Source organism: Balaenoptera acutorostrata, chromosome 10 (genome assembly GCF_949987535.1).
Source record: "Balaenoptera acutorostrata chromosome 10, mBalAcu1.1, whole genome shotgun sequence".
Classification (NCBI taxonomy): domain Eukaryota; kingdom Metazoa; phylum Chordata; class Mammalia; order Artiodactyla; family Balaenopteridae; genus Balaenoptera; species Balaenoptera acutorostrata.
Window position 1 is genome coordinate 36,044,868 of NC_080073.1, and position 143,794 is coordinate 36,188,661.

General features: G+C 44.9%; 2 protein-coding genes, 1 non-coding gene and 1 pseudogene across 6 annotated transcripts; 2 read left to right on the forward strand and 2 right to left on the reverse strand.

Moving 5' to 3' along the window:
• The first annotated feature begins 299 nt into the window (after positions 1-299).
• On the forward strand, positions 300-70,366 carry DCP1A (decapping mRNA 1A). Of its 4 annotated transcripts, XM_057554646.1 has the most exons (12): positions 300-459; positions 3,313-3,353; positions 5,616-5,743; positions 31,280-31,346; positions 36,105-36,243; positions 43,442-43,555; positions 59,554-60,303; positions 62,261-62,326; positions 64,347-64,565; positions 65,854-65,974; positions 68,899-69,003; positions 69,178-70,366. In XM_057554646.1, the coding sequence occupies exons 1-11, from the start codon at positions 325-327 to the stop codon at positions 68,970-68,972; spliced, it is 1,854 nt and encodes a 617-aa protein (XP_057410629.1). In that variant the 5' UTR covers positions 300-324; the 3' UTR covers positions 68,973-69,003; positions 69,178-70,366. The 4 variants fall into 4 exon arrangements, with proteins under 4 accessions (XP_057410629.1, XP_057410627.1, XP_028020473.2 ...); XM_057554644.1 differs by lacking the exon at positions 69,178-70,366 and having other exon boundaries at positions 68,899-69,148; XM_028164672.2 differs by lacking the exon at positions 69,178-70,366 and having other exon boundaries at positions 65,854-69,148.
• On the reverse strand, positions 44,738-44,810 carry TRNAG-CCC (transfer RNA glycine (anticodon CCC)). Its single transcript has one exon. It is a non-coding gene; the product is annotated as a tRNA-Gly (tRNA).
• A 13,836-nt stretch (positions 70,367-84,202) lies between the features above and the next one.
• TKT (transketolase) lies at positions 84,203-111,430 on the forward strand. The gene is made up of 14 exons (XM_057554713.1): positions 84,203-84,407; positions 93,953-94,070; positions 94,900-95,013; positions 95,816-95,913; positions 100,126-100,317; positions 102,201-102,319; positions 103,792-103,985; positions 104,717-104,881; positions 106,036-106,192; positions 108,000-108,130; positions 108,736-108,819; positions 108,927-109,020; positions 110,319-110,441; positions 111,141-111,430. The coding sequence occupies exons 1-14, from the start codon at positions 84,301-84,303 to the stop codon at positions 111,314-111,316; spliced, it is 1,872 nt and encodes a 623-aa protein (XP_057410696.1). The 5' UTR covers positions 84,203-84,300; the 3' UTR covers positions 111,317-111,430.
• On the reverse strand, positions 107,495-107,834 carry LOC114236801 (dihydrofolate reductase-like; annotated as a pseudogene).
• Positions 111,431-143,794: the final 32,364 nt, after the last annotated feature.

The following is a 143,794-nucleotide window of genomic DNA, read 5'->3' on the forward strand; positions in this document are numbered from 1 at the left end:
GAAAGCTCCCGAGCAGCCTTGATCCGGGCGCCGGGACCTTTCAGCCAGCGGAAAAGAAGCACCTGAGTCCCGGCCTGCCAGCTCGGCCACGCGGCAGCACACGCCACCCCGGACGGTCTGTCCACTGGGACCTGACGACACTGGAACCCGACGCCCCGGGCGTGGGCGCAGCGGAGCATAATAGCTGACGTACCGCCTCGCCGCGAGGCCCGGCGGAGAGGAGGAAGTTGAGGGCGCTGACGCAGCTGGGGGAACTTTGGCTCGATGGTACCTTCCTGTCCGCGACTCCGCCCCCGCCAGAGGGGCTAGGCTCCGGAATTCAAGATGGAGTCGCTGAGTCGAGCTGGGCAAGAGATGAGCCTAGCGGCCTTGAAGCAACACGACCCCTACATCACCAGCATCGCAGACCTCACGGGCCAGGTCGCACTGTACACCTTCTGCCCCAAGGCCAACCAGTGGGTGAGTGCAGCCAGGCCGCTGAAGTCGCCCGCCCGGCCGCCGCCTCTTAAAGGGGCCGCGCGGACCGTCCTGGGTGGGGGCCGATGAGGGAGGCCAGGGCGGCAGGGGCGAGGCCAGGGACTGGAGAAGAGTCCGGCTGGCTCCTGAGGGGTGTCGGCGGAGCCGAGGATTGGGCGAGAGGAGCGAGAGAAGTAGGTCCAAACATCCGGGGGGAAAGCTGATAGAGGGGAGGGTTGGAAGAGGATCAGTCCCATGGGGTCCGGTTCGAGGATGTGGGCGACTTGCCTTTTTTGCAGGTGTGTTAGAGGATATGAGACCGGTGGAGTCATAAAGATGCCTGAAAGATTGTGTTTGAAGCTTTGAGGGTTATTAGATAAAGTATATATACATAATCTATAAAATAAACACTCCTTCTCTCCCCCCAATAGACACATAAATAAGAGCTCCCTTCTCAGAGGTCATTTGGATTTAGAGCTTGAAATCCAGTTAGTTTCAATTCTTGGAAGAGAGGGGTTGGGGATAAGTCCCGCATTTATCGAACTACACTGTATTTCCAGAGTTTGGAAAAGATTTCAAGGCACTTAGGAAAATGACTTCCATGTTAATTGGATTACCTTGAAACCTGTGGAAAAGAGACACTGTGTCTGTTTCAGCTATGCTGCTGGTGATGTCACCTCTGAATGCTCCCATCAGACTAAGTACTTTTTGTCTTTTTGCACGGGAGAGGATCCGAAAAGTTGCATTCAGTTTGTTCACTGACTTGTTAGCCCGTTTGAAGCTTCGTCCGTTGTTTAAATAACATAATTAGGGAATTTCCTGGCGGTCCAGTGGTTAGGACTCTGCACTTCCACTGCAGGGTCCCCAGGTTCGATCCCTGGTCGGGGAACTAAGATCTCACAAGCCGCGCAAGCGGCCAAATAAATAAAGATAACAATTTCCCTTTTAAAAAAAATTGAACCTTCTTGATTAACTCATTCAGCTATATAGGCTTTACTTAGAAAATAATCCGTAAATGTTTGTTGGATCGAATTAATGATTGACGTTCACGTTTCAGTAAGAATTGAAATCTTTATACTAACAAAACTGAAAGATTCTTATCGTAGTATGTCCTTTACAACATAGTGCAGATACATAGGTTATATTTAATTAGTAATTTTGTGAAAAATCATTTGGCATTTATAAACAGTTAATTCAGATAAAGAGAGTTTTCAAAGTCATCTTGCTTTACTTTATCTTCTTTCCTTCACCTCCTGGAAGAGAAGGAGGTATGGGAAGCTAAAGAGAACAAAATTATAGATTTTTTTTTAAGTGTGGCTGTTTTAGACATTGCTTTAGTTTGAATCATTCTGAATCATTTTTCATTTCTTGCTCTACGTATAAATTTTTGTAATGTGGATTGCAGACAAATGGTGAAGATCTGGGGCATGGACTTATTATTAACAGGCTTTTATTTCTAGTTTGTCACAGACTTCCAATATTTTGGAATTTTAATTGTGGTGTTCTCCTTTAAATATGAAATACAAGCTATAATAACCTGAACTGAAAAATAAGCTGCCATTATTCATTTGGGTCATGGCACATGGAGCATAACCAAAGTCTCTTCTCTCATTGTTATTTTACAGTGAGTTGTAACTTTGCACAGTGGTTTATTTGGGCAAGTTTTCTTTCATTGTGAAACAGTTGATTACCAATTTCTTGTACTAATAAAGTTTGAAAGGCAAGAAAAAGCCTCTGAATTTTTAGTAAGGAAAAGTTTCATTATGATGTTTAAGCTAGGGCAATACTCCTGGAAGAAATCAAGATGGTAAATACTTTTTAAAATTATTTTTTCATCCCAGCAAATTCAATTTTATATGACTAACATTTAAGTTTACTAAGTTTGTTGATTATATTAAACCATTTAGGTCCTATCTGGGCTGTGAACTGTAGACTAATGTTGTTTTTTTTTGCTTTTTTAAAAACATTGTAATGGTGTTTAAAACCTAAATATGCTCTTGTCACAGCAAATGAAAGATGATGAGTTGTACTTGCTTTTTTTTTTTTTTTTTTTTAATATTTATTTGTTTATTTGGTTGTGCCGGGTCTTAACTGCGGCATGCATGTGGGATCTAGTTCCCTGACCAGGGATCGAACCCAGGCCCCCTGCACTGGGAGCGCAGAGTCTTATCCACTGCGCCATCAGGGAAGTCCTGAGTTGTACTTTCTTAATCAAAACATTTACTTTAAGCTAAAAAAAAAGTTTTTAATTATTTGTAAGACCTATAAGAATTACACTAAGACAGAGTATAGTTTCAATATTCATGATTCTTCAACACAGTTTTAAAAATAACAAACTAATTGTGTTTGACAGTAACTCTTAACTAAATTTGCTACAAAATTTGCTACTCATAAAACTATACCCCCAGTGATGAAACAAAGTGTCCTATAAGAAAATTGCTTTTTTTTTTTCCCGCCTACTAACTTTGATAAACTTTAAAGGTGAAGAAATTGCTGTATACAGGACCTTGGCTTTAAAATTAAGAAATTTGGGTAAAACATTTTAGTTTTAAAAAGTGAAAGCTAATTCTAGAATTTTTCTCCTTTAAATTTTAAAAAAGGAAAGGGAAATTACTGCAGATACAGGTGTGTTGCTGGATAGAACATTGCATATCAGTTAATATGCATCAATAGAATAGAAAGAATACAAAAGAAACTGGTAACAGTAGTCTGTGGAGAAGACCTCCTTGACCTGTTCAAAGTGATTAATTTTAAAATAAATAAGTTGATCTTAAACATGAAGTATTTCTTCTCCATTGGGACTACTTGGGGTTAGATTATGGGGAAAAAAACTAATTGTCTCATTGTCTGTTATAGGAGAAGACTGATATAGAAGGGACCTTATTTGTATATCGAAGGTAAGCTTTTTAAAAAAAATTTTTTTTTAATTTTTTTTTTTTTTTTTAATTTGATGGTGAACGGTGTCATACGGAGTGATTCAACCCTATTGTATATTTGTCTTTGGAACCTTCCTGCTTGACCCTTCAAGTATTCATCCATCCCTTGCTGTGAGATCCTTACCAAGTAATGTCCTTTCTTTGACACTTCCTGTGATTCAGAATCAAACAGAACTAGAATTTATTTAGGAACCTAGCAAAATGGAAAACATTTTCTAGTAATGAATGAGTCTAAAGCAGTTACCTTTCTCCCTCCCCCCATATTAAGAAAAATAGAATACATTGAGAAAAATAGTTGAGAAAAAGAGAATACATGGACTAGCTGTTGTGTGATTACTAAACAAAAAGTTATCTTCTAAGACTCTGTTTCTGTCCCCTTTCCAGCTACCCCCAAAAGTTTTGGATTGTGTCAGTGTCTGTAGTAATATGTATTTTTAGTTTGAGAGTCTTTTAGAAAGCCTAGATTATTCATAATTGCACATTTTTTATTTTTAACTTTTCTGAGAATTATCATCTTAAAACATGATTTAAAAAAAAACATGATTGGTTTGTAAATGCAACTTGTGTTTTGTTCGGCAACTTTCTTGGCCTAAAGGCAACTGACAGGGTATGTTAGTCATTGGAGTTCCTTGTTTTCCTGGATCCCTCTTAGGTCTTGCTCTGACTGGGGTAGGTTCCTTCCCTTGGTTTCTAAAGCTTAGGGAACTCAGCAGGAGTTATTACTGATACCTGGTTCTTTTCCTGTGTGTGTGTATTGTGAGTTATCTTTTATGGATTGCCTTTCTCCATTTCTCCACTAATGGTTATTAACAAGAATTTGTCAAATATTCTTCTAAATTTTGCTGTACAACTTTGAGATCTTGTCTAAAAATACTGATCTTTTTCTTCCTTTAAATGTAAATGCTTTGATGTTACTTTTTATTTTTTGACATTTTGTTTGCTGTTATTCATCTTTCTCCTTTAAAAAAAAAAAAGCCTTTACCCTTCACCTACTTCATTAGTCTTCATTACCAATATAAATATCTAGAAGCTCTTCAACTGTTGTTAGAATGTTCGTACTTGGAAAGTGGCTTGCTGGCCTTATTGTTACAGTAGAGTACAGATCCACCGGTTATAGAAGATGAAATTTAGTTTAGTGAGCGACTTGATTTAATGAAATTTATGGAGGCTTACACAGTATTGATTCTAATAAAAGGAGACCAGAGAAACTCTATTTGGGAAATGTGAGAACATTTTATATACTTTGGATAAATATATACCAGGATGTCAGAATGTCAATTTGGAGAGACCTTAGTATAAAAGAAGCCTGGATTTGGAATCAGAAAACCTAAAGGACTCAGCGAAACAAGTGTATACAGAGAAACAAGTGAGAAACCGTAAAGTGTTGTATACAAGTGAGAAATATCTAAAGGATCGTATGCTGAATCACCCTGATATGAGAACCAAGGGTGTTTCTTATTGTAGGATTCAAAGCATTGTCTATGTAACTCAGGTTTTTCCATAGTTCTCACATTTGATGTAAGAAAAATCATTGTAATGGTGGGCAATAATTATTACCAATCCTGCAACATATTTAAAATAAATTATATTTTTATGAGCATATGTTTATTAAACATATACTATATGTCTGTCTTGGGACATATCTAAAAAAATGACAACCCTATTTGCATGGAACTTACAGTTTAGTGGAGAAGGACAATAAATACAAAAAATGATAAGTGGTGTGGAAAAAGAGAGAGGAGGAATAGAGGTATTGAGTTTGGGAGCATTAAAAAGGGTAGTTCTCTAGTAGGCCTCAGTGAGAACAGGACAATTTACCAAAGGCTTGTGGGAAATGGGATAACTAGATTCTGGGCCAGTGGCCCAGGCAGAGGTCTTTAGGTGGAAACATACCTGTAGGAAGAATGGCAAGGAGCCCAGTGTGGCTGGAGCAGGAGGAACAAGGGAAGAGGCATAGGAGATGAAGTCAAGGGGGCGCACATCACCTAAGGCCTTGGTGGCCTTAGATAGGACCTTGGTCTTTTCTCTGAGGGACCGAGAAAGCTTCTGAGAGGAGGAGGGGTATGATCTGACTTAGATTTTTTTGTTTATAGTTTGAAGTGCTAATAATATTATATAATGCAATATTGTATTCGTTCTTTAAAATGGAAATAAAGAGGTAGATAACATTTCTGCAAATTGAACAGTGACTACAGATTTTTTTTTTCTTCTATTAAATCTAAGGTCAGCTTCACCTTACCATGGTTTTACCATTGTGAATCGACTGAATATGCACAATCTAGTTGAACCAGTGAATAAAGACTTGGAATTTCAGCTCCATGAACCATTTCTTCTATATAGAAATGCAAGCTGTGAGTATCTATCTGTTAATTACAGTGCATATGTTTGCAGTTAAAATTGAGTGACTTTAGTTTCTGTCAGCACATTATTCTTGGAAATTAAAGGTACAATAAAAAATATGGTCTATACTCTTGTGGTTATAAATGAGTCTCTTAGTAAGATCAAAGCTTTTAAATTGGGCTTCTAAAATTGAAACACTCTTTTGTATACAGTAACTTATTACGTTATTTTAGTTAACTATACTGTTCCATATAATAGCATTACATTATATTCCTATTGTTTGTTCTATGAAAATAAGTTTCACCCTTTGTTCTTGTTGTAACATGTATTAATGGCTGCCCATGCCCCTGAGCAACAGAACTTAGTTTAAGAGACACAGGACAGATACTGATATTTCTGTCCACAAAGAAAGTACTATCTTTGCCCTGATTGTAGTATTTTTCGATCTGTTTATTTAGTTGAGTATCTGTCGGGTATAAGTGCTGGGCCAAGAGCTATTGTACTTTAATGTTAATAATATAATAACCTCTGGGGTAGGCAGGCAGTTAAATGAGCTGAGACTCTGAGGTGAGTGGCGGCTATTCAGGTGAAGAGTGAGGACTGTAACCCTTTTTTCTGCTTCCTAGTCCAGGGTCCTTTCAGGCATTTTATAGACTCTAAAAATGGTTGGGTGTGGTCAGCAAAGCTAGAGTGGCCCTTTCAAGAAGGAAAGCACTAAAAAGTATACCTGGTTCCTGTACTTCAGCATGGCTATTGAAGGTATGAGTGTTTGAGGACAGAAGACAGGCAATTTGTTTGGCATTGATGGTAGGGATATCAAAACGTTACGGTGGTAAGGTGATTGTGCTGTAACCATCATCTAAGGAGATTGCTGGAGATAACTGCTCCTTAAGTAAAAGTTTGCATTTCACTTGACTGGGAGGTAACTGGTATTGGGGGAATGTCTTCAGTATAAAATGTAAAAAACTACTAGAAATTATGCATCTTTTCATTCCCTGAATGAGAAATGGCAAGGTCTGTGTTGAAGCTAGAAACCCCAAATTCTTCTCTGTAGCTCACTTTTAAGCGAAATAAAATCTGTCTCTTGACTTTTCAGTAAACTATTTGTCCAGATAATTACCTCTCTTAGATGGTTTGAATGGATTTATTTAAACTAATGTTACAGTAGAATTACTTCAAATAGCTGTTTTCTTTATGCTGACCATTCTGTTAAAGGGAAAATTCTGCAAAGTAACACAGATCCAATTTTTTTTTAAGGAAAATTGGTTTAATTCTGCTTTTTATTACCTGAAAATTTAATCTAGCTATTGCCTCTAAGAAAAGTTTGATTAGTAGTCAGTAGGGGAAATTATCAGAGGACCATGGACTTGATTACCATTTAGCATAAGCCTGAAGTGAATCTCATTATATTTCTTTAACAAGTAAAGTTTCCTATGAAGTTGAAAGTGCAAGATGACACAAATATAAGTGAACCATGATTAACCAAAACCTTTTTTAAATTAATTTTTATTGGAGTATAGTTGATTTACAGTGTTGTGTTGAAAAAACAAAATTTAATCGGAGCCTAAAATATCTGGAAATATTTGTATAGTCCATGTGTGGAAGAAATGAAAGCAAATTGTAAAAAAAACAAGCTAATGTTAGGTTTTATTTTGGGAAAATCTAGTAAATTTCTCATGTGTTACTTGGGATCAATAGTATAACTTTAACCGCACTATAGTGTCATAGATTGATTTGCTGTAATGATAAGACCTTAAATGGTCAGGAGTGTTTTTTATATTAATTAGAATATTCTTGAGGGAAAAAGTAAACTACTGCTTTTTATCTTAGAAAGGTTTTCAACAAGAGGTTGAAACAAAGGTTTCCTTAGTTAAACAGAAGACTCACTTAACCAGGTCATACCCTTCCTCCGTTAATTGAGGCACTGAATCATCTCAAGGGCCTTACAGTTTCTGATATTGCTAATTAGAAATTCAAGAGCACATCAGTTTGCTTTCAGACCAGAGAAAAGCCTGAAAAGGTCAAGCACAATACGGTGGATATATTAGAAACAGTCCAGAGGAGGAGCTTGGGGAAAGTATTTAAAGGAATAGCTGTATCGGGGAGAAGTGACAAGGCAGCATAAAGTGATTCTGGGAGTGTTAAAGGCCTCTCTTGAGTATATGTTTTGTCTACCTAGTCTTAAAAGTAAAAAGTAGTCTTGTCAGGTCAGCAAGCTATTGAGTTGTTTAGGGATTGTTCTTTAAATAAAAAGTTAATTAGTGTCTGATTGTGTATACAGGTAATTGTACATGATTCTGTAGCTGCTCTTCTGTTGTTTTCTTTTGGAAAATACCCCCAAGACACCTGACCCATTTTACTCAAGTTACACCCTCAGATCTAGCCTCTTCCACTTAAATCAGTTTTTAGAGTTGAGAGAATATTGAGCTATAACTTTTTCCAGTTCTAAATTGTTTGTTTTGCTTTATATTATTTTTTTTTAGTGGTTTTTTTTTTGTTTGTTTGTTTTGGCCGTTTTGTGCGGCTTGTGGGATCTTAGTTCCCCGACCAGGGATTGAATCCCAGCCCACAGCAGTGAAAGCGCGGAGTCCTAACCACTGGACCACCAGGAAACTCACTAGTTTTTCTTTATACATTCCCCACCCACCCCAGCTTCACCACCCCAAGAGAAAAGTAAAGTCTTACAGAGGAAATGCTTATGCCCTCCAGAAGCTTAGCTTTGGTGATTCTCTTGAACCTTTTGGAAGCAGTATATTTTTGTATACTGTGCAAGGACTTTGGGCAGCCACAAGACCCAATGAGGGTTGTGGAGACTGCAGATTCTGTAGTTATTAAGCAAAAATGATGTTCCCAGCACCTTATTTCTGATTCCCGACTTACAGATGCGGAAACAAGAGTCCCAGAGAAGTTAAGAAATTTGCTCAAGAGTCACAAAGGTTATAAGTGACAGGCAGAAGTCAAATCTAGGTCTCTTGAGCTTCAAAACCAATGTTCTTTCTACTCTGCTACAACAATAAAATTACTTCATCAATCCACATTCTAGAGCAGTGCTGTCCAACAGAACTCTATGATGATGGAAAGAGTCTATATGGGCACTGTCTCATATAGCAATCGCCAGCCAGCCACATGTGACTGTTGAGCACTTGAAATGTGGCTGGTGTGGCCAAGAAAAAAATTTTTTTTAAGTTTATTTAATTTAATCAATTAGCATGTAAATAGCCGTACGAGACTAGTGGCTACCATATCGGACAGCAGAGGCCTAAAGCATGGATCCATGCAGAAACACACCCTTTTGTTGTGCCATACCTGAACCGAACAAGCACTTGGGAAGCTTTCGGTTAGATTTTTATGCCTCTCATTTAGTAATTCCTTTTTAAAATTTACAAGTGATTTCTAGATACAAAGGCTGCAGAAGATATCCCTGAGGGTGGCTTTGCCATGGTAACACTCTTCTGCGTGGAATTTAGTTTGCAGACAAGAATTCTATTCTAGGCTTTGCCATTTTACCAACTGTAACCTTGGATAAATCACTTAAACCACTGATCTGACCTGCTTATCTTAAGAGAGCATCATATATGTAAAGGTTTTTTGTCAGGCACTTACAAATATAAAATATTATAGACTATGTCTCCATCTTGGACTTAAGCCAAATGATCTTATTAGTGGAAGAGTCATAAAGACTTTATTATCCAGGTTCTCTTATAACCTAGGCCCATAGTGTGCTTCTTTCCATCCCTTCTGATTAGCACCATGACAGGCTGGGAACTCTGTTTACCTTTACAAATATTACATTCAAATGTTGTAAGGGCAATTACTAGACAGCCTGAGGTATGATAAGTTGAAAATATATATATATGTTAAAGATGAGAAATCTTAGAGGCTACAAATTTTTTAAAACTCTGATCAGTGGGTCATGGTGTGCTGGAACACACAGCCCCCTCCTGGCTAAAATTTTATAGGATAATGTAATGCTGTTTTAATCTGTGGACACATCTCCCTTAAAAACATTTATGATAGTTTTCATTTTATCTGTGATTAGTTGAAAAATCATAATTCTTTTGCTCTGTAAACATATGCATTACTACCAATCTGCTGATCTTCTGTTTTCATTTGTGAACAGAATCCATTTTACTAACTGGATTATAAAACCATTCTTTGGGAACTCTGAATTTCGAGGACTTATGGCATAGGCACATCAAAGAAAAACTCCTGTCCAGCAATATGATGTCAGAAAATCTCCCCCCTACAAACACTTAGAAATGCTATATAAAGTATTAAATGCATAGTATAGCCTGAAAGGGAATGGGGGCATTTTAATGGGTGAGCATCAAAGTGAAAACTGAAAGCCAAAGTGGGAAGCTTGTGTGCTGACACCAGCTGCCAGCTGGTTATAGGGTTCTTGGGGATAGGGAACGCTCCTTAACATAAGGACCCCACTATAATTACATGGGATCAGGAGACAAGACCTTGACCCCTCACGAGGTGGCTCATTGGAGCTGAGATGTACATACCAACGTTCACCCAGGTGCCCTAATGAGTTATATATTAATAAATTAGAAAGATATCAGGGATATCCCCACGAACCTAGGGAGATGACAGGCAAGCTAATCTACCTCAATCTAGGCTATGAGTTGGAGGGAAACTGTCTCCCCTGAAAATTGTAACCATGAGCTCTCTCATACAGATTTGAGATTCAAGTTATATCATTCATTTGGTATAATTTCTTACCCAGGCCAAAAAATTAACGTAAAATTGATCGTCAACTGTTGAGTACTCTAGAACACCTGGCAAAAGCAAATACAAAACTTTTCTAGAGAGAAATATTCTTAATCCAGATTGCCCAGGCATCTTATTGACAAGCCTCGTGGTCCAAAATTACTATATATACAAAGAAATAATTCAGTCAGTAAAAGTTACAATAAAACAAACAGCCAACCCTTCGCAGAAACTTTGGGTAATGAAATGATCAGATAGAGACTTTAATGGATATGAGTATCCGATGTAGATTATAAAATAAAATGATAGGTAGGGCTTCCCTGGTGGCGCAGTGGTTGAGAATCTGCCTGCCAATGCAGGGGACACGGGTTCGAGCCCTGGTCTGGGAAGATCCCACATGCCGCGGAGCAACTAGGCCCGTGAGCCACAACTACTGAGCCTGCGCGTCTGGAGCCTGTGCTCCGCAACAAGAGAGGCCGCGATAGTGAGAGGCCCACGCACAGCGATGAAGAGTGGCCCCCACTTGCCACAACTAGAGAAAGCCCTCGCACAGAAATGAAGACCCAACGCAACCAAAAATAAATAATAAATAAATAAACAAATAAATAAATATATTTTAAAAAAAATGATAGGTACATTTGAAAAATAACCAAGTAAAACTTCTAGAAATTAAAATTTTAGTTATCGAAATAAACTCTCTACCTGGACTCAACAGTTAATTTATAACAACTGAAAAGAGAATTGGGGAACTGGAAGAGACATCTGAGAAAATTATCCAGGATGCATTCCAGAAAGGGAAAAAATGGAAAATTTGACAGAGAGGATAGGATTGGAAAGTCTTAGAAAGTTTAACATATGACAGAGAAGAATTTCAGAATGATAAAATATAGAGAGAGGTAATATTTGAAGAGATTATGACTGAGAATTTTCCAGAATCCATGAAAGACAGAAGTCTCAGATTTAGGCAGTAAAATAAGGCCAAAAGCAAAATAAATAGAAATAAATACACACCTGGACAGATGGTAAAACATCAAAGGCAAAGACAGAAGCAACCAAGCTTGAGACTGATTATTTACAAAGAGCACCAGTTTGACAGCATATTTAATTGCAGCTACTGAATTTGAAAGACAGAGGAATAATATATGCAGAGTACTGAGGAAAAAACAAACAACAATTCAGTAATTCAAGAGAACAAAATAAAGACATTTTTCAGCAAAAACAGAACTGTTGTCTCCGCAGACCCTTGTTGTATACACTTCCAAAGCAGTACTGTCCAGTATGGTAGCCACTAGTCACATGTAGCTATTGAACACTTGAAATGTGCCTAGTACAACTGAGTTTTTAATTGTAAATAAATTCTTAATTTAGTTTAATTAATTTAATTTTACCAGTGCAGTTCTAAAGGCTATAGTTCAGAAATAAGGAAATTGAACACAGAAGTAATGAGATTTAAGCAACAACAATAATGAGCAAAAAAAAGAAGGTACATCAAAATAAGCATTGACTGTATAAAACAATAAAATGACTAGTTTGAGTAGAGGTATTAAAAAGGTGAAGCAAAAATACTAGACAGCAATAATATAAGATAAAAGCTTTCCAAACCTAAAGCATCCCAAGACTGAGGAGAGGGTAAATAAATTGATGAACAATAGACTTTTAGGTCAAGTGATTACCCAAAAGATTCAGGGTAATCACTGCAGAACAAAAAATAAGATGTCTTGATTTTAAGCCAGTATAAATCAAGATAGGAAAAACGTAAACAGAAACCATGGGAAATAGCCCAGTTATAGTAAAATGGCATAAATAAAGCAGTATTTAGAACAAATGTTAAGTGAACTGTACTCGCCAGTTAAAAGAGATTCTGAGATTGGATAAAGATACAGAATTTGCCAAAAATGCTGTTTTCAAAAAACTTAAAACTCAAAAACCAGGAAAGTTTGAAAGTAAAGGGATAGATTGATATATATTAGGTAACTATTAACCAAACAAGGCTGATGTAACTATGTAAATCACATATGATAGATTCCAAGGTAAGAAACATCATCAGGAATAAAGTTACCACATAATGACAAAAGGAGTAAATAACCTGCAAGATAAAACAATTCCAAACTGGTATTACCTTGTATTAATATTTGTCAAAATTACATATCAAATGTTTAAAATCCATAATTATAATGGGAGAGTTAAACAGGCCACCTCAGTAATTGACAGATAAGGCAGATAATTTAGTAAGGTTATGGGATATTTAAACAACACAGTTAGGCTTGATCTAATGGACATATAAAGAACCCTGCTTCTAGCAGTTCAAGAATTTGCATTTTTTCAAGTCTGTATAGAATTTTATAAAAAATACCATATGTAGGCTACCCAGGCACAGAAGTTATAGAGGAAAAAAGAAATCTTTAAGTTGAAGGAAAATATAGATGAGTAGAAATTAATTGCAGAAAATAGGGGCTTCCCTGGTGGCGCAGTGGTTGAGAATCTGCCTGCCAATGCAGGGGACATGGGTTCGAGGCCTGGTCTGGGAGGATACCACATGCCGTGGAGCAACTAAGCCCGTGAGCCACAGCTACTGAGCCTGCACGTCTGGAGCCCGTGCTCCGCAACGGGAGAGGCCGCGACAGTGAGAGGCCCGTGCACCGCGATGAAGAGTGGCCCCCGCTCGCCGCAACTGGAGAAAGCCCTCGCACAGAAACGAAGACCCAACACAGCCAAAAATAAATTAATTAATTAATTTAAAAAAAAGAAAGAAAGTAGGAATTGCAATAGAACAGTAGAGCAAATCAACAAAACAAAAAACTCTCCCCTATAACTTGATTGATCCAACAACAACAACAAAAAAAGAGTAAGGAGAGGCATAATAGGCAATACTAGTAATAATATATACTATATATATATAGCAATTAAAGATAGAGAATAAAATAAGAAACCACTGCGAAGAACTTTTTAGAAATAAGAAACCACTATGAAGAACTTTCTGCCTGTAAGTTTAAAACTTGGATTATATGGACAATTTCCTGGAAAAAACACAGTGTAACAAAACTTAGGAATAAATGGACTCAATGAAATAATTGGGTCAGTAGTTTAAAATCTCTTCCATCACATCTTAAAAAATGCTGAGAAGAAAGTTCTGTCCGGTTCAGTAAATGGTACTAGAGTAGTTCTCCATATAGCAACCGGCCTCTGAAAAAGCAGCCATAGGATCTGTACATTTCTGATCTTATCTCAGGACACTTATCGCCAGTGAGGAAATTGTGCTTCTATTATCCACTATTCCTTCAAGCATTTGGTGAGCACCTGCTGCAAGCAACATACCTCACTAAGTATGTTTCTCTTAGAAGGTTCTTTTCCCCAAGATCAATGTCAGAGGTGCTTTGATTTCCACTTCTGTGGGTATCTCTCAGGGTGAACGTGGTAACCTGGAATCTGTTATTTATGTGTGTGTGTGTGTGTGTGTGTGTATGACTTAATTATGACATGCCCCAAGGCCATTTTGTAAGGTAGGTTCTGAGCAATTTTTTTAAATCCAAAATTTGGTATGTGAATCAACAAAAAAGTGAAAGCAAGCAAAACTGGTTTTTCTTTGTTACAGCTAGACAGTTTACAGGATAACCTGGTTAACTGAAAATATTAAGATAAAGGTTTGTGGTACCACTAAACTCTGTAAAATCGATTCTAGCATTTAATGATTTTCTTTTGCAAAAACTATTTATTTTGTCCTTTACTTTGTTTTTAAACAAACAAGGTGATTATTTAATTCAGATGCACATCTTAATTCATTAATGTTTATTAAGTATCTTTTGCTAAGCATTTTACCACATGGTATATCATTTTGATTAACAGTATTGTGTACTTTTAAAGAATTTTATGTATGTTTCTAGTTCTGAGATTCTGTTTTATTTTCTTAGAAAATTATAAGCAGAAGTCTTTAAATTAAATTGTGTTAGAACTTTTAGCGTCAGTACTCTGCCTTTCTGGTAAAGGTCAAGATTCTCAAAGAAATATGCTACTATATTAATCCCAGTGCTGTGCATATTTATTCCTGAAACAACCCTGTTAATTAGTGGTAAAAATTAATGATTTAAGATCTGTGATTTGAGACTTATCAGTTGCCAATTTGAATGATTAAGCTCGTTACAGTGAAAATGTGATCCACCAGAGAGATTGTGAGGGTATTTACGTGTTGTTTTTCCTGGTCATTTTTAACAGCAATACTGATTCATGAATTAGAAGGAGTATACAGTCTACATTTTCTCTTCTCACACCTAACTTTATTCTGTCCTTAGACAAGTTTGTGATGGCTGTTTTAGCCAAAAGAGAAGTGATTATCTTACTTTGTGTGCATGTTAGACTTGACATCTTTTTACTGAACGATAATCATTTTAACAAGGACAACTCCATGTTTCCTCCACCCAACACCTTAAGGCATGGATGTCCCACTGAATGCCACTTTTCATTTTAAAATGTTTTCTGTAATCCAGAAGTACTTTTGAAAAAAATCAACAAAGCTTCACTCTGTAACCAGCTTAACAGCAGATCACCATAACAAAACAATTGAATATAAAAATATTATTGCTATTTAATATTTTTAAGAACTTACCTCCAAAAACCTGTGCGAAGTACCCCTTCGTTTCCGCTTCACTTGTAACTTTTCCTTTATATCGGGCGTCAGTCTCTTGATATAGAGCATTTTTAATTAAAATTAGATCACTAGAAAAAGCAGGGAAATTCATTTCCATAGCGTTGAAAATGTAGCTGCCAAATGGAAAGTTTTAGTAGGAGAAATACTGTAGTGTGTGTGTGTGTGTTTCTTGGTCTCTGCTTGTCCTTTCTCAGTTCAAGGGCAAGACTCGGAACAGTAGAGATGCTAGGTGGCTGCTGGCATTTGGCGCAAATCTTCAGACTTAAAGCACAGTGCAGGAAATTTCCTTGCAAGAGAAGTTTACAATTTGTCAACTCAGAAAATGTGAGTTCTACCTCGAGACTGAAAGAGGAATTTATAAACAGTTTTTAAAGTTACACAGTTCATTCTTTGTGATCTTTGAATCCAGCACACTGCTTCTTACTTAGCCTGAAGAAAGGCAGGCAGTCTTCCCCCATCAGCAGCAGCTGCTGTGGTTGGTATGATTCTGCAATCAGTGAAAGAAGAAGGATCTGTGGCGCTGCATTAGTCTGGCCTTCTGAACCAAGATAAAGAGCCTTGCTGTTGCCACCTTTGTAGATTGAAGAGGTAAAAACACCATGAAAACAGTGACTTAGACTCCAAGGCTGATCTGGTGACACTGTTAGGTCAGACATATCAAAAATCTTTAATGCTTCCTGTCATAGGCCGCCACTTAGTATTCTAGTAGAGCTCCATCAGGTACCTTCTTGTTAACTTCATGAGTCTGTGAACATGTCAGAATTTCCAAAGCAGATTCTTTTCATTATGACTAATTAATTACTGGCTTCCCCCCCTGCCCAAAGTAGTGTTGTCAAGGGAAAAGCAATTTTTATCATTTTTTTTATTATAGTGTTATTTTAATTGTAAAGATTTAAAAAGTTAACCATGTATGCTCCATTTATTTCTTTTAGATAATTAATGTTTTCTCTTTCAAGAACTCAAAAAGGAAAGCAACAATTACTTATAGCTAAGTGGCAGAAACTTCTTACTTTGTGTTGTATAGGTTTTCATCTTGTGTTAATATAGGGAAGCACATTGTGGAGGTGAAAAATTGAAACAGAGTAACCACTTGTCCAGGAAGATTTGAAGCCACTCTGGAGTGGGCAGAATAAACCTCAAGACAGCCCTCTGACATTCAAAAAATTAGGGCATTTGGGCTTCCCTGGTGGCGCAGTGGTTAAGAATACACCTGCCAATGCAGGGGACACGGGTTCGAGCCCTGGTCCGGGAAGATCCCACATGCGGCGGAGCAACTAAGCCCGTGCACCACAACTACTGAGCCTGCGCTCTAGAGCCCACGAACCACAACTGCTGAGCCCACGAGCCACAACTACTGAAGCCCGTGTGCCTAGAGCCCGGGCTCCGCAACAAGAGAAACCACTGCAATGAGAAGCCCGCGCACCGCAACGAAGAGTAGCCCCTGCTCACTGCAACGAAGAGTAGCCCCTGCTGGCCGCAACTAGAGAAAGCCTGCGTTCAGCAACAGAGACTCAACACAGCCAAAAATAAATAAATAAAATAAATTTAAAAAAAAAAAATTGGGGTATTTTACACACACACATCTGGAGTTCTACCTTTTCTTCTTATGATGAAATGGCATGTATGGCCACACAGACCTGCATTCCTGCAAGCACTAACAGTCAGCAGAGCGCTGGGTAGGGCCTGCTCACCGGAGCTTCGCTGATCCCATCACACCCTGGGGTCTCTTATACCCCTTCGGCATTTGCCTTACAACCCTGGTTTGGTCTCTTAGTAAATTGGTAGAAAAACATGTAGGAGAGAAGTTAGAGAAAGGAGAGAAAAGAAATTCCCCCTTTTCTTACACCACTGTCTGACCTGTTTCCCAAACCCCTAAGTGTAGATTTTTAGAAGCCCAGGAAACAGGAACTTGGCTGCATGGAAGCCAAGGGCCATGCTTCCCACCGTTTGTTGTCCCTTATGATACATAAAAGTGATAATATGGATTTGTGTGGGACACTGGGGTGAATAGACCACTAGTGGGGGTTGGATGAATCCAACATTTTGGCACATCCATAATCACTTGCAGCTCAGGGGAAGCTCTGCCTTAGGGAGTGGCAAGTACTGTGTGGCAATAGTGGCGATAAATCCTGACAGCAGAGGTGAAACCCTAGTGTGATTCACTATTTTATTCAGGGTTGCCCATCATTAAAGAATAAAAAGTTTATAAATAAGAATCATCAGTTGTGATATTTTGGGGTTTATTTTCCTAGTCCCCCAAAACATTCAGTGGGCATTTCATGTGTCTGAATCCTATACTGAAATTACAGTGTTAAAAGGGACTGTGGAAGCAGTATTGCTGGTAAATATTTTTGGACTTGATTTAATTTAGAGAGGGGAACCAAATTTAGAAACAAACCAAAGAGTTTGCAGAATAGCATTTTTAATTTCCTGGCCTAAGTCTTTTAATCAGTGTTTACTAAATAGACATTATAATTTAAATTTTAGAAAGTGGACTCTCTCTGCCATGTTAGTGTTCAGTGGTGTTTTTTGTTTTTTTTTTTTTAAATCTTGAGGCCTGAAGTACACTTTTTTTTTTAATTTTTTATTTATTTATTTTTATTTATTTATGGCTGTGTCGGGTCTTCGTTTCTGTGCGAGGGCTTTCTCTAGTTGCGGCAAGTGGGGGCCACTCTTCATCGCGGTGCGCGGGCTTCTCATTATCACGACCTCTCGTTGCGGAGCACGGGCTTCAGACGCGCAGGCTCAGTAGTTGTGGCTCACGGGCCTAGTTGCTCCGCGGCATGTGGGATCTTCCCAGACCAGGGCTCGAACCCGCGTCCCCTGCATTGGCAGGCAGACTCCCAACCACTGCGCCACCAGGGAAGCCCTCAGTGGTGTTTTAATATGTGTGTTCTTTTGTCCAAAAAAGGTAAGCTGCTGACGTAACCCAGTTACACTTACCAGCCTTACTTATAGATTCACAGCATTTCCTCACCTGCCTGTTTGCCACCTACCACAGTCTCCGGTCGTAATCCCAGGTCCGCAGTCTTTGGCTCCACACCCCTTTTCCTGTGTGTGTGCGTTCTAGCCCCCACCCCACCTCAGAGACGTTCTCTTCTCTCTTTCCCGACCTTTTGATCCTGACATGGAGCCACCAGGCTTCTTCGTATCTTAAAGGAAATGATATGTCAAGGTATTTTCTTTTTCACTTGTCAGGGCAGGCTTATGTTTATATCATCTACTCCATTCCTAACAGTACTTTTATAATCAGAAGGGTCTTCCTCATTCTAGGGTAAATATTTTTGGTTATGTTCAAAGTACATTTTCTTGTTTTTGTTCCCCAGTCTAGGGGATCTTTGTGGGTGTCGTCTTCATAAATTTTATAATAATTTTATAACTCAATGCCAAAAAGCTTTATCAAACCCCTTTTTCTGCTTGGCACCATACTGAGAAAATCTTCAGCCTCCTCAAATCCTTTTAGAAAGTAGATCAGATCTAAATAATAAATGAATAAAAAGACAACATGCATGAGAGTGATTCCCAGCTCTGTTTTTGTGACAGTTCACAGAATCTCTAGAAGTCTCAAGGGATTTTATAAAGGCTCCAAATTAATTTGGGTTTCCTTGATCTTGTGTGTGCCATATGCCACTGCAGATGAGAAGCAAAATGAGGTATGACATCAAATCATAATTGGCTCCTGGATCTTCAAACAGGACTCTCTAGGGAAATGGACGTCTTGCCCTTCAGCTTTTTAAAATTTATCAATATTAAATAATCCAATAACTTTAATCTTTGTTGGTTGTATTTTTCATACTTTCAAAAGAAAAGGGCTGTCACTTGAAAAGCAATGGAGAGCTTCCCTGGTGGCTCATTGGTTAAGAATCCGCCTGCCGATGCAGGGGACACGGGTTCGAGCCCTGGTCTGGGAAGATCGCACATGCCACAGAGCAACTAAGCCCATGCGCCACAATTACTGAGCCTGCGCTCCAGAGCCCGCAAGCCACAACTACTGAGCCCGCATGCCTAGAGCCCGTGCTCTGCAACAAGAGAAGCCACCGCAATGAGAAGCCCGCGCACCGCAACGAAGAGTAGCCCCCGCTCACCGCAGCTAGAGAAAGCCCGCGCACAGCAACAAAGACCCAATGCAGCCAAAAATAAATAATTTTTTTTTAAGTTATGAAAAGAAAAGCAATGGAAACGTTTAATTTTTTTTTTAAGATTTATTTATTGATTGATTGATATTTTTTGGGGGGTCTTCGTTTCTGTGCTAGGGCTTTCTCTAGTTGCGGCAAGCGGGGGCCACTCTTCATCGCGGTGCGCAGGCCTCTCACTATCTTGTTGCGGAGCACAGGCTCCAGACGCGCAGGCTCAGCAGTTGTGGCTCACGGGCCTAGTTGCTCCACGGCATGTGGGATCTTCCCAGACCAGGGCTCGAACCCGTGTGCCCTGCATTAGCAGGCAGACTCTCAACCACTGCGCCACCAGGGAAGCCCGAAACGTTTAATTTTGAATATACTTTTCTGCACTTTGCTATTTTTTATGGAAGTACAACATAAAGGTATTTAAATGTCCTGTCACACCCCGTAACTCTTCAGTAACTGCATGACTTACTTGGGACAATGGTTAACAGCCATGATATGTGGCGGGTGTCCAATAACTAATTTGCTTTCATATTGAGAAAAGCCGCTTATAAAACAGGATGCCATTATTATTTACTATAGCAAAATTATACGGTATTGCCAAATCCCTAAATCCTCTGTGGTGTAATTAATCAAGATGTTTCAGCAAGCAAATTGTTGGCAAAATGTGTTGGGCCTTAGAGTGTAAGTTCTCTTGAGGGAAGAATACTTAGCTTTGGTTTAGAGACAAGGTCTTCCATGGTTTTAGCTATCTGGTGAACTTGTCTGTCTTTCCTCACCAGTGACAGTGACAGGCTCAGTGGCAGCTCCCTGGGCCTCCTTGCCAGTTGCATGCACTGAGCATTTGATATGTTGGCAGACAGAGCTGATTCTTTGATGCGTGTCTGAACCTCTACAGGTCTGCTTTTGGCAGAATCGAGTGTGACTCTTATCCTTTACCCATTAAGCTATCATTATGGCTTCCTTATCTTTATTTCTTCTGCAGCATGCCTTTGAAAGTGTTTGGCTCTTTTTTGGCCGTTTACTTGATAATGTACAAACGTGGAAAGTGTGCATCTTATTTCTAAATTACAGTGTATTTCTTCAAAGGAAAGGGGGTGGGGCTTAAGTAAAGATTTGTCAAAGTAAGTTGACAGCTCGGGTGGACTTACTTTGATTACTGATATGGAATTCTTTCTTAAGAGTTTGGTTTACAAATCCCCTGTGAAAACATACTTAAAAGCCTCTGCTTAGCCCCAGAAATACTGTGTGTTCCTCTCTGAGCCTGATGTATTGCATATCATCCTTTTTTCTCATCACTCTAAGTTGTATGGGGTGTCTATTAGAGAAATATTGGTGTCTTTTGTATTTGGCCTCTTGTATTTTGTGTGTTCTTTAGCCAAGGTCAGATGAGGCATATTTAGAGAAAGGTAGTTGTGTGTAATTGCCATATATGAAGTCTTTTCAGAACCCCAATCCAATTTACTCTATGTTGGAGCAATTCTTAGCTGCTAGGAACATAACTAAGAGCCTGCGGTAGATAATGCTTAGCAATTATCTCCTCTGTAACAAGGTTGCTTCTGTGCTTCTTCCATTGGGATGTCAAAGGTAAGTTTAATCTGTCGACTTACATCATGTAAAATATTCCAGAATTATCTGTTATTCCAGGATGTTAACTCTGTTTGAAGCATTGGTAGTGTTTTGAAGTTCTGTGAACAGAAGAGGGGCGATGAAAATGGATTCCAAACACAGGGAACTATTCACAGCAGGCTGACGGCTCAGAAAACAAAAGCAAGCCTGGGCTGCCTCATGGTAGTACGCATGGCCAGATGTGGGGTCAGAGAAACCCCCTTGTGAACAGAGTAGGGAAAAAAATATCCATGTTCATGATCTTCATTGATTAAAATGAAACCATTCACTTACTCTGTATATCAATGTTTTATCTCACTCTACAATGGCAATAAAAAAGCCAATTAAACTTTTATTTCCACTGAAAAGAAACTGTTAAAGTTGTGATTGGTCATGAAGTCTTTTATAGAATATAATGACCTTAATTCAGGGTGAAACAAAAAATTCGCCATTAAAATAGCTTTCAGTGTACACTGAAAACTATGACATTAATCAAAGAAATTGAAGAAGACACATTGGACTTCCCTGGTGGCGCAGTGGTTTAGAATCTGCCTGCCAGTACAGGGGACACAGGTTCGAGTCCTGGTCTGGGAAGATCCCACGTGCCATGGAGAAACTAAGCCCGTGTGCCACAACTACTGAGCCTACACTCTAGAGCCCGTGAGCCACAGCTGCTGAGCCCATGTGCCACAACTACTGAAGCCTGCACGCCTAGAATCCATGCTCCGTAACAAGAGAAGCCACCGCAATGAGAAGCCCACACACTGCAACAAAGAGTAGCCCCCACTCACCGCAACTAGAGAAAGCCTGCACGCAGCAACAAAGACCCAATGCAGCCAAATAAATAAATAAATAAATAAATAAATTTATTTATTAAAAAAAAAAAGAAATTGAAGAAGACACAAATAAATAAAAAGATATTCCTGGGACTTCCCTGGTGGCACAGTGGTTAAGAATCCGCCTGCCAACGCAGGGAACATGGGTTTGAGCCCTGGTCCGGGAAGATCCCACATGCTGTGGAGCAGCCAAGCCCGTGCCCCACAACTACTGAGCCTGTGCTCTAGAGCCTGCACGCCACAACTACTGAAGCCCGCACGCCACAGCTACTGAAGTCCGCACGCCTAGAGCCCATGTGCCACAAGAGAAGCCACTGTAATGAGAAGCCCGTGCACCGCAATGAAGAGTAGCCCCCCTGCCACAACTAGAGAAAGCCCGCGTACAGCAACGAAGACCCAATGCAGCCAAAAATAAATAAATAAATAAATTTATAAAAAGGAAAAAAAGATATCCCATGCTCATGGATTGGAAGAATTAATAGCGTTAAAATGTCCATCCTGGGCTTCCCTGGTGGCGCAGTGGTTGAGAATCTGCCTGCCAGTGCAGGGGACATGGGTTCGAGCCCTGGTCTGGGAAGATCCCACATGCCATGGAGCAACTAGGCCCGTGAGCCACAACTACTGAGCCTGCGCGTCTGGAGCCCATGCTCCGCAACAAGAGAGGCCGCGATAGTGAGAGGCCCGCACACCGCGATGAAGAGTGGCCCCCACTTGCCGCAACTAGAGAAAGCCTATGCACAGCAACGAAGACCCAACATAGCCAAAAATAAATAAATAAAATTTTAAAAAAAAATGTCCGTACTACCCAAAGCAGTCTACAGATTCAGTGCAATCCCTATCAAAATTCCAATGACATTTTTCACCAAAATAGAACAAACAATCCTAATATTTGTATGAAACCACAAAGACCCTGAAGAGCCAAAGCAATCTTTTTTTTTTACTATTTTATTTATTTATTTGGCTACATCGCATCTTTAGTTGAGGCATGTGAGATCTTTCCTTGCAGCACGCAGGCTCTTTGTTGCAGCGCGCAGGGCTCTAGTTATGATGCATGGACTCTAGACCACGCAGGCACAGTAGTTGCAGCACACAGGCTCTCTAGTTATGGTGCGCAGGCTCCTGAGCACGCGGGCTTAGTTGCCCCGCGGCATGTGGGATCTTAGTTCCCAGACCAGGGCTCGAACTCGCATCCCCTGCATTGGAAGGTGGATTCTTAACCACTGGACCACCAGGGAAGTCCTGAGCCAAAGCAATTTTGAGAAAGAACAACAAAGCTGGAGGCATTACCCTCCCTGATTTCAAACTATATTATAAAGCTGTAGTAATCAAAACAGTATGGTATTGGCATAAAAACACACATAGATCAATGGAACAGAATAGAGAGCCCACAAATAAACCCAGGCATATATGGCCGATTAACTTATGACAGAGAAGCCAAGAATACACAATGGGGAAAGAACAGTCTCTGATAAATGGTATTGGGAGAACTGAACACACAATGGAATATTATTCAGCCATAAAAAAGAATGAAATCCTTCCATTTGGATGGCCTTTGAGGGCATTATGCTAAGTGAAGTAAGTCAGACGGAAAAAATAGTACCGCATGATTCCACTTATATGTGGAATCAAACAAAAACGGAGATCATAGATACAGAGAACAGGTTGGTGCTTGCCTGAGGTGGGTAGGTAAAATGGGCGAGGGAAGTCAAAAGGTACAAATTTCCAGTTATAAAATGAATAAGTCATGGGAATGTAATGTACAGCATGGTGACTATGGTTAATAGTACTGTATTGCGTATTTGAATGTAGCTAGGAGAGCGGATCTTAAAAGTTCTCATCACAAGAAAAATAATTTTTTTGTGACTGTGTATGGTGATGGATGTTAACTGGACTTGTGGTGATTATTTTGCAGTATACACAAATATCAAATAATTGCACTGTACACCTGAAACTAATATAATATGTCATTTATACCTTAATTTTTTTTAAAAATAAGCTTTTATTAACAGTGGCTTTCTAAATGAATGTGTATTGGTAATATCAATATATGTTAATGTGTATTGATGAAATTCAAGTTGTAGTTATAAAAAAGGATTTTTAATTTATTTTAAGTTTCTTATGCTAGCATTTATATTTTCTATATTTTGTCAGTCTTTTAGTGTATAATTTTTAACTTATTCAATTATTTATACTTTATTCTTTTATGTGTTGCTTTAGTCTTCAAGCATAATTGAAGCTCATTAACTTTTTTGTTTTTACAAAATATTTTACGTTATTTCAACTAATGAGGCATTGGGTGTATAGTGGCAGGATTATTGGCCTAGGAATGAGAAAACCTGAGTTCTAGTTATAAGGCTATTTTTCTCTGATTTATTAATGTCATGTAGTCTTTCCATGAGCTTCAGTTTTCCATCCATAAGCATACATAATGAGACTTCTGATCCAAACAAAATGGCATAGATTTGTCTTTCCTTGCTTCTACCCTGTTAAGTACAACTATAAAAACCAGAAGTAATGCAAAAGAAAATCAGGAACACTCTGAACAGTAGAAGGAGGAAGATGATCTGGTGCAGGACCCAGAACTCGAAGAACAGCACAGCAGCAGGTTGTCTTACAACCCTCCCACCCAACAGAAGAAGGGGACCCAGGCCTGGTGTTTCTTGACCTCCAGTGTAGCAAAGGAGGGTGCCCCAGTTAGGCTCATTCCTCTCCCAGATCAAATGGGAGTCCTGCCAACAATACCAGGTGAGCCCAGCAAAACTGGCAGGAAGGATTGGAAGCCCTACTGACAATAAGTGGCCACTGGGGTAGTATGTTTCCTCCTTTTCATGAAGGTGTGGTGGAGGCAGGGGAGGAGTCACATCACAGCCAGCCTGGCCTGGGAAGCAGTCTTCATCTCTGAAGGTCAGAGGCTCCCCACTAAAGGCCTACCAGATGGCCTAGCCGTGGGAAACTTCTCTCACCGCTTCAAGCAACACTGCCTGGGAGTCTACTAAATTCCCACCTCAAGAAATTAGGAAAAGAAGAACAAAATAAAATAACTCAAAGCATACAGAAGTAAGGAAAGAACAAAGATGAGAACAGAAAAATCAGTGACATTGAAAAGATGAAAACAGAGAAAAACCAATGAAACAAAAAGTTGGTTCTTTGAAAAAGTCAATAAAATTGATAAACCTTTAGTAATGACTAACAAAAGCAAAAACACGACACAGATTAGCAATATCAGGAATGAAATAGTGGACGTTGTTACCCCAAAACTGGGTTTGCCTCTTGGTGGGTGTCGAGCCAAAAGACAAAGGCAAGCCAAAGATCAGTAGAAGGAAGGATTTATTATTACTTGCAGCAATTAAGAACTACTGGGCTTTCCCAAAGCAGGGTTTCCCCAAACAGCAAAATTGGGGGAGTTTTAAGCTAAGGATACATGCATATTCATGAAGGGGCTTGAGTGGTCCACAGAGTCCAGACTTTTAGTTGATTGAAGTCATGAGGGTCGGAAAAGGTCAGCATCATCATTCCTTAGGTTTCAGTTGATCTGGTGGTTGAGCTTTTCAGGCTAGTCTTACCATTGAAACAGAACAGGGAGTCTAAGACTGATATGTTATCTTTGTTATTGTTACTTCTCTTGCCTGATAATAGTTAGTTTCTGTATTCTTTTGTTCCCTTAAGATCATTAGTTACTGGGACCTGTTCAGGGGCAAGCATGGTGGCCAGGCTTAGATCACAAAATGTCTTAGGCCAAAAATGGCTTCTCTTCTGTCAAGAAAGCCGTGCCTGGTTCTGTTTCTCCTGGGACCTCCTACCGTATCTGCTTACAATGTCACTACACATCCTCTGTAATAAGAGAATGCTATTAACAACTTTATATTCATAAACTTGACAACTTAGAAGAAATGGACCAATTCCTTGAAAACAACAAACTGCAAAACTCAACCGAGATAAAATAGATAACATGAGTAGTCCTATAGCCATGAAAGAAATTGAATCCATAATTTTAAAGCTCTCGAAAAAGAAATCTCCAGGCCCAGATGGTTTTACTGGAGAATTCAAAGAAGAATTAACACTAATTTTACACAGTTTGTTCCAGAAAACAGAAAAGGAAGGAATTCTTCTCAACTGATTGTGTAAGACCAGTATTTACTCTAATACCCAAACAAGGCAAAGACAGTACAAAAAAAAAAGAAAACCACAAATCAGTATCTCATGAACTTGATGAAAAAAATCCTTTAACCGGGCTTCCCTGGTGGCGCAGTGGTCGAGAATCTGCCTGCCAATGCAGGGGACACGGGTTCGAGCCCTGGTCTGGGAGGATCCCACATGCTGCAGAGCAATTAGGCCCATGAGCCACAACTGCTGAGCCTGCGCGCCTGGAGCCTGTGCTCCGCAACAGGAGAGGCCGCGATAGTGAGAGGCCCGCGCACCGCGATGAAGAGCGGTCCCCGCACCGTGATGAAGAGTGGCCCCCGCTTGACGCAACTGGAGAAAGCCCTCGCATGAACCGAAGACCCAACACAGCCAAAAATAAATAAATAAATAAATAAAATCAAGTAAAACTTAAAAAAAAAAAAAAAAATTTAAAAAAAAAAAAAAATCAGTCACTCTAATCCACCACATCATAAGTGAAAGGCTGAATGTTTTCCCTCTAAGATTGAAAACAAGACAAAGATATCCATTGTCATCACTGCTATTCAGCATAGCACTAGAAGATCTAGCCACTGCAATAAGGCAAAAAAGAAAAAGAAGAGGGCTACAGATTGGAAAAGAAGAAATAAAACTGTCTCCATTCACAAATGACATGATTGTCTATGTATAGACTCCTAGAACTAGTAAGTGAGTTTGGTAAGGTCTGAGGATACAAGATCAACACACAAAAATCAATCAGACTTCTACATACTAACAATGAACCTGTGGAAACCCAAGTTAAAAACAATACCATTCATAATCTCTACAAAGAAAATTAAATACTTAGGGTAAACATAACAAAAAATATATAGGGTATGTGTGCTGAAAATTACAAAATGAAAGAAATCAAAACCTAAATAAATGGAGAGACGTGCTATATTTGTGCATTGAAGGACTTGACATACTAAAGATGTCAGCTCTTCCCAAGTCCTGTCAAAATCCCAGCAAGGATTTTTGTAGGCGTAGACAAACTTACTCTAAAATTTATATGGAAAGACACAGACCCTAGAAGCTAAAACAATCTTGGAAAAAGAAGCATAAAGTGGGAGGAATTATTCTTCCCAATATTAAAGCCTATATATAGCTGTAAACAAGATGATGTGGTATTGGTAGAGGGATAAACAAATAAATAGGACAGAATAAAGAATCCAGAAATAGACACACACAAATATGCCCAACTGATATTTGACAAAGGTACAAAAGATTTCTCAATAGAAGAGAGCATTTTCAACAAATAATACTGGAACAGTTGCACCAAAAAAGAAAAAAAGAACCTTAACCTTTTTTTTCCCCAAAAAACTTCAAAATGGATCACCATTTTAAATGTAAAACTATAAACCCTTTAGGGAAAAAACACAGGATAAAAAAATTTTTTTAATTTATTTATTTATTTTACCTTTGGCTGCTTTGGGTCTTCATTGATGCTCGCGGGCTTTCTCTAGTTAGCAGGGCCTACTCTTCATTGTGGTGCATGGGCGTCTCACCACAGTGGCTTCTCTTGTTGCGGAGCACGGGCTCTAGGCATGCAGGCTTCAGTAGTTGTGGCTCACGGGCTCTAGACCGCAGGCTCAGTAGTTGGGGTGCACGGGCTTAGTTGCTCTGCAGCATGTGGGATCTTCCTGGACCAGGGCTAGAAACCTTGTCCCCTGCATTGGCTGGCAGATTCTTAACCACTGCACCACCAGGGAAGCCCAGGATAAAATTTTGAATCTAGGGGTCAGCAAAGAGTTTTTTAGACTTGACATCAAAAGCATAATCCATAAAAGGAAAAACTCATAAATTGCACCTTGTCAGAATTAAAAACTTTTGCTCTGGAAGGACCTCATGAAGAGGATGAAAAAAAAACTAAGGACAAAGGAGAAAATATTTTCAAACCACAAGTCTGACAAAGGACTGGTATATTGAATATATGAAGAACTCCCAACTCAACAGTTTAAAAAACAGTCCAGTGGGGTAAAAGACATAAACAGACATTTGACTAAAGAGGATATGCAGATGACAAGCACATGAAAAGACGTTCAGTAACTTTAGCCATTAAGGAGATGTAAATTAAAACCACCATGAGATACCACTATGCACCTATCAGAATGCATGAAGTTAAAAATAGAACAACAAATGCTGGCAAGGATGCAGAGAGACTAGATGGCTCATCCATTGTAAAACTGGAAAACAGTTTAACAGTTTCTCTTTAAAAAACGTGCAACTACTGTGACTCAGTAACTGTACTTTTGGACATTTAACCCAGGGAAATGAAAACTTAGGTTCACAAAAACCTATACCCGAACATAGCTTTTTGCATAATGGCCCCAAACTGGAAACACTCCAGATGTCCTTTAGTGGATAAATGGTTAAATAAACTAGTACATCCATACCATGAAATACTATTCAGCAAAAAATGGGAACATACTATTGATGCAAGCAACAACTTAGATGAATATCCAGAGAATTATGTTGAGACAGAAAAGTCAGTCACAAAAAGTTGCATCCTCTATGATTCCATTTATAATACATTCTTGAAATTGCAACATTATAGAAATGGAGAACAGATTAGTGTGCTTGTCAGGGGTCAGAGATGGGGGAGGGGTACCAAGGGAGATGGGTGTGGCAGTAAAAGGTCAACAGGGATCCCTGTGGCTACAGAAATGTTCTGTATCTTTTTTTTTTTTTTTAATATTTATTTGGTTTTGCTGGGTCTTAGTTGCAGCAGGTGGGCTCCTTAGTTGTGGCTTCCCGGCTCCTTAGTTGTGGCATGCGAACTCTTAGTTGTGGCATGCATGTGGGATCTAGTTCCCTGAACAGGGATCAAACCTGGGCCCCCTGCATTGGAAGGGCAGAGTCTTAACCACTGGCCACCAGGGCAGTCCCAAAATGTTCTGTATCTTGATTATATCAATGTCAGTAGTCTGGCTGTGATATTATGTTATAGTTTTACAAAATGTTACCACTGGAAGAAACAAAGGGCACACAGGATCTCTGTTTATTTTTTACAATTGCATGTTAAGCTACAATTATTTCAAAACTAAAAGTTTAATTTAAAAAAATAAAAGCATATCTGCCCTTCCTGTGCCAGAGAGTCACAGTAAGTATGAAAGGGGGTGCAACCTGGGATGTGCTGTGTCACAGTGGGTGCACATGGTAGCAATGAGCCATGCCTATCCTTATGTTTATTTTGACTTATATATTCAGTATATCTACCTTATCCAGAAAGTATTTATATGTACGACACAGAGAATACAGCCAAAATTTTGTAATAACTGTAAATGGAAAGTGACCTTTAAAAATTGTATAAAAATTAAAAGTTAAAGTAAAAAAATAAATTCAAAAAGTATCTGAGGCTTCCCTGGTGGCGCAGTGGTTAAGAATCCGCCTGCCAGTGCAGAGCACACAGGTTCGAGCCCTGGTCTGGGAAGATCCCACGTGCCGCGGAGCAACTAAGCCTGTGCGCCACAACTACTGAGCCTGTGCACTAGAGCCCGCGAGCCACAACTACTGAGCCCACGTGCCACAACTACTGAAGCCCGTGCACCTAGAGCCTGTGCTCCTCAACAAGAGAAGCCACCGCAATGAGAAGCCCATGCACCGCATCGAAGAGTAGCCCCCGCTCACCACAACTAGAGAAAGCCCAGGCAGCAACGAAGACCCAACACAGCCAAAAATAAAAAATAAATAAATAAAATAAATTTTTTTTAAAAAGAAGCATCTACAGTAGTTTTGGACTTCCCTGGTGGCACAGTGGTGAAGAATCCGCCTGCCAATGCAGGGGACAAGGGTTTGAGCCCTCGTCTGGGAAGATCCCACATGCCGCAGAGCAACTAAGCCCATGTGCCACAACTACTGAGCTTGCGCTCTAGAGCCCGCAAGCCACAACTACTGAGCCCGCATGCCACAACCACTGAATCCTGTGCTCCACAGCAAGAAAAGCCACCGCAATGAGAAACCTGCGCACCGCAACGAAGAGTAGCCCCCGCTCACCACAACTAGAGAAAGCCCGTGTGCAGCAAGGAAGACCCAATGCAGCCAAAAATAAATAAATAGAAATTAATTAATTTTTTTAAAAAAGTATTTACAGTAGTTTTATATTTAGTCATCTTTATAATAAAGTTCATTTATCCATTCACCAGTGTTTTTCTTTATTTTTTTATTGAAGTATAATTGATTTACAATGTTGTTCATTTCTGCTGTACAGCAATGTGACTCAGCTATATACATATATACCTTCTTTTTTATTATCTTTTTCATTATGGTTTATCCCAGGATATTGAATATAGTTCCCTGTGCTATACAGCAGGAACTTGTTTATTATTCAGTGTTTTGTGGGGGCTTTTTTAGTGGTAATCACCATACTGGGAATAAAAGATTGGAAAAGAAGTGTGAGATGGAGCTCAGCCTGGGCACTTCCATTTCACGTGTGAATAGAGTCGATCATAGGATGGGTCTGGAGTTGGTGTTTGTTTTTTAAAGCTTTGTTTTTACTGTAACATGGTATTAATTTTATATTTTTAAATTTCAAGAGACTCATAAAGGTTCTGGTGTTTGGTTTTGGAACATGGTTTTCAACGATTAAGACACCTTTTTCCCCACATTTGACTATCAATTTGGAAAGCATTTTACAATTATCAAGTGAAGAAAAACAAAACCTAAAAGTTGCAGGTTAAATTTTATTGAGACCTTTTTGAGGACTGTTGCCCAGGAGATAGCTTCTCAGATAACTCTGAAGAATGCTCCAAAGAGGTAAGGGAGGAGCCAGGATAAGTAGGAGTTTTTGCTGAAAATGTGTAGTTGAACATCAAAATATTACTGCTAATCACAAAAAACAGGTACCTCAAGTTAATGATTTTTGTGCTTTTGTGTGTACGGGAAGATGCAAGGTCTGGGCTCATTGAAATTATTCCTTAGATAGGCATCTTAGATATGCAACTATCTAGGGCCAGTATCCAGAGCACACAATGTTTGCTGTTCGTCTCCATCCTGAATTTGCCTTAGGGCTCACCATGGGGGGTTGGGGGGGTGCTGCAGTGGCTGATGGCTTGATGGCAGGCAAGGGCAACATACCATATTTACTGGAATGGTAGGAGTTCCCTTTCCACACAATCAATGTTAATTCTTAGTTTAATTGGCAGCATTTTTTTTTCTTGATAATACATAAAATAATAGTTTATCTTGTACTTTAGTGGCATCTTAAGCTCGATGAGATCTGGTAATGATGTCTAAAACCAACTGTTTTTGCAATTTTCATCTGAATATTTTAGCTGTCCTAATTTTATTAATAATTTTATTATTAAACAGTTTGCAGGGAGGCTTTTTTTTTTATTTAGAGTAACTGTTAACAGTTTGAGGTCCTCATGGTAAATTCTGTGACATTTTATGGTGATAATATATTACTTACATATTACCCAAGTATTGAAACCTCATTTCCCCTTATCTTTTTTTTCTTTGTTTTTCAAGTGTCAATATACAGTATCTGGTTTTATGACAAGAATGACTGTCACCGCATAGCCAAACTCATGGCCGAGTAAGTATTTCTGTTTACACCATAGATTTAATTAGTGATATATGGGAGATGAAAAAATGACTTTTCCCCTTTCTCTTTGTTACTGGAGTCCACTAACTCATGCTATTTTCCCCTGATTTCCTGTTACTGTCGAAGTTTTGAAAAAGGCAGCAAAGCTTAAAGAAATCTAAAATTATCTATAATCCTACTACTCCTAGCATTACTGTTTTTGTCTGTTTCATTCCAGTCTTTTTCTTTACGTGTACCTTGGGTTGATGTGTGTGATTGTTTCTTATGTCCACTGAGAGAACAATGCACAACATAAAATTTGTGAGTTAATTTTTATTCAGTGACCTTACTGAGCGCTATAGCCTGGGAGATGGCCTCTCAGAGAGCTCTGAGGAACTGCTTCCAAGAGGTAAAGGAGGAGCCAGGATATATATGAACTTTTTTTTTATATATATACATCAGAAAAAAATCATCTACTCAAGATGTTACCACCAAGAGGAAAATACCATAGGAAAAAATATATTTACATAATTGAAACCAGCTAAAGACTACTTTGTTTTTAAACCAAAAAGGTAAGAAAAAAAAGAATTCAAAATATGACCCTCAGCAATAGTAACAAGAATTTTAAAATACCTTAAAAAGAAAAAACCAGGGAGCTAGAGAATGGAGTGCCAGAAGAATGAGGATATATGAACTTTCTTGCTGAGAAAAACATGTAGTCAAGCATCAAAAGATTACTGCCAATAGCAAAGGACAGACATCTCAAGTTGATGATTTTCGTGCTTTTCTATGTATGGGAAGATGCAAGAATCTGGGGTCATTGAAATGATTCCTTAGATATGCATCTTAATCTAAGGACCAGTATATCCAAAGCACAGAATGTTTCCTGTTTTTCTCCATTCTGAATTCCTCTCAGGGTGCACTCTCTGTGGGCAACTGCAGTAGCTATAGGCTTGATGTTTCTTCAACTGGAATGGCAAGCAACACTTTTTTCTTTACACTTACAAAAGTAAGATCATACTGTACATCCTACTTTTCATGTCAACAGCATTTTTCCAGGGCATTCTAGTATTTATAACGACTGCATTGTATTCAGTCCTGCAGACAGATCATAATTTAACTGTTAAACATGTGGTTAGAGCCATTGAACTGCCTAGCTCCAGAGGGTATCCTCTATATCCAGTGCAGAGCCTAACCGCCACATGCAGTGGATCTGACTTAGGTTCTCTCCAGATTTCCACTGTAGCAGGTGGAACTGTGTTCAGTAACTGATAGAGAACTTCTGCACACATCCGTGGCTACTTCCTTTAAGAGAACTTATTTTTGACACAGATTCTAGGTTTAGTAGTCCCCAATCCTCTAATGTATTATATTCCAGGAGAGTTCTTATAAACCAGAATCTTGGAATTTGGAAAGTAATTTTCATTGGATTGATGTTCTGAGCGATGGTTCATCGACCTTTCTCAGACTGGCGCACAGAAGCCACCCCTCATGTGGCTTACCTGTATTGCTGGTATGGCCATTCTGGTTTCTGGGAGCCCAAGACACTTAGGTGCTAGAGGGGCCTGAGGTGCTACAGAGCTCTGGACAAACTGTTGCAGTGGGCAGCGAGTTCTGGTGCACTTATGTTTCCTTTGCAATTTTTGCCTGAATCTCCTCAGAAATGCAGACCTCTCTTTCCCCTCTGTCAAATCAAAATTCCCTTTGCTCTCCTGCAAGGTTTTTACCTACATGCTTGGGGGGAAACAGTATTAATTTTCTTTTTAACAGTCTAATTTTAAACTAATTCTTGTAAAAGTATAAATAATTAGGCCCAAAATCTCAGTTCCAGGTATATTTGCATTTTAAAAGAAGTGCACATGGCTAAGGCCATGTTTTAGTCTAGGACTGCTAACATGTCTCAATTGGATGTTTATCTGCTTCCTGCTTTGTTTGCTGTAGCTATGAGCCACTGGCAGGCCATGTTTATTACTGTGTGCACCCCAAGGACATTGTTCCATATGAACTTGTGTCATTCATTTGAAAATGTGTTGTTGGCTCTCTAGAACCAGACTTTCTTTTTAGAACAACTTTTCTCTAAAAAAAAAAAAAAAAAGATAATAAACTTTTTTTACAAACCCATTTATTTGACTATTTTGTAGTTTTGAAAGTGACAGCAGAGGCAGCTTCTGATAACTTAGAAGACAAAGATTTGTTGATTATTGATTGTCCTGAAATCCAGAATATTTTTCTTAAATATCTATGCTTTGGAATATATTAATATATAGACTTTCTCCTGCAGATTGAGAGCTTTTGGGCCCAAAGTGAGAGAACCTGGCTTTTGCAGCACTAACAGCTATTTGCAGGAAACCATTTTGAGCTTTTTTCTCTCTCAGGGCAGGTGGTACACCTAAGGCAAGACTTCAGAATGTAGATAAAGCAGAAGACTGAAGGCCTATATGAAACTATTGTATTGAGCCTAGAAATAGGATGAGGAAGTAGAAACAGAAAGCAGAAAGGAAAAAGAAGGACATTCAGGGTTCCTTCACTAGAAATGCCCAAAAGAGGGACATTTGCTTAAGCTTTAAGCTTGTTTTACTAGAAGCAGGGGTGGTATTGAAACTGATTAGTGAATGCCCTCGTGAAACTGTTGATAGTGAGTTTTCAAGTGTCTGGCCTATTTATGGCTGAAGAGAATACCTAATATGTTAACATTAACTTTGTGATAAATGGTGTTCTGGTCACCGAAGATAAAAAGGTTACTTTATCTTTCTTTGCTCTAACTTTGCCTGCATACAGCCTCTATATGCTACATATTTCAGAATATCACCTCTCTTAACCAGAAATACAGGTAAAATTCTTTTGGGCATATTGTGCATCTAAATAAATGTGCCCGTTATTGCCCATTCTGTTAAATCTAGTTCTTATCACTGTTTTGACAGCTGCAATATAATAAAAATTCTTCAAGTAAAAAATTGACTTATTCCAAAAGGTGTTAATAAGAACTGAGAAGCTATGTAGGAGAGCAAGAAGGTGGATTCAGGCTGATGTGGCCTATAACTGAGTATTAACTAATTAGTCAATTTTAATAGTACTCTTTTTTCTGATTATTAAAAGAGTGCCTGTTAATTATGGAAAATGAAGAGAAGTACAAAAAAAGAAAGCGAAATTGCTTGTAACCTACCATCAAGAAATAACCAATGTATATCTCTCCAGTCTTTTTTTCCTTTGCAACAGGCCTCACAGTTGTCACAATACAGTATTTCTTTCCCAAGAGTTGATTACCAGTATGGATATAAATGAAACAATATTTATTCTAATTGGTCTGATCCTCATATCACATGCCTGTCTTCTTTCAGTCTGCCATCAAGTCCATGATTCTACATTTGTTTTATAAATAATAATCCTATTAAGAGCTGTAAGAATCTAAATAGAGAAACGACACCATTACCTTAAAGCAGCATTTTCCAAATAAGAATCCTGCTTCAAGAGAAGATTCTACGGTCAAATAAATTTGGGGAAATCTGTAAGCCCATCCTTGGAGAATCATAACACATTTTAGCATGTTAAAAACTCAGAATGTTTTTGCTGTTTAAAAAAAAAATCTGTTTAATATTGTTTAACCCAGTATTTTCAAATAAAAGAACCATCCCACACACACTATTGGGAGTTCCTGGACAGGCTGTTTTAAAGCAGTAAGCTGACACTGGGTGGCCTGTTGTTGACCTACTCCTCTTAGTCCATAAAAACAAACCTTTTGCTACTGAATTGTTTTATTGCCTGTCATCATCACTGTCTGAAAGTTCTCAATTAATATGATTATCAAGTTGTAACTGTACCCATAATATCCCATGGCAGGTAGGCCTATTCATTACAGTTGGGATTGAAACCTGAATGGATCTTTAAAAGAAAAAAAGACTAGTTGCCTTATTAAAATTTATTACTGTTATTTCAAGCTTGAAGAAAAATATAAGAAACAATAATATATGCATGTGCTCACCACCCAGCTTTCAGTTTCTCACATTTTGCTATAACTGCTTCAGACTTTAATATGTGGCAGGGGAGAGAGGATGTTCCTAAGAAATGAAACCCCTCAGATAGATTTGAAGACACCAACCCTTGACTTAGACCTTGCCTTTTCATGCTTTATATATTTTCAAGGGCAGAATTAGCTTAAGCAGCACCAATCAAAATAAAGAGCATCGCCACAATCACCCTAACCTCAGTCACCCACTTAGTGATTTTTTAAGGAGAGAACAAGGGAAATCTTTTGTTTGCTTGTAGTGCCATCGTTAACTTTTGAAGATTCGCCGAGACCTCCGTTTTCAAGAAGCTAATCTTTCTCCTTGCTACCCCATTATCAATACACACTCTCCACAGGGGTTGTTCAACTATTCAGCCTTCCTTTGTCTTGGTGGCATTGTCCATTTTCAAATTTACTTCACCAGTTAGTTTGACTGATTTTGAGATACTTTTAAAAAAGAGAGAGAGATAATGAGATAATTCAGTAGAGTTTTCAGGGTACCTACTTCTACCCACTCTGGAAAGGAATTCTGTATTTTTGGCCTTCTGACAGTGAAATATATTGGTTGGTACTGTTGTGAGTGAGGTGGTAAAGTAGGTAGTCTCATACTCCTGGGATGGGGTAACCGAGGCTCTGTGTTTTGTATTGTGAGGACGGTGTTACCATGTGGCATTCTTCCTGTATCCTTGGAAGATGGACACCAAAAGAGTTCTTGGGTCAGATTGTATCAAAAGAGGTCTTTCTAAAATCTGGTTCTCCTCCTGTAGCGTGGTAGAAGAGGAGACACGGCGGTCCCAGCAAGCAGCTCGGGATAAGCAGAGTCCCAGCCAGGCCAACGGCTGCAGTGACCACAGGCCCATCGACATCCTGGAGATGCTAAGCAGAGCCAAGGATGAGTATGAGAGGGTGAGACTCTGCATGCTGAGTGGGAGAAGTAAAGGGAGGAGGAGACCTGCAGGGGGGCTCGTGGGCTGGGGAAGTCACCTCCAGGGCCAGCGGGAATAAGTCGTTCAAAAAGAAAACATGTCTTATAATTTTAAGCCTAAAAGATAAGGAAAGACATTTTCTTACCTCAGAAAATTTAGAATGCTCTTTTTCTATTCCTGTAAAATTACTGTGGGAGAAAATGATCTTGGACTGCAGGAGTTAGGCTGTAGCAGGTAGTTCTGGAAAGGTTTTACGCCTCTTCTTCCACCCTGCAGGCTCTGCTAGGTCTTAGGAATTTATGTAGTTTTTGAAAAGTACTCTGATAATTTGCACCCTGTAATACCGAAGCATATATTTATGATCTGTAATTGGTGCTAGGTGCACAGCCCTCATTAAGCACCTTTTGGAATATTACCCAAATGAGAGGCTTTTCTAGAATGCTTTTTTTTTTTCTGTTTTGTATTTTAGTTTGTTTATTTATTTATTTATTTAAGCCTCGCCACATGGTTTGTGGGATCTTAGTTCCCCGACAGGGACTGAACACAGGCCCTCAGCAGTGAAAGTGCAGAGTCCTAACCACTAGACCACCAGGGAATTCCCTGGGTTTTGTTTTTTTTTTAATGTTTATTTGTTTATTTATTTATTTGGCTGTGCCAGGTCTTAGTTGCGGCATGTGGAATCTAGTTCGCTGACCAGGGATCGAACCTGGGCCCCGTGCATTGGGAGCACGGAGTCTTAGCCACTGGACCACCAGGGAAGTCCCTGCCTGTATTTTAGTTTAAAAGTTAATCGATAACATTTTCTCCCCAAAGTTGAATTAAATGGAATTTGTGGTGCATTCATTAATTTATTCAATACATACTTATGAACTGTCCACTATGTGCCAAGCAGTGGGCAGTTCCTCAGTGGTCTTCAAACCTTGTGGCTTTGGAACCGTCCTGGCTTTTCACCTGGCATCAGCACTTCAAAGCCCCAGGCTTCATTGGAGTGAGGTGGAAGGTTTCCACTGCTGCACTTTGTTTCAGCAGAATTGTAATTGTCATCTTACTCTTTACTAACATTGGGTTAAGTTAAGCTTTTTTTGTTTAATCTTCACCTCACCAAAAGTTCAAGGAACAAGGTGTGAAAAACACTAAGACGGTAGCTCCCCTAACAGTTCTCTGACACTAACCTCTACATTGTCAACAGGTGGTCCTTGAAAACAGGTTCTAATTGGTCAAATGAGTTAAGAAAACATTGTTAGAATGGCTTCTCCTCCCCCATCTTCTTGGGGCTTTACAGTGCTCAAGACTCTGAGAGGTCCCACAATAAACAAAACAGTAACCCCAAGTTCCAGATTGACTTGACTACAGGACCATTTTTCACATACTACCCTTTAACATCTCAAGAATCTAGAGTTCGGGGAACAAACTTTGGAAGCAGTGCTCTAGAAGGTAGTTGCCCGTAATTAAAAACAGTCATATTCACCATAAACTACAACAGATCTTCTATGTTCAAACACCAAAGGTCCCACCTCCTGGGTAGAGAAATGTACATTAGAGCCCATGAGAAGTTTCAGTTTATACCAAATTCCTCAGTGTCTCATAGAGAATTACGAAGAATTTGTGGATCTGTGAAAATTAATATAGGAAAAGCAGTCATCTCTATAATGAATTCCTTGATTCTTAGGAAACTAGATGAGATTAATTTCAAGAATCATTTCTGAACTTTTAGGTTACCATATATTACCATAAATTCCCTCTTGTATCCTTAATGAGATATGGGTTATCTACATAGATACCTTGTTCTGTTTTTATAGAGACCTTTTGGTGTTCTGACAACAAGTAACTAATAAGTTCCGAGCTCTGTCACCTGTTCCCAGTGATGAGTAGATCAAGGTGCCACACAGAGTAGGAAGTATAGGCGCTGTACACTAGAGCAGACACTCCAGGAGATGGCCCGCCTTCCCCCTCAGGCTGAGAAGCGAGTAATCTCCAAAGGAAAGAAACAACTAAAGCCTTGTTTTTCTACACAGAGCTGTAAAGGAACTCTAGGTCACATGAGCAGAATAAAAATCTGACACGATTTCTAGTTAATAAACATTGCAAAACTAGAAAATATGGAAAGTGCAATAATTACTGTTGTAAAGGAAATTCTTCCATGGTGTGGAATAAATGAAATTTCTGTGGTTGGATTAAGACTAAACCTTTGGGAATTTAGTTAAATCTTTGATATTTACTTCATAATATGTTCTTTCTAGTTTTGAAAACCGTCCATAAATAGGTGGTGCTTCCTTAAACAAGAGTTTCGTTTCTTGTCTGCACTTGCCTATCATCTAATCAAATGGGGTTAGTATTAGCAGTGGCCCCTGGATGGGCTCTTCTCTGGTGCCGATTGTTCCAGATGGACCCTTTATCTTTAGGTAAAGACTTGGGAGATTGATAGTTTCAAGGGCAGGGGTACAAGCTAGGCCTCAGTGATGGAATTTAATCCCAATTCTAAATCTCCCCTGTCCAGTGTATATAATACAGTGAATGAAATTCCAGACTTTTTTTTTTTTTGGCTGCGTCTGGTCTTAGTTGCGGCACACAGGCTCTTCTGCTTTGTTGTGGTGCGCAGGCTTTTCTCTAGTTGTGAAGTGCAGGCTTAGTTGCCCCGTGGCACGTGGGATCTTAGTTCCCCAACCAGGGATCGAACTGGCGTCCCCTGCATTGCGAGATGGATTCTTAACCACTGGACCATCAGGGAAGTCTGGAAATTCCAGACTTTTGAGTGAGCAATTTCTAATAGAGACTATTTGAAAATAAAAATACTTTTATAATAATCATTTTCTCCCCAAGTCCTATAGTAGTTTGTTTCAACCAACTTCCTGGGTTTTTTTGTATTTATTTATTCATCTATTTATTTATTTATTTATTTATTCACTTTGGCTGTGCCGGGTCCCAGCTGCAGCACACAGGATCTTCGTTGCAGCATGTGGGATCTTTTTAGTTGCAGCACGTGGACTTCTTAGTTGCGGCACGCGGACTTCTTCGTTGCGGCATGCGAACTCTTAGTTGCGGCATGCATGTGGAATCCAATTCCCCAACCAGGGATCGAACCCAGGCCCCCTGCATTGGGAGTGCGGAGTCCTACCCACTGGACCACTAGGAAGTCCCCCAACTTTCCTGTTTTTAACGTAAAGAAAGATAGCTGAAACACAGGCCTTGACTAAGGTTGGCCCATTCTGAGTCACATCTAGCCACAGGATGTAATCCTAGATTTTGGTAGGGACTTTTTGTTTGTTTTAGTGTAATTGCCAAAAAAATTTTTTTAACCCAGAGGGATTTTTTTGTTCTTAAAAAAATAGGAACACTATTATTTTTCTTATTATGTAAGCAGTGCATATTAATTATAGAAAATTTTATATTTTAAAATTATTATTATTTTTTTCCTTATAAATTTATTTATTTATTTTTTGGCTGCGTTGGGTCTTCGTTGCTGTGCGTGGGCTTTCTCTAGTTGCACTGAGCGAGGGCTACTCTTTGTTGTGGTGCAGTGGCTTCTCTTGTGGAGCACAGGCTCTAGATGTGCGGGCTTCAGTAGTTGTGGCACGTGGGCTCAGTAGTTGTGGCTCGCAGGCTCTAGAGCGCAGGCTCAGTAGTTGTGGCACACGGGCTTAGTTGCTCCACGGCATGTGGGATCTTCCCAGACCAGGGCTCGAACCCATGTCCCCTGCATTGGCAGGCGGATTCTTAACCACTGCACCACCAGGGAAGTCCTATATTTTAAAATTATAATAAACGGGAAAAAAAAATAATTCCACCACCTAGAAATAATTGCTACTAATGCCTTGTTATTTATCCTTCCACAAATTTGTCTAAATATGTCCCAAAGTGTGTGATAATACTTAAGTACACAGTTTTATTAACTAGTTTTAAAACTACTTTTTCATTAACTTTTTTGTAACCTATTTTTTTTCCAAAGAACAGTATCTTTTTGTGACAGTATTCATCTCACAGGGAGTCCCTGGGAGAGTTCATTTGGTAGAATGAAAAGCTTTTGAAAAAGCAAACTGTGATGTTAATAGTTGTATATTTTTATTTCTGTGCCTTATATAAATAATATCCTAGATTTTTCTAATTCTGTTTGAGAACTCAGAAGTATACCTTTGTAGCTGTCTTGTTATTAATTAGCATTAATTTTCTCTTAAGATAAGTTACTTGAAATGGGGTTGGTAAATCAAAGGATTTTGACATTTTTAAGGTTTTTACCAAATACTATAAAATTATCTTCCCAAGTTTGTTTGTGGGACTTCCCTGGTGGCGCAGTGGTTAAGAATCCACCTGCCAATGCGGGGGACACGGGTTCGATCCCTAGTCCAGGAAGATCCCTCATGCCTCAGAGCAGCTAAGCCTGTGCACCACAACTACTGAGCCTGCGCTCTAGAGTCCGCAAGCCACAACTACTGAGCCCACATGCTGCAACTACTGAAGCCCACGTGCCTAGAGCCTGTGCTCCACAACAAGAGAAGCCACCACAATGAGAAGCACGCGCACCGCAACAAAGAGTAGCCCCTGCTCACAACAACTCGAGAAAGCCCATGTGCAGCAATGAAGACCCAACGCAGCCAAAAACAAAATTAAAAAAAAAAAAAAAGTTTGTTTTTGATTGTCCATTTCCCCCAATTCTTATGAATACTGGTTACTATCATTAACAAACAAACCCAAAATAAACCCTCAAAAATAAATAAATAAACAAACAAACAAACGTTCCAAGAACAGCCCTGCATAAGTGTAAGAAAATATTTGAAGTTCTAGAAACCTTTTAAAGTACAACCCATCTTATAGCTCATGAAGTAAGTATTGCAGACTCACATGTCCCAAAACCAGGTGGGCCACAGTGGCGCCCACAGTGGGCCAGAGTGGAAGTAAAACCAACAGAGAGCCTGTCCCTGTGTCATCTGGTCAGTTGCAGCTCAGCTATAGCCAGTCGTTACCAAATGGGCTGGTGTGCCAAATTATTCAGCTTTTCTCTGAAAATGACAAGCCAGGATTTTTATGTGAAAACTGCCAATTTTAAAGATACTCCTGAACATTTACACCTTCTATCTTAAGAACTTGTTGTGAGCAGTGTTTTCATTTTTTTTTTTTAATTTTATTTATTTATTTATTTATTTATTTATTTATTTATTTATTTATTTATGGCTGTGTTGGGTCTTCGCTTCTGTGCGAGGGCTTTCTCTAGTTGTGGCAAGCGGGGGCCACTCTTCATCGCGGTGCGCGGGCCTCTCACTATCGCGGCCTCTCTTGTTGAGGAGCACAGGCTCCAGACGCGCAGGCTCAGTAATTGTGGCTCACGGGTCTAGTTGCTCTGCGGCATGTGGGATCTTCCCAGACCAGGGCTCGAACCCGTGTCCCCTGCATTGGCAGGCAGATTCTCAACCACTGCGCCACCAGGGAAGCCCTGTTTTCATTTTATATTGGGTTGGCCCAAAAGTTCGTAACATTTTGTGGAGAAACCGGAACGAACTTTTGGGCCAACCCATTATATTTTCTGTAATACAATTCAGTTCCAAGTATTCCCCATAAGGTGTTGATACTGGTTGATGGTGGTGTTGCACAAAGAGGTATGTTAGAAGATAAGACAGTTCATAAGCTTTCACAGACTATTTCACCTCTGCTTAAATGGGTAACATTGAGTAAATGGTGTTCTGAAATAATACAAGGACTAAGTCATTTGAATAGAAAAAAATGTGTATTATCCACTCATTTCACATTCAGTACCTACTCCTGCACTAGGCACGTATCTTTATAGTATGGTGTCAAGAAAGTTAATCTGTCTCTGAACTAAAGTTTGGAGCTTCTTTTTTTAAAACGTCCGGTCCCTTGACTGTTCTAAACTGTTTTTGGTATCTATTTTGACACAGATAATGCTCACTAGATGCTTGATTATATAGCCTAAATATAGCTTAGTTTCTAAATTCCATGTCCATCTAGTGATCATTTTTTTAGGATTCTTTCTAAGAACAAAGATACAAGTTAACAGGAATTTTTAAACACTTTATTACAATGTTTTGTCATCTGTGATAGTGATGTTTAGAGACTTTTTTTTTAATTTATTTATTTATTTTGGCTGTGCTGGGTCTTAGTTGCAGCATGCACGCTTCTTAGTTGCGGCATACATGAGGGACCTAGTTCCCTGACCAGGGACCGAACCAGGCCCCCTGCATTGGGAGTGCAGAGTCTTACCCACTGGACCACCAGGGAAGTCCCTAGAAACCTTTTTAATTTAATTTTTTAAATATATGATGGTGTTAGAGTACTTGTACATTCATATGTCCAAAAAAATGAACCTCAACCTAAATGTAACACTTTATACAAAAATCAACTTAAAATGGGTCAATAGATCTAAATGTAAAAAATAAAATTACAAAAATTTAGAAGAAATATATATTTAACATATGACCCAGAAATACCACTCCTAGGAATTTACTCTAGAAAATGAAGCTTTTGTCCACACAAAAACCTGCACATGAATGTTTGTAGAAGCTGTATTCATAGTCACCAAAAACTGGAAGCAACACAAATGTCCTCCTATAGGTAAATGGTTAAAAAACTTTAAGATCGTTACGGAAAAAACCCAAACGAACTTTTTGGCCAGCCCAATACATAACAACAGCTTGGATGAATCTCAAAGGCATTAGGCTAAGTTAAAGAAGCCAGCATTCCATTTATATGATATTGTCGAAAAGACAGAACTAGTGCCAGAGAACAGATCACTGGTTGCCAGGAGTGGAGGGAGGGCATGACTGCATTGGGATAGCCCGAGGGGGTTTTGGGGGGTGATCAATATGTTTTATATCCTGATTGTGGTGATAGATAGGTACACAGATAGAACTGTGCACTCCAAAAGTTAATTTCACCATATATTAACTTAAAAAATAAAATGGAAAAGAGTACATGATAAAGTAATGCTACTTGCTTTTCCTTAAAGGGGTTATAAAAGTAACAGTTGTTACTAACACTGTTGTCTAAAATCAGGTGCTCAGCTTTCTAGAAATTTTATTGTACAGGTTAATTTACATGCAGTTCCAGAGCAAACATTTGGGGGGATTTTATGCTTGACTTTTAAAATGTTTCTAGTAACCTTGAATGCTGTTTTGTGAGCCAAAGAATAGCAAGCTTTTCACATGATATACTTTTCCTTCTAATTTAAGAATCAGATGGGCAATTCAAATATCTCCAGCCCTGGGTTACAGCCAAGTACTCAGATCTCCAATCTGGGAAGCACCGAAACTCTAGAAGAGACGCCAGCCGGGTCCCAAGATAAGGTTTGTACAGCTAAAGCCCTAACTTCATCCAAGGTAACCTAACAGAGTCAACGTTTTGTAAGGATTTTAATGCAGAACAAGTTTGATTTGTTGTTCATCTGTCAGAGTATGTATGTACAGGCAGCAACGTAATGTCATCCTCTCACGTCATATCCCCTGGTCCATGTAACTATCTTTCATCTGGATTTTGCTGTAGCCTCCTGTCTGGTTTCCCAGCATTTGCCCTTGCCACTCCCTCCCCTATTCTTAAGCCAGCAGCCAAAGTAATCCTGGTATAACATAAGTTAGATCATGGCCTTCCTCCAGTGGTATCTCATCTCACTCAAATAAAAGCCAGGGTCATGGCAGTGGCTCACAAGGCCCTACCTGATCTGGCCCCCCTAGCCCTGGCCTCATCCTCTATCTTTCTGCCTTGCTCCCAGCCTCATTGGCTTTTCTGCCTTTCTGCAAATGTGCCACACATGCCCCTGCCTCAGCACAGGCCTTTGCAATTACAGTTCCCTTGGCCTGAAAGACTTCCCTCCTAGAAGTAGCTCGCTTCCTTTCTTCCTTCAGATCTCTAGTGTCTTCCATAAAAGTGAGAGCCTCTCTCACCACCCTATTTTATTTTATTTATTTATTTTTTTAATAAATTTATTCATTTATTTATTTATTTATCTTTGGCTGCATTGGGTCTTTGTTGCTGCATGTGGGCTTTCCCTAGTTGTGATGAGTGGGGGCTACTCTCCTTTGTGGTGCACGGGCTTCTCATTGCGGTGGCTCCTCTTGTTGCTGAGCACGGGCTCTAGGCACATGGGCTTCAGTAGTTGTGGCTCGCAGGCTCAGTAGTTGTGGCACACGGGCTTAGTTGCTCCACGGCATGTGGGATCTTCCCAGACCAGGGATCGAACCTGTGTCCCCTGCATTGGCAGGAGGATTCTTAACCACTGCGCCACCAGGGAAGTCCCTCACCACCCTTTTTCTTGGCTGTGTTGGGTCTTCGTTGCTGCGCACGGGCTTTCTCTAGTTGCGGCGAGCAGGGCTGGTCTTTGTTGTGGTGTGCGGGCTTCTCATTGCGGTGGCTTCTCTTGTTGCAGAGCACGGGCTCTAGGCGCACAAGCTTCAGTTGTGGCACACGGGCTCTAGAGAGCAGGCTCAGTATTTGTGGCACATGGGCTTTGTTGCTCCACGGCATGTGGGATCTTCCCTGACCAGGGATTGAACCTGGGCCCCCTGCGTTGGGAGCACAGAGTCTTAGCCACTGGACCACCAGGGAAGTCCCAGAAAACCATAGTTTTTTAATTAAACTTTTTATTTTGAGATAATTATAGATTAATATGCAGTTGTAAGAAATAATACAGAAAGATCCATGTCCCCTTTACCCATTTACTCCATTGATAACAGCTTGTAAAATACAGTACAATATCACAACCAGAATATTGATACAATATACCCATCTTGTTCACATTTCCTCAGTTTTATTCGTATTCATTTGTGTGTATGCGCATGTGTTTATTTAGTTCTATGCAATTTTATCTCATGTAGAGCTTTGTATGTCTTCCACCACAGTCAAGATACAGAAGACTTCCATCACCACAAGAATCCTCTGTGTTGCCCTTTTGTTACCGCGCTAACTTACATGTCACACCCTCCCAGCCTTCTTCTGGCATCCCTAACCCCTGGCAGTGACTAATCTGTCTCCAGGTCTGTAATGTTGTCATTTCAAGAATTTTCTATAAATGGAATCATACAATATATAACTTTTTGGGATTATGTTTCTTCACTCAGCATAACTCCTGGAGATTCATTGAAATTGTTATGTATATCAATAGTTCCCTGTCATTGCTGAGTGGAATTAACATTTTTAACCATTAACCTGTTAAAGGACATCTGAGTTGTTTTCAGTTTGGGACTATTATGAATAAAGTTTCCATGAACATTTGTATACAGGTTTTTGTACATAAATTCCCTTTACTCTGGGATAAATGCCCAAGAGTGCAAATTTTGGTAATTTGGTAATTGCATGTTTTAGTTTAATAAGAAACTGCCCTGCCATACTGTTTTCCAGAGAGGCTGTACCATTTTACATTCCCATCAGCAATGTATCTATAAAGTTTTTAGGTATGTAGATGGTAATTCAGTTAAACCACATTTTGTGTACCACATTCCTTTCCTCCATTTTTACTGTATTTGGACTTAGGATCCTGAAGGTCAAACATATATTAGAAGCAATGCTGTGTTTTAAAAAAATCAAAGAAAAAAGCAGTGCTATATAAAATTTAATTTTTAAAAAATGTATGTTAAGAGAAGCGGCAGGGAAGGAGCAGATTCCTTCTGGTCTGGTTTATCAGCCAGTGGGCCAGTCACTTCCCCTTTCCTTCTGAATCATGGGATTAAGGATTCTTGCAGTGCCTAACTCACAGACTTACTGTGAGATCCAAATGAAGAAACGGACCCCCAAAAACTCCATTTTATAGCCAAAGTGACAGCATTTTGTAAAATATTGAGATCTGGATATTGTCAGAGCCATGTCTAAAATTAGCTAAAATCCATAATCGGGGTTCAGTAAAGTTCTCTTGAGGCAGCTGTGCAGTCTACGCTCTCTGAAAATGGCTACAACTTCAGAAAGCTCTGGGGGCTTCCCTGGTGTCGCAGTGGTTAAGAATCCGCCTGGCAGTGCAGGGGACACGGGTTTGAGCCCTGGTCCCGGAAGATCCCACATGCCACGGAGCAACTAAGCCCGTGCACCACAACTACTGAGTCTGTGCTCTACAGCCCACAAGCCACAACTACTGAGCCCGCATGCCACAACTACTGAAGCCTGTGCACCTAGAACCCATGCTCTGCAACAAGAGAAGCCACTGCAATGAGAAGCCCGCCCACCGCAACGAAGAGTAGCCCCCGCTCGACGCAACCAGAGAAAGCCCGCCCACCGCAACGAAGAGTAGTCCCCGCTCGACGCAACCAGAGAAAGCCCGCGCACAGCAACGAAGACCCAATGCAGCCAAAGATAAATAAATAAAATAAATTTATTTAAATTAAAAAAAAAAGAAAGCTCTGTATATGGAAAAAAAAAGTCAGACTTTTGGCAGAATGCTGCCAGACAGATCGGAATTCAAACTCATTTACCTGTCCCAATTAACTAAAAGGGCAGACTTTTGAGCCCTGCTATTGGGATTTAAAGTTATTTTAGAATTTTAGAACTTCTTATTTAATATAAATGTATTGAGAATATTTATATATTTAAGAACACTATTGTTCCCTTAAGCCCAAATGCACAATTGCTACAAATCTAATAAATATCTTGAGATTGGATGCAAAAAAAAAAAAAAAAAAATCCATAATCGGCCCTCCATGCAGATTGTATGTTGGTTTACAAACACTGCCATCTAGTGCTGAGGAGCAAGTAATGCTGTCAAGCCTTAATAGTATTAAATTTTATTTCAGTTTCATAATTCACTTATTAAAATTCCTTTGGGACTATTTCCCTAGTTTGTTTAGTATTGTTTTTTTGGTTCCTGTGGTTAAGAATAATCGTATCTTCTAGTGTGCCCAGGGCACTATCAGGTAGGAAATCTGACATGGACACAATAAATCCAAACAGAAGTATGAAGTTCTCTAAACAGCAAGAGCTATGGTGTGAGGAAGGAACAATGGAAAATCTGATACAGTTTTGTTGTTGTTGTTTTGTTTCTTGGGGTTTTTTTTTTTTAATATTATTTATTTGGCTGTGCCGGGTCTTCATTGTGGCACGCAGGATCTTCACTGCAGCATGCAGGATCTTCGTTGCAGCACGTGTGATCTTTTAGTTGTGGCAAGCGGGATGTTCAGTTGTGGCACGCGGGATCTAGTTCCCTGACCAGGGATCGAACCCGGGGCCCCTGCATAGAGAGCTCGGAGTCTTAGCCACTGGACCACCAGGGAAGTCCCCTGATACAGTTTATTAGAATTTTTTTGAGTACCGTACATGGTGTCACTCACTGAATTCCATTTCCCAGGGGCATGGTCAGACTAAATCTTGATTTAAGTGAGGCATTACAGAACTCAGAATCCAGTCTTTAAAGATGAGTAAAGAATACAATTTCACCTTTTCTATGGATGATGGAAGATGAATCCATGAATAAATAAGCCCAGCTACTAGAGGAATGCAGCCAGTTTTTCTTATCAGAGGCAGAGAAGTGTAGAGAGGGTCCTGTCCAACTCAGAGACTATAAAGCTTTGGGGAGTTTGTGTGGAGACGCGTGCTGTGCCCACTCAGCCTCTTGCGACTGATTCAGCCAGTTACTTATTTCCAAAAGTTCGTACCTTTTGACTTGTATCCACCTCTTAGTTATTCAAGTCTTAGCTGCACCTCTGTTCCCCAGAGGATCATATCACCATTCAGTTGAGTAGGTAACCTATCATCTGTTTGATGGACATCTCAGTATGGTGGCATAATGGTTAAGAATATGGACTGTCTTGTTAGAACTAGGTTGGAGTCTGGTTTTGTTGTTGTACTTGGTCATCATCTATAAAATGGCAATAATAATAGTACTGCCCTCACCGATTAATAGAGTAATGCGTGTAAAGTGTGTAGCACAGGGCCTCGTGTAATGAGCGTTCTGTCTATGATAACTCTTATTGCCCTCATAACCTCATTTATTCTGCCTCATGTGAGATACCTCTGAAACCCTAAAGCTTTACCACACACCCTATTCCAGAGAAAGTCTGAGAATCTGTCTCTGGCCTGGCAGAAGTTGCAGGGAGGCAGCATGGAGAAATTGGAAACTTTCTGCTGCTTTTGCCGTCAGAATTCAGCATTCTACCATATGGTTTCATTATTTTTTTACTTATTTACTTATTTATTTATATTTATTTAGGCTGTGCCAGGTCTTAGTTGCGGCACGAAGGATCTTCACTGAGGCATGGGGGATCTTTTAGTTGCGGCATTCGAACTCTTAGTTGCAGCATGCATGCAGGATTTAGTTCCCCGACCAGGGATCAAACCCGGGTGCCCTGCATTGGGAGTGTAGAGTCTTACCCACTGGACCACCAGGGAAGTCCCATTTTTTAATATGAAGTAGATTTCGTACCATTAGAAATACCAGTTTTGGGGACTTCCCTGGTGGTCCAGTGGTAAAGAATCCACTTTCCAGTGCAGGGGACTCAGGTTCAATCCCTGGTCAGGGAACTAAGATCCCAACTAAGATCTGTGGGGCAGGGCTTCCCTGGTGGCGCAGTGGTTGAGAATCTGCCTGCCAATGCAGGGGACATGGGTTCGAGCCCTGGTCCGGGAAGATACCACATGCCACAGAGCACCTAAGCCTGTGTGCCACAACTACTGAGCCTGCGCGTCTGGAGCCTGTGCTCCGCAGCAAGAGAGGCCGCGATAGTGAGAGGCCCGCGCACCGCGATGAAGAGTGGCCCCCGCTCGCTGCAACTAGAGAAAGCCCTTGCACAGGAACAAAGACCCAACACAGCCAAAAATAAATAAATTAATTAATTTAAAAAAATAAATAAATAAATAAATAAAGTTATTTTAGAATTTTAGAACTTCTTATTTAATATAAATGTATTGAGAATATTTATATATTTAAGAACACTATTGTTCCCTTAAGCCCAAATGCACAATTGCTACAAATCTAATAAATATCTTGAGATTGGATGCAAAAAAAAAAAAAAAAAATCCATAATCGGCCCTCCATGCAGATTGTATGTTGGTTTACAAACACTGCCATCTAGTGCTGAGGAGCAAGTAATGCTGTCAAGCCTTAATAGTATTAAATTTTATTTCAGTTTCATAATTCACTTATTAAAATTCCTTTGGGACTATTTCCCTAGTTTGTTTAGTATTGTTTTTTTGGTTCCTGTGGTTAAGAATAATCGTATCTTCTAGTGTGCCCAGGGCACTATCAGGTAGGAAATCTGACATGGACACAATAAATCCAAACAGAAGTATGAAGTTCTCTAAACAGCAAGAGCTATGGTGTGAGGAAGGAACAATGGAAAATCTGATACAGTTTTGTTGTTGTTGTTTTGTTTCTTGGGGTTTTTTTTTTTTAATATTATTTATTTGGCTGTGCCGGGTCTTCATTGTGGCACGCAGGATCTTCACTGCAGCATGCAGGATCTTCGTTGCAGCACGTGTGATCTTTTAGTTGTGGCAAGCGGGATGTTCAGTTGTGGCACGCGGGATCTAGTTCCCTGACCAGGGATCGAACCCGGGGCCCCTGCATAGAGAGCTCGGAGTCTTAGCCACTGGACCACCAGGGAAGTCCCCTGATACAGTTTATTAGAATTTTTTTGAGTACCGTACATGGTGTCACTCACTGAATTCCATTTCCCAGGGGCATGGTCAGACTAAATCTTGATTTAAGTGAGGCATTACAGAACTCAGAATCCAGTCTTTAAAGATGAGTAAAGAATACAATTTCACCTTTTCTATGGATGATGGAAGATGAATCCATGAATAAATAAGCCCAGCTACTAGAGGAATGCAGCCAGTTTTTCTTATCAGAGGCAGAGAAGTGTAGAGAGGGTCCTGTCCAACTCAGAGACTATAAAGCTTTGGGGAGTTTGTGTGGAGACGCGTGCTGTGCCCACTCAGCCTCTTGCGACTGATTCAGCCAGTTACTTATTTCCAAAAGTTCGTACCTTTTGACTTGTATCCACCTCTTAGTTATTCAAGTCTTAGCTGCACCTCTGTTCCCCAGAGGATCATATCACCATTCAGTTGAGTAGGTAACCTATCATCTGTTTGATGGACATCTCAGTATGGTGGCATAATGGTTAAGAATATGGACTGTCTTGTTAGAACTAGGTTGGAGTCTGGTTTTGTTGTTGTACTTGGTCATCATCTATAAAATGGCAATAATAATAGTACTGCCCTCACCAATTAATAGAGTAATGCGTGTAAAGTGTGTAGCACAGGGCCTCGTGTAATGAGCGTTCTGTCTATGATAACTCTTATTGCCCTCATAACCTCATTTATTCTGCCTCATGTGAGATACCTCTGAAACCCTAAAGCTTTACCACACACCCTATTCCAGAGAAAGTCTGAGAATCTGTCTCTGGCCTGGCAGAAGTTGCAGGGAGGCAGCATGGAGAAATTGGAAACTTTCTGCTGCTTTTGCCGTCAGAATTCAGCATTCTACCATATGGTTTCATTATTTTTTTACTTATTTACTTATTTATTTATATTTATTTAGGCTGTGCCAGGTCTTAGTTGCGGCACGAAGGATCTTCACTGAGGCATGGGGGATCTTTTAGTTGCGGCATTCGAACTCTTAGTTGCAGCATGCATGCAGGATTTAGTTCCCCGACCAGGGATCAAACCCGGGTGCCCTGCATTGGGAGTGTAGAGTCTTACCCACTGGACCACCAGGGAAGTCCCATTTTTTAATATGAAGTAGATTTCGTACCATTAGAAATACCAGTTTTGGGGACTTCCCTGGTGGTCCAGTGGTAAAGAATCCACTTTCCAGTGCAGGGGACTCAGGTTCAATCCCTGGTCAGGGAACTAAGATCCCAACTAAGATCTGTGGGGCAGGGCTTCCCTGGTGGCGCAGTGGTTGAGAATCTGCCTGCCAATGCAGGGGACATGGGTTCGAGCCCTGGTCCGGGAAGATACCACATGCCACAGAGCACCTAAGCCTGTGTGCCACAACTACTGAGCCTGCGCGTCTGGAGCCTGTGCTCCGCAGCAAGAGAGGCCGCGATAGTGAGAGGCCCGCGCACCGCGATGAAGAGTGGCCCCCGCTCGCTGCAACTAGAGAAAGCCCTTGCACAGGAACAAAGACCCAACACAGCCAAAAATAAATAAATTAATTAATTTAAAAAAATAAATAAATAAATAAATAAAGTTATTTTAGAATTTTAGAACTTCTTATTTAATATAAATGTATTGAGAATATTTATATATTTAAGAACACTATTGTTCCCTTAAGCCCAAATGCACAATTGCTACAAATCTAATAAATATCTTGAGATTGGATGCAAAAAAAAAAAAAAAAAATCCATAATCGGCCCTCCATGCAGATTGTATGTTGGTTTACAAACACTGCCATCTAGTGCTGAGGAGCAAGTAATGCTGTCAAGCCTTAATAGTATTAAATTTTATTTCAGTTTCATAATTCACTTATTAAAATTCCTTTGGGACTATTTCCCTAGTTTGTTTAGTATTGTTTTTTTGGTTCCTGTGGTTAAGAATAATCGTATCTTCTAGTGTGCCCAGGGCACTATCAGGTAGGAAATCTGACATGGACACAATAAATCCAAACAGAAGTATGAAGTTCTCTAAACAGCAAGAGCTATGGTGTGAGGAAGGAACAATGGAAAATCTGATACAGTTTTGTTGTTGTTGTTTTGTTTCTTGGGGTTTTTTTTTTTTAATATTATTTATTTGGCTGTGCCGGGTCTTCATTGTGGCACGCAGGATCTTCACTGCAGCATGCAGGATCTTCGTTGCAGCACGTGTGATCTTTTAGTTGTGGCAAGCGGGATGTTCAGTTGTGGCACGCGGGATCTAGTTCCCTGACCAGGGATCGAACCCGGGGCCCCTGCATAGAGAGCTCGGAGTCTTAGCCACTGGACCACCAGGGAAGTCCCCTGATACAGTTTATTAGAATTTTTTTGAGTACCGTACATGGTGTCACTCACTGAATTCCATTTCCCAGGGGCATGGTCAGACTAAATCTTGATTTAAGTGAGGCATTACAGAACTCAGAATCCAGTCTTTAAAGATGAGTAAAGAATACAATTTCACCTTTTCTATGGATGATGGAAGATGAATCCATGAATAAATAAGCCCAGCTACTAGAGGAATGCAGCCAGTTTTTCTTATCAGAGGCAGAGAAGTGTAGAGAGGGTCCTGTCCAACTCAGAGACTATAAAGCTTTGGGGAGTTTGTGTGGAGACGCGTGCTGTGCCCACTCAGCCTCTTGCGACTGATTCAGCCAGTTACTTATTTCCAAAAGTTCGTACCTTTTGACTTGTATCCACCTCTTAGTTATTCAAGTCTTAGCTGCACCTCTGTTCCCCAGAGGATCATATCACCATTCAGTTGAGTAGGTAACCTATCATCTGTTTGATGGACATCTCAGTATGGTGGCATAATGGTTAAGAATATGGACTGTCTTGTTAGAACTAGGTTGGAGTCTGGTTTTGTTGTTGTACTTGGTCATCATCTATAAAATGGCAATAATAATAGTACTGCCCTCACCGATTAATAGAGTAATGCGTGTAAAGTGTGTAGCACAGGGCCTCGTGTAATGAGCGTTCTGTCTATGATAACTCTTATTGCCCTCATAACCTCATTTATTCTGCCTCATGTGAGATACCTCTGAAACCCTAAAGCTTTACCACACACCCTATTCCAGAGAAAGTCTGAGAATCTGTCTCTGGCCTGGCAGAAGTTGCAGGGAGGCAGCATGGAGAAATTGGAAACTTTCTGCTGCTTTTGCCGTCAGAATTCAGCATTCTACCATATGGTTTCATTATTTTTTTACTTATTTACTTATTTATTTATATTTATTTAGGCTGTGCCAGGTCTTAGTTGCGGCACGAAGGATCTTCACTGAGGCATGGGGGATCTTTTAGTTGCGGCATTCGAACTCTTAGTTGCAGCATGCATGCAGGATTTAGTTCCCCGACCAGGGATCAAACCCGGGTGCCCTGCATTGGGAGTGTAGAGTCTTACCCACTGGACCACCAGGGAAGTCCCATTTTTTAATATGAAGTAGATTTCGTACCATTAGAAATACCAGTTTTGGGGACTTCCCTGGTGGTCCAGTGGTAAAGAATCCACTTTCCAGTGCAGGGGACTCAGGTTCAATCCCTGGTCAGGGAACTAAGATCCCAACTAAGATCTGTGGGGCAGGGCTTCCCTGGTGGCGCAGTGGTTGAGAATCTGCCTGCCAATGCAGGGGACACGGGTTCGAGCCCTGGTCTGGGAAGATCCCACATGCCACGGAGCAACTAGGCCCGTGAGCCACAACTACTGAGCCTGCGCGTCTGGAGCCTGTGCTCTGCAACAGGAGAGGCCACGATAGTGAGAGGCCCGCGCACCGCGATGAAGAGTGGCCCCCACTTGCCGCAACTAGAGAAAGCCCTTGCACAGAAACGAAGACCCAACACAGCTAAAAATAAATAAATAATAAAAATAAAGGAATTCCTTAAAAAAAAAAAAAAAAAAGATCTGTGGGGCAACCAAGCCCGTGCGCCACAACTACCAAGCTCTTGTGCCTCAACGCTAGAGCCCGCCCTCGCGCCACAACTACAGAGCCCACACGCTCTGCAGCCTGCACACCACAACTAGAGGGAAGCCCACGTGCTGCAACGAAAGATCCCGCATGCCTCAACAAAGATCCTGTGTGCAGCAACTAATACCTAATGCAGCCACAAAAAAAAAGAAAGAAAGAAAGAAAGAAAATAAATAAATATGTATATATTTTTTTTAATGGAGGATTTAGAGAGACTTTAAAAAAAATACCAGTTTTTTTCAACAGTCTTAGATATATGTATTAATTCAGTAAATATTTATTAAATTTATACTTCAAAGTAAGCCGTGTTTTTCTATACTGAAATAAACATTATCATCAAGCACCATAAGACATTCACCATTCTAATCGTCTTGGAAGGTGATTTTTTTTTTTTTTTTTTTATTTGGCTCTGTCGGGTCTTAGCTGTGGCATGTGGCATCTTTCCTTGCGGCGTGCAGACTCAGTTGCAGCGCGCGGGCTAAGTTGCCCCGCAGCATGTGGGATCTTAGTTCCCTGACCAGGGATCAAACCCATGTCCTCTGCATCGGAAGGCAGATTCTTAACCACTGGACCACCAGGAAAGTCCCTACAGATACCAGTTTTTAAGTGTAAGTGTAGAAACATTTCACATGTAAATGTGGGTAATGTTAGTTGTTCAAAAGTTGATTTGTGTTCCACTAGATAGGTAAAAATTGCTACCTGGATCGTGTCATTTATGAAGCCTAAGGTGTATTTCATGGTGAGGCTTCTCCATGTCCTATTGTTTGATTGCTCCTTTTCTTATAACATAAAATAGTATTCTTCCCTGGAAAAGACTCTTAAGTTTCTGCAAGATAGTCCCAATGTGGTCTGTGTTTTTTAAAGTAGGTATGTCTAAATGTTGGTTTGTGCGTGTGTGTATATATATATATATATATATATATATATATATATATATATATGTATGTATATATATATACACACACACATATATACACATATATATAAAAGAATATGGTGCTTAAGATCTACGTAATTGGGAATTCCCTGGCGGTCCAGTGGTTAGGACTCCGCGCTTCCACTGCAGGGGGCACAGGTTCAATCCCTGGTTAGGGTACTAGTGTAGTTTTCCAGCACTTCTTTTGCCAAGCAGTCTTCACCATTTTGTTCTAAACATGATGTATAAAAAAGGAATTAACCCAACTCAAAAATGGGCAAAGGGGGAACTTCCCTGGCAGTCCAGTGGTTAAGACTCTGAGCTTCCACTGCAGTGGGCGTGGGTTCAGTCCCTGGTCGGGGAACTAAGATCCTGCATGCTGCATGGTGCAGCCAAAAAATAATAAATAAATAAATAAAATTTTAAAATGGGCAAAGGGCTGAATAGACATTTCTCCAAATAACATACACAAAAGGCCAACAAGTGTTATGGTAATGTAAAATGGTACAGCAGCCCTGGAGAACAGTTTGGCAGTTCCTCAAAAAGTTAAAATGTGGAATTACCATATGATCCAGCAGTTCTTTTCCTGGATATGTACCTGAGAGAACTGAAAACAAGGACTAAAACAGACACTTTTACACTAATGTTCTATGAAGCATTATTCATAACAGCCAAGAGGTGGAAACAAATTGTCAATCATCAGATGAATGGATAAACAAAATGTGGTATATACGTACAATGGAGTGTTATTCAGCCTTTAAAAGGAATGAAATTCTGGGAATTCCCTGGCGGTCCAGTGGTTAGGATTCTGCGCTTCCACTGCAGAGGGCACAGGTTCGATCCCTGGTTAGGGAACTAAGATCCCGCAAGCCGTGAGGCGCAGCCAAAAAAATAATAATAAAAATAAAAAATAAAAAGGAATGAAATTCTGATACCTGCTACAACATGGATGAACCTTGAAAACATGCTAGGTGAAATTAAGTCAGTCACAAAAGGACGAATATTGTATGATTACACTTATACAAGGTAGGTAGAGTAGGCAAATTTATAGATACAGAAAGTAGAATAGAGATTACCGGGGTCTGTGGGTGGGGCATTGGGGGTGACCAGGAGAGAAGGTAGGGAGTTGTTTAATAGGTACAGAGTTTCTGTTAGGGTTGATGAAAAACTTCTGTAAATAGACAGCATTGTAAATATTCTGAATGCCACTGAATTTTACAGTTAGGTATAAATATGGTTAAATATGGTTAAAATGGTAACTTTTGTTATGTATATTTTACCATAACTTTTAGAAATGAGAAGGGGGAAGGAATTGTCTCTGCTCATCAGCAGACATTTATAATGCCAGGGATCCAGAAGTGAGTAGATCACAGTGTTCAGCTTGGGGTTGGAACCTATGCATTCTACTACAGTTATGTGGCCTGGACAGAGAGAAAGAGACATCTGTTCCATATCAGAATTCATTGTCTATTTCAGATTACTTTGAATGGATTTGAAACGTTACCAGTGAATTTTGAACAAATAGCTGTGTCTTTAATGACTCCTTGCCTCAGGGAACAATGGGGTGATTTATAATAGCACAGCCTCCATATCCCATCAAGTGGTTTTGTTGTTATTGTTTTGCATTATAGGGGATGATATTCTAAAAGGATTTGATAGATTTTTAATATCCCCACATATTATTTGATGTTCTTTAAAACATATCCACACACAGATTTATCGTAATTGCTATTAAGAGTATATGTGGGGCAATGTGCTCACCGGTCCCGCAGATCTGTCTCTTGCTTCAACAGTGTTTGGACGGAACAGACCCAGGGACGCCCCTTGCTCCAGCCTCCGACCACTCTCCAACCTTTTTTCCAGTCCCAACCTTCGGAGTCAGCCACTCAGCTATCCTCGGCCACCAGGACCAGCTAACACCATTTTTTGAGCTTAACTCCTTATTACCGATCACCCCTGAGCTCCCAGATTCGTCAGAATTATTCCACCAAGGTGGAGGCCGCCATCAACTGCCTGGTCAGCATGCATCTGCGGGCCTCCTACACCTACCTCCTCTCGGGGCTTCTATTTCGACCGCGACATCGTGGCTCTGGAGGGCATGGGCCACTTTTTCTGCGAATTGGTGGGGAAGAAGTGCGAGGGTGCCAGCGTCTCTTGAAAATGCAAAACCAGTGTGGCAGCCGTGTCCTCTTCGAGGACATGCAGAAGCCATCTCAAGATGAGTGGGGTACAAACCCAGGACACTTTGGAAGCTGCCATTCTCTTGGAGAAGAACCTGAACCAGGCCCTTTTGGATCTGCATGCCCTGGGTTCTGCCTGCCCAGACCCCCACCTCTGTGACTTCCTGGAGAGCCACCTCCTAGATAAGGAGGTGAAACTCATCAAGAAGATGAGTCACCGCCTGACCAACCTCCGCAGGCTGTTTGGTTCCCAGGCTGTGCTGGGCGAGTATCTCTTCGAAAGTCTCACCTTCAAGCACGACTAAGAGCCTCCAGAGCTCAGCGGCCTTTGAGTAGCCCCTCTGGTGTCAGGGCTTCTGCCTGAAGCCCCTCTCTGCAGCCACTAGGCAGCTTTTTAACCACCCTGGAGCCCTCTCCCAAGCCTTGGACCAAATGGAAACAATAAAGCTTTTTGCAGCAAAAAAAAAAAAGACTGTATCTGGGTTCATATAATGATGTTAATAGCCAACTCCCAATTATTGAATGCTTGTTGGGCACCAGACATTATATTGAGAACTTAATTTTTACAACAGCTCTGTGAGGCAATTAGCCACAGTTGCCCTCAGTTTTCAAATGAGGGAACTACATAGAAATGCTGTAATTTTACCAGTTAACAGCTGGTACTTGAACCTAGGTACTTTTTATTTCAGACCCTAAGCTCTGCAGTTTTCCAGAAGTAAAAATGTAAGGATATGAAACCATATAAAGTCTTTTGCAGTTCTTCACATCCACAGTGTATGATGAGGTGTTAGTGCTGCCTAGTATTTGGAGTGAGACTGTGAATCTGGAAAATCCCCTGAAGTGCTAGAAAGTGTGACAAGACAGTCTTACTAGTCTCGCTACGGCATTGTTAGCGGGGGCCTGAATGTGCCACATGAGAGTTCCTTCACCTAAACAAAGCCTCTTGTCACATTAACTTGCCAAGATAAATTATGTTAGCTTTAATATTAATAGAATTCTCTTCATTGACTATTTTCTGAGATATAATGGTTCGGTACGAAATTGTAATTTTTTACAACTGGAGGAGGCTTCTGCCTCTTCCTCCACAACGGCTATTCCGCGCCACCTACGCTCTCCCGGCCACCTCTCTCTCACCCAGCAGGTGCTTCTGCCCTCACACCAGGGAGAAAATGCACAGCGGCGCCCCCGAAACTTTTTCTGTCCCTTATGTGTAAGCTCCCCTGCATGCTCAGTCCTCCCTTCCCTGTTGTCCCTCCACAAAGGGGATCCCTAACCCGCTTCCCTTCAGAGCCTGCTGCCCAGAAGCTCCCTCTCTCTCCTTCTCCCCGCCCTTCACAGCCCGATGCCCCTGGCACCTGGTGAACACCATTAATCATTTGTCAAATGGACACAGCAAACATTGGGGGAAAACTGAGCTTGTTTTCCTGTAGAAATGGGATCATACCATAGTGTTATCATCATTGTATTTCAGATGCAGTGTACTTGAAGGCCTTTATAGACTTTCTGGGGCCCTGAAAATCATGTGTTTTCAGTGAATTTTTTTTGTCATGTAAACATATATGTAAACAACTAAGAAGTCCATACACTTTAGGGATAAAACCATAAGTTGAGGCTGCTTGTGTTCTCAGAGTACTTTGTCTCCCATGAGAATGTAAGCTCTATCAGGGTAGGACTTTTTTTTGTTACTTCCTGGTATGTCCTTTGGGCCCAGGTCAGAGCAGGACCTGCCACCCTGTGCATACTCAGCAAATAAAGGTTAAATGAATTCAGCAATACTGCTTGAAGGAAAGGGGCCGGAAAGCTCACAAGTGGGAAGCATGAATATTTCTCCTTTGAGTCGTTGCAGTGGTATCAATAAGCCAGATCACTAAAATATATGTAAATTTAACATGTTCAGGCTTATTAAGCTTTGCTTTTTCTTAAGGATTCTGTGATTCGGGAGTAGGAAGGAGGAATGGCTAGCTATTTAAAAAATGGTTAAATTGGGAGGGGCAAGATCGGGGTAGGGGATTAAGAGGTACAAACTACTATGTATAAAATAAATTAGATATAAGGATATATTGTACAGCACAGAGGACATAACCAATATTTTATAATAACTTTAAATGAAGTACGAGCTATAAAAATACTGAATCACTATGTTGTACACCTGTAACTAATATAATGTTGTATCAGCTATACTTTAATTTTTTTAATGGTTAATTTTATTTTCTGGTATTTGAGGCCTAGTCCTCAAGGTGCAATGCCTACCTTTTAGTCAAAAATCATGAAAATAAAGGTAGGATTGCTTGATCAGCATTTGGTCCCTCCGTCCTCTTGAGTGTAATTTCCCTACCATGTGTGACTGACATAGGACAATTAGGCACAATTAACTTTGAAGTAAAGTAATTGCCCCTTCACCTTATATCTGTTTGCCAACAAAAAAAAGATGAATTCTAAGCTATCACCTAGAGTCCGGAAAATTGGAATTTTACTACTAATGCAGATTTCTGTCCACCACCTTGGGGAGACCAGATAGATGTACCTAGGCCTTAATCCTGAGGACATCTTCAGTTTGTTCCACTTCCTATTTTCAGACTCCACCCAGCCTTGCTTCTGCAAACTGTTTTGGTTGATGGAAAAGAAGTTTAGTTGGGCTGGTTTGCAAGAGATTTCTTTCATTGGGTGGTTTGATTTGTTTTTCAGTCTGCTCCGTCTGGACACAAGCATCTGACAGTGGAAGAATTATTTGGAACCTCTTTGCCAAAGGAACAGCCAACACTTTTGGGTCTGGATTCAGAAGAAGTGGAGAAGCTGCCAGGAGATGCCTCCCAGAAAGAGCCCAGCTCGTTCCTACCATTTTCCTTTGAGCCAGGAGGGGCCCCTCAGTCGGAAAACCTGGGTGTCCATCCTGCTGCCCAGCACTCAGTCCAGCCTGAAGTCACCACCCCGGTGCTAATCACTCCTGCCTCCATCACACAGTCCAGCGAAAAGCAGGCCCCAAGCTATGTGATCCCGTTGCACCCTGTGCTTAGTCCTACTCTACCAGCAGAAGCTTCTACTGGACAGGCTCCCCCAGGCCTACCCCGAAACACCACCATGATGCAAGCAGTGAAGACCACACCTAGACAGAGGTCTCCACTTCTGAGTCAGCCAGTCCCTGAGCTGAGCCACACCAGTCTGACTGCCAGCCAGAGCCCATTCAGGGCCCCACTGAGTGTGACAAACACAGCTGGTACATCCCTCCCAAGCGTTGATCTTCTCCAGAAACTCAGGTTGACCCCACAGCATGACCAAATACAGACACAGTCACTTGGGAAAGGTGCAGTGGCACCCAGCTTTTCTGCAGCAGCTGGCCAGCTGGCCACGCCTGAGAGCTTCATAGAGCCTCCCACGAAGACAGCAGCAGCGAGAGCCTCGGCCTCCCTGAGCAACATGGTGCTTGCTCCCCTTCAGGTACTGGCAGGAGGGTGGGGGGCTGTAACTGGGTGGGATGAAACTGCAAAGACCTGGATTTTAATTGACAGGAGACAGAGTTGTTTAAAGAGACAGCTGTTGAGTGTGTCAGGAGCTAGAAGAAAGGAGAGATAAGCCCTGCAGTGATCAGCCAGACCATTGGTAACTGGTGGTGTAACTCAATTCACTTCCCAAAGTTATTTCAACTGATAAAAGCTAAGAAACTATTTTCTTTCCCGGGTGTACATTTTAGGGTTTTTTGTTTATTTTTGCCTAACAGTTCCAGAAGTCCTTATTTGACTCGGGACCACGGATCCAGATTATCCCAATCTTTGTTCCATCCCTGGCTCCCTCAGTACTCTCACTGAGTGCCTGCCTTGTGCCAGGAGCGTTAGGGCTGCCATCAGACCATCCCAGATTTGGAGGTCTGGGGTCAAATAAAGCTTCCTCAGGAAACTGATGTTCAGCTGAGATCTGAAGACTCAGTAGAAGTTAGCCAGACCTATTCTAGAAGTAGGAAGAGTGTGTGGAAGCAAGGAAAATAGCACATACAGAGGCCTGGACATGAGAGGGCTTTTGCTGAACTTGCACTGCGGCTGGATCTACGTGGAAAGAAACGTAGGGGAGCGGGTATTTGTTGATGAGCAAAACTTTGTAAATTGTGTCAAGGAGTTAGAGGTTTGTTCTAAGGGCCCTAGGGAGTCTTTTAAGTGCTTTGAGCCAAGGGTGGTGTGCTGGGAAACGAGAAGATGGAAGTAGAATGACCCATCAGGAAGGAGGCTGGGGCAGTCACCCAGGCTTGAGCTGGTGGGGGCCTGCACTGGGGAGTGTGGACACGTGGATTTGTTAAGAAGTAGGATCAGTGGGACTTAGTGGTGAAGTGGGTGTGGGGGTGAAGAAGAGGCTTGTCCCTCAGTTTATAAGGTCGGTGAGTTTACAAATGAGGAAGTCAGGTCAGAGTTGGAAGTGACTTGTGCAAGATCACAGAACTGAAAGGGGGTAGAACCTTTCAGGGTTTTAGTCTCATGCCCTTTAATAATTATAATCCCCAACTCTTAACATTTTACCAAATAATATTATATAGAAGAGCCCATCATAATAATTGAATATTATTTCTTAGTTAATGGAGTATTTTTTCCATTCCATTGAAATTCTGTCCAGAAAAAGGGGAAACCTAGTGTCCTGGTTACATCATTAAATTGTCATTTTTTGCCATTTCTGTCTGCAGTATAAGGAGGAGAGAAAATGTTCTGTTTGACAGGTAGGTATCACACCCCTGCAGTGTGTCTGCTGCCACTGTTCCTGTTCTTCTGGAAGTACAACCAGCAGTGGTGAATGCCACCCCCTCCAGATTTTGACCTCTGGGATAGCACCCTGCTCTCCAGCATGCCTCCTTGCAAGGGAAGCTTACAGACATGTACATTTTCATTTATGTGGCAGTGTTGAATTTTAGGACCTTGGGCTTTATTGAGTTCTAATGTATTTGCTCTAAACAGGAAGTTTTTTGTCTCCCAGTGAATGGGGATAAAATTTAGCATGTGGAAGTGTGACTCTGTATGAAGACTATTTAGTGCCACCTGTCCAAAGTTTAAATCACCTTATCAGGAGGTATCACACTGCCAGGATCTTGCATCTCTACAGCCTCAACAGCAAAAATAGGCTTGGGCTATCCCAGCTCTTATAAGAGACACAGGTTTCAGCTTTTTCCTTAGAGACACTTTCAAGACTTTGCACGCACCCCTGTTCTCGGGTGGAACTGAAGGGGGTCGGGTGCTGTCCCAGAGCTCTCATCCTGCATTGTCACAAGTTCTGGTCAGCCTCTCCCCTCAGGAGTCTAGGAACCAGTTCATGTCTGAACTATTCCTTACTGCTGCTAACCTAGATTTTTCCACAGTAACTAAGAAATCTTAATTGAAACTTGCTACATCTGTTCATCTTTTCTTTTTAAACGTTGCAGTCTATGCAGCAAAACCAGGATCCTGAAGTTTTTGCCCAGCCTAAGATGTTATCCAGTGCCATCCCGGTAAGGATTCCCTTTTTCTGAAGAGCACAGTATGTTTAAGTTCTTCTGCTGAGTGTGAAGTAAAACATTGTCACTTGAGTGAAAAGTTTTAGCTTTCAAGCCTAGGCCCATCTTAGGTGCCCCCTCCTGCTCCCCTAGGCAGAGTTCATTGCGGTGGTCTCTGTAGGCCTCAAGGCATCTGTCTGCAGTGATGTCTTCCCTGACTGTGGGTATGGGAGGGCAGGGTGGGCCGCAGCAGGGGCACTCACTCAGTGTCTGTGCATGGGCGACTGCTGAGAGCAAGTCAGCCTGGTCCCTATGAGTAGGAGATTGTCTTTGCCCTGGAAGAGCTGTGGTGTCTCAGTAAACAGAAGGCGGCATCACTATGCTGCTCTCATTGGCTTCCCGTTGCTCTGACGACAAAGCCTCCCAGGCCTGTGTGCTCTGTGTCTTGCTGTTTCTCCCCTGCCTCATTTTTTAAAAGTTGCCCTCATCCTCCATTACCTACCAGCCTTGACATGCACACTTATTTTTTTCAGTTCTTAAACTTTTACATTCCTTTTGCCTTTGAGCCTTTACACCACTCCTCAAGTCTCAGAATTTAAAGTATAGCCAGCTTCTGACTGGTCTTGTTAACGGGTCTTTTCTGTAACTTGTCCTGCTGCATGGTGATCGGCGGGAGCTCTCAGCCTGGTGTTGCACCAAAACAACAAACCAAATGGCTCAGAACCCAGAAACCACATTCTCAAAACTATGGCAAGCTCTTGGCTATTTGTAAATGAGGAGAGTGACAGATAGGAGGAAAAAAATATATAGCTTTCTGTTGATTATATCAAAATGTGAGAATTATTTAAAATACTAATTATTACTCTTTTGTGTATTCTGATGGTTAGCTATTATTAGCCCAGAAGTACATCTAAATGAAAGGAGATAGATATTAGATTTATGTTTTTAAAATGTATCTTTGAGGGTTTCCCTGGTGGCGCAGTGGTTGAGACTCCGCCTGCCAATGCAGGGGACACGGGTTCGAGCCCTGGTCTGGGAAGATCCCACATGCCGCGGAGCAACTAGGCCCATGCGCCACAACTACTGAGCCTGCGCGTTTGGAGTCTGTGCTCCGCAACAAGAGAGGCCGCGATAGTGAGAGGCCCGCACACCGCGATGAAGAGCGGCCCCCGCTTGCCGCAACTAGACAAAGCCCTCGCACAGAAACGAAGACCCAACACAGCCATAAATAAATAAATAATTTTTTTTTTTTTAAATGTATCTTTGATACCTGTAATGGTATAATAAATACGTTGAACACCACCAAAGAAACTAAGGCTCAGGATTTCCCTGGTGGTCTAGTGGCTAAGACTCCGCGCTCCCAATGCAGGGGGGCCCAGGTTTGATCCCTGGTCAGGAAACTAGATCCCACATGCCACAACTAAAAGATCCCGCATGCCCCAACTAAGAGCCAGTACAGCCAAATAAATAAATATTTTTTAAATGAAAGAAACTAATGCTTCATATAACTGGGTTTTTTAAATTCTCTTTTTATTGAAATAAAACTTACATATAATAAAATGCAGATTTTTAATTGAGTTTTAACATACGTATATCCCCTGGGTAACGGCCCAGCCAAGGTATGTAACATTTCCATCACCTCAGGAAGTTCCTTCACACCCTCTTCCAGTCATTTCTGTGCCCCTCATGGAAAAACTTCGCATGTTTGATTTATCACAGGACTATTCTTACTGTGCATACCCTGCTGTTATTTATCAGATTCCCCTTCTGTGATGATCGGGCTTGGCTTCTCATAACAACTCTAGGGCATCCTTATCATATAGATGGACTCTTTATCCTTCAGCTAACAAGCTTCCTAACCAGACGTAAAATGCCCAGATGCTGCTCCTGAATGTTTATCTGAACCCCAGATAGTTAGCATTGGACTCTGGGCTCCAGTCTCCTGCTGCTTATGCTTGTTATCAGGCGTCCACTGCTCTGGACGTGGCTGCTGACTTCCACACTTCGGTGCAAAATGACCATTGTTCCCCTGCAGGTGGCAGGCCCCCCACTGGTTCCTGCAACAACTTCGGCAGTGTCCTCAGTCCTGCTGTCCCCAAGTGTTTTCCAGCAGACAGTTACAAGGTCCTCAGACCTTGAGAGGAAAGCAAGCTCCCCTTCTCCTCTCACTGTTGGAACATCAGAAAATCAGAGAAAGCCTTCCATTATCCTCAGCAAGTCTCAGCTCCAGGATACATTAATACACCTAATTAAGGTATGTAGGATATCAATTTAGTCTTTGAATTTCATTCTTTAAAAATAAAAAAATTGTATGACTTCTTAGAAAATCAGTTCATAAAGAAAATTCAAGACTAGCCAGAACCAGTGTTTCTCTCTTCTTGGGCATACGCTCCAGGTGGAAAAATATCTGAGTGGGGCTTCCCTGGTGGCGCAGTGGTTGAGAGTCTGCCTGCCAGTGCAGGGGACACGGGTTCGAGCCCTGGTCTGGGAAGATCCCACATGCCACGGAGCAGCTGGGCCCGTGAGCCGCAATTGCTGAGCCTGCGCGTCTGGAGCCTGTGCTCCGCAACAAGAGAGACCGCGATAGTGAGAGGCCCGCGCACCGCGATGAAGAGTGGCCCCCGCTTGCCACAACTAGAGAAAGCCCTCGCACAGAAATGAAGACCTAACACAGCCATAAATAAATAAATAAATTTAAAAAAAAATATCTGAGTGAATTCCAAAATATTAATGATGGTTATCTCTGGGTGGTGGGATTCTTTGGGTAATTAGTTATACAGATCATGTATACAGCTTCTTCCTAAGCTGTTATCAAGAAAGTAAGCTCTAATGAGGTAAATGTGACATTACCATCTCTTCCAGAATGATTCCAGCTTCCTCAGTACGCTTCATGAAGTCTACTTGCAGGTTCTGACCAAGAACAAAGACAACCACAACCTATGACTGGAGCAGAGTAAATACGAAGGCAGAATGTCGACCTCAGAAACAAATAGGCCTCATCATGGAAACTTCTAAACAGAACATTGAGTTTTGAGAATCCTGAAATTGAGCCTATGAGAAAGAGACTCATTCCTTAAGAATGTTTTCCAAGTGACGTTCCCAGTGATAATGGAGGTTTCACTGTGAAGCATCACCAGCAGACCTTTGTTTTGACAAAAAAAAAAAAAAGACCATTGTGTTGAGTTGTGTGGGTGTTTTCATCAGATCTAAGCAAGTTTGTGAAATAAGGAATCTGATTTTCAACTCACTTTCACGTTCAAGGTCTTAGGGAAAAGGGGTCACCAGCCTTGCAGCAGTCAGAGTTCAGCCCAGCCTGCACCCCTCTCCCCTCCACTCCCCCCCTAAAAACTTGAGCATTGGGCTGATGGTCAAGTTCAGAACAGAGCAGAAGTCAGCTCTGTGCAAAGTAGCTACGTGTTTTAAGGGTCAGAGTTTAAGCTGGCAAATTAGGACTGATTTGTTCAAGTGAAGTATATTTTATATGAACGCCTCACTTGGGCCTTAAAAGTTCTGAAATTTCTTAATTGTGTTTTGTTTTTAAGTGTCCCCAGCGCTGCCGTGTAGCAGGCTCCCAGTGCGGGGATACGTTGGCATCGGGCCCCGCAGGCCCTGTCATGGTGTGGGAGCAGGCGTGGCACACCTTTGAAGTAAAGGCTGGGACTGGTAAGGCCCGAATTCTATCAGAAATCTTCACTTTAAGTTACTCTCCAGTGGTTTTGAAAATGTTAAATTTGTGTGTGAATCATAGCCTTATTTTCCTTTTCTGTCTAAACACAGTGAGAAGTCATTGTTAATTGTTTTCCTTAACACTTTGACAAAAGGACCAGTGGACCAATCTGACAAAGCCATTCTGGTTCCATTCCTCAAGTCTACTGAGAACAGTTTTAAAGCTATGCAGAAAAGGGAGCTGTTATTCACACTGCCCTTATTTTATTATAGAATATGGAGTTAAAAACAAAGTGTGAAATTCAGAACTTTACCAATGTATTCCTAGGCTGTGAGTACTTTTGCAGCCCAAAGTGTGAAAATATGTAAAGATGCTTTGTTATGCTGCTATTGATCCGCCATGATTTATATTTATTCTTTTATGGCATGTAATGGTGATTAGTAATATTTTAATGTAGATTTTGATTTATTTCAGCAATAGTAATTTTAAGATATTCTTTGAATGAAAGTGTCTTCGTTTCTATGATACAGGTCATTTTGTAGTATTTAACCAATTAAGATGCACTGCTTACTTTTCTGAGCACTATTTAATGATGGGGTAAAACCCAATTGGCTCAACCAGCTAGCATAAGGATTAGCTGTGAATAATGCTGACAGATGTAATGGTTCCTCGGGAACAATCATTTAAGCTTTAATGGTAACTCAATCATAAGTCCACAGATTTTTTTTTTTCTAGCTGAGATTTTAGAAAATTACTTGTGAATTGCATACTTGTTTTAGTTTGCTCTTAGTTTTTTAGCATAAAGAATACCTTGATTGGCTTTTGTTAATCTAAACATGCTTCCTGAGCAACTTTTCTGCTTCCCAATTTAGTGTCTTCTATTGCATTTACCTAGTTATTTGTGAATTGCGCAGAAGTCAGGGAAGCTTTTAAGTTCTCATACTCCATTAGGAATAGTTTGTTTTCAAAGGTAGTGTGTAAATTCAGCAACCAAAAATGAATTGCTTGCGTGTCACCTGGGAAAGAGAAAGTTACAGTAAGACGTGAAGTGTTGCTGACACCAGGAGATGGTGTCCAGGGAGCCACGTGACTGTTCTCAGAAAACAGTTGCCCTGGTAGGTTTGCTCGCATCCCAGGTGTAGTCTCAGTGGGCTTTGGTAAGCAGAAGAATCAAGGGATTCTTGTTATGATAGACATTTGAATTGAAATGATGATTTGAGTATGGACAATATTATGAGAGAGTTGAGAGAATATCCTGAAGAGGGTCTTTAATCAAATCTGTTAATTTTCACCCTTTAATCCAAGTAATGAATATGACAGACAGTAAAGAGAATCTGTGATAAGGTTTCCTTCGTGTGAAAGTAAATTTTTAAGTGCCCAAGTCATGGAGATTTGAAAAGGGTAAACCTGTTTCAACTCCCAGATTTATGTATTCAAAGCATTTTGAAAATTCAGAAGCCAGAAGTTCACCGTCATGATGACTAGGAAGTTCAGGCCAGAATGAGTCCCTAGAGAAGTCAGGCCAAGCCTGAATAGTTGCAGTTGGATGACCCTGGCCCGAAAGTCGCAGTTCAGTTGCCTTATTCCTCGTTCAGGCTTCTGTCCAGAACCTCATGCTAGTTTAGGTTGCATGTTTACATTGCTGCAGTGACTTTACTGGAATCTTAATTTTAAACCTTAGTTGAATCAAAATGGACACCAAAACAGAGATGCTTCTTGCTAGGTTTGCAGAACTGCAGGTGACCTGCATTTAGGTCACCGTGACTGTCTGTATGCCCCCCCTCACCTGGGTGGGTGGCACTACTCTTCTTTGGTTGTAGTTAATGTGGTGTCTTTGAATGGACACCCACCTCCCAAACAGCCTTGCTCCTTTCCTTTAAGGAAGAAGCTCCTCCTCATTGTGCATCTCTCCTGACGTTTGTAAGGTGTGACTTTGAATCCTAGGTTTTCAAGTGACTGTCAGTTTCAGAAGCATTCATGCCGTCTGCATGTGAATGTGAGTGTCCATGGCTTACTTTGGAAGGCTTTTGGGAGCGGGGTTTTGTTAAGAGCCCAAGTTGACCTGGGTCCTTCTCTGCTGGAGGATGCACAGGCTAAGTTTAGAATATGACCCGATTTTGCATGTTAAGAATTGTTCTTTTTCCACCCATGTATTCTTGTAAAAATTTTAAACCCCATCAAATCTTCTACTAGGTAAATATTTTTAAACCACGCAGCTTTATTACTCTCCTCCCCAAAGAATGTAGTTTGAAATTTTCTCATTTTGGTAGTAGAGGCCATAACTGCCATTGTATTACTAACAATGCAACATGAAATTGAAGGTGCCTAACTGCTTAGAAAACAAAATTAGCCATCATACTGTAACTCTGGGCAAAATGAAACACAGAGGAATGAGAGGCGGCACAGGCACAAGTGGGCTCAGTCCACGTGAGTGAAGACGAGGAATCACAGGGACATGTGTCCTGCATTCTTGCTGCGTGTTTGCTGCTGAGCACGTGTTTCTTTCTTACTTGTCTTTGGTTTTCTTCAGTTGTATTCAAAGGGCCTTCTGGAACCAATAGTGCCCTGTGTTTTCAGGTGTCTAAAACGTTAAGATCTGAAACAAGTAAAGCAACTTACACTGAGCTTTTTAAAGCTGTGCTTGAGAACATTTCCCTGAGTGGGCCGGGGCCTCAAGGAGCCTGTTTTTCAGCAAATTCAGCAGGAGAGATGTGTGCAATGTTTCACTCGGTTTTGTATTTGACATCTTCATTTGAAATGCTATGATGCAATATCGTTCACTTTGAATGGGGAAAATGCAAAATTGTGTTTCCCTTTTATCTGTGTGATTCCTTAAGAAACGTGTTTTTAACAGTATGTGTTCTAAATGGTTTTTTATTCTGTATTCCTGCTTTGGCCATGTGGCTCTCATGACCTTCAGTGTACCAGAGTCTCAGCGCCCTGAAACGTGAGCATGAGAAGCTCTGGGATTACAGCAAGATTTTTGTTCCATGAGCGCAATACAGCATCATTAACATTTTTAATGGTATGGATTTTATACCATCTGTGTATGTTTGCAAATATTAAGTTATTACCTGTTTTCAGATGAGCATTTTTCATCCTAAATTTTATATGTTTGCAAATATATTTTTTTAATAAAAGTTCAAAACCAAGTTTTAGCACCTACTAAATTTTAATTGTGTTTTTATTGAATTTACAGAAATAGGAACTTTTGAATGAGTTGCTACACTTTGCCAGAGCCTCCTACTGCTGAGAGGGAGTGAGGTGAGAGAACAAAACAGCTCCATTTATTCCTCTGAGTTTTCCCCAGATGGAGGGTACAGGTCTAATCATGACCAAAAACACTGTTTTACAGGGGACTTAACCTTCCAGGTCACTTCCCAAATTCACTCAGTTGATGTGTATTGAGCTGTCATATGTGCCAGGCATCTAGGATGATAAGGAAGGAAAGAGGGAGGGAAGAAAGTAAAATGTGATCATTATGGGACATAGGGAAAAGGAAAAAAGTGTTAATCATATATCTCCCTAGTAATTGTTCACATTAAGTGTGTTTCCAAATGAAATTCTCTCTAAAATGTTTGTTATACCTGCCTGCTTTTGTAGAGCAGAGCATATGCTTAACCCTCGCTTTATGACTTTTGTACACACGCCCCAGTCATCATTAATGCATGCTCATTCAGCACTTAAGCACTGCTGTCCATTATTTTCCTGATCTTCACAATAACCCATTTTAGGGAGAAGGGAGTTGAAGCCGAGAGTGACAGGGCCTGCTGCTTATTAAGCCAGTACTGAGTTAGGGACCCGAAGCCAAGCAAACTGGAGGGCTGGTCTAGAATTCCTTTCTTGACTCCATTGCCGCCACGATAAATTATTCTAGATTGCTTTCTACAATTCCTTAGGTCACACATTACCACTGTTTATTAAAAGCTAGTTTGACCTACTCACGTGCTGCTTTTCAGCTGTCATGACCTAGGAAACCAGGTGACCAGGTTCATTGGAATTTCGTGAAAAACTAAGGCCACTGGATCGTGAACAAGAGCCATAGGGTTTGGGATTTTAGGCTTCCTGGTTGTTTCTAATGATGTTTTCACTCACCGTTTTTGGATTCTGGTTCATGCTGTTGCTAAAAGATACCTCGTCTTGGGTTTCCCTGGTGGTGCAGTAGTTAAGAATCCACCTGCCAATGCAGGGGATACGGGTTCGAGCCCTGGTCCGGGAAGATCCCACATGCCGCAGAGCAGCTAAGCCTGTGCGCCACAACTCCTGAGCCTGCGCTCTAGAGCCCGTGAGCCACAACTACTGATCCCCGCGCACCTAGAGCCTGTGCTCCGCAACATGAGAAGCCACCGCAATGAGAAGCCCACGTACCGCAACAAAGAGTAGCCCCCACTCTCCACAACTGAAGAAAGCCCGCATGCAGCAACAAAGACCCAACGCAGCCAAAAATAAAATAAGTAAATATTAATTAATTGAGTGATTAATTTTAAAAAATACCTGGTCTTTGAGTAAGTGTGTGAGTTAGAAATTGCTGAGGCTTCTGTGTTTGTCAGAGCTACAAGAACCAGCCTGTCTCTCCTGGATGAGCAGCTAGAAATCCGGCCACGGGGTTTCCTCTAAAGATGAAGCCGGGTTCTTGGAAAGCTGAAGGGAAGAGCAGCAAAACAGTCACTAAATCAAGCAAACCCTGGAGCCCAGCCTGCATTCCCTCCTTCAGACCGTGTCTTTTGGGGTCTCTGTTACCCCCAAATGTAATGGGAAGACGCCAACAGGTTTCTAAAGGGCTTAGATCAATTCAAGATTCTTCATCCGTCTAAGTTTGCTGCCATGCTCAAGCAGACGGAACCCATGGCAGGGTGGGAGGATGGGGCTTACACACATCTCTTCAGGTTCACCAGGCGAATTAGCTAAAAGTAAAGCTGACTACTAAGAGATTTCTTATGCCCAGCGGTAGAATGGCTCGGAAGGAGGTGATACAAAGGCCGCATGACAGTCACATCATGTTTCACAAACACTTCTTTCACGTAAGTGTGAATAAATTTGAAGTACAGTCCCACAAGTAATCATAACCGATGTTTGTTGTGTGCTGTGTGCTCTGTGTGCATTCTCTAACCCTCCCCACATCCCTGGGAGGTGGAGGCCATTCAAAGTGCAGCCTCGGGAAAGGGCCACTCACGACACCAGCTTCCTGTCATCCTGGGAAGGGGCAGAGGCCCTGGCTGTGGTTAGACCGACGTCAGCCCATCAGTCTAAAAAGGGCCCCAGAATTTGGAGCTGAGAAGGCGGCCACAGTCCACAGGAACTGCTGCTTGCTTACCACGTCCCTGCCCCTCCAGAAAGATGGGTCTGGTACTGCCTGAGCCCTGGCAAAGCTCTAGAGGCACCCCCAGCAAACTGCCCGCCATGTTCTGTGGAATTTCTCAGTGTTGGTAATGGTGCCCTGGCTTCTGAAGCATGTACAAAATCTGGACCCCTACACATTTTGCTAACCAAGCCCCGTTTTGTTGTTTCTATATCTGACACGTCCCTGCCCCCAGAGATTGCCCCTCCCAGCCTCTCCCAGGCAGGGGTCTTTCCCCTGGACAGAAGGGCTAACACCCTCTCCCGTCCTGCTGGCACCGAGAAGCTTCCCTGACTTCCGTTTGACCCTTACCCCGACAGGCCCCCTGATGGGAAAGGGGACTCTAGCAATGTTGCCGGCAACACCCCCATTTACTGTGTGGTCTCCACCCCAGCAGGCACCTCACCCCCTTTTAAACAAATATTTTGTCATTTCACCTTTACCATTTTGACCTAGAATTCATAGAGAATGTAACCTATGCCTACATAATTTTTAAATAAGACCTTAATTGTGATATAGAGGAGAAGTTTTAAAGTAATTTATAATCAGATGTTCCATATTAAATATGGAAATGCTTGGGCATGACTACACAAATTCTCAGAACGCCCCCGTAAATAGGAGCCCTGGTCTTCACTCCGACACGGCTCCCCTTCACCCAGAAGATGGCTGCTCTCCCGCAGAGGGCCCGTCCAGGGCCGACACACACCGGAGCCAGCTCCCGCGCCCCTCCATCGCCCGCCCAGACTCACTGGGCTCCTGCCCAAGAGGAGACCGAGGAGCTGTTTGCGCTCCAGCCCAAGATGGCGAGGCTATTAATTAACATTCCCCGAGGACTTGGGAGCCCTTAAATGATGGGCCGGTGCGATGGCTGGTGCCTCAACCTCAGAGAAAGGTACGGGGGAGGGTGGGAGAGAGAGAGACACACACACCCTATTTGTTGGTCCCCATCCGACCCTTGGGGCTGGGGGTAGCAGCTATTCTGTCCCAGACTCAGTGCTGGACACTATGGGCACAGCCCCACACACGCCTGCCCTGTCCCCTTAGCCTGGGCTCCGTGGTAAACTGCGATTTCGGGAGCAGGGATGCACGTCACTCTGTGGAATAGAGTGACTTTCACCGTCCTGACCACCTGGGGGACACGTGTCATTGCCTCGTTTTCCAGATGAAGGAACTGACCACTGAGTGATTTGCTGAAGGCCATCCGTCCAAGTTCACCCAGCTAGGGGGCAGCAGAGGCAAGAGTTGACCTGGACGTGTTCAGTTCAAACCTCCCTCTGGGTTTGTGGAACATGGAAAAAGCTTTTGGGTCCCTGGAGAATTTTGAAGCACGTTTGGAAATGACAGTGGCGTTGCTGCCAGTCACCTGTTGTTATCCCTTCCTCCCAGGTATGGCTCTTCAGAGGGCTTTCTCAGCCCTAGGCCGGGGGTGGGGGGTGGGGGGGTGCGTGGGAGTGGCTCAGAGGCTTCCTGCCAGGACACTGGCCGAGCTGGGAAGCCGAGGTCCAGATCTGAAATGGGTTTATAGTCTCAATCCCCATCACCCATGCCAGCATGACACAGGTACAGTTTGGTGTTATTTCAAAATTTGCTGTCGGTTGTCACCTCCTCCTTGGAGCCTTCCCTGATCTGCAGTCTCAGCAGGCAATTCTTTGTACAGATCACAGGACAGGGCCGCATGGCCCCCACCAACCTGTGACCTGTGATCTGAGAACCAAGACAGGATTATCTTCTTCCCCAAACAACTAGCACAGTGCCAGCACACAGGCCTTGGTAAATGCAACAAACGAGTGAATTCATGAGGGAATCAAAGGGTCAGTTGAGGCCTCATCAAAGTCACCAGAAGGAAGGCTGACTAGATGTCATTGCTAATTCTGGGGGTGGGGTGGGGAGAAAAAGCCATTGTGTTTGGAGGGCAACCAACCTGGGCTTGGGACTTCCTGTGGCTGCTGACTGTTCCTCCCAGCCAAGCACTGTTAGGGCTTCGTGTTTCCCAGGAGGAGCCGTGTGGCTCTGAACAGGGAAAGGATTCCTCTCCACGCCTTTCTCCAGACTGCTGCAGCCCTACCCTAAATAACCACTGCTTCAGCTACTCAACAACTGCCCAGGAGAAGATCCACTTAATCTCCCCACAGCAAAACCAAAATGTTCATCTTTAATATTCACAGGAACAAAAGCCACCTCTACCACCCAGCTTGCTCAGGGAAACCAGGAGATATCAGAAGAGGGAACAGGGTGACAATCTCTCCCCACTCTGTGCCACAGGCCATGCAGGCGGGCCCGGCTGCCCTAGAAGTGCCCGGACTGTCAACAGCACTGCCCAAGCCCAGCCTGGCATGGCACACCCGGACAGGAACTGATGGGGGCTGTTGAGGCAGCTCCTTACTCCCCACCCAGGGAGGTGCCCAGGCTCTTGCTACTCAAACTGCAAGCTACAATGACTAGGCACTTTTCCTTTGTGTGCAAGGAAAGCAGGCCTGGCAGGGCTGCGCTGGGCTTCATGCTGGTGCTCACCTTTCAGGAGTGCCAGGTGCCTGCAGCCCCGGCCTTTGGGGGTGACTCAGAGGGTCGACCACCCAATCTGGTCCTGGGATTGGCCAAGGACACACAGTGATGACCAGAAAAGAAGCCCTCTCTCCCAGAAGCAAGTGCTAGCTATAGTGAAAGCACAAGTATTGTTTGATACAGTACAAACACGGAAGCAATGCAAACGTCCAACCAAGGGGGGACAGTGGATGACCTTCCTCTGTGCCAGTAATAATTCTGGGGGAGAAAAGCACGTGGACTCTGCGGGAAAGCATTTAAGATGCACAGTGATATAAACCAGAGGAATCGTGACCTTACTTAAAATATTTATGTTCATGGATAAAAAGGAAAAAAAAAGGCTGGAAGGAAATAACCAAAATGTTGTCCTTAGTGACCCCTGGATGGTGGATTATGGGGGATGAAGTTTTCCTCTTTGTGTATCAGTCAGGATACAAGCAGAGAAGCAGAACCTGTAGGTCTATATTAAAGATTTGTGGCAAAGAATTGGATTGTTCCAAGGTGGTGGGGCGAGGGGACTGATAGGTAAGTCACAAACTGCAGAGGAGGCTGGAGCTGCCACAGAAGTCACTTTTCTTCTTCAGCCTTTCAACCAACTGAATCAGATCCACCCAGGTTATCTAGAATAATCTCTTTTACTTAAAATCAACTGATTATGGGATTTAATCACATCTACAAGATACCTTCACAGCAGCACCTAGGTTAGTGTTTGATTGAATAATTGGGGACACAGCCTAGCTGAATTGAAACAGGAGGGAAGGGGGGCAGGGCACAACCTTTGAAAGAATGACATAGCCCGAGGACATGACATAAATGGATTAGAACCAAATGGGTCCAAGATGGTGGACAAGTCGACTTCCACTAGACCTTGCGCCTCAGTATACGCTCATTGTAACACATCAGTAAGCTAAATGATAAACCCACGGGCGCCATGACAATTCCAAGGCCAACCATAAGGATAAAAAAGTGGGCAGTGGCCTAATTCCTGGAAATCCCTGCCCCTTCCCGGAATAGCTGGAATACTCCTCCCACTCATTAGCCTATGAAATTACCCACCCCTATAAAAACTGACAATCCCTTACCCTTACCTTCTGAGATGCCCACACTCTGTCTGTGGAGTGTGCTTCTCACTTCTTACCTATTACTTTGTCTCACTGAATCCTTTCTGCAATGAGACATCAAGAACCTGAGCTTCATTAAGTCCTGAAACCAGGTGTGCAATCTCAGTTGGAAGACTGGGGGTTTTGGCCGGGTTCGAGTCCTGGCCGTGTGGGTTCAAGTCCCAGTCTGGGTTTTGGCTGGGTTTGAGCCCCAGCACGTGAGTTCAAGTCCCAATTTGGGGTGCACGGTTTCAGAATGACATATAAAACAGACTATCACAGTATTTTACTATATTCTCAAATTTTCTACAAAGAACATGTGTTGTTACTTGTATAAGTTTTTTTTTAAAGCAGTAAATGACAAAACCACCATGAGGTACCACTTTGCACCTACGAGGCTAGTTAAAATAAAATAGACAAGAGGATGGGCTTCCCTGGTGGCGCAGTGGTTAAGAATCTGCCTGCCAATGCAGTAGACAGGGGTTCAAGCCCTGGTCTGGGAAGATCCCACATGCCGCAGAGCAACTAAGCCCATGCGCCACAACTACCGAGCCTGCATGCCACAACTACTGAAGCCCGCGCACCTAGAGCCCGTGCTCTGCAACAAGAGAGGCCACTGCTATGAGAAGCCCGTGCACCACAATAAAGAGTAGCCCCTGCTCACCACAACTAGAGAAAGCCTGCGTGCAGCAACAAAGACCCAACACAGCTAAAAATAAAAATAAATAAATTTATTTTAAAAAATTATTAAAAGATACATTTCTGCAAGAAGAAAAATGAATCCAGAGAGAAGATTTGGGAGTAAAGAAGCAACCCTGACTGGTTCGAGTCCCAGCTGTGTAGGTTCAAGTCCCAATCTGGGTTTAAGCTGGGTTCGAGTCCCGGCATGTGGATTCAAGTCCCAATCTGAGGTGCACAGTTTCAGTACCACGCGGCTTACGGGATCTTAGTTCCCCGACCAGGGAATGAACCCAGTCCCCTGGCAGTGAAAGCGCCAAGTCCTAACCACTGGACCACCAGGGAATTCCCAAGTTGTGATTTTTTTAAAAAGCAATAAAATGAGAAAGGAAGGAGAGAGAGCCATGTGCACCTGGGTTAGAGCTGACTTCTAGCAAAGTCGAGGAGCTGGTGAGTTATCCCCTGTGTCCAGGTTCCCTTTCCCCACCCCTGCCTCCCTGTCGTGGAGCTCTTGTCCAGTGCCCATGGTCCCAGAGTCTGCAGGTGTCCTGGAGAAAACCATCTATAAAACTCATCTCAGAATTCTCTCTTCTCATTGATTTTCCCTTTTCTCACTGGCCAAGGGGGTCTAATACCTCCTGCTGCCTACATACCACTGCCAGGAAGAGCTTACCGCTGTGAAAATGAGGGCAGCCTCCCCACCTTGAATTTGCTTTCCCCAGGCAGAGAAAGGGAAAACAAGAAAAAACCTCTGTTTGTTGTGAGAATGAGCCCATTTTACAAATGTGAGGAAACAGAGGCCCAGAAACATGCAGGGATCCACCCAAGGCCATGCAGGTCTTGGATTCCCTCCCTCTGCCCTCTCCCCCAAGCACATGGCTGGGACCTCTCTACTAAGAGGCAGAGGTGACTGAGTCACAACCAGACTTCCTGGAGAGGTCATTGCCAAATATGTATCAAGGGCTTTAGAAGGGTTGCCACCCTCTGACCTAGCAGTTTCCCATTGAAAACTCTGGGAAAACTCCCGGCTAAGCTGCCAGGAGGACAAGGATTTAGGTACCACATGTTAACTGCAGGGTAATACATCTTGGTGAAAACCTGGAAGCACTCCAAACACTCATCACTGAGGGATGGTTAATAAATGAGGACATAGCTCCATGATGGGACAATACACAGCGAGTAAAAACGATGTCTTTGAAGAATTTGGGAATGCTAATGGGAAAACGTAAATGAAAAATGGAGAATTTTATGTGATCCTGACAATAAGAAAACAAAAGAAACTATAGTAGCAAACACCTATTGAAGGGACCCCCACTTCTACTCTCCAGCCCCTCTCCCTGACCCTTGACCCTGTTTTATTTTCTTCAAACAATTGTAATAAATCAGTATTTGTCAAATGAGGGAATTCCTTGGCGGTCCAGTGGTTAGGACTCCAAGCTTCCTCTGGAGGGGTCACAGGTTCGATCTCTGGCGGGGAGCTAAGATCCTGCATGCAGTGTGGTGCAGCCAAAAAAAAAAATTTGTCAAACCACCAAATGACTTTAACAGTGGTCCTCTTTGGGTGGCATTACATACAATTTTAGTTTACTTCTAAATGTTCTATACCTTCCAGGTTTTTACAATGAGTGTACTTTACTTTTACCTTTGGGGGGGGGCAGTGTTTTTAAAAAACAAGAACAAAAACAAAAGTTAAATCAGAAAAATCAGAGGTTCTGTGAGTTGAACTGTGTGTCATCTCACATCCCTGGGGGCAACATTATCAAAAGAAACTTTACCCCAAAAATGCCTCTGGAAGGAAATTTCTGGCTTTGAGAGGAGAGATGGATTTATTAAAACTGAATTCTTCATCAACCTACAAGCCCGTTAGAGAGTGTCCAAAAGTAGGCCCTCTGCTACGCATTGGTGGACACGAGGCTGGACACATCCTCGCACAAGGACTCATCCCAGGCCCCCACAGGCTTTCAGCCCCGGATATGAGTCAAAGACAGTGTCCTGAAGACCCAGACTGGGATGTTGCCTCCACTGCAAGCCCAGTGCTGACTTAGGGCCCCCAGCACTAGCCCAGGCCTGCCCCAGGAGCCGCACGTGGGCCAGACCTGCCAAAGTGATGCCCAGTGCTGTCATTCAGGAACACAGCTGCTCAGGACCCGTTCACGCCTCATTGGTGTCCACTCAGGGGATGTGCAGAAGCACATCAGGATAGCTCTGCCCTGAATTTCATGTAGATAGCAGAGCAAGGGCAGGAGGGACCTCCCACTGGTGAGCACCCACCGCCTGGAGGTTTGCTCCCAACTCAAAAACATCCAAGGAAACAGCCTGGCTTATGAAACACAGAGGCAGCTTTACATAATCATGAGAAATTACAAGAAAAAGCGCATTCATAAAAATGCATCTCGAGGGCTTCCCTGGTGGCACCGTGGTTAAGAATCCACCTACCAATGCAGGGGACATGGGTTTGAGCCCTGGTCCAGGAAGATCCCACATGCCGCGGAGCAACTAAGCCCGAGCGCCACAACTATTGAACCTGCGCTCTAGAGCTCGCGAGCCACAACTACTGAAGCGGGTGCGCCTAGAGCCCGTGCTCTGCGTCAAGAGAAGCCACCACAATGAGAAGCCCATGCACCGCAATGAAGAGCACCCCCCGCTTGCCACAACTAGAGAAAGCCTGCACGCAGCAATGAAGATCCAAAGCAGCCATTAATTAATTAATTAATTAATTAATTTAAAAAATGAAAATTAAAAAAAAATACATCTCCCAATCTCAACAGTGCTTTTTCAAAAAGTGCTCTCCAGAAAGTGGGCATAGAGGGAACCTACCTCAACATAATAAAGGCCATATATGACAAACCCACAGCAAACATCATTCTCAATGGTGAAAAACTGAAAGCATTTCCTCTAAGATCAGGAACGAGACAAGGATGTCCACTCTCACCACTATTATTCAACATAGTTCTGGAAGTCCTAGCCACGGCAATCAGAGAAGAAAAAGAAATAAAAGGAATACAAATTGGAAAAGAAGAAGTAAAACTGTCACTGTTTGCGGATGACATGATACTATACATAGAGAATCCTAAAACTGCCACCAGAAAACTGCTAGAGCTAATTAATGAATATGGTAAAGTTGCAGGATACAAAATTAATGCACAGAAATCTCTTGCATTCCTATACACTAATGATGAAAAATCTGAAAGAGAAATCACGGAAACACTCCCATTTACCATTGCAACAAAAAGAATAAAATACCTACGAATAAACCTACCTAGGGAGACAAAAGACCTGTATGCAGAAAACTATAAGACACTGATGAAAGAAATTAAAGATGATACCAACAGAGGGAGAGATATACCATGTTCTTGGATTGGAAGAATCAACATTGTGAAAATGAGTATACTACCCAAAGCAATCTACAGATTCAATGCAATCCCTATCAAATTACCAATTGCATTTTTTACGGAGCTAGAACAAATCATCTTAAAATTTGTATGGAGACACAAAAGACCCCGAATAGCCAAAGCAGTCTTGAGGCAAAAAAATGGAGCTGGAGGAATTAGACTCCCTGACTTCAGACTATACTACAAAGCTACAGTAATCAAGACAATATGGTACTGGCACAAAAACAGAAACATAGATCAATGGAACAAGATAGAAAGCCCAGAGATTAACCCACGCACCTATGGTCAACTAATCTATGACAAAGGAGGCAAAGATATACAATGGAGAAAAGACAGTCTCTTCAATAAGTGGTGCTGGGAAAACTGGACAGCTACATGTAAAAGAATGAAATTAGAATGCTCCCTAACACCATACACAAAAATAAACTCAAAATGGATTAGAGACCTAAATATAAGACTGGACACTATAAAACTCTTAGAGGAAAACATAGGAAGAACACTCTTTGACATAAATCACAGCAAGATCTTTTTTGATCCACCTCCTAGAGTAATGGAAATAAAAACAAAAATAAACAAGTGGGACCTAATGAAACTTCAAAGCTTTTGCACAGCAAAGGAAACCATAAACAAGACGAAAAGACAACCCTCAGAATGGGAGAAAATATTTGCAAATGAATCAACGGACAAAGGATTAATCTCCAAAATATATAAACAGCTCATTCAGCTCAATATCAAAGAAACAAACACCCCAATCCAAAAATGAGCAGAAGACCTAAATAGACATTTCTCCAAAGAAGACATACAGACGGGCACGAAGCACATGAAAAGATGCTCAACATCACTAATTATTAGAGAAATGCAAATCAAAACTACAATGAGGTATCACTGCACTCCTGTTAGAATGGGCATCATCAGAAAATCTACAAACAACAAATGCTGGAGAGGATGTGGAGAAAAGGGAAACCTCTTGCACTGTTGGTGGGAATGTAAATTGATACAGCCACTATGGAGAACAATATGGAGGTTCCTTAAAAAACTAAAAATAGAATTACCATATGACGCAGCAATCCCACTACTGGGCATATACCCAGAGAAAACCGTAATTCAAAAAGACACATGCACCCCAATGTTCATTGCAGCACTATTTACAATAGCCAGGTCATGGAAGCAACCTAAATGCCTATCAACAGACGAATGGATAAAGAAGATGTGGTACATATATACAATGGAATATTACTCAGCCATAAAAAGGAACAAAATTGAGTCATTTGTTGAGACGTGGATGGATCTAGAGACTGTCATACAGAGTGAAGTAAGTCAGAAAGAGAAAAACAAATATCGTATATTAATGCATGTATGTGGAACCTAGAAAAATGGTACAGATGAGCCAGTTTGCAGGGCAGAAGTTGAGACACAGATGTAGAGAATGGACATATGGACACCAAGGGGGGAAAACTGCGGTGAGGTGGGGATGGTGGTGTGCTGAATTGGGTGATTGGGATTGACATGTATACACTGATGTGTATAAAATTGATGCCTAATAAGAACCTGCAGTATAAAAAAACAAACAAAACAACTAATACTAAACTCTCATTGGGTTATTTGTATGGAAATATGTTAATATAATTGTTTCAGACATTACATGAAATTTCTAAAAATCTTATATTTGTATTTGTATGGAAATATGTTAATATAAATGTTTCAGACATTACATGAAATTTCTAAAAATCTTGTATTTGTATGGAAATATGTATGGAAATATGTTAATATAAACGTTTCAGACATTACATGAAATTTCTAAAAATCTTATATGTTCTGGTATAATGTTATAAGTAATAATCCTAGTTATTACTTTAAAATGTATATCTCAGAAATAACTAATTTTCTTGTCAACTGCATTATTATGAACTTTCATCTGATCTTTAACCGTGGTCATTTTTAAGTCTTTTGTCATTTACAGACAGTTCTGGGTGTACTCTGATGATTTTGCAAATATGTTCCTATAAAAGGGTTTCATCTTCAAGAAATTCATGTAAAAGACTCTGACAAGTACAGGTTTCTGGTAACTGACTGTACTGCTGAATGAATAAGCATTTTCAGAACTCTACTGAAAAACTGATGAACTCATAAAAGTGCTAACAAAAGATCAAGATGAAAAAAAATTAATTACATGGGACTGAGTGAACTGATGAGGATGAGTATAATTTTTGTGACTTTCTGTCTGAATTAAAAAAAAAAAATCCCACAAGGACTCAGAGGCAAAGAATATACAAATCAATTTTCACTGCAAAGTAAAGGAGCTGTTACAGTGGAGGATTACTGGACTGAATGTCAATATTATGACATAGTATGAGTGTGTTTCATGTTTGGTAATTGCAATCATTGTTGCTTTGGTTGTGGTCATCCATGTACAATGCTTGGTGTCAGTCTATTTATCTCTTGTAAAAATAAAATACAGTGTGTGTGTGTGTGAAAAAAAAAAGAAATAGAATATAAACTTAAAAAACAAACATAAAAAAAAAAAAAGATGGAATTTTGTTTTGCTTTTTTTTGGATTATAAAAGTCAACAGTGTTCACTAGCACTAAATTCCAGCCAAAGAGAAATTTGTAAAGTAGAAACCCAAAGTCTCCCTCAGTCCAACCCTCCAAAGTCCCCCACGGCTTGAAGTCTGTCCTTGCAGCCTCTGTTCTGCCCAGGCACACTTATGAACACGCACATGTATGGGTACACATGCATGCATGCACACACACATGCGTGTGAACACTTTATTTTTGACAGAAATAGGATCACACTCTACGTGCTGTTCTATACCTTGCTTTACTCTGTTTTCATGTCACGGACATCTCCCCACCACAGCTGGACTTTCAGTGCTTCACTTAGCCCCATGGCGTAACCAGCGAGGCGTTGAACTCAGGTCTGTCCAGGTCTCCCCCATGTTTTTCTCTGGAGAGTTCTCAGAACCCCAAAACAGAATTGCCTGAGGGTCTTTTAGAAATGCAGAGTCCTAGGCCCCACCCTAGGGATTCTGATTCAGAAGGTTAGATCTGGTGACCAGGGATTCGTGTGTAGAATAACTGTTTCAGGCAATTCTTATGACTTAGCCAGCTAGGGGACTGTCATGTCTGGTGATTGGGACCCTTAGGAGCTACAGTTCCCCACAGGCCCTTCCAATATCTGTCCGCAAGTCAGAAATGGGGATACTTTAGAGTATACCCATTTCTCAGGAGGCTTGGTCTTCACACCGATTGGGTGAAATGACCACGTAGGCCCCCACCAGCCCGTGTCTGCTGCCATTGCAGACATGCTTGCTGATGGAACTTCCCTCAGCATCATCTCCCAGGCACAGAGTTCCTAGTGGAAGGGCACAAGCATTGTGAAGGTCTTCATGTCCAAGGGTCTAGTTGGGTGCCCAGATCTGGGCAGCAGGAGGAGCTAGACCTTGGCTCTGCCCTGTGCCTTAGCTAAGGCACCCAGACCTTGTAGGCCAGGGGCGTCGGGGAGGGGGGCGGGAGGAGAAGGCTGTGGTGATGCCAAACTGGGTCTTATTCACCTGGAATCCTGGGATGACAAGAAGCTGCCCCAGGGGTCCCTAGAACCCCACAATGGGGCAGGTGGAGGGGCATTTTCTTCCATCACTGCTGGATCCCCAGAGCCATGGAGAGACCTGTGCCACCATTAGAGACCAGGGTGGGTGCAGAATGGCAAGGATTAGTCCCATTGGGCAGAGGGAGAAATTGAGGTTTGGAACAGGAAACCACTGCTCTAAAGGCCAGAGTTGGAAGGCACAGAGCTTCCAAAGGGTTTCAAAGGTATGTCCTTTCTTATCAGACTGAGGGCAGAGGCACACGTCAGGTCTCTGACATGACATACCCTTGGGGCTATCTCACTCCATTCCAGCCTGCAGCCCTTGCCAGCTTTGGAGCCAAACTTGGGTGGGCAGGCCTCCATGGGCTGGGCCAGCAGGACCCAAGTGCTATGAGATGCACTTGGCTTAGGGTCTGGCTGGGCATCTGGGAGCCAGGCCAGCAGAGGAACAGCCAAGGAGCACCCAGAGGTGGGATGGGGGACTCAGTCACATTCAGTCCATTGTCCCTCATGACCCAGAGCTCTGAGTGTTGGCAAAAGACACAGAGGGGACACAGGCAAGGAAGGCCTGGCTACTTGCCTCCCTCAGCTCGCTCAGGGGCTCAGCATCAGACAGATCTGATGCAGCCCCCTCCTCAGCCACTGATCTGAGGGGATACCTTTCTCTGTCCTCTGTGAAATGGAGCTTCTTCCTGTATAAGACATGGTAAAGGGTATCAACCTCCTGGGGCATGTGGGGTGGGTCAACTCCACCGACAGCGTCTGTGATGACAGTCCCCTCCCTACTCCCACTCAGGGGACCCTCGTCCCCCTGGGGGCCAGGGGACCTGGTAAGAGCAGAGGTGGGTTCTCCTGTCCCTACAGACCTGGAACCAAACCCAGTGATCTCCCTAAGAGTCAGCAGTGTTATTAGGCCCTAATAACTTATGAAGGGTTTGCCTCTAGTAATTTCTCAGTTAACATTAGCTGATATTATCATTACTACTAATATGTGTTCTCATTTTCATAATCCTCATCCTCCTACAGGCTCCTCAAGCCCTGGGGTCCCTCTCTGGGGCTGGGGCTTGAGGATAGGGCGTGTTTCCTAGGGCAGAACCCCCTGCACGCACCAGCCCTGTGACCTTAATTGACCTTGCCAGTTTCAGTTTGCTCATTTTTACTAAAGGATAATCAATGAAGCCTCCCCTCTCAGTTTCACTCCAGGGCTTTGCAGAGGAAGGAGAGCGGTCTGCAGTGAAGATGCGAGTCAACCGGAGAACCCTGAGCCGGGCCTAGAACCTGGAATTATTATCACATTATTTGTGTCGGTGGTTAATCCCGGCATGGCAGTGCAGCCTGACTCACAGAAGCCTCGCAGCCCGCAGCTGCCCGGCAGATTTCGGAGGAAGTAAAGAGAGACGGAGAGGTTCGGCGGGTGGACAGCATCGGGGCGGGTCCAGAGTCTCCCAGGCTCCCAACCGCCTCGGTTTCCTATCAGCGCCGGAGGGCTGGGGCGGGGCTGCCTCCGCGTGTCCGGGGGCGGGGCGGGGCGGGGCAACCTGGGGTGATGCCGGCGCCCCGCCCCCGCGGGCGGCTCCCGGGACTCTTAACGCGCCCCCGTGAGGCGTCCGGCCTTAGCAGTTGCCTGCGGCTACGCTGCACTGCGTCTCCGCGTCCTCCCCACCCGCCCGTTCGCCCGGCCGCGCCATGGAGGCCTACCATAAGCCAGACCAGCAGAAGCTGCAGGCCCTGAAGGACACGGCCAACCGCCTGCGCATCAGTTCCATCCAGGCCACCACGGCGGCCGGCTCGGGGTGAGTGGGGGCGCAGGGCGAGGGCGCCGGGGCCGCGGGCACGCCGGCTCCATGTCGCGCTGCACGGTGCCACCACGAGGGAGGCGGCCGGGGGCGCGGTCAGATGGCGGAGCGCGCGCCTCGCAGGTCAGCGCCGGAGGAGCCTTCCGCCGCGCCCGCGCTCGGCCCGGCTTCCGCCGGCTGGGGCCCGGCTCCCAGCAGGCCTCAGGCCGGCTCGGCCCCTCATTCCCCGCTGCTCTAAGGCGCAGGGGACGCGGCTCCGCACTGCGGAGGCCCCTCGCCGGCCGTGCCGGGAAGGCCACCATTAGTGCCCACTCGCCGAGAGACAAGCCCTGTACCGTGCCCTCGGCACGCGCGGCCCCTGGACGCTTTCCACCCTGGTAACTGGTAACGTTGCACCCACACGTGAGGAAACTGAAGCTCCGAATTTGTGAGTTGCCCGAGGTCACACGCGGCGAGAGCTGGAATTTGAACCCATGCTGCCCAACTCGAGAGCGCCTGTTTTAACCCCTCATCTTGCAGAGGAGCCTGGGGCCCCGGCCTTGTCCCTACCTCAAACTACCCGTCCCCTCCTCCACCTCACATTCCTGTTCAGAGTCACATTCCTGCCACCCTTGGCTCTGGAGCAGGGGTGCTGAGACTCCAGGGGAGTAGGAGTGGGGAGTGAGGAGGAAGGTGGCCACGTGGATGCAGAACCCTGGCATCCCTTGTGAAGGGAAGGTCTAAGAGCTCCTCTGGGGTGGGGGCAGGAGGAGGGGATGGGGTGGAGGAGGGGAGACTTGGAAGGTTAAGAGAACCAAGAACCAAGCCCCAGGGCCCTGGGGTGAACATGCAGGGCCAGCCTCCAGGTGCACTCTTCTCAAGTCAGAGGCCCATCTCCCAACGTTCTTTCCCGCCAGCCCCAATGGCCCAGAAGATGGAGAAAGGCTGTTGCCCATCCCAGGGAGCCTTCTCTGAAGATGGCCAGTTGCAAGGGACAGTAATGATAACTGGCCACTGTGCAGCTGGAGGCATCAGGTGGGGTAGTTGAGAGGATCAGCTAGTGAGTCACTTCAGAGCCTGTTTCCCCCTCTGTAAAATGGGAACAATAGTAGCGCCTACACACTTGAGTAGTTTTGAGGATTCCAGCCCTTTGGAGCGGGGCATGAGGCTGCCCAGACAGCATGTCATGGGTTCATGAAATGATTTTGAAGTCTGGGTGGGGGATGGTTTCCAGGAACCTTCCCAGCCAAGTCTTCTCTTTAGAACAAAGACAAGATTCTAGCTTCTGGCTGATTTCATACAGGATATGCTTTTAATGAGTCAACCTGTTGACCAGCAGGGCAGGTAGCCACTCACCCTGTGTGCCTTTAAGACACCCATTTCTCAGAAAGGATTAGACCTCTCCTGGGAGGCCATTGCCCTCCCATCCCACCTCTCCCACCCCACCCACCATGCACTCTTTGGACCCTTTATCTCCACTGGGTTTGTATCAGTGGAGATACACTGATACCCAATCATGCGGGGTATCCCTTGGCCAGGCAGGGATCTGGCTTACTCTTGGTGCCCTCTCCCCCGCCTGGCACACAGTAGGTCTGCACACCTATATTGCTTGGTGAGTACTACTGGATCCCCTTCCCTTGACCACTTCAGGGGATCATTTGCCCTGCAGAACCTTGTTGAGCCCTGCTGTATGCTAGGAGCTCTCTAGCCAGATTCCTGGCGGTCTAGCTGGAGGGACACAAAATAGTGTTACACTTCTGAGCATCTTACAGGTCTAGATAAAACCTATAGACAATTACAGGGTTCCTGAGTGGTCAGTAAGTATCCCTGGTGTGACACAGAGCATCCTTTATTGCTAATATTATCTTATGGATTCTGAGAATAACCCTATGAGACAGATGCTGTCATATCACATTTTATAGATGAGGAAAGTGAGGCTAGTGTGTTAAGTGACTTGCCCAAGCTGGTCATTGGTCGCCGTTCCATGCTGTCCAGTGAGGGGCTCACGTTAACCAGGAAGAGTTCTTGGGCAGCACCAGGCCAGAAAATGGAGAGAAACTAGAAAGGGGAGGATAAGGCACAGTGATAGGGGATCTCAGTCAGTTTGAAGGCACTTGGAGAGAAATGAAATAACATTGACAACTGGGGGAGGGGGGCTCCCAAAGGAAGAGGGTGTCCAATAGGTCTCCTGGGTCTTTGTTAGATAGTTAAACTCTGATTTCTATGGGGAAAAGATACTGGATTTGGCAACTAAGTTACACCCAGGTTTACTGTTGTAATGCCTTAGGGAGGAACTCACTGAACTCAAAGTGTCCATTTACAAGAAGAAAAAGTGCAAGATACAGTGATTCCTGTTCGTTTTAAGCATGCGTAAAAAATGAAGGAAAGAAATACTTAGAAAAAAACTTGCCGCAAGGCCAAAAAAAAAAAAAAAGAAATACTTAGAAAAAACTTAACTTTTCAGAAGGAAGTAACATTACTAATACTACCTCTGTCACAAGAGATTTTGAAAGGCATGTGCCAAGAGCTCTGTGTGCGCACACACACAAAAAACCAGTAAAGGAAGACTTCAACAGGTCTCCGGATGTATGTTTTGAGGCCGACTGTTCCCTCACAGCAATGGGTGTGGTCCATCAGGTGAAGGCTCAGCTTTGAGGCCCTGGCTCTGTGCAGTCATGGCCAAAGTGACCATCCTGTCAGATTGTCTCCTTTTTGGGGGAGCTTACACCCCCGGTTGTGAAACAGCACTTTGGCCAAAGTCTTTTCATGGTCACTGTGGAGGCTGGACTGACATTGGATCAGTGAGGACCAGGCCGTGGTGTTCAGGATTCGGTGAAGTCCTGATATCTTGGTAGCTTTCCCCTTCCTGTGCCATAACTGACCAAGTGACAGTGGACCTCACCAGGCCCGGGAAGTGAGGACACTGGCCTCTGTGTCCAGGGAGCTGAGGGACAGAGCCAGCACAGAGGGCTCCTTGTGGCAGCACCCACAGCTTCTCCAGGTCACCTGCCCCTCCCTCCGCGTGCTGGGGGAGCTGTGGCAGCCGTGGCAAGGGTCCAGCTCATCCAGGCTTTAAAAGATGAGACTTGATGGCCTTGTCAGAGGGGCCCTTACTGCTGAGGCTCATAGTGGAGATTTCTTAGTTCTCAGCAAGCGGGCTAGACTGGCGTTATCCAAACAATGCTGAGTGTCATCTGAGGACACCATCAGAGTCAGGCCCGGCTCTGGAGGCGCGGGCTGTGCTTAGAAGTCCTCGGGGCTCTGACCCACAGTGTTGGGGTGGATACTCAGGAACATAAGGTCTGGCCAGGCCTGGCTGGTGGGCACAGGGAGACGAATCTAACCCTGGCTGTGTTCCGACTGGCTGTGCCCTTGTCAGAAAGACCCTTCCCATCCCAGGGCCTCAGTTTCCCCATCTCTAAAAGAGAAGTTCACAGATAGGTTGTTTTTGAACTGGGTTTCTCTGGGGTGGGGCTGGGGGACCAGAAGGAGCAAGCTCTGGGGTCCTGCCACCTCCTGTTGTGGGTTTCATGTCCTGGGGGTCCACGTGACCTTGAAGTGGCTGGAAGTACATCCCTCCCTGCTACCCAGCTCTGGTGCTTAGAGAGGCTTTGAGTGCTCAGAGGGCCCCTGTTGGCCCAGCCTCTCTGGGCAGAAAACTGCTGCCTGGGCCTGCTTCTCCATTCGGGCTGTCTTCACCCCAGCTTGGCCCTGACTGAGGCAAGAGCAAGCCCGTTGAGATTACCCCAGCAGCAGCATTTCCCAACTCTGTGTGAGGACACCCGGCTGTCCTGCAATGACTCTGTTCTTTGCCTCTGAACTCAGCAGGGCTGATGGGCAGTGCTTCCTGAAGCTGGGAACCTGGTGCAGCCACCTTGCTAGGGTCTGAGGTGTTCTGTCTTCCCATGAGCTGATCACACTGTGGCCCCTGGACCACCAGCTCTGACTCCCCTTGACTTTGCCTCTTTAGGTAGAGGCCTGTTGTCACTAGAGCCCAGTCTCACAAAATCAGGAACGCCTTTATTGCCACAGACTACAGCTACCAGCCCTGGACGCTGGGTCCTTAGGCAGACTCTGTGCTCCTGCCCTGAACAGTGAGGTGAAGTCCACTCCATGGGGTGGGCTGGTGGGAGCTGGCGATTGCCCCAGCATGTGGGTCTAGCTGGCGGGGGGCCTGCACTGTGTGGCCTTCTTGTTCAGAAGTCAGTCTCACCCATGGCCTGGCTGTAATCTCTGAGGGCTGCACAACTGGGTAAGGGAGTGTGGCTGCTCAAGTACTTCCTCTACTGGGCTCTGAGCACCTTCTTCCTTTTAAAAATCATCCTTTTATAGCTCTAGTGAGGTATAATTTTCATATGATAACATTCTTAGTGTATGGTCCAGTGGCTTTTAGTAAGTTTAGTATATTGACAGTGATTTACAGTAAGTTTTAGTGAATTTACCACTTCCCATTTTAACTCTTCTGGATATTTCATATAAATGGAATCCTACAGAATGAGGTCTTTGGGGGTCTGGCTTTTTTCACTTAGCACAATATTTGGAAGGTCATTATGTTGTAGCATGAATTAGTACTTCATTTCCTTTTATTGCTGAATAGTCCATTGTTTGGATATACTACATTTTGTTTATCCATTCTTCACTTTCTCTTAGCGTTTTGCTTTTCTCCTAGCTCTTCTGATGGTAGGCTGTGTGACCTTGGGCAAGGTACTTCCCCCTTCTGTGGACTTTAGTGGTCCCATCCTCAAAATGAGAAGGAGGTTCGACTTCATATCTGGTATTTTTAGAGCTGATATTTACTGAGCATTTGCCGTTTTCCTATGCACTGTGTTAAGCTCTTTACACACAAATACTACCTCATTCAGTCAGATTCTACTACTGTCTCCATTTTACAAAAAGGAAGCTGAGGCTCAGAGAGGTCACATCCCTAGAGTCTTGGAGCCAGGATACATCATTTATTTGTGCACTCTTTGTTCCAGATGCTCTTCAGGCCCGAGGCTACAACAGTGAAAAGACTCAAACTCCCTGCCCTCCTGGAGCTGGAGTTGCACCTAGGATAGACAGGCAACAAATAGCCACATATAATGTCAGTTGGCGGCAAGTATGAGTGAGGGGAAAAAGGTTTTTTGTGTTTTTTTTTTTAATGCGATATGCGGGATCTGAGTTCCCCGACCAAGGATTGCACGCAAGCCCACTGCAGTGGAAGCGTGGAGTCTTAACTGGTGGACCACCAGGGAAGTCTTGAAGAAGGTATTTTAGATAGTGTGGTCAGGGAGGGCTTCTCGGAGGGAGTGGTGTGGGGCATAGCTCTGTTTCTTCACAGTCTGAGGTGTGGAGGCAGTCTTTCCAGGCAGGAGTCAGCCCAGGTGGTTCTAGGAACAGGAGGAACAAGGATGGCTTCTGTCCTGGCATCCTGAGATTCTCTTGCCTGAGTATTTTCTTTTTTAATGTTTTTTTTAAATATATAAATTTATTTATTTTATTTATTTATTTTTGGCTCCGTTGGGTCTTCGTTGCTGCACGCGGGCTTTCTCTAGTTGCGGTGAGCGGGGGCTACTCTTTGTTGTGGTGCGTGGGCTTCTCATTGTGGTGGCTTCTCTTGTTGCAGAGAACGGGCTAGGCGCGCGGGCTTCAGTAGCTGTGGCTCGAAGGCTCCAGAGCGCAGGCTCAGTAGTTGTGGCGCACGGGCTTAGTCGCTCCGCGGTATGTGGGATCTTCCCAGACCAGGGATCGAACCCGTGCCCCCGGCATTGGCAGGCGGATTCTTAACCACTAGTTAAGAATGCCACCAGGGAAGTCCCCTGAGTATTTTGTTTTTTAATATATACCTAAAAAAGAATATAAATGATGTACATGTTATAAATAACGAACCTGGGTATACCTACCTCCAGGCTTAAGAACTAGGACGTTAATAGTGCTTTAGAACCTGCTGGGTGTCTCTCCCTCCTCAGATAAGGAAGGTTTCCCCTAGAAAGAACTATACACTGAGTTTTGCGTTTTATTGTTTTCCTTATAGTCTTATAACATTTGTATAAATTCATAAACAGTATGGTCTTCCCTGCTGTAGAGATCTGTCAGCAGTGTGCTTTGCTCACGTGTCATATTTGTGAGATCTTGTTGAGGTTGCTGCATAGTATTCCATTATAGGAATATATTGTCATTAAGTATCCTCTTTATTTCTTTATGGCTGCGTTGGGTCTTCGTTGCTGTGCGCAGGCTTTCTCTTGTTGTGGCGAGCGGGGGCTACTCTTCGTTGTGGTGCACGGGCTTCTCATTGCGGTGGCTTCTCTTGTTGCGGAGCACGGGCTCTGGGGCTCACGGGCTCAGTAGTTGTGGCTCACGGGCTCTTGAGCGCAGGCTCAGCAGTTGTGGTGCACAGGCTTAGCTGCTCTGTGGCATGTGGGATCTGCTCGAACCCGTGTCCCCTGCATTGGCAGGCAGATTCTTAACCACTGCGCCACCAGAGAAGTCCCTTTTTTTTCCTTTTTGAAGAGCTAACTCTTGACTTCGATTTTTTAAAATTGAACATTTGCTTCCTATTTCATAAATTTCCATTTTTTATCTTTCTACTGTCTTTGAGCTCACTGTATTTTTTAACTTTTTAGGTTGGACCTTAACTGTTGGTTTTCAACTCATATTTCTTACTTTTTCCTTTGGGTACTTATTTCTTCTTCATAACAGATTATTTTTCTTTGTATTTTTAAGCATTGGAGAGGCTGTTGCAGTGCTCACCTCCCTGGTTCATTTTCTGAGGCCTTGAGGCATGTGTATGACATGTGTAGGGTGGGAGAAGGGCCATCTTCCAGCAGCTGGCAGCATTATCTGTTGATAATGGAGAGGAGCCCAGCCAGGGGGTGAGGGATCTTCTCTGCACTTTTTCTGCAGGGAAATCTGTGAGCAAGCAGAGTGAATGCTGAAGGGAAGGGTGGTGGTGGAGACATCTGGAAGAATGTCCTCCCAGAGGTGGGGGGCCTTTGGGAGACTTACCTAGGCCCAGCTCTAAGGCCTCAGCACCGCCTTCATAGATTGAACTAATTAGGAGTAAGTGGACAGGTTTTGGAACAAACTTATAATCCCCATGCATCACAAAGAGTTGCATAGTGGATAAAATTCCCTGCAGCCTCCCACCTTGCCCACACCCCTCCCTGCCTCTTGCCAGTTTACATTCATGGGTTTGTCCTGTATAGCACCTTGGGGTGGGCCCCCGCCCACAGTTGTCCCCCAAGGGCAGGCTGGGGTTACAGGAGAATCTCAGGCCCTCAGACCACAGACTCTGTACACTGAAGTTCCTCTAGTAATTTGCACCAGAAGTAACTGTCTCCCGTGTGTTCAGCAGTTTATGGTTTGCAGAGCCCCATCTCAATCCTCAGCTCATTTCTTCCCTCCTGCCTGCCCCGTGGTCCGCAGAGGGTCGCGGTCCCAGCCTGCAGATGAGGAGTTGGAGGCACTGAGAAGTGTGGCATCTGGTCTTCCAGCAAATGGTGGTGGCTGATGGTAACCTGGGCACTTTGAGTTCATTGTCTTAGGGACCCCCCGCCATCCCCACACAGCACCCCATTTACAAGTGAGGAAGCTGAGCCTCGGGGAGGTGAAGCATGTGCTAAAGTCACAGCCTGTGTGGCCCATATCCCCACCCTGGGACACCTCTCAGAGGGAGTTCCCTGAAAGCTCTGGGGTAGGGTGGAGCAGACACCTGGCCCCCAGGGATCCCTTACTCTGTATGTTTTTATTTGGCAGGTATGAAGGTAGGGCCAGTAGTGTGTCCGGGATGCAGTCTTTGGAGGAAATATAGGCTCAACCTCCATGGGTCTCGCAAGGAAGGGTTAAAATCAGCTACTTTTCAACTTGTGGTGTCTCTTCATGGGTGACCTCCCTCCCACCACGTCAGCTTTGCCTGGGTCAGGCACACTTCCATCATGTGCAGAAAGTGCTTGTGTCACAGCCCTTTCTCCCTGAAGCCCCTTCCTGGGAACCGCCAGGGGGGCAGGGCAGGCCAAGCTCCTGTCCATGTCTGCCTTCTTTCTCTTGGAGCAGTTTGGCCTGCTCTCAACCCCCATCCTTCCCCCACTGTTCTCCTAACAGGGTCATGACTTTTGAAAGAGGGTTCCTCAGGGATGAAGCTACCCTAGGAGGGGAAGGGCAGGAGGTCAGCCTGGCTGGTGTCGACTGGGGTGTCCCCCAGCTGAATTTTGCACTAGGGACACGGGAGTTGGGTTCCTGCCAGGCAGGGAAAGGTTTCTCGTTCACATTTCCTCACCTCCCTCTTTCAGGTCTAGTGTCTTTCCCCATGACCAGGAGTTCGTAGAAATGGTTAAGTATAAGACGATTGTGTGCTGGGGATGTGGGTACTAAACCAGCATGGACAGTTCCGGATTTCTCTACTAATGTGTCTGCTCTGGGAGTGACTCACCCCTAACCCGTGGCGGGAGCCGGCTGGCAGGGAGGAGGGAGGCCCACGTGAACTCCAGGTGGTGCATGTGCCCTTGAGTTTGGCAGTGGGCATGTTTTAGTGTGAAGGGCCTCAGAGCAGCGGCAGAAGGCTGCGCTGAGCTGCATGGAGGGAGCGGCTGGGAGGCACGTGCCCTGAGGCTGACATTGTAATCAAACTGCGGACCGCAGGGCTTCAGGAATCACAGCATGTCCTGCCGGGGACCCCAGTCTCCGCTCCTGGGGGCTGGGGCTGAGGCTGAATCCATCAAGTGAGTCCTAAGAAACCTGAATAAGTCACATCTCTAAGACAAAATCCTTGTACTTTCTCTGGTTAAGTCCTTTGCCCAGTAGCCATTCAAATAACTGTGCAACAAATAGAACAAGAGCCTAAAAAAGGGAGACCCGTTGACCCCACTGCTCCAGGCCTGGAAGGGCAGGCGCTTGCTGCTGTCAGCCCCAGCCCAGCCCTGTCTCAGGCAGAAGGAATTTTTATTTTTTCCAGGATTGTAGCCTTTGTAGAAGGTAAGAGATTGCTTTGCCTTTTAAATTCTGTGCAAAAACATGGTTTCTGGTGGTTCTACCAGCCCTCAGAATGCCCATTAAAGGCCTGCCGAGTAGCCCAGTGATACTCTTGGAGAGCCCGAAGGCCCAGCTTTCAGACTACCAACCCTGTGGGTGGAGGCTGCTGGGAGCCTTCGTCCGTTAGCCCCTGCCCAGGGCCGTAGGAGGCCCAGCACCCCTGGGGGCCTGGGAGGCCAAGTTGCCCTGACAACTGGGCAGAGTCCTGGGCAGTCCCACTGGGACTTAGCTAACTGTTCATAGAGGGGCCACCGCAGTCTCCTGGACCCCTCCTCCTTTCTTACTGTAGTCCAGCCCCAGAATTCTTCAATTACCGTGACTCTGAGGGTCCAGACTGTTGGCCCCTGGGAGGGTGCAACCCCCATGCTGCCAGCAGTGCCTCCTTGAGACCCCATGTAACCCTCCCAGGAGGGAGGAGCACATGTCTCTTGACAAGCCAAGCCCGTGACTCCTTGGGACCTGCACCCCCAGGTCCCTGTCTGTGGGCGTGGGATAAGCCCTGTAGATCAGGGGTTCAGGGCTGTGATGCATGCGTCCGTCTCTCTCCTGGGCCACAGCCACCCCACGTCATGCTGCAGCGCCGCCGAGATCATGGCTGTCCTCTTCTTCCACACCATGCGCTACAAGGCCATGGATCCCCGGAACCCTCACAACGACCGCTTTGTGCTCTCCAAGGTAGGAGGCCAGCCCTCTGTCCTTCACCTGGGGCTGGGTGGGCCCTGAAATGGTGAGAAGGGGACCTACCTCCCTGGTGTGAACCCAGCCCCTCACCACTCTTCTCCACCTGCTCCGCCCGGCCCCTCCCTCGGTGTCTTGCTCTGTGCTGACCCAGCTGGTAAACTTAACCCCAAGCTAAGGAATAAACAGCCGAATTAGTAGGGGATAATGGAAATGATCTGGGTGTTCCACCCATGTGTGGTGTTGACAGGCAGGACTGGAGTCCAGGTCTGGGGTATAGCTTTGTGGCTTTCTGCACGCGTCTCTGCTGTGCCAGTACCCAGGCCACGCTCGCTCCCTCAAGAGTGGTGATGCCCTGCAGTAGGGTTTGGGATGGGGCGCACTGACCGGCACTGACCACCTCCCCCCGCCGCCCTGCTTGAGAACCATAGCCACAAACTATGCCGTGAACCCCCGAAATCCACCTGTACCCAGGCCTGGCTCCATGGCCTCTGGTCTCTCGGGGTAGGCATGAGAGCTTAGAAGTCTGTCCAAGTCCGCTCACATGCCAGAACCCAGGGATTAGGGCGGCCGGCTGCCTGCTGGGGTTTTGGCCTCGGGCCTCACAGCTGCGCTCCCCCTGCACCTGTCCTAGGGCCTGCTCGGCCTTGGCTGTGGGAACCTTGGGCTGGAGAGGGATGACAGGAGGGGAGGTAGCCTTCACTTGCTTCCTTTCCTGAAAGGGATACCCGGGCCGGCAGGTTCGGTTCGGCCAGGCCCTGGGTTTCGGGGCATGGCGGGAACAGCGCCTCATCTGACCCATCCCCCCACCGTCCATCCCCTGCAGGGCCACGCAGCGCCCATCCTGTATGCCGTCTGGGCTGAAGCCGGCTTCCTGCCCGAGGCAGAGCTGCTGAACCTGAGGAAGATCAGCTCTGACTTGGACGGGCACCCTGTCCCGGTAAGTGCACCCCACTGGGAGCCTCTCCAGGCCTCTGCTTCCACTTCCTGTTTCTCAAGGCATGCGGGAAGGGGGCAGGGCACCCACTGAAGAGCCAAGGGTGTTGGAGGGCAGAGGAGGGCATTAAAGTGAGGAAGAAGCAGGTATTTGGGGGCACGCTGTTTACCCCAAGCTTGTGCTGAAGCATGAGACCTTTAAGGCCCCAGCCCAGGGCACTCTGGGTCAACTGCGGAAGGGCCTCTCCCCAGGCACCAAACACCGGCTTCCCTTCCCTGCTGGGCCTCCCTGGCCACTTAGACACAGCTTGGGAGAAGAGGTTCACCAGGGATTCTCTAAAGGGGTTGCAGCAGGATGCTGGTGACACCCACGGAAGGGGCCCGGTGTGCTCCTCAGGGCGCTGCAAACATTTGGGAGTTCATGGGGTTACCATGGAAACTGTGACGCCCCATCTGGGCACCCACTAGGGCCAAATAATTCAGTTTTGTCATGAATTCTCCCAGCCACTGTGTGAGGTGAATAATGTGGGCTCTGTTTACAGATGAGGGAACCGAGGCCCAAAGAGATTCAGTCCGTGGCCTGAGGTCACCCAGCTCCCCATGGGCCGAGCTGGTATTTGAACCACACCCACAATTACTGCTGTAGGGGAATAATGAGAAGTCACACTCTGCCTTCTGCAGACCTGCCTGCACCTTGGGTATGGGTGGGGTGTGGCTTCGAGGCTTGCAAGGTCACAGGGCTAGAATCCTGGGAGGCACTTCTGGGAAACATTGCCTGTGGTAACTGTAGCCCTCTGTCATGACAGAAGCAAGCTTTCACCGACGTGGCCACGGGCTCCCTGGGCCAAGGCCTTGGGGCCGCTTGCGGGATGGCCTACACCGGCAAGTACTTCGACAAAGCCAGGTGACACTCCCACTCCCCACCCCCACCCACGATGGTTTTGGGAGGGGTCCTGGTGGCCTAGCTTTACTCGATGCCCCCAGGCACCTCCTTGCCTGCCCAGGGCGGAGTAGGAACTGAGTAACTAACCGTGCATGTGTGGCGTGAGGCTGGTACCAGGACCAGCTCCCTTTTCAGATGAGGAAATAGGCTCAAAGGAGTGAAGGGACCCGCCCAGAGTCCCTGGATCGTGACTGGTAGGGCCAGGCTTGCGTCCAGGGCCACGTGCTCTTTGGCCAGAGCGCTTTGGCTCATGAGTCCGTGCTGCCCCCAAGCCTGGCACCTGGACCCTGGAAGTCTGAGGTGGGCCCACCCCTCAATGCCTGACTAGGTGCCGAGAACCCAGGCCTGAGCCACTCGCCTTTACCTCGGGAAAGGAGAAAATGGGGTGTTCCGGGCGTGTTTCTGGGCCTCCCTGACCCCCGTGTGTCAGCCAGGGAAGAGATGAACCCTGGAGAGAGTGGCCTGTGGAAGGTGAGCAGCCTGGTCAGAGAGGTTTGCTGCTCCAGCACCAGGCAGTTTGGGAGAGCGCCCGCTCGAGGCAGGTTTCAGCTACAAGGCCATCCACCGTAGCCTGCAGACAGGTCTCTGTTGCCGAGGGGAGGAGTGTTGGCTGCAGGCTGTCAAAGTGGTTTCTTCATTCCTTTACCGTTTAGGGCCCTGTCCTCTGTGCTTTATAGGGTTTCACCTTGATAAGGGGATAAGGTGCGTACAGCTGCCCCTCTCACAGGTGGGGAAACTGAGGTAAGATGTTTGCCTTATGGTGGAGGCAGGATGTGAACCCAGGGTGTGCATCTGGGGTCCATATTCAGGGTCCCCAGGCTGCTCTGAGGGGCCTGAGGGAAGCACAGCAGGCTCAGGGAGCCCTGTGGGTGGGAAGCTTCCCAGAGGAGAGGCCGAGGGAGTCTGGCCTGCAGGCGGCAGGAGGCTACAGGGAGCCTGACTGGATGCTCCGCCCCAGCGAGCACCTACTGTGTGCAGGGGAAGTTCCTGAGACAGCTCTCCAGGAGGTGGGCTGGGGCTGTGAGGCCTTCCAGACTCAGGCCAGTGTTACCTGACGGCATAGCCTCCCGGGCTGGGCTCTGGGGCCAGGCTCAGCTACACCCAGAAGTGATTCACCATGCAGTGAAGAAAGTCACAAAGAACGGGATGTGTGTTTAAGAGTATTTTATTTGGCACAGAACCAGAGCTGTGAGTTAATTATTCTCTACAGTTGCTTGAAATAATTCCTCGTGAAGGATCGTTTCCTGACCCTAACATAATGGGAAAAGCCAGTGTAGGGAGAAAATGGTTAGCTGGGTTCTCAGTGGCCAGGGTTGGCTAAGGCTGAGGGGTTAAGGGAATTATCAGGCTGCGCCAGCTGCCAGAGTTCCTGGATCCAGCCTCCAGTCAGGGCTGTCCAGCCATCAACCAGGGAGCACACATCCAATTGGCTCTCTTCCATTTCTCTTTTGTTTTTTTTTTTTTGGTTGCACTACATGGCTTATGGGATCTTAGTTCCCCAACCAGGGATCGAACCTGGGGCCCCGGCAGTAAGAGCACTGAGTCCTAACCACTGGACCGCCAGGGAATTCCCCATTTCTCTTTTAAATAATTTTTTTTTTGGATTATAAAATACATACTAATCTAAAATACAGGAATGCATTAAAAAGAAATGAGGGATTTCCCTGGCGGTCCAGTGGTTAAGACTGCGCTTCTACTGCAGGGGGCATGGGTTCAATCTCTGGTCAGGGAATGAATACTGTGAGGTGTGGCCAAAAAAAAAAAAAAAGAAACATCTTCCTTATTCTTAACCACCTCTCCCCCATATCAGTCTCACTTAACAATGTATCCTATTTCCTCCATGTTATTGTGAGAAGAAACTTAATGGATTTATAATCCTAGTATTTATACAACTTTACCTAATTCTTTTTAGAAAAATCTGAACACTTTCTCACACCCTAACTGTCAAGAGCTAGTGTTGTTTTTTTTTTAATGAATTTATTTATTTTTGGCTGTGTTGGGTCTTCATTACTGTGCGTGGGCTTTTCTCTAGTTGCGGCGAGCGGGAGCTACTCTTTGTTGTGGTGCGTGGGCTTCTCATTGTGGTGGCTTCTCTTGTTGCGGAGCACGCGCTCTAGGTGCCTGGGCTTCAGTAATTGTGGCACGTGGGCTCAGTAGTTGTGGCACACAGGCTCAATAGTTGTGGCTCACGGGCTTAGTTGCTCCGTGGCATGTGGGATCTTCCTGGACCAGGGCTGGAACCCGTGTCCCCTGTATTGGCAGGCGGATTCTTAACCACTGTGCCACCAGGGAAGTCCAAGAGCTAGTTTTAATGACTGGATACTGTTCTGTTTTATGGGGATGCTGTAACACGTTTAGACAGTCATCTGTTATTGGATATTTGAGGTGGTTTCCCAACTCCTGCAGCAAATGTTGGCCCTCTCGTTAGGGTCTCTTCTCTTCATGGTAGTTCAGGACTGTGGGCATTTGTAGCTCTACCCTGAATCTAACAGCTTCAGGAAATATGCAGCCTCAGGGTTAGCCCTGGCTTCTGCAGGGCCCCCTTTCCTGTTCACAAGCACCCCCAGTGTCTCCCCACGCCGCCCTCCTGACTTGAGTCTGAGGCTATGCTGGAACTCCACTCTTGGCCTCAGTTCAGCTTCCTTGGAAGTGGGTGTGGGGTTGGGAAGGCAGCCAGTCTGCTCCCCTAGAATCCCTTTTTGGGGAAGTCGAGTTCCCTACAGGCTTCTCTGGCTTAGCCCCATCAGGCTGGTCACTTTCGGGAGCTGCTGTGCCAGACCCCACCCCTGCGGTGTCTTCGGGCCCCCCTTGCAGCCTGCAAGACCCAGCTTCAGATAAGCCTCTGTGAGTGGGACCTTCTGCTCCTTGTGGGGGAACCAGTGGCCTGGCCTGCTAGAGGCCGCAGAAGGGAAGGTACGGGCCTGGTGTGGCAAGGGGAGGACGCAGGAGCCCTCCCTGACCTGGAGGCCTGCAGGGGTGCTGAGTCATGCTGACAGCACCACAGCCGTCCCCACCTCTCTTCAGCTTCCCCTGCCTTGGCCCTGCAACAAGGAGGCCTGGAGGCCCGACCCACTCAGCAACAGGGCGGCTGTGTCCCTCCGAGCCATCCAGGCACCAGCCTCCCTCCCTGGGGTCACACATCTGGACGCTGGGCAGGGGAAAGGGGGTCCCCGCATCCTGCTGCTCCTCCCCCACGTGCGATCCTAGTCAGCAAGGAGTGGACAGTCTGGGCTGGGCAGTCGGGCCTGTGTTTGAATCCTCGCTCAGCTGCTCCCCGACTGCATGATCTTCAGGCAAGTGCCTTGACCTTTGAGCCTGTTTCCTTGTCTGTGTGTTTTTTTGGGAATAACGACTGCACTTACCTTCTTTGAGAGTGTTACTCAGTGCTAAGCAGAGTTGAGGGGTTGGGGGTTGGGGTCAAGGTCCCTGAACTGGTCTCCCTGCCTCCAGCCTCACCCCTTGGCTCCACCCTCCCCGGCCAGGGAAGGTTGTTTCTGGGTAATTTATCCCAACTTCATTGCTCTTTTTACCGTGTCACACTGCCTTTGGAACAGTCATGGCTGCCTGTGTTGAGGGCAGGAGATGGCCCCTGGGGTGGAGAAAGCCTAGGCCCAGCTCTAGTCTTGGGTAAGAACCAGCCCCAGAAGTTTGGGAGGAGCCCATCCTTTGAGGCATCTGCGCACACCGTGATCCCGGCCTTCAGGCCCCCTCGTGAGTGCTCATTTTCACCTGAAGCCTCCCTCTAGGGTGCATCACAGATGGCCTCCCTGGCCCAGCTCCTCTGAGCAGAAAGGTCCTCTGTCGCTCTGGCCCACTTAGCGAGTCCCAGGGCTCCCGCAGCAGTCCTGGTTCACGGTGGGGCAGAGAGAGGTGGGTGCACCCTGGCAGCGGGCGGCTCCAGGCCCTCCTGCCAGCGTGAGTAGTTAGCCCCTGTGAGCCTCACCATTTTCTTCACATCCTAACAACTCCAGACTGCTGTCTGGAGCTCTGTTTCTTGGCAGCTGGTACTGCTTTCTGGAGCTCCTGACAGCTTCCTTCACAGCCCCTTCCTCACTGGGTGTGGACTTGGGGTGGGCACAGCTGTTGCACGTCCCAGAGGGAAAGGCCAGGGGCACATGGGCCAAGCAAGGGGGCCAGTCTCTAACCCACCCCCCCACCCCCGCACCCCCGCAGCTACCGTGTCTACTGCATGCTGGGAGACGGGGAGCTGTCAGAGGGCTCCGTGTGGGAGGCCATGGCCTTTGCAGCCATCTACAAGCTGGACAACCTCGTTGCCATTCTTGACATCAACCGCCTGGGCCAGAGCGACCCCACCCCGCTGCAGCATCAGATGGACGTCTACCAGAAGCGCTGCGAGGCCTTCGGGTACGTACGAGGCTGTGGCCTGAGCACCCTCATAGCAAAGGAGGCCTCTGTTCCAGAAGCTTTGCAGATGCAGGGGCTGAAGCCAGAGGTTAAGCCCCATCAAAAGAAGGTCTCCCTTCAGGGTCTGACTCACAGAGCATTTGGACTTAAAGTGGCCACCCTGGCCAGTGCCATGGATTTGTGGGCTGAGGCCCAGCTCTGAGCAAGTTCCTTTACTGGCACGTTGGGTGGTGTGATGGCTCTCAGAGCTTCCGCATAATGTGATCTCACACATCCTCACCTTGTTCTTGGGTGAGGAGGGAGGAGGTGCATGGTGTGGACCAGGCTCGCTCAGTACGTCAGGCCACTGGTTACCTCCTGTGACAGGAGGAGGAACAGGCCTCTCATAGGGAAACGGGAGATAGGGTTTCCAGATTTCCCCCATAGCCTTGGATGGTTGTGAGTTCAGAGTCACGTGTTACAAAGCAGGGAGGTCCATCTGGGTGGGTGTCAGCCAGAGAGGGCCTCACCTTGATGTCCCTTCCCTACCCCAAATACAAGTTCTGCAGTTGGGCTCTGAGGGTCCAGGGCCTCCAAGGCCACCCTTCATAGATGAGCCGATGACCAGGGAGAGTCGAGTTGGAGTTGCAGTACCTGATCACACAGCAGACATAGGGCTGTTATCTCTGAGAGACCTTATAGAGAGAAAATGAAGAGAAGAAAGATTCTCTGTTGGACAGGGGAAGAAACAGCCACAACATGCCTCAGGGACAGACCTCCTCAAGGCCACATCGGGCTGGGACTTGGAGTATAACCCCGGCAGCATCCTTGGGTCTGTGTCCATAACCTTGTGGCTACGAAGCCAGATTCCTTAAGTCCTGGCTTCATCACTTAACTTGCTTTGCGGCCTTGGGCAGATTACTCCACCTTCAGTATGTCAGTTTACATGTCTATAAAATGGGGACAACAACAGGTTTTTGTTTGTTTTTAATAATTTGCCTTTTATTCTTTTTTTTTAATTTATTTATTTTATTTATTTATGTTTGGCTACGTTGGGTGTTTGTTGCTGCGCATGGGTTTTCTCTAGTTGCATCAAGCAGGGGCTACTCTCTGTTGCAGTGCGTGGGCTTCTCATTGAGGTGGCTTCTCTTGTTGGGAGCATGGGCTCTAGGCACGCGGGCTTCAGTAGTTGTGGCTCGTGGGCTCTAGAGTGCAGGCTCAGCAGTTGTGGCACATGGGCTTAGCTGCACCGCGGCACTTGGGATCTCCCTGGACCAGGGCGTGAACCCGTGTCCCCTGCATTGGCAGGCGGATTCTTAACCACTGCGCCACCAGGGAAGCCCAACAACAGGTTTAAATGGGTTAATATGTGCTCAGCCCCGTGCCTACATAGAGTGGGCACTCAGTAAGTGTGAGCTGCTACTTCTGTTACTATTAATCTGCCAAAAAGTGTCCCAAAAGGGATTGCCTGAAAGAGAAAGGCTCCTTCCTCAACATGGCTCATTTTATACAAGTTTCCGGCACCACGTCCAGCATCTATGGAGTGATCGGATGTGTCCCTTAAATAAAAATTCATCAAAAATCTAGTAGTAGATTCCAAACCCAGTGCATTGTCCTAAAAGCAGCTTTCAGTAGGAAATGAATAGCTCAGGAATGAAAGACAATAAGTGAACTAGGCTTTGCATTACTTAGGAGAGAGGAGGAAAATCTGTTCAAAGGCAAACAAGAGGAAGTAAAACAATGTGAAAAGAGAAAATTAAACCCAAATCAAACCGGCAGGTTTGAGGCGCCCCAACTCCTCCAGCTCTTTTCCAGATCGCAGCCGTGCAGTGGAGCGAGGGCAGAGCCTTTCCCCAGGACCCTTCTCAGGGCCCTCGCCCCTCACGCCCTCTTTCTGTCCCCAGCTGGCACGCCATCATCGTAGATGGACACAGCGTGGAGGAGCTGTGCAAGGCCTTCGGGCAGGTCAAGAACCAGCCAACGGCCATCATTGCCAAGACCTTCAAGGGTCGAGGCATCACAGGTCTGTATGCTCGAGTCTCCTTCCACCCACCACCCCGGGACTGGGCCCTGCGGCTGACTGAAGAGGGGGGGTTTAGGAGGCGTGCCTCTGAGAGCCCGCGTCGGGGGTTGAGCCAGCCCCTTGCTTCCTCAGCGGAGTGCACCCAGTCCAGGGAAGGGGGAGCATGAGACTAGCTGGGCCGTGTGGCTGAGCTGGGATTTAGACCCTGGTTTGGCTGGTCTCGACTGGGGGTCATGTGTAGGCAGGAGGAGAGGGAGGACTTGGAAAGGACTGTGGGTAAGGAGAGAGGACACTCCCTGCCTGGCATCTGCAGAGCGACCTTGACAGCTCCAGCTGTCTGCCCTGAGCCAAAGGGCTGATGCAGGGAGCCCCAGGAAAGCCTGGGGAGACCTAGATTCTTCCCTAGGAGGCAAGCGGGGTACCCCTCATGCAATGGAAAAGTGATTCCAGAGGCCTGTGTGGGTGGGCAGCCCAGGAGGGTCTGGAAGATGGTTCCTGTGCCTGGCCTGAGAGCCATGCAGACATAAGTCCCTCCCTAGCACCTAGGCCCAGGCTCCAGACCCTTGCTTGGGGCTGGGATGGCCCTTGCCCATTGTAAAGATGGGAAGATGGGGCTAGAAGTGGCCAGGGACTTGCCCAGGGATACAGGGAGTCTGGCACTAAAAGAGCCAACTGCCCGCTCTGGGCTGGCTTCACTGTGCCACGTGCCCAGCTCTCCCCCTGCCCACCAGGGGTCACGTCCCCCTCTGCCTGTGTGGACTTGAGGTAAATGAGGATATTTACTGGTATCTGGGAAGAAGTGTACAGCTCTGGAACCTTCTGGGAGAGGACTCTGGGATACAGTCATGACCTCAGTGCTACTGATGCTGACCCTTCAGGTGTTACCACCACGTGGGCTCTGGAAACCTCATAGCTCCTGGGGGCTGCTTGGGAGGGTTAGTCCTTGGCTTTCTCCAGGCTGTGGTGACGTCTGAGGTGACCTTAGAGGAGAGGGTTATTAAGCCTCACTGGTCCCCACGCGGCCAGATGCCACGGCAGGGGATGCACCTGGGGGCTTACAGAGCCCCGTCTGCTGCTCACTGATGCATAGGTGACCTTGGCGGTGCTCCCCCTGCCCTAGGCCTCAGCTTCCTCTCCCAGCCTATTCAACAAATTGAGTGTGATTTCTACAGCAGACCCCACGCTGTGCAGGCTTGGGGTGGGGAGGTGATGCAAGGGGAATGGGATGGGGTGGCATGCCAGCAACATTCATCTACCACACATGCCCCCTCCCCACTGGGAGCTCCTGGGGGACTGGGCCGCTACTCAACGGGGGCCTGCAGTTGAGTGCTGGTCACCATGGTCCTCCTTCCCTGACCCCCATGGTGGCCTGCCCCTAACGTGTGGAGGGTTAGGCCCCCTCGAGCAGCTTCCTGGCCCTCTGGGAGCTTTCACCTTACCTGTCCCTCTGCCCTCCTATGTTGTACCCATAGGGATAGAAGATAAGGAGTCTTGGCATGGGAAGCCCCTCCCCAAAAACATGGCTGATCAGATCATCCAGGAAATCTACAGCCAGATCCACAGCAAAAAGAAGATCCTGGCGACACCCCCGCAGGAGGACACCCCCTCAGTGGACATCACCAACATCCGAATGCCCACCCCACCCAGCTACAAAGTTGGGGACAAGGTACCCAGTTGGGCCTCACTTTTCTGGACCGGTTGGGCTAGGGTAGCACCGGTTCTCTGGTTCCCCAGGGGTGGGGCCGGGAAAGAGAAGAGAGATTAGATTAGTTGGGGGTCAGGAGGAACCCTGAGATGTTGCTCTTGCCAGTTCTTTCATGGGGCCAGCCAGCTCTGGAATTATTTACATGCAGAGGCTCAGAGAGGGCAAGGGTTTGCCCATAGTCACACAGCAAGCTACTGGGATCAAAGCTGACAGCTTCTGAGTCCTCCCCCAGCCCCGGTCCATCATGGCCTTGGCCTGCGCTCAGGACTCCCCCACTTCTGGCCAGGCAGAGGCAAAGGGCAGGCCTGCCCGGCTCTGGGCACTCCCCCTTGTGGACCCATCATTGTCACCTGAGTCAGGCTTTCTGACTCCCAGGCCCTCAGTGTATTCTCGTGCAGAGTGGGGCGAGTTCACAGGCCTCTGTCACAGGGCTGGGGAAATGGGGGTGTTAGGACATCTCTTCCAGCTCAGATGGTTCATAGCCGGGCTGGAGACAAGAGGCTGCACCCAAGACATTCATCGTTTTAAGTTCTTATTGGCAACCTTACAGAAGTTTCCACAGGGCCATATGCTGCTGGGCTTCCTGTTTTTACCCTTTTCCGCCCTGGTGGAAGCTATGGCCCAGAGGCTGAGCTGGGCTCCAGGCCACATGCCCCCCGAGGTGCTCAGCCTTCCCACTCTCCTCCCTACAGATAGCCACCCGCAAGGCCTATGGGCAGGCCCTGGCCAAGCTGGGCCACGCCAGCGACCGCATCATCGCCCTGGACGGGGACACCAAGAATTCCACCTTCTCAGAACTCTTCAAAAAGGAGCACCCAGACCGCTTCATCGAGTGCTACATTGCTGAGCAGAACATGGTGGGTGCAGCTGGGGTCTGAGGGGTGCAGGGGCAGGGCTGAACCCCTCCTGTTCCCTTGAGCAGCCGTGTTTGGCACTGCCAGGTGCCTGCTAGGCCCTAGAAACAGCTAGGACCCAGCATTGACCCTTGACCTCAAGTAACTGGTGGCAGAGGGGTGTTGTGACACCCAAGGGCTGGGTGAGTGCACACGGGGGAGCTGAGCAGGGGATGCTGCGCGCAGGCCAGGCATTGTGGTGGATGGGCTTTCTCGGGGGGTAAAGGGCCCTACAGGTGGAAGGGCAGGCACAGCCAGGAGGCTGGAACTAGCAGCCAAAGTCCGCTGGGCCCTTTTATGCACAAGGCTTTGGCCCTTGCCACCCTGTGGAATACAGAGATGAGAGAACTTTGCGGACCCCTGCCATGCACACAGTTGGGTTAACAGCTCCTTGTCAGGATCTATGGTTGTTAAATAAGGAACAGTGTTTTGTCCTGTTTTTCAAAATATCCTGGCCGAGGAGCCCAGTCTGGCCTGCAGGCTTCTAGAAACTGGGAGCTTCCTCCCGCTGGAGACCACCTGACTCTGTTGCATCCAGAGTTCTTCTTCAACCTGAAGTTGTCTCTGGCTTCCAGCCTTGGCAGCTGGAGAGTCCGGGGAGGTTGGTGGCTGGGGAAGGAGGGCTCCTGTCAGCTGGTGGGTTTCAGAGCTGTGGAGGTGATGCCAGTTTAGAACCAGTGCCTGCACTCAGTGCTTCGGGGCCAGGATTTGGGGCCTGGAGCCTCTGGGCATACAGAGGGGTTGCGAGGGCTGGTCTCTGCAGAGGCCTTGGGGTGGCAGGGAGATGGTGGAGGAGACTTGCAGAGGCCTGGGAAGGATGGACCATCCATGCCCAAGCTTACTAGCCTGCTCTGTGAAAGGCTTTGCTTGTTGCTAGAAAAGTGTTCCCCAGGACAGTGATTTTAAGAGAACTTGTGAAATTACTATTTCAAGTTGAAGGAGTTTGGAAACAGACTGTGGAGTCAGTGGGTGCACAGGATCACTTGCATGGGAGGAGGAGAATTAACAGTTACTAGGATGACGGAACCCTCACCTCCCAAGAGGTGGGCCCTGGGGGTCCTGGGCCCCCTGGCCACCCTCTCCCTCCTCGGGGCTGACACCACCCACTCTGCCCCCAGGTGAGCATCGCCGTGGGCTGTGCCACACGTGACAGGACGGTGCCCTTCTGCAGCACCTTTGCAGCCTTCTTTACACGGGCCTTTGACCAGATCCGCATGGCAGCCATCTCCGAGAGCAACATCAACCTCTGCGGCTCGCACTGCGGCGTGTCCATCGGTAAGGAGCTGCGGCCGCGTGCTCACGCCTGTGACCTCCCCGGAGTTCTTTTTTTTTTTTTTTTTTGCTTTTTCCCACACATAAACATTTATTAAACATTTTGAGTATTACACACAATTTGCTTCTTTTACTGAGCAATTTTTGGCATTTTTCTGTCAGTACTTCATTCTTTTTAACTGCTACAGATTTACATTTTGTAGACATATTGGTTAGTTATTTATTAATCAACATTTGGGCTGCTTCCAAGTTTGAAAAAGAAAGTTGCAACAAATACTCTTGGGTCCATTTCTTTGTTCAGGATTAATTTCTAGAAGTGGAAGTTCTGGGTTCAAACCCAGAATACTTTGAATTTTAATTGATATTGCTAACTTACACTCTAAAAAGGTTGTACCAATTTATAAGGCAGAAAATGCTATTTTTTTTGGATACTTCATCTAAATCTTTGCTAACGTGATGGGTAAAACATGTTTTAATTTTCATTTTTTAATTCTGTGAAGTTTAGTTTCTAACTTACTAATTTTGGTTTCTAGAAATATTCATTCTTAATTTTTACCTCTTTGACTTTTAAATTTTAGCCATTATGCTTGATATTAGGTTATTCTTTTTTGTAAAGAGCAGCCAGTTCTTGTTCTATCGTTGTAACATCCCACGCAATCTGATTGAAGGTCAGAAACAAAGTTTTCTAAGGTCTCAGACCTTCTCCTTTAACCACCGAAAAGGTAGTCTCGTACCTGCCTCTTTACTATCTCTGTGGAATATCCTGGAGTTTTCAACTTACTGACTCCTAGTCTGAGTGAACAGAATTTTTTTCAAAAGTGTGATATAAAGTAATTCACAGTCCCTCTTTTGACTAATTTTAATAACTGAATGCTAGCTCTTCTGTTTATAATCCATTTCTGACCTTTGGATCCATCTGCCTAGGTCCTAACTCTATAGGCTCTGGTTTCAACTCATGCTACCAGGGGACTCTGCCACTTTGGGCTGTCTTGGTAGATATTCTACCCTAGGCAGTTGCTGGTCACCTATTCTTCTCTCTTGATGGGCATTCAGGCAGTTACAGCAGGAAATGTTTCACAAATGGTATCTGATACAGTGTAGTTAAGATTAATGGGGAATAAAAGTACTTTGCTTAGAAATAATTATCCATAGATCTAAAGTCAACAAAAGTCTCCACAACAAAAAACACATAATTTTTTTGGGGGGGGGAGGAGGAGGCTTGAAATAGATCAGAAATCACTTTCACATTAATTGTCCTATTTATATACTTCAAATTTGTACTTAATACCTTTCTCCTCCTGGACATCAGAAGGAACACCTGGATATCCTATAAACGGAACTGCCTCCCACTATCCAAACCATGTCCACTTTATTTGTTAATGCTGGTTGCTCAATAAGTTTTAAGGCATCATCCAGACTTTTAGCAAGAAAATGAGCTCCCTGTGGAGGTTCCTTGAGTTCTCTACTGAGAACTATATTAATTCTGTCCTTTAAAGGTCGATTCTTCTCTGGAATGGAGATCCAGGTTTTCCCACCCATAATCACCAAGTTCTGTTTACCTGAGCGGGGGCCAGGGCAGGCCCCCATTCTTGCCGATGCCCATGTTCTGGGACACAGTGACAATGCAGTTTAGCAGACGAACCATGACGGTGGCAGAAAACACTTCCGAGCTAGCATGTCACACTAACACGGGGATAGCCCGCCAGCTTGGCGTGAAATTCTGTCCCCGGACTTCTGAAACAGGGTTTGGGGCCAGGATTCCATTCCACGCATGAGGTCGTACTTCAGCATATCCTTTCCCACACCCCAGGGGAAGATGGGCCTTCCCAGATGGCTCTGGAAGATCTGGCTCTGTTTCGGTCTGTCCCCATGTCAACCGTCTTTTACCCAAGCGATGGGGTGTCTACGGAGAAGGCAGTGGAATTAGCAGCCAATAGAAAGGTGGGTCACTTGACTGTTCTTTCTTCAGCTGGCAGCTAGCGCTTCCCTAAAGGAACAGGAAGGGAGGCCAGCACGCAGGCCCAGAGCTGGTCATTTGCTGCCCCAGAGTGGTGTCTCCTGACCTTGCACTAGTGTTGTGGCTTGGAGGAGTTAGACCAGGAAAAATGAAATACACACCACCCTTCCTGCTGCGTGGCAGACATTGCTAATTGAACACCGTTGTCTTTCACCACTGAGCATCCTGACAGCCCCGGCCAATCCAGCAGTTGATGCCTGTCTGCCCTCCCCGAGTTGGATTCTCCAAGACAGAATGAACTGAATCCTGAACAAGAGCCACGCTGCCATTGACTGGAATGTCTCACGTGGTTCTCGTTCCTCTGAGGGCAGGGGGCGAGCCACAGCGCTCTGGGGCGGGGGGTGGAGGGGGTGCATGCAGTCATTGAAGGCCAGTCTACCTGATGGAGAAGTTATCTTCCATCTGGGGCTTGGGGCTGGCTCTCACGCAGGAGGAATATTTGGAGAGGCACGTGCTGCAGAGGAAAGACTCCAGTCCTCAAGGTTAGAAGTCCTGCGTCCTGAAATCCTCAGTTATTGTTTCATTCCAGGGCATCTGCTTCATCCGAACCAGCCGCCCAGAAAACGCCATCATCTACAACAACAATGAGGATTTCCAAATCGGACAGGCCAAGGTCAGTGTGGTTTATGCCCCAGTGAGACCGCATAGAGCGAGCCTGAGGTCAGGACCCACCCCAGTCTACCAGTCCCTGAGCCTCACTGGCCCCCATGTTACCCCCAGGTGGTCCTGAAGAGCAGGGACGACCAGGTGACTGTGATCGGGGCTGGGGTGACCCTGCATGAGGCCTTGGCTGCTGCTGACCTGCTAAAGAAAGGTAAGGAGGGCGGGACCCACAAAGTCTTAGATGGGGTGCTAACTGCAGACCCGGTCTTGGGTGAAGAAAAATCTCATCTAATTAAATGATGAGAGTATTACTAAAAGCCAGGCTTGGAGCACTTCCTGTGTGCCCAGCATGGTGGCCAGATCAGAGGCCCTGGAGCCTGAATCTACTTAGCTGGCTTCTAATTAAGTATGTTATTCAGCATCATTGTGCCTCGTTTCCCCATCCATGATGGAGGTACTATCACCTTCCCTATGGGGCTGTCCTGAGGATTTAATAAACGTGACCTGGCATTATTATTATCATTGCGAGCTCACGAGTGTTAGCTGTAGGGAAGACAGGCATTAGCCTCCCCTGCAGTAGAATCACAACAGATTTCAGCCGTGCTGAGCACCCAGGAGAGGGCGGACATGGTTGTCCTTAGGAAAATGACCTCAGGGCTTCCCTGGTGGTGCAGTGGTTAAGAATCCACCTGCAAGTGCAGGGGACATGGTTCAAGCCCTGGTGCAGGAAGATCCCACATGCCGCAGAGCAGCTAAGCCCGTGCTCCACAACTACTGAGCCTGTGCTCTAGAGCCTGGGAGTCACAACTACTGAGCCCATGTGCCACAACTACTGAAGCCCACGCGCCTAGAGCCCGTGCTCTGCAACAAGACAAGCCACCGCAACTAGAGAAAGCCCGTGCGCAGCAACGAAGACCCAATGCAGCCAAAAATAAATAAAAAAAAAAAAAAGAAAATGACCTCAGATGTGAGTAGGAACTGATAAGCAAAGAGGGTGTCGAAGAGGCCCAGGCATAAGGAACAGAGCTCTAAGGAACTAGGGGGAGGGCCAGAGCAGGAGCGAGACGGGCTGGAGATCCAGGGGGAGGGTTGACCCATCCTCCTGACCTGACACCGTCCTGCCTGCAGCCACAGCTCCCCTCCCCACCACCCCACATGCCCTCACTTTACCTCAGGGCAGACCCTTGGAGGTGGCCGTCCCCCTGGCTTTCCCTGACAGTTGGTCCAAAGGCCAAGATAGTGCAGCCCAGGGCGTGAGGGGAGAGAGGAGGCGCTCCTCTTCTTGCCTGAGACCTGCTGCTCCTGTCAGGCCAGGGAGGCTCCAAGGTGGAGGGGTGGGTGCGGAGGACACGGGCATCACAGCTCAACAGAGGCGGTGGCCGAGCCATCGGGGGTGGGTAGCTGTGTGACAGGCCCCCTCGCAGGGTGTCCATCAGAGGCCCCCAGAGGGCAGACCCACGGCGCCCAGCTCCTTCCCCTCAGCCCGCCCCGCTTCTTCTCGCCTCACAGAGAAGATCAACATTCGCGTGTTGGACCCTTTCACCATCAAGCCCCTGGACAAGAAGCTCATTCTCGACAGTGCCCGGGCTACCAAGGGCAGGATCGTCACTGTGGAGGACCACTACTGTGAAGGTGACAGAGCCGGGGACACACGGGTTGGGAGGGCTGGGGCACAGGGCTGGACATCCTCCTTTATCCCAGCCCCAGGAGGGTAGCTGCGGCCCAGGAAACCCAGAGCAGCTGGGACTTGGCCCCTTAACAGACCTCAGGCTTGGCCTGGGGACCCTTGAACTCGATGGCTGGAATGGCTCCTTGGATCCCTGCCTGACTCAGGAAGCCTGAGAGGGTTCCAGCCGTGCTAAGAGCACACAGTGGTCATGTCCCTGAAGTACCTGAAAGTTAAGGCCGTTGTGCAGAATCAAACTGGGAAAGCGACACAAATTTCTGGCTTTTATGAGTTTTTCACAAAGCCATCCTCTACAAATACACACTACTCTCTCCTCCAAGGCAGGCCCCAGGGGAATAGATGGGCTTAGACCCTGAGATCAAGTGCAGATGTCGGTTGATGACAGCTGCCCAGAGGATGGTGTTAAATATGGTTCAGAGGCCATATTTGGGCTTATGAAAAAAATAAGTACTGTGATTGGTGATGTCTGCTCTGGCTACTGGCGTGGGGCAGGGTGGTTGGTATATATGCTATCCCCCCATCCTTGGGAAAGGGAATAAAGTCAGACTGATTCAGGGCCCGGGGGCGCAGCTAGGGCCTCTGGGGACCCACCCACTGCTCACCTGAGGCTGCATCACCTGACTCACCTCTTTTCCTTTGTCCAGGTGGCATAGGTGAGGCAGTGGCCTCTGCAGTAGTGGGTGAGCCTGGCGTCACTGTCACTCGCCTGGCTGTCAGCCAGGTGCCAAGAAGCGGGAAACCAGCAGAGCTGCTCAAGATGTTCGGCATTGACAGGGACGCCATCGCGCAAGCCGTGCGGGGCCTGGTCACCAAAGCCTAGTGGGGGGCATGGGGTACAGCGTGGGAGTGAGTTCTACACATTCCTGAGATCCTGGCAGAGGTGCTCAAAGATGTACCGAGAGGAGTCATAAATATACGTTTTGAGAACAATGAATTGGCTCCTGAAATGTTTTTTCTTTGATGTGAATGCAGCCAGTGCTGGTTCAGAGGAAGAAGGGTGGAGGGAGAAGTAGGGAGGTTGGCGCAGTTGGTTCTGAGCTGCTGCTGCTTCCCAAACACCACCAGGTTCGCCTGCAACCTGCCTTCCAGCCCAGAGGCGGAAACCCTCACCCTCAGCTGGCCCGGCCCCAGGGGCCTAGGGAGCCGCCTTACAGTCTGACCCCTGTGGTCCAAGGTCTCCTGGGGTAGGGAGGGCACTTGCTTCTTGTTCTAGTTCCTTCCCATGTCCTCTTAACCAGCAACCTCAGAGAAGCAGAGGGAAACAGGGTAGCCCCATCCTGGGAAAGAATGTAGCTCTCAGGTTGGCATCAGAGCTGCAGGCAGCAAGAAAAACAAGAATCTCCCACCCAGCACCACAGACCCAGCAGTCCTCAATTCCAAGTGTGCAGAACTGCCTCCCCTCGACTTGTGAAAATGCAGTTTCCTGGGCCTTGCCTCTGGGGCCGGGACTCTGTATTTGACAGCTGTCCCAGGAGCTTCTCCTCACACTTAGAGAGCTGTGCAGGCCCGAGCTCCAGCCTCTACGCGGGGCTGGTTCCCTCACCTCCGTGACCACAGCTTATTTCTCCCTTGCTCCCTGGGCTCAGCTACAGTAGGCCTTGCCTGTAGCCAAATGCATAGAACCTTATCCCGACCTAGGACAAATTAATGCCAGGGGAAGAGGGCTGGGTGCTCCCAGCCACTGGTGGGGCTCCCAGGAAATCCGGAGTCCTTGGGGAGATGAGACATTCACAGACATGCCTGTTTGTCCACCCAACAATCTGGACAGTATGAACCAATCACACCCACAGTCAGCAAGCTCACAAGGCTACTCAGCCAGGTTTGGCTGGACCAGGGGCTGTGTGCCTGTGTTTGACACCAATTCCAAAGGGTGCCAGGAAGAGCAGGGGTGGGGAGGAGTCCTGGGCCAGGGCCCATCAGCCTGCTGGCACCAACCGGAGGCAACTTAAGCACTAGAAGCCGACATCAGGGCAAACACCGGGAGGCTGGTACCAGGCACTGCAGGAAGCCCACATGGGCAGGGGGAGGAGGGGAGGAGGCAAGCCCTCTCCCTGCCTGGGACCAATGCGGTGGGGGGAAGAGGATAGTTCTCAGCCAGAGCTCTGGATCCTGACACAACTCTGATGCCCCTTCTTGTATAATCCAAAATAAACTACAGTAAACCAGAAAAAAAAGTAAGGAAATCCATGGAGGTCTGCAAAGCAGCAGCCTGGGGACAGGGAGCTGGGGGTGGGCGCCACCTGGTGGTCATCCCTGGTACTGTGATGCCTGGAACGGATCCCCAAGGTGGGGCTGAGACGAGGAATGGGATGGCGGCTGTCGTCCCAGGACTGGGCTGCAGCCAGCCAGGAACAGTGAGGAGTGGGAGGTGAAGGTGACATTGCTGAACACCTCCTGCAAGCCAGCGCTTTATGTGTACACATCTATTTAGCCCTTCCAACTGGATCATCCCCATCTTTCAGATAAGGTAGAACTGAGGCTCAGATGAGACACCAGTTACTCCAGCACAGTAGTAAAAGGCAGAGCTGGGATTGGAACCTGGGTCTCTCTCACTCCAAGACCTCAGCCTCTGCACCCTACTGCCCCTCGGCCCCCTGGAGAAGGGGTTGTGCAGCGGGCACCTGGAGAAGGGCCTTGGGTCCTGCAGGACCATGGCTATGGGGAGCGTGGAGGGAGCACGCTGGAGCTCAGATTCTGTACAGCTGTCAGCAAAGCCGCCTGTGGTCCTTGGGCCCATGCACGTAAGTTTCTAGAAGCAAATGGTGGGAAAAGGGCACCTGAGCCATGGACACAGGCCCAGGCCTGAAGGGAGGCTGGGGTAGACCTGCTGGGCCCATCTGTATGCATCAGCCATGACCCCAAGGACCTGGGCAGCCCTGGATAATCCAAGCAGAGGGACAGGAGAGGCAGCTGCCCCAACACCCCAGCCTGCTCAGCCTCTCGAAACCCACACAGCTTGTGAGGGAGAAGACAAAGGCCTGGGCGGGCAGGCCCTTGGGGCTTGGGCAGGATATGGAGGAATTGACAATACTCCCAAGGCCCCAGACCTAGTCCTAAGACATCAGGGACACAGGAAACTGGGACATTTATGGACCCAGAGCCCATGATGAGCCTTTGAAACCCTGCTTCCTCTCTTTGGCTGAGAAGACATAGTATAAAACGTGCTTGGTAGAGACTTCCCTACAGGTCCAGCGGTTAAGACTGCGCTTCCACTGCAGGGACCGCAGGTTCGATCCCTGATCAGGGAACTAAGACCCCACATGCCATGCAGTGTGGCGAAGCACATGCAGGAAGCCCAGTCAGCTGGGCCCTCATGAAAGTCCAAGGAACCTGTTATTTCCTCCTCAGCCCCTGGCCAGGGAGGATGAGAAGCCAGGACACAGTGCCCAAGGCTCTCCTTGGCCTGACCTCCCAGCCAGAAAGGCCTGGCCAAGCCTCATGGCTTAGGCAGCTGAGTGGGAGGTCAGTTTCAGGGCCCCACAACAGCCTCAGGACCAACTCCTGGCACCAGTGAAGGGCCTCCCAGCCCAGCTGGCAGGGAGGGGAGGCCAGGGGCCACTTTTCTTTGCACCACTCCACAGCCGTGCATGTGACATGGCTACAGGGGTGAGGGGTGCCCTGGGGACTTCTCGGTTCTCAGGCAAGGCTGAGCCAGGTGAGCCTGACAAAATTATACTAGTCTTTTCTGCCTTCTTTTACTTACCATAATGTTTTTAAGGTTCACCCGTGTATCAGAATTTCATTTCTTTTTATTGCCAAATATTATATTTTTGTATGGTTATACCACATTTTATTTTTCCATTCATCAGTTATTTCTCCTTTTTGTCTATTATAAGTAACGCTTCTATAAACATTTGTGGTCTGGAGGGACATATGTTCTCATTTCTCTTGGGTGTATACCTAGGATTGGAATTGCTGGTAACTATCTATGTTTAACTTTCTGAGGAACTGCAAGGCTGATGGCTGTGCCATTTTACTTCCCACCAGCAATGCATAACAGATCCAATTTCTCCTCACCCTTGCCAACACTTGTAATTATCTTTTTTATTACAGGTGAGGTCGTATCTCATGGTTTTGATCTGCATTCTCACGATGGATAATGGTATGGAACATCTTTTTATATGCTCATTGGCCATTTGCACACCTTCTTTGGAGAAATATCTATATGGATTCTTTGCCTATTTTTAAAATTGGGTTATTTCTCTTCTTATTATTGAATTGTATGGACTGAATGTTTGTATCCCCTCAAAGTCCATATGTGGAAATTCTCATCCCCAGTGTGATGAAATTTGGAGGTGGGGCCTTTGGAAGATAATTAGGGTTGGATAAGTCATGAGGGTGGGGCTCTTACAATGGAATTAATGCCCTTTTAAAAGAGGAAGCGGGCTTCCCTGGTGGCGCAGTGGTTGAGAATCTGCCTGCCAATGCAGAGGACACGGGTTCGAGCCCTGGTATGGGAAGATCCCACATGCCGTGGAGCAACTAGGCCCGTGAGCCACAACTACTGAGCCTGCGCGTCTGGAGCTTGTGCTCCGCAACAAGAGAGGCCGCGACAGTGAGAGGCCCGCGCACCGCGATGAAGAGTGGCCCCCGCTCGCCGCAACTAGAGAAAGCCCTTGCACGGAAACGAAGACCCAACACAGCCATAAATAAATAAATAAATAAATAAATAAATAAATAAATAAATAAATAAAAATAAATGCTACCTATGCAATGCCTAAACTTATTTAAAAAAATAAAATAAAATAAAATAAAATAAAATAAAAGAGGAAGCAAATAAGATCTGTCTTTCCTGTATGCACACAGGAAATGTTATGTGAGGACATAACTAAAAAGCCATCTGCATACCAGGAAGAGGGCTTTCAGACACCAAACCTGAGGGCACATTGATCTTGGACTTTCCAGAACTATGAGAAATAAATAATTGTTGGCTAAACCACCCAGCCTATGGTAATTTATAACAGTAGCCCAAACTAAGACAAATTGTAAGAGTTCTTTATTTATGTAGTCCAGATACAAGTCCCTTATCAGACTTATGATTTGAAAATATTTTCTCCCATTCTGTGGGTCTGCCATTTTTTAAAATCTTTTTTGTTGAGATAATTGTGGATTCACAAGAAGTTGCAAAAAAAGAAGAGGTCTCATGACCTCAACCAGCTTTCCGCAGTGGTGGCATCTTACATAACTATTGTGCATCACCAAGACCAGGACATGCACGTTTGTACAATGTCTCAGGTGACCACAAACCTTACTCAGATTTCACAAGTTTCTGTCTTTTTGATAGGACTTGAAGGCCTTCACTTCTTGTCCTTTCTGTGGTGAGGACAGGGGGGCAGAATGTGAGGTGTCTCACTGCAGCTGGGGACCAAGTGCTCCGTTCTCTCCCAGTGAGGATACCTGTGCTTCCAGGATCTCCACAGACGCCTCTTGCAGCAGAGCTGGGGTCACAACCGTTCCCTCATCTCACCAAAGATCCCCTCCCCGGATGTTGTGTGTAGGGAGATCCAGGTTCTGCCACAAAGAAAGCCGCCACCTCAAACATCCTGTCCTTCCCAGCCTCCGGGACAAGGGGTTTTGGGGGTGGGTATTACTTTAATAATTAAAGCATTTCAGAGGCAGGTTCCAGCCCTCCTCCCCAAGATGAGTCCCTGCCTGGGGTTCCCCAGTGCTCTTCTGTCCCCTTCGGGGTAGGGGGAGAGGTAACAGGAGAGCAAGGGGACACTGGCAAGTGCTCTGGGCAGGATTCCAGAAATCACTAACCCTCGGGGATCTGGGTGTTACAGACATGGGGATTTGAAGTATGAATCTGGGAAAAAACATAAGGGCAAAGACAGGTTGCCCATTCTCACCACTATTATTCAACATTGTTTTGGAAGTTTTAGCCACAGCAATCAGAGAAGGAAAAGAAATAAAAGGAATCCAAATCAGAAAAGAAGAAGTAAAGCTGTTTGCAGATGACATGATACTATATGATACTATACATAGAGAATCCTAAAGATGCTACCAGAAAACTACTAGAGCTAATCAATGAATTTGGTAAAGTAGCAGGATTAATGCACAGAAATCTCTTGCATTCCTATACACTAATGATGAAAAATCTGAAAGTGAAATTAAGGAAACACTATCATTTACCACTGCAACAAAAAGAATAAAATACCTAGGAATAAACCTATCTAAGGAGACAAAAGACCTGTATGCAGAAAACTATAAGACACTGATGAAAGAAATTAAAGATGATACAAACATGGAGAGATATACCATGTTCTTGGATTGGAAGAATCAACATTGTGAAAATGACTATACTACCCAAAGCAATCTACAGATTCAATGCAATCCCTATCAAACTACCACTGGCATTTTTCACAGAACTAGAACAAAAAATTTCACAAGTTGTATGGAAACACTAAAGACCCTGAATAGCCAAAGCAATCTGGAGAAAGAAAAACGGAGCTGGAGGAATCAGGCTCCCTGACTTCAGACTATACTACAAAGCTACAGTAATCAAGACAATATGGTACTGGCACAAAAACAGAAATACAGATCAATGGAACAGGATAGAAAGCCCAGAGATAAACCCACGCACATATGGTCACCTTATTTTTGATAAAGGAGGCAAGAACATACAATGAAGAAAAGACAGCCTCTTCAATAAGTGGTGCTGGGAAAACTGGACAGCTACATGTAAAAGAATGAAATTAGAACACTCCCTAACACCACATACAAAAATAAACTCAAAATGGATTAAAGACCTAAATGTAAGGCCAGACACTATCAAACTCTTAGAGGAAAATATAGGCAGAGCACTCTATGACATAAATCACAGCAAGATCCTTTTTGACCCACCTCCTAGAGAAATGGAAATAAAAAGAAAATAAACAAATGGGACCTAATGAAATTTAAAACCTTTTGCACAGCAAAGGAAACCATAAACAAGACAAAAAGACAACCCTCAGAATGGGAGAAAATATTTGCAAATGAAGCAACTGACAAAGGATTATTCTCCAAAATTTACAAGCAGCTCATGCAGCTCAATATCAAAAAAACAAACAACCCAATCCAAAAATGGGCAGAAGACCTAAACAGACATTTCTCCAAAGAAGATATACAGATTGCCAACAAACACATGAATGGATGCTGAATATCACTAATCATTAGAGAAATGCAAATCAAAACTACAGTGAGGTATCACCTCACACCAGTCAGAATGGCCATCATCAAAAAATCTACAAACAATAAAGGCTGGAGAGGGTGTGGAGAAAAGGGAACCCTCTTGCACTGTTGGTGGGAATGTAAATTGATACAGCCACTATGGAGAACAGTATAGAAATTCCTTTAAAAACTAAAAGTAGAACTACCATACGACCCAGCAATCCCACTACTGGGCATATACCCTGAGAAAACCATAATTCAAAAAGAGTCATGTACCACGATGTTCATTGCAGCTCTATTTACAATAGCCAGGACATGGAAGCAACCTAAGTGTCCATCAACAGATGAATGGATAAAGAAGATGTGGCACATATATACAATGGAATATTACTCAGCCATAAAAAGAAACAAAATTGAGTTATTTGTAGTGAGGTGGATGGATCTAGAGTCTGTCATACAGAGTGAAGTAAGTCAGAAAAAGAAAAACAAATACCGTATGCTAACACATACATATGGAATCTAAAAAAAAAAATGTCATGAAGAACCTAGGGGCAGGACAGGAATAAACACGCAGACCTACTAGAGAATGGACTTGAGGACACGGGGAGGGGGAAGGGTAAACTGGGACAAAGTGAGAGAGTGGCATGGACACATATACACTACCAAATGTAAAATAGATAGCTAGTGGGAAGCAGCCACATAGCACAGGGAGATCAGCTTGGTGCTTTGTGACTACCTAGAGGGGTGGGATAGGGAGGGTGGGAGGGAGGGAGACGCAAGAGGGAAGAGATATGGGGATATATGTACATGTATAGCTGATTCACTTTGTTATAAAGCAGAAACTAACACACCATTGTAAGGCAATTATACTCCAATAAAGATGTTAAAAAAAATACATAAGGGCAAAAAGTGGGAAAGGATGAGGCAATAAAAGGGTGTGAACTACAAGGCTCCTCCCCCAAGTAGTGGCTCAGTGGGGGCCACTGAGACCCCCCAAACCAGGTCTTGTGCCCCCACTATGCACTCTAGAGAAAGGGGGTCACGCAGATGTGGCCCTAAGGGCAAGAGGAGGAAAGTGTCTCCTTTGAGTTGGGTCCTGGATGGAGGCACAGGGTCTGCATTGGTGCTGGGCTTGGTGCTGACTCACTCTAGGTCAGGCGCAGCCTTGGGAAGAGTGAGCCTTTGGTCAAGCTGGCAAGGCAGGACAGGGTCCTCAGGGTCAGGTGTCTTGCTACTGCTTCTACAGCATAAGCCTGAGCCAGGAGGTGTCCTGCTCCCAGGCATCTGGGAACGGGGAGGGACAACGTCAGCATTAAGGAGGATCCCAGGGCTTCCCTGGTGGCGCAGTGGTTGAGAATCTGCCTGCCAATGCAGGGGACACGGGTTTGAGCCCTGGTCTGGGAAGATCCCACATGCCGCGGAACAGCTAAGCCTGTGTGGCACAACTACTGAGCCTGCGCTCTAGAGCCCGCGAACCACAACTACTGAAGCCCGCGTGCCTAGAGCCCGTGCTCCGCAGCAAGAGAAGCCACCGCAATGAGAAGCCCGTGGGGGGCTTCCCTGGTGGCGCAGTGGTTGAGAGTCTGCCTGCTAATGCAGGGGACACGGGTTCGAGCCCTGGTCTGGGAAGATCCCACATGCCACGGAGCAGCTGGGCCCGTGAGCCACAATTGCTGAGCCTGCGCGTCTGGAGCCTGTGCCCCGCGACGGGAGGGGCCGCGATAGAGAAAGGCCCGCGCACCGCGATGAAGAGCGGTCCCCGCACCGCGATGAAGAGTGGCCCCCGCTTGCCGCAACTGGAGAAAGCCCTCGCACGAACCGAAGACCCAACACAGCCAAAAATAAATAAATAAATAAATAAATAAATAAATAAATAAATAAATAAATAAGAAAATCCTTTAAAAAAAAAAAAAAAAATGAGAAGCCCGTGCACTGCAACAAAGAGTAGCCCCCATTTGCCGCAACTAGCGAAAGCCTGTGCACAGCAACGAAGACCCAATGCAGCCAAAAATAAATAAATAAATATTTTTTTAAAAAAGGAGGACCCCCAAAGCTGCTGAAGCCCCATTCTTAGCTCGGGCTGCATAACAAAATTCCTCAGGCTGGGTGGCTTAAACAACAGAAACTTATCTCTCACTGTTCTGAAGGCTGGAAGTCCAAGATCAAGGTGCCAGCCAATTCGGTTTCTTGTGAGGGCCTACACTGTGGCTTATAGATGTCCTCACATGGCCTTTCCTCCCTGTGCCAGTGGAGACAGACAGAGCTCTTGGTGTCTCTAAGTAAGAGGACACTAACCCTATCTGGTCAGGGTTCCACCCACATGATCTCATTTAACCTTAAATACCTCCTTAGAGTCTCCATCTCCAAATATGGTCACATTGGGGGTTAGGGCTTTAACCTATGAACTTGGGAGCAACACAGTTCAGTGCATAGCAGCCCCCAAATCTGCCCAGTTCATGGTTCACCCATCATCTCCCAGGGGAACACTCAACCGTACATTAGAACTTGAAGTTTAAGAGAAAAAGGAAAATATCTGGGATTTAAAGGGGAAGAGGAGGGAAGGTTCTTTAAAAAGGGAGCAGAAATTCATCCACAGGTCACTGACCACCTCCCTACACACACCCAAGCCAGGGTGGAGGAAGCCCAGAGCCCCCATCCTTCATCCCCATCTCACCACAAAAAAAGAGCAACAGAGTTTCCAACATCGACAAATGCTTTTCCCCAGAAAACGTCTCTTTCTACCTCAGTACCCCTCAAAGCACAAAGGGTGACTTTACTAGTACCCAAGTCATACATGGCCCATTTTTATGTTGCCTTCAGTGACTTCAGATTTGAACATGCAATAAATGTTTTTCTCATATTTTCATGGGGGTAGGAGGCAGCTGATCAGAGTTTTAACAAAAACTTCCTAACCATACTCCACACCTTAAATTCAAGAAGTTTCCACCTCTGCTCCTCCAAGCTCAAAAGATGAAGAAAACCATCACACAGTTCAGAACTGGATGAACAGCTCTATCCTTACAAGAGGTATTTGCAGACAAGCCAGGGCCTCTGCATGTGCTTGAGCCCAGGTCCACCAGGCTGGAGGTGAGGGGTGCTGAAGTTTAGACCCACCAGGAATTTCATTTTAGCTGATCCCAGGAACACAGACCTCAGCAAAGAGCCTGTCTCTCCATCACCTCAGAGGCCCAAGTCACATCACTTTGTAGGAAAAAGTGGCCCATGTGGAGGAGTAGCCTGTACCTCCACCTGTAAAGACTAGGGAGGAGCTGACTCATGGACCAGAGACCCTGGGCTGCAGCAATGGCTCCCAGTAGTCACACAGCACTGAGATTGCAAGATGCATGCTGGGACGAAGAGGAAGTTTTGGGCAATTACTCACCCCCACCCCACTCGTGGGACTGGACAGGGTTCTCTCCCAGTAACTCCAGGCCCCATTGATTTTGCTTCCTAAATGATCCCAAATATGCCAGCTTCTGCCTTCATCCTGGTCCAGACCTCCATCACCTCTTCTTCTTCTTTTTTTTTAAGTAGACTTATTTATTTATTTTTGGCTGTGCTGGGTCTTCGTTGCTGCGCACTGGCTTTCTCTAGTTGTGACGAGCAGGGGCTACTCTGTTGCGGTGCGCCGGCTTCTCATTGCGGTGGCTTCTCTTGTTGCGGAGCATGGGCTCTAGGCACGCAGGTTTCAGTAGTTGTGGTGTGCGTGCTCAGTAGTTGTGGCTCACAGGCTTAGCTGCCCCGCCGCATGTGGGATCTTCCTGGCCCAGGGCTCGAACCCAAGTCCCCTGTGCTGGCAGGCAGATTCTTAACCACTGCGTCCCAGGGAAGTCCCCATCACCTCTTCTTATACAGAGCACAGTCAATGGCCTCCAGATGCCTTCTGACTTCTGCCCCTCGCCCCAGCTCATTCTCTACACAGCAGCCCAAGGGAATCCTCTAGAACCTGACACAAGCACTTACTGTTCAAGTGCATCCCCTCCCTCATGACTCCCACTGGATGAAGCCCTGAATGGCCTCTTCCTGCCCTGCTGCAGCCTCACTTCAAACCATCTCCCCCTGTCTCTCCAGCGCCAGCCCCGGTGGCCCAGCTTCTGTCACTTCCTCCATGGTCTCTCCCACTTCCTCTTCTCCCTCCCACCCTCTCCCCAGGCTGCGCTGGTACCGATCACTTAGTGCTGAGAAAAACACAAGGCAGTTTGACAACAGGAAGAAAACGGGGGACTGAGGAGGAGGAAGAGGAAGCTTGGGTTGGGGGGCAAGGGCCTCTCAGGAGGAAGGCACAGCCTATCTGGGTGACAGCCCATGCCTACTGTGATCAGAGGGCACACATGGTGGGGGGCTGGGGGAGGAAGGATGCAGCCTTGAATGCTAACTTCAGTAATTTGGATCTCAACTATGCCTGAAAAGACTTCCAATTTTGCTTTCACAGGAAGAGGAACTTCTTTTTTTTTTCCTTCTCCAACCAATATTTTATTGAACATTTTCCATGGCCCGGATCCTGTGAAAAGAGGAATCCAAAGCTGGACCAGCCCTAATTCATGTCCTCCAGGCCAGTGATTCCCCAAACCCTGCTAATGAACAGAATGGGAGATTTCCACACACACATCAAGTCCCAGGCCCAGAATATCACCTTTCTGTGGCTTTCCTTAGCAAAGACAAGATGGGCTGAAATTCTCAAGAAAGGGCCCACTAAACCAAGAGAAAACAAAAAGGATATCAATGCATAGAGCGCTTGAAAAATTAATCACACTTCTCCACAGATTCCAAACCTCCCAAACCAAAAGGTCGTCTTTCTGTTCACACCCCCTACACACCTGAGAAATCTGCAAGCAAGCCCAAATTACAGTCGTAATTTCCAAGGCCACTCACCCTGCTACCAGCGGCCTTTGGAGATAATCGAGATATTCTGGTGTTGAAAACTTTCTTCCTCCACTTTGCTGCTTCACCATCCATTCTGTGTGTTCTCTCCCCCTCCCCCTCCCCCTCCACGCTCCTCCAGTTTCAAACATAGTAGAGTAACAGAAGGCAGGGGCATGAAGCAGGAGGAGAAATCTTATATTTTAACCAGAAATTTAATATTTTCATCAGAAATTGCCAACACGTGACAGATAAGATGCAGCCTTTCTTAACTAAATGTTTCTAAATTCTCATGCTTTGGAGGGTTACCTAGGAAATGGCCTTCCTTAGATCCCTGGTTGGGAGAAATCCCTCCCTGCCTCTTCTATATTTCTTCCTTTCATAAGGCAGTTGTATTTATTACTTGCTATTATGGCAATTTGTTCTAGACTGTGAAATCCTTAAAACCTGGGTAATTTTCTGGTTCGTCTTTTTCTCCACATAGCCAATTGCAGTGTTGTGCATGGGGCAGATGGCACATGAATAGCTGTCCAACAAAGTGGGTAAATGAGAAATGAGTAGCAAAAGAGTACAATTAACCTGAGAAAAACTTCACTGTGGTGGTTGGGAAAGGTGTATGCAGATGCATTGCTAATTTCCTGCCCTTCATTATCTGCAGAAACAGTTTTCCTGCCTTGCGTCCACCCGTAGAGGAATAAGGACATTTTTATAAAGAAATGTTAAATCATGTTACCTCTGGAACTAATTGGCCTGCGTGTGCAATTCCAGAACACAGTTCACCAAAGCTTCATTACTAGACCAAGTCATCCATACTGTTCCTATTTCTGGTATGCTTTGTTCCTTTGTGTAGATTCCTGTTTGCATCTGGAATAATTTTCCTTCTGCTTGATGGACCTCTTTTAACATTTTCTGTAAATGCTGGAGATGAATTATTTTAGCTTTGGATGTCTGAAAAACTCTTGACACCCTTGCTGGCCATAGAATTCTGAGTGTGTGTGTGTCTTTCAGTATTTTAAAGACTTGCCCCCTTGTCTCCTCACTTGCCTTGTTTCCAAAGAGAAATCTGTTGTCATCCTTATTTTTTTTGTTCCTCTGCCTGTAACATGACTTTTTTCTTTGGATATATTTAAGATTTTCTCTTTATCACTGCTTTTTAGCAATTTAATTATGATGTGCTTTGGTGTATTTTCCTTGTGTCTGTTGTGCTTGGGATTCATTGAGCTTCTTGGAGCTATGGATTTATAATTTTCATCAAGTCTAGAAAATTTTCTGCCATTATTTCTTCCAATATTTTTTCTGTACTATCATCCCCTTATCCTTCAGAGATTCCACTTAGATATAGATTAGATTGCTTGAGGTTGTACCATGACTTACTGGTGCTGTTAATTTTTCCCCCACTCTGGGTTTCATTGTGGATACTTTCTGTTGCTATGTCTTTAAGTTTTTATCTGCAATGTCTAATCTGCTGTGAATCCCAGTCAGCATATTTTAAAATCTCAGACATCATTGTGTAATTGGGGTCTTTTTTTGTATCTTCCATATTTCTGTTTATTTTTTTTTAAATAGGCTTTATTTTTAAAAGCAGTTTTAGGTTCACAAGCAAAACTGAGTGGAAGGTAGAGTTCCCATATACTCCCTACCCCAACACATGCATAGCCTCCCCAACTATTGACATCCCCCACCAGAGTGGTACATCTGTTACAACTGATATGAACCTATATTGACACATCATTATCACCCAAAGCCCACGTTCACATTAGGGTTCACTCTTGGCGTTATACATTCTATGAGTTTGGACAAGTGTATAATGACATATATCAATATATTAACATATAGAATAGTTTTACTTACTGCCCTAAAAATTTGTTGTGCTTTGCCTATTCATCCTCTACTTAACTTTTTGAAATATGGAAGTTATAATAATTATTTAGTTAATAACTAGTTTTAATGTCCTTGTCTGCAAATTCTAATACGTGTGTTGGTTCTGGGTCAGTTTCAATTGATATTTTTCCTGTTTCTTTTCATGCCTGGTAATTTTTTTTTAAATTTATTTATTTTTTATTTATTTATTTTTGGCTGCGTTGGGTCTTCGTTGCTGTGCGCAGGCTTTCTCTAGTTGCGGTGAGTGGGGGCTATTCTTTGTTGCGGTGCACGGGCTTCTCATTGCAGTGGCTTCTCTTTTTGCAGAGCACGGGCCCTAGGCACGTGGGCTTCAGTAGTTGTGGCACGCGGGCTCAGTAGTTGTGGCATGAGGGGTCTAGAGCGCAGGTTCAGTAGTTGTGGCGCACAGGCTTAGTTGCTCCGCGGCATGTGGGATCTTCCCAGACCAGGGCTCGAACCCGTGTCCCCTGCATTGACAGGCAGATTCTTAACCACTGCGCCACCAGGCAAGTCCCCATGCCTGGTAATTTTTGATTGGATACCAGACATTGTGGATTTTATGTGATTGGATGCTGGATACTTTTTATATTCCCATAAATATTCTTAGGCTTTGTTCTACGATGTGGTGACCTCTGGGTACTCTACACAGTGACCCTGAATCATGAGGTTTTCCAGTATGGCTTCTGAGAATAGCCACTGTTCCCAACACCCTGTGAGTTCTAAGGATTGCTCCCTCTTATCCACTCAGATAATCCTTTCTCACCTTGGAGCATTTCCTCACACACATGCCCTGATGAGTGCTTAGCCCAGTACTCCAGAAGGATTCTCTGCAGACCTCTGGGCCTTTCTCTCTCATCCCCAATAGGCTACATTCTGAATTCCATCCCCCTTGGCTTCCCTGAATTCCCAGCTTCATCTTCCCAACTTGGGGAGTCCACGGGGCACCACCTGGTTACCCCTCCCTAAGCCTCAGCCTGAAGACTGTCTCCAGGCAGTAAGCTGGGCAAACATGGGGCTCACCTCCCATGTTTCCCGTCTCTCAGGGAACGCTGCCCTTTGTTACCTCATGTCCAGAATCTTGAGAACTGTTGTTTCACTGATTTTATCTTGTTTTTGTTTTTGTTTTTTGTTTTTTTTCTTTTTTCCTCAGGCAGGACAGGAAGGTAAATATAGTCCCTTCTACTCCATTTGGCAGGATGAAAGCAGGATTCTACATCATTTATTTGGATAAAGTGTGGTCAATATATATGATGGGATATCATACAACCCTGAAAGGGAATGCCTTAACCAGTCACAAAAGATTACATATTGTATGATTCTATTTATATGACACATCCTGAATAGGCAAATCTATACATTCAGAAAGTAGATTAGTGGTTGCCAAGAGCTGGGGATATGGGGGAAGTAGGAGGCTGAAGGCTAAAGAGTATGGAGTTTCTTGAGAGGGCAGACAGCAGAAGCAAGAAGAACTACAATCCTGCAGCCTGTGGAACAAAAACCACATTCACAGAAAGATGGACAAGATTAAAAGGCAGAGGGCTATGAACCAGATGAAGGAACAAGATATAACCCCAGAAAAACAACTAAATGAAGTGGAGATAGGAAACCTTCCAGAAAAAGAATTCAGAATAATGATAGTGAAGATGATCCAGGACCTCAGAAAAAAATTGGAGGCAAAGATCGAAAAAATGCAAGAAATGTTTAACAAAGACCTAGAAGAATTAAAGAACAAACAAACAGAGATGAACAACACAATATCTGAAATGAAAACTACACTAGAAGGAATCAATAGTAGAATAACTGAGGCAGAAGAACAGATAAGTGACCTGGAAGACAGAATGGTGGAATTCACTGCTACAGAACAGACTAAAGAAAAAAGAATGAAAAGAAATGAAGACAGCCTGAGAGACCTCTGGGATAACATTAAACACAACAACATTTGCATTATAGGGGTCCCAGAAGGAGAAGAGAGAGAGAAAGGACCCAAGAAAATATTTGAGGAGATTATAGTCGAAAACTTCCTTAACATGGGAAAGGAAATAGCACCCAAGTCCAGGAAGTGCAGAGAGTCCCATACAGGATAAACCCAAAGAGAAACACGCCAAGACACATAATAATCAAACTGGCAAAAATTAAAGACAAAGAGAAATTATTGAAAGCAGCAAGGGAAAAACGACAAATAACATACAAGGGAACTCCCATAAGGTTAATAGCTGATTTCTCAGCAGAAACTCTACAAGCCAGAAGGGAGTGGCATGATATACTTAAAGTGACGAAAGGGAAGAACCTACAACCAAGATTACTCTACCCGGCAAGGATCTCATTTAGATTTGATGGAGAAATCAAAAGCTTTACAGACAAGCAAAAGCTAAGAGAATTCAGCACCACCAAACCAGCTCTACAACAAATGCTAAAGGAACTTCTCTAAGTGGGAAACACAAGAGAAGAAAAGGACCTACAAAAACAAACCCAGGGCTTCCCTGGTGGCGCAGTGGTTGAGAATCTGCCTGCCAATGCAGGGGACACGGGTTTGAGCCCTGGTCTGGGAAGATCCCACATGCCGCGGAGCAACTGGGCCCGTGAGCCACAACTACTGAGCCTGTGCGTCTGGAGCCTGTGCTCTGCAACAAGAGAGGCCGCGATGGTGAGAGGCCCGCGCACCGTGATGAAGAGTGGCCCCCACTTGCCGCAACTAGAGAAAGCCCTCACACAGAAACGAAGACCCAACACAGCCATAAATAAATAAATAAATAAATAAATAAGTTTATAAAAAAAAAACCCCAAAACAATTAAGAAAATGATAATAGGAACATACATATCGATAATTACCTTAAACGTGAATGGATTAAATGCTCCAACCAAAAGACAGAAGCTTGCTGAATGGATACAAAAACAAGACCCATATATATGCTGTCTACAAGAGACCCACTTCAGACCTAGGGACACATACAGACTGAAAGTGAGGGGATGGAAAAAGATATTCCATGCAAATGGAAATCAAAAGAAAGCTGGAGTAGCAATACTCATATCAGATAAAATAGACTTTAAAATAAAGAATGTTACAAGAGACAAGGAAGGACACTACATAATGATCAAGGGATCAATCCAAGAAGAAGATATAACAATTATAAATATATATGCACCCAACATAGGAGCACCTCAGTACATAAGGCAACTGCTAACAATTCTAAAAGAGTAAATTGACAGTAACACAACAATAGTGGGGGACCTTAACACCTCACTTACACCAATGGACAGATCATCCAAAATGAAAATAAGTAAGGAGACAGAAGCTTTAAATGATACAATAGACCAGATAGATTTAATTGATATTTATAGGACATTCCATCCAAAAACAGCAGATTACACTTACTTCTCAAGTACACATGGAACATTCTCCAAGGTAGATCACATCTTAGGTAACAAACCAAGCCTCAGTAAATTTAAGAAAATGGAAATCATATCAAGCATCTTTTCTGACCACAACGCTATGAGATTAGAAATGAATTACAAGGAAAAAAACATAAAAAACACAAACACATGAAGGCTAAACAATACATTACTAAATAACCAAGAGATCACTGGAGAAATCAAAGAGGAAATCAAAAGATACCTAGAGACAAATGACAATGAAAACACGACGATCCAAAACCTATGGGATGCCGCAAAAGCAATTCTAAGAGGGAAGTTTATAGCTATACAAGCTTACCTCAAGAAGCAAGAAAAATCTAAAATAAACAATCTAACCTTACACCTTAAGGAATTAGAGAAAGAAGAACAAACAAAGCCCAAAGTTAGCAGATGGAAAGAAATCATAAAGATCAGAGCAAAAGTAAATGAAACAGAAACAAAGAAAACAATAACAAAGATCAAAAAAACTAAAAGCTGGTTCTTTGAGAAGATAAACAAAATTGATAAACCATTAGCCAGACTCATCAAGAAAAAAAGGGAGAGGACTTAAATCAATAAAATTAGAAATGAAAAAGGAGAAGTTACAAAAGACACCACAGGAATACCAAGCATCCTAAGAGAAGACTACAAGCAACTCTATGCCAATAAAATGGACAACCTGGAAGAAATGGACAAATTCTTAGAAAGGTATAACCTTCCAAGACTGAACCAGGAAGAAATAGAAAATATGAACAGACCAATCACAAGTAATGAAATTGAAACTGTGATTAAAAACCTTCCAACAAACAAAAGTCCAGGACTAGATGGCTTCACAGGTGAATTCTATCAAACATTTAGAGAAGAGCTAACACCCATCCTTCTCAAACTCTTCCAAAAAATTGCAGAGGAAGGGACACTCCCAAACTCATTCTATGAGGCCACCATCACCCTGATACCAAATTCAGACAAAGATACTACAAAAAAAGAAAATTACAGACCAATATCACTGATGAATATAGATGCAAAAATCCTCAGCAAAATACTAGCAAACAGAATCCAACAACACATTAAAAGGATCATTAAAAAAAAAAAAAAAGGGTATGGAGTTTCTTCTCTGCGTGATGAAACTGTTCTAAAATTGATTGCGGTAATGATTGTACGACTCTATGCACATACTGAAAACCATTGAATTGTACACCTTGAATGGGTGAATTGTATGGTATATGAATTATATCTCAAAGCTCTCACAAAAGGAAGGAAATACACTTGAGCTACAGGGCTTAGTAAAGGTCAATTTCAAAAGCATGCGTGGGTTGGCGGGGTGGGCAATCAGGCAGCAGAAGGATCCTCCTGTGCACAGACACTGTTTAGAAGTTTAAAAACATGCAAAACAATTCTCTAGGGACTTCCCTGGTGGCGTAGTGCTTAAGAAGCTGCCTGCCAATTCAGGGGACATGGGTTCGAGCCCTGGTCCATGAAGATCCCACATGCCGCGGAGCAACTAAGCCCGTGCGCCACAACCACTGAGCCTGCGCTCTAGAGACCGTGAGCCACAACTACTGAAGCCTGCACACCTAAAGCCCGTGCTCCACAACAAGAGAAGCCACCGCAATGAGAAGCCCGCGCACTGCAACGAAGAGTAGCCCCCGCTCGCCACAGCTACAGAAAGCCCACACGCAGCAACAAAGACCCAACACAGCCAAAAATAAATAAATAAATTAATTAATTAAAGCAAAATTAAAAAAAATTCTCTAGACTATGCTCAGGGTTGCCTATGGTACAGAGAAATGGTCCACACTCTAAAACCAGGTGCTGGTTCCTGCTGGAAGAATGCAGAGGAAATGAGGGTGGGAAGTACAAAGGGTGGCAATTTTATCTCTACACTTTTCTTTAAGAGCTTTGTTTTTTGTTGTTTTTTTTTTTTCGGTTGGGCCACAGGTAATGTGGGATCTTAGCTCCCCAAGCAGGGAGCCAACCGGGCCCCCTGCAGTGGAAGCACGGAGTCTCACCACACTGGACCACCAGGGAAGTCCCTTTACGAGCTTTCTTAATAAGATTACTTGTCCGATAAATCACCCACATTTCCCCTGATGTCAGTGCCCCTCCATCCCTGCGCAGGCCCAGCACCTCACAGCGAACGCCGGCCCCACGGAGCCTGACTTCCCATCTCTGATGCAGAAAGAACACCGGAGAGTTTAAAAAAACAACCCCTGAAGCTTGTTTTTTGCTTCCCTTGGGAAAGCGCAACTATCCCACCACACTTGCCCGTGCTGCGTCGCCCCCAACCTTCCCAAAGCCCCAGAAAATCTTACCGAGCTGGTTCAGGCTGTCGTCAGCGGAACCTCGTGGGCCCATCGGGGTAGCTGCTCCTCCGCGCCCACGCCCAGGGCCCGCAGCACTCTCTCTGCAGCCCCGCCGGGCCGCCACGCCCCGGCCACGAGCTCCCGCACTAGCTCAGCTGCAGCCCACCCACAGCCTCCAACAAGTAATGCCAAGCTCATGATAACCCCCACCTGCGGGCTGCACGCCCACCTCTTAACACACCAGGAGGGGGTTAAGCCGCTCATCAAGCCTGTCCTCTCACTCCAGCTGGCTCCCCTGCCTGAGCGCTCACTTTCTGCCAGCCTGGCCCCCCAGTGCAGAGAGCCCGACCACCCACGGGTGGGGGCTGGGAGCAGGGCTGTGCTCAGGGGACCACACATCCTTGGGGCAGGACTCCAGGGCCCTGCCCAGCTCCCAGGCCTTGGCTCTGCCAGTTCCTCTGCCTGGGACCGCTTCCCCGACCCCACCCTGTTGCCTGCTCATTCTTTTTAACTTCTAAAATACTGTGAAATGTCACCTCCATAAAGAAAAGCACATAGCACAAATGTACAGTGTAACAAATCATTAGAAAGGGACACCTGGGTAACCAGCAGTCAGGTCAAGAGACAGAACGCCTACCTGTTCTTGAAAAAAATACTTTTAAAAATTATGAAACGTTTTGAGCATAAAGCACAGAGGATAAAATAAGCATCTGTAGACCTTCCACCAAGCGCTATGAACCTCTGATGGTTTTCTGTACATGCTTCAAAATTTTTTTGAAAGAGGTAAAGCATTACAGACAGAAGCCAAGCCCTTAGGTAGTCTCTGGAGCCCAGGTCTCCCCCCACCCCTACCCTTCAGAGGAGCCAGCGTCCTGCGTCCTGGTTGCACCCTCTGACTCCTGGAGTTCTGGGCGCTTCACACAGAAGCTTGCATCCCTGAGCTCGTGCAGCTCTGCGCTGCCCTATTTCATCACCCCACACATATCCTTCCACATTTCCTCTTAACATGGGTTTGAGAGTCAGTCGGTGTTGAAGCTGGCAGCCCTGTCCACTGTGAAGGTGGAGGCTCCACACCCACTGCACGAACTCACCTCCAGTTCTCCATTTAGTCTCCTGTGTGGACATTCGGTTGTTTCCACTTTTGCACTTTACAGTGTGGCAATGAAAAATCTTACCTGTGTGGCTCTCAGTGTCGCGACCAAGACTTTCTCCAGCAAGAAGGCTGGGTCTTCAGCAGTCCCAAAGGGTGCCAAGTTGCCTTCTGGGGGAATGAGGCCAATTAAGTTCCCACGCTTGCTAACAGGGACCCACAGCTTTGCATCTCAGCAAAACTTGGCATTAGCAGACTTTAAAAATGTTGCAGGTCCGACAGTGGGACCTACTCATTCTTTGGATCTCAGGATTAAATGTCTCCTCTTCCAGGGGGCCTTTCCGGTCCCTGTTGCCCTCCCAGGAAGAGCCGGTACTTCCTCTGTCCACCCACAGCCCCAGCGGACACCCTGAACCCCACCCTCCCCTATAATGTAATTTGCTTACAGACCTGCCTCCCCCAGGAGACCACAAGCCTGTTCCTCATTTGCGCAGTTTCCCACCATCCTGCAGAGCCCTGACATGCAGTCAGCACTTACTAAATGCTCACAGAGTGAATTGACGAGTCCAGCCTTCATTTCAGAGACATGACCACAAATACACTAGAAAAGCCTCCAGTGCAGGATCTGACCTTAGTAGCTGCTCAAGAAACATCAGCCCAACCTGTGTATCTGCATCCTGGATGCATTTGGGGGCTCCCAGGAGGCTCTCCAGCTCTGCCTCTGGAACATGCTGGGCAAGGTCCTGAGGGGTGAGGGAGAGTTTTTAGTGTGGCCCTAAGACCAAACAAGAGGGGGTGGAGAAGGGGAGACCTCCAGGCATCTGTCTCTCCTTCTGCTGCTGTGGCAACTTTCAATGGAATTCTGTGACAGTGCGAATTACTACCTTTCATGTCATTTGATTTTAGTTTTTGCCAAGAACTGGGGCTTTTTTTTTTTTTAATTTTCTTTTATTTATTTTTTTATACAGTAGGTTCTTATTAGTCATCCATTTTATACACATCAGTGTATGTATACATGTCAATCCCAATCTCCCAATTCATCACACCACCACCCTCACCCCCCCACCGCTTTCCCCCCTTGGTGTCCATACGTTTTTTCTCTACTTCTGTGTCTCTATTTCTGCCCTCCAAACCGGTTCATCTGTACCATTTTTCTAGGTTCCACATATATGCAGTAATATGCATTATTTGTTTTTCTTTTTCTGACTTACTTCACTCTGTATGACAGTCTCTAGATTCATCCACGTCTCTACAAATGACCCAGTTTTGTTCCTTTTTATGGCTGAGTAATATTCCATTGTATATATGTACCACATCTTCTTTAACCATTCGTCTGTCGATGGGCATTTAGGTTGCTTCCATGACCTGGCTATTGTAAATAGTGCTGCAATGAACATTGGGGTGCACGTGTCTTTTTGAATTATGGTTTTCTCTGGGTATATGCCCAGTAGTGGGATTGTTGGGTCATATGGTAATTCTATTTTTAGTTTTTTAAGGAACTTCCGTACTGTTCTCCATAGTGGCTGTATCAATTTACATTCCTACCAACAGTGCAAGAGGGTTCCCTTTTCTCCACACCCTCTCCAGCATTTGTTGTTTGTAGATTTTCTGATGATGCCCATTCTAACTGGTGTGAGGTGATACCTCATTGTAGTTTTGATTTGCATTTCTCTAATAATTAGTGACGTTGAGCAGCTTTTCATGTGCTTCTTGGCCATCTGTATGTCCTCTTTGGAGAAATGTCTATTTAGGTCTTCTGCCCATTTTTTGATTGGGTTGTTTGTTTTTTTAATATTGAGCTGCATGAGCTGTTTATATATTTTGGAGATTAATCCTTTGTCCGTTGATTCGTTTGCAAATATTTTTTCCCATTCTGAGGGTTGTCTTTTTGTCTTGTTTGTAGTTTCCTTTGCTTTGCAAAAGCTTTTAAGTTTCATTAGGTCCCATGGGTTTATTTTTGTTTTTATTTCCATTACTCTAGGAGGTGCATCAAAAAAGATCTTGCTGTGATTTATGTCAAAGAGTGTTCTTCCTATGTTTTCCTCTAAGAGTTTTATAGTGTCTGGTCTTACATTTAGGTCTTTAATCCATTTTGAGTTTATTTTTGTGTGTGGTGTTAGGGAGTGTTCTAATTTCATTCTTTTACATGTAGCTGTCCAGTTTTCCCAGCACCACTTATTGAAGAGACTGTCTTTTCTCCATTGTATATCCTTGCCTCCTTTGTCATAGATTAGTTGACCATAGGTGCATGGGTTTATCTCAGGGCTTTCTATCCTGTTCCATTGATCTATATTTCTGTTTTTGTGCCAGTACCATATTGTCTTGATTACTGTAGCTTTGTAGTATAGTCTGAAGTCAGGGAGTCTGATTCCTCCTGCTCCTTTTTTTTCCCTCAAGACTGCTTTGGCTATTCAGGGTCTTTTGTGTCTCCATACAAATTTTAAGAATTTTTGGTCTAGTTCTGTAAAAAATGCCATTGGTAATTTGATAGGGATTGCATTGAATCTGTAGATTGCTTTGGGTAGTAGAGTCATTTTCCCAGTATTGATTCTTCCAATCCAAGAACATGGCATGTCTCTCCATCTGTTGGTTTCATCTCTAATTTCTTTCAACAGTGTCTTATAGTTTTCTGCATACAGGTCTTTTGTCTCCCTAGGTAGGTTTATTCCTAGGTATTTTATTCTTTTTGTGGCAATGGTAAATGGGAGTGTTTCCTTAATTTCTCTTTCAGATTTTTCATCATTAGTGTCATCATTCATCATTAGGAATGCAAGAGATTTCTGTGCATTAATTTTGTATCCTGCAACTTTACCAAATTCATTGATGAGCTCTAGTAGTTTTCTGGTGGCATCTTTAGGATTCTCTATGTATAGTATCATGTCATCTGCAAACTGACAGTTTTACTTCTTCTTTTCCAATTTGGATTCCTTTTATTTCTTTTTCTTCTATGATTGCCATGGCTAGGACTTCCAAGACTATGTTGAATAATAATGGCAAGAGTGGACATCCTTGTCTTGTTCCTGATCTAAGAGGAAATACTTTCAGTTTTTCACCATTGAGAATGATGTTTGCTGTGGGTTTGTCATATATGGCCTTTATTATGTTGAGGTAGGTTCCCTCTATGAGCACTTTCTGGAGAGGTTTTTTATCATAAATCGGTGTTGAATTTTGTCAAAAGCTTTTTCTGCATCTATTGAGATGATCATATGGTTTTTATTCTTCAATTTGTTAATATGGTGTATCACATTGATTGATTTGCGTATATTGAAGAATCCTTGCATCCCTGGGATAAATCCCACTTGATCATGGTGTGTGATCCTTTTAATGTGTTGTTGGATTCTGTTTGCTAGTATTTTGTTGAGGATTTCTGCATCTATGTTCATTGGTGATATTGGTCTCTAGTTTTCTTTTTTTTGTAGTATCTTTGTCTGATTTTGGTATCAGGGTGGTGGTGGCCTCATAGAATGAGTTTGGGAGTGTCCCTTCCTCTGCAATTTTTTGGAAGAGTTTGAGAAGGATGGGTGTTAGCTCTTCTCTAAATGTTTGATAGAATTCACCTGTGAAGCCATCTGGTCCTGGACTTTTGTTTGTTGGAAGATTTTTAATCACAGTTTCAATTTCATTACTTGTGATTGGTCTGTTCATATTTTCTATTTCTTCCTGGTTCAGTCTTGGAAGGTTATACCTTTCTAAGAATTTGTCCATTTCTTCCAGGTTGTCCATTTTATTGGCATAGAGTTGCTTGTAGTAGTCTATTAGGATGCTTTGTATTTCTGTGGTGTCTGTTGTAACTTCTCCTTTTTCATTTCTAATTTTATTGATTTGAGTCCTCTCCCTCTTTTTCTTGATGAGTCTGGCTAATGGTTTATCAATTTTGTTTATCTTCTCAAAGAACCAGCTTTTAGTTTTATTGATCTTTGCTGTTGTTTTCTTTGTTTCTATTTCATTTATTTCTGCTCTGATCTTTATGATTTCTTTCCTTCTGCTAACTTTGGGTTTTGTTTGTTCTTCTTTCTCTGGTTCCTTTAGGTGTAATGTTAGATTGCTTATTTGAGATTTTTCCTGTTTCTTGAGGTAGGCTTGTATAGCTATAAACTTCCCTCTTAGAACTGCTTTTGCTGCATCCCGTAGGTTTTGGATCATTGTGTTTTCATTATCATTTGTCTATAGGTATTTTTTGATTTCTTCTTTGATTTCTTCAGTGATCTCTTGGTTATTTAGTAATGTGTTGTTTAGCCTTCATGTGTTTGTGTTTTTTATGTTTTTTTCCCTGTAATTGATTTTTTAAAAAAATTTTATTGGAGTATAGTTGATTTACAATGTTGTGTTAGTTTTAGGTGTACTCCCCTCTGTTTCTTTTTCTTTTTTAAAAAAATTATTAGTTTATGTATTATTTATTTTTGGTTGTGTTGGGTCTTCGTTGCTACACATGGGCTTTCTCTAGTTGCCTGTAATTGATTTCTAATCTCATAGCGTTGTGGTCAGAAAAGATGCTTGATATGATTTAAATTTCCTAAATTTACTGAGGCTTGATTCGTAACCCAAGATGTGATCTATCCTGGAGAATATTCCGTGCGCACTTGAGAAGAAAGTGTAATCTGCTGTTTTTGGATGGAATGTCCTATAAATATCAATTAAATCTATCTGGTCTATTGTGTCTTTTAAAACTTGTGTTTCCTTATTAATTTTGTTTGGATGATCTGTCCATTGGTGTAAGTGAGGTGTTAAAGTCCCCCACTATTATTGTGTTACTGTCGATTTCCTCTTTTAGAGCTGTTAGCAGTTGCCTTATGTATTGAGGTGCTCCTATGTTGGGTGCATATTTATATTTATAATTGTTGTATCTTCTTCTTGGATTGATCCCTTGATCATTATGTAGTGTCCTTCCTTGTCTCTTGTAACATTCTTTATTTTAAAGTCTATTTTATCTGATATGAGTATTGCTACTCCAGCTTTCTTTTGATTTCCGTTTGCATGGAATATCTTTTTCCATCCCCTCACTTTCAGTCTGAATGTGTCCCTAGGTCTGAAGTGGGTCTCTTATAGACAGCATATATATGGGTCTTGTTTTTGTATCCATTCAGCAATGTGTCTTTTGGTTGGAGCATTTAATCCATTCATGTTTAAGGTAATTATCGATATGTATGTTCCTATTATCATTTTCTTAATTGTTTTGAGTTTGTTTTTGTAGGTCCTTTTCTTCTCTTGTGTTTCCCACTTAGAGAAGTTCCTTTAGCATTTGTTGTAGAGTTGTTTTGGTGATGCGGAATTCTCTTAGCTTTCGCTTGTCTGTAAAGCTTTTGATTTCTCCATCAAATCTGAATGAGATCCTTGCTGGGTAGAGTAATCTTGGTTGTAGGTTCTTCCCTTTCATCACTTTAAGTATATCATGCACTCCCTTCTGGCTTGTAGAGTTTCTGCTGAGAAATCAGCTGTTAACCTTATGGGAGTTCCCTTGTATGTTATTTGTCATTTTTCCCTTGTTGCTTTCAATAATTTTTCTTTGTCTTTAATTTTTGCCAATTTGATTACTATGTGTCTCAGTGTTTCTCCTTGGGTTTATCCTGTATTGGACTCTCTGTGCTTCCTGGACTTGGGTGACTATTTCCTTTCCCATGTTAGGGAAGTTTTCGACTGTAATCTCTTCTCTTCTCGGGTCCTTTCTCTTTCTCTTCTTCTTCTGGGACCCCTATAATGCAAATGTTGTTGCATTTAATGTTGTCCCAGAGGTTTCTTAGGCTGTCTTCATTTCTTGTCATTCTTTTTTCTTTATTCGGTTCCGCAGCAGTGAATTCCACCATTCTGTCTTCCAGGTCACTTATCTGTTCTTCTGCCTCAGTTATTCTGCTATTGATTCCTTCTAGTGTATTTTTCATTTCAGATATTGTGTTGTTCATCTCTGTTTGTTTGTTCTTTAATTCTTCTAGGTCTTTGTTAAACATTTCTTGCATCTTCTCGATCTTTGCCTCCATTCTTTTTCCAAGGTCCTGGATCATCTTCACTATCATTATTCTGAATTCTTTTTCTGGAAGGTTTCCTATCTCCACTTCATTTAGTTGTTTTTCTGGGGTTTTATCTTGTTCCTTCATGTGGTACATAACCCTCTGCCTTTTCATCTTGTCTATCTTTCTGTGAATGTAGTTTTTGTTCCACAGGCTGCAGGATTGTAGTTATGCTTGCTTCTGCTCTCTGCCCTCTGGTGGATGAGGCTATTTAAGAGGCTTGTGCAAATTTCCTGATGGGAGGGACTGGTCGAGGGTAGAGCTGGCTGTTGCTTTTGTGGGCAGAGGTCAGTAAAACTTTAATCCACTTGTCTGCTGATGGGTGGGGCTGGGTTCCCTCCCTGTTGGTTGTTTGGCCTGAGGTGAACCAACACTGGAGCCTACCCGGGCTCTTTGGTGGGGCTAATGGCAGACTCTGGAAGGGCTCACGCCAAGGAGTACTTCCCAGAACTTCTGCTGCCAGTGTCCTTGTCCTCACGGTGAGACACAGCCACCCCTGCCTCTGCAGGAGACCCTCCAACACTAGCAGGTAGGTCTGGTTCAGTCTCCTATGGGGTCACTGCTCCTTCCCCTGTGTCCCAATGTGCACACTACTTTGTGTGTGCCGTCTAAGAGTGGAGTCTCTGTTTCCCCCAGTTCTGTCGAAGTCCTGCAATCAAATCCCGCTAGCCTTCAAAGTCTGATTCTCTAGGAATTCCTCCTCCTGTTGCTGGACCCCCAGGTTGGGAAGCCTGATGTGGGGCTCAGAACCTTCACTCCAGTGGGTGGACTTCTGTGGGGTATCTTTTTTGGTGAGTTCCAGTGTCTTCCTGTCGATGACTGTTCAGCAGTTAGTTGTGATTCTGGTGTTCTTGCAAGAGGGAGTGAGAGCACGTCCTTCTACTCTGCCATCTTGAACCAATCCTCTATTTGTACTCATTCTTCAATCCAACTCAAGTTCTGAAATCAATAATGAGTCGTACAAGATTTAAGACATTCCTTTTTCATTTTCCTATGACTCATACTTCTTTCTTCCTGGCAGTTTGTTGGGGCGGGGGTACGAGGAGGAACTCTCCAAACTCCGGAATTCCACACTCCAGAGGCAGCCCTTTAGACGTGCTGCCTCTCCACTTCTGGGCGGGTCCTAAGCAGAGGCCCCACCCCACGCTTGAACGTCACCCCACTTAGCAAGAACTGGGGCATTTGACATTCAAATTTTCTTTTTCATAATTTAAAACCACATGAGACCCACCTGCCACTCACATCAGCCTTAGACTCTCATTTTCCTGCTGTGGAGCTGGCTGATGGCCCAAAGCCCACAGTAAGGAAAGGGGACACAGACCCTGCTGCCAGGTCTGGAACCTACTCCTGACTTGCAGTCCAGGGCTCTTCACTCCATTCCCATCCAGGAAAGTTGTGTCCCCTTTCTACATGATTCCTGGACACTAGCCTGGGCCCACCCATGCCGTGTACCTACAGCACTGTTCTGAGGCAAACATGCTTGGAGACATGGAAGATATTCACAGAGTTAAGAATAAGAACAATAGTCTTAGATTTCCTGAGTACTCACTGTGTGCCAGGCTGCATGAAGAGTTTTCCAAGCTTCAGCCTCATAACAACACTGTAAAGCAGGTATTATTATGCACAAGCTATAGAGGAGGAAACTGAGGCTCAGAGAGGGCAAGTAACAGTGGAGGGATGGAGCAGGCAGGTGTAGACCCAGATCTGACTCCAAGTCTGCATCCCACAGTTTATCATCAGTGCTGCCACTTCCTGGCCCACGCTAAGTGAGTCTGAGTATGGGTCCAATATAAAAAGGAGCATTTGATATCCAACTACTGCAAACCTGAGCCAGGGTTTAAAGACAATCTTTCTTTCTTTTTTTAAACATACCTTGTTTCCAAACAGAGTGCTCAAGAACAATTAAGCTAACAAGATCCATTTTTAATGGAATGCAAGCATTTTGTGAAATGAGTTATTTTGAACTTATCATTGATGCAAAGTGGGTCTAATTGGCTTAATTTTTTCTCAACTCATGATTTAAATCCAGGAAGTGGCTCAGAGAGGTTTTGCCAATACTATTGATGGCAGGTTTCTAAAGGTCTGTGGCTGGCCACAGCTGTCTTGCTCTTGAACCATGTCCCAACCCTCAGCTGGGACAGTGGGCCAATGCCACCTGCCAGCTGGAGGACATTGACTTCTGAGTTCCTGGGGTTTGGTCACCTGTCGCTTCTAATGTCACAAGGCAGGATTGGCAGCCACCCTTGTTTTACCGACTCCTTACCCATGTCCCCAGAGCAGGGGGAGGGGAGCTCATATCAGTCATTCACACCTTAGTAAGGAAGAAATTGGGGAAATGGGATTCTAATTGTGTGATGGATGCTAAGGAATGGGGTTGAGATTTGGGGCAGCCCAGAGACCCTCTTAATGCCAGGGGAGCTGTCTAGATGTGTAACCTCCACATCTCTGAATCTCTTCAAAATGGTCCTCGGGCACCTCCTTGCTGGAATATTTCCCCAGGGACTAATGACGGGAGGTGGGTTAGGAACCGAGCACTGTACCTGGCACAAAACGGTCCTCCCTGGGCCTGCAAGCCCGCCGGCCACCAGAGGGCGCTGTAGCTTCCCGGGGCCGCCGCAGGCTCCCTCCCTTGTGCCTCTAGGGCCCACCGATCTTCCGCTTGTGCTGGGCGCTCACGCAGGGGTCCCAGGGTCCAGCGGTGGAGCCTTCCACACACAGGGGCTGGGCGGTACTGGCTGGGGACTTCACCTTCCAGGGTGTGGCCCTCTCACAGCCGCATCTCCTTGCTCCACCAGGACGACTGGGCGAAATGCAGATTCCCAGATCTCAACCAACTGGCTCTCAATCCTGGTGCCCGTTGGACTGTGGGGCGCTTTAGCAATACTAATGTGGGGTCCCTTCCAGAGATCACCTAGAACTAGACGCGGGGCAGCCTGGGCATCGGATTCCTATGTACAGTCAGGGCTGAGACCTGCTGGCTAGAACTTGGCATAAAGGATGTGTTTTATCAGTATGCTTTGCACGCTGACTGTGAGAGCCACTGCCTTAAAGGGATTGTGGTCTGCGCAGCCCATGCATTCATTCACTCATTCACTCATTCATTCTTCATTCCACCTTTGGGTGCCCCCACGAGCTGGCACATGGAACCACAGGGTGGAATCACTCTGAAGTTTTGGTTCTCTAACTTGCTCATCTTGATTCCTTGGCCCTGCACCACTTTCCACATCAGGAAAGTATTTAACCACCTCCCCAGGTGCTGGGTGTTCTGCTTGCTTCCAGTTTTTCCCAATTAATCCATGAGGGGGTGGGCATCCTGGGCCAGCCTCCTGGGGCCTGTGGGTGAGACTCCTCTGGGTAGTTCTGCTTGGGAAGGGGGATTGCTGGGTCATGGGGTGGGTGCATTTTAGGATTCATTCATTCATTCATTCATTCCACACCACATGGCTTGCAGGGTCTTAGTTCCCAGACCAGGGATCAAACCTGTGCCCCCTGCAGTGGAAGCGCAGAGTCCTAACCACTGGACCGCCAGGGAATTCCCGCATTTTAGGTTTTAATTGAAACTGCCAAGGTGCCCTCCTGCAGTCTGGTCAAAAGGCCCACGGGTTCCAATGTGCAGTTGACAGGCCCGCTATCCTGAGCATGTTTCATCCCCTTGAGGGGATGGGGTCACAGTGGCTGCTGTTTACTAAGCATCTACTGTGTCCTGAGACCGTGGGATGCACTTATAGAAATCATCCTAGTCCACAAGCATCAGCATAGTTACACGCATACCTCGGAAATATTACAAGTTCGGTTCCAGACCACCGAAATAAAGCATGAGTCACAAAAAATTTTGGGTTTCCCAGTACATATAAAAGTTATGTTTACACTATACTGTAATCTATTAAGTGCAATAACATTAGGTCTTAAAAACAATGTACATACCTTAATTAAAAAGTACTTTATTGCTAAAAAATGCTAACCATCATCTGAGCCTTCAGCAAGTTGTAATCTTTTTGCTGGTGGAAGGTCTTGCCTCGATGTTGATGGCTGCTGACTGATCAAGGTGGTGGTTGCTTGAAGATTGAGGAAGCTGTGACAATTTCTTAAAATAACACAAAAATGAAGTTTGCCATATCAAATGACTCTTCCTTTCATGAATGATTTCTCTATAGTACACAGTGCTGTTTGATAGCATTTTACTCACAGTAGAAGTTCTTCCAAAATTGGAGTCAATCCTCTCAAGCCCTGCCACTGCTTTATCAACTATGTTTATGTAATATTCTAAATCCTTTGTTGTCATTTCAATAATCTTCAAAGCGTCTTCACCAGGAGTAGATTCCATCCCAAGAAACCACTTTCTTTGTTCATTCATAAGAAGCAATTCCTCGTTCGTTAAAAGTTTTATCATGAGATTGCAGCAATTCAGTTACATCTTCAGGCTCTACTTCTAACTCTGGTTCTTCTGCTATTTCCATCACATCTGCAGTGACTTCCTCCACTGAAGTCCTGAACCCCTCAAAGTCATCCATGATGGTTGGAATCAACTTCTTCCAAACTCTTCTTAATGTTATTTTGACCTCTTTCCATGGATCACAAATGTCTTAATGACATCTAGAATGGTAAATCTTTTCCAAAAGGTTTTCAATTTTCAGATCCATCAGAGGAATCACTATGTGTGGCAGCTATAGCCTTGTGAAATGTATTTCCTTTTTTAAAAAATAAATTTATTTATTTATCTTGGTTGCGTTGGGTCTTCGTTGCTGCGCGCAGGCTTTCTCTAATTGTTGCGAGTAGGAGCTACTCTTTGTTGCGGTGTGCAGGCTTCTCATTGCGGTGGTTTCTCTTGTTGTGGAGCACCGACTCTAGGTGCATGGGCTTCAGTAGTTGTGGCACGTGGGCTCTAGAGTAGTTGTGGCTTGCAGGCTCTAGAGCGCAGGCTCAGTAGTTGTGGTGCACGGGCTTAGTTGCTCCGCGGCATGTGGGATCTTCCCGGACCAGGGCTCAAACCCGTGTCCCCTGCACTGGCAGGTGGATTCTTATCTTTTTGCGTTTTTCTTGGCTGCGCTGTGCGGCATGTGGAATCTCAGTTCCCCGACCAGGGACTGAACCCATGTCCCTTGCAGTGGAAGCGCAGAGTCCTAACCACTGGACTACCAGGGAAGTTCGGATTAAGTTCTTATATGGGCACAGTTTGTGGTGCTGCAAAACAATTACAATAGTAACATCAGACATCACTGATCACCATAACAAATATAATAATTTAAAATTTGAAATATTGAGAGAATTACCAAAATGTGACACAGAAGCACAAAGTGAGCAAATGCTGTTGGAGAAATGGTGCCGATCGACTTGCTCCACGCAGGGTTGCCACAAACCTTCAATTTGTAAAGAACGTGATGTCTGCAAAGCGTAGTATAGCGAAGTGCAGTAAAATGAAGTCTGCCTGCATCCCCATTTTACAGTAAAGGAAACTGGAGCTCCGGGAAGTTGTCACTCACTGAGGTCACACAACCAGGGACATGAAGGGTTTGAAACCAGGGGTATCTGACAGCAGAGCCCTGTTCCTGCCCCCAGGCCCTCCTGCATCTGTGTTTGCTTGGCTCTGAGTGTGAGGCCTGGTACACATTTCAGGTGGAGGCCAAGCTCGCTGCTCTGCCTACACACCTATCTGGCAGGTGGAGGGCCGCCTCCAGACCCCCAGATCCCAGTGAAAGCGTGGCTCCGGGCCCACCACGAGAGGCATTTCCTGGGCCACCCGTCAGGCCTGGTGCCTACGCAACTCTGGGGACAGGCCTTGAGCTGCACAGCTTCCCAGGCAGTTTGGCAGCATCCCTGGCAGCTGCTTCCCCGTCCCCCAGGCTTTGCCCAGCCCCATGGGGTACCGAGCATCAGTCTCTGAGGGGTTCCCCAGAGCCGGGAGCTCCAAGAGCCAGTAGGGAGTAATGGTCCCGTTTTACAGATGAGGAACTGAGGCCTAAGGAAGAAACTCGTGGTGGTTACAGTGTGTGGGTAGCAGAGTAGAACTCACACTTCCGTTCTTCCCGCCACCCTCCACAGCCTCTGGCTGAAAAACGACTTAGTCTCCCAGGCCACACAGGAGGAAACGGGCTCTGGCTGCACGGCTCTGCCTTGGAGCTGCAGGACCATGGGAGAGGCTCTGAATTCACTCACCAACTGTAGTTCTGTTCTAAACACACTCTGGACCACCCCGGGGGCTTCTGGGGCCTGTGCAACAGAGGTAGGGAACGGGGGTCCCCAGGCTCCTCCTCTGGGCTCTCACAGCCCCAGCACAGCCCATGTCACGCTGTCTCCCCCACCTGTGAGCCCAAGGGGACAAAGCCCCACTTCTGGGGCTTTCACTGCTGGACACAGAGCAGGGATTCAAGTGTTTCCCGAGAGGATGGCAGGTGGAGAAGACAGGGGGACACTTAGGTCTCTCTGGGGAGGGTTTGGCCCCCAATCCCCGCAGCACCAGCCCCCCCTCATCCGGCTCCTCTCCAGCTGTGGAATCTTGTACCTCAGCCCAGAAAAATGAACTTGCTGGAAGTCAGCTGCTTGGCTGCCAGGGCCAGCCAATTGGGCGCTGGGGGCACCTCGCTCACCACCAGGGACGAGGGCCAGGGGCTGGACCAGAGGGGCTG

Excerpts from the sequence above, each read along its gene's own strand:
- DCP1A (XM_028164672.2), top strand. The coding sequence starts at position 325 with ATGGAGTCGCTGAGTCGAGCTGGGCAAGAGATGAGCCTAGCGGCCTTG. Across the intron at positions 3,354-5,615 it reads ACCTTATTTGTATATCGAAG|GTCAGCTTCACCTTACCATG; the intron begins GTAAGCTTTTTA and ends ATTAAATCTAAG. Across the intron at positions 43,556-59,553 it reads CAGCCGGGTCCCAAGATAAG|TCTGCTCCGTCTGGACACAA; the intron begins GTTTGTACAGCT and ends TTTGTTTTTCAG.
- TKT (XM_057554713.1), top strand. The coding sequence starts at position 84,301 with ATGGAGGCCTACCATAAGCCAGACCAGCAGAAGCTGCAGGCCCTGAAG. Across the intron at positions 102,320-103,791 it reads CAAGGGTCGAGGCATCACAG|GGATAGAAGATAAGGAGTCT; the intron begins GTCTGTATGCTC and ends TTGTACCCATAG. Across the intron at positions 109,021-110,318 it reads TGCTGACCTGCTAAAGAAAG|AGAAGATCAACATTCGCGTG; the intron begins GTAAGGAGGGCG and ends CTCGCCTCACAG.